Here is a 144179-nt window from a genome sequence, read left to right as displayed (position 1 = left end):
TAGAGAAAATAGAAGAATTAAAAAAGAAAGGCCTAAAGAGAAAATATAACAACACATAGGATATAATTTTACCTCTACAAGTATTTGTATTTTTTTTTCCAGAAAACTGATTAACAGATTATGAGCTAATCTCTTGTTAAGAAACAAAAATGTGAAATTATAAGATAGTGGAAATAATGAAGAAAATGATTAAAACAATTTCAAAAGCAAAGAAGGTAGGATTGCTAACACTTTCTTTGCATTTATCTTTTCACAGCAGGAAAGAACACTTTTTAACATAATTAAAAAAGGGGATGGAGATTGATCCTAAGAGCCCACTTTATCATTTTAAACAAATTCAGGTCTCCAAGGCCAGGCAAATTATATCTACAGGATATTGAAAGATCTTTCAGAATTTACTATAATCTCCGGAAGCTCCTGGAGAACAAGTAAAGTACCAAAGCCTGGAAAAAAAGCAAATATAAAAGTTTGAAAAATGGGATGAGAAGACCCTTAAAAATTACAGAGCCATTGGCTTAATATCTGCATCAGGTAAGGAGAAATTGCCAAGCAGCATGTCAGCAAGCACTTAGGAAAAAAATCCTGCCATTATCCGAACAATCATGGCTTTGCCAAAATAAGTCGCATCCCCTTGTGGGGGGGACTACTTTAGTGAGCAAATGACTGGTGTAGATAGCATATACCTTGAGTTCAGTTAAGTATTTGACAAGATATCCCATTACAATCTTTCAGACAATTTAATGGCTGTTGAATGGAGGGTGGCTTAGTAAATAGGTATATCCAAAACATTCTCTTAAATGGTTCTACAGGGAAGGTATCAATTAGGGCCCCACCAGAGTCTATCTGCTGGCTATTACTATTCAACATTTTTATTAATGTCCCATGTGAAGGATTAGAAGGGATTCTAATCAAATGTACAGATGACACCTAGCTACAGGATTTGCTAATGCCTTGGAAGACAGAATTGCCATTCGGCTTCTTGAGAGGCCTGAATATTGTTCAGATTCAAAGGAATGATGGTCAGCAGTAACAGGGGTAAAGAAGCATGTCTGGACAGGACAAAGCAAACAAAGTGCAGATATGGAATGGACTTACCTGGCAGCAATAGCAATAGCACTTAGAATTATATACCACTTCATAGTGCTTTACAGCCCTGTCTAAACAGTTTACAGAGTCAGCATGTTGCCTCCAACAATCTGGGTCCTCATTTTACCAACTTTAGAAGGATAAAAGATTGAGTCAATCTTGAGCCAGTGAGGATCAAACTCCTGGCAGTCAGCAGAATTAGCCTGCAATATTACATTCTAACCAATGCACCATCATGGTTTGTGGTGCATTCTCATGCATTCTCACAAAGCATGTGAGAAGAATTCAAGAGTGTAATTGGACCACTGGTTGAATATGCAAGCAGTGTGATGCAGCAGGCAAAAGACCAATCAGAGTTGGGCTGCTTTAAGTGTTGGCTCTGGAAGCCTACTTGATTTTTTAACTTCTTGATTCTTCTGCTAGTTTCTGCCTATTGAAGCAGATTATCCCAGTTCTCCTGAAACTTGAGAATCTCTTCTAAGGCTTGTAGCATTAACAATAAAACTGATATTGATATTGAAAGAATGTCCATTTTTTTTGTTTTCTACTTTTTAAATCTGCATTTAATACTACAATACTACTTACATAATAAAATATTAAGAATCTAAGCATATTATATAAATAGCATTGCAACAAAATAACATAATGTATCAAACCTGACAAGATAGTGCAATATGGTTAGATTTAATATGTTAAAGGAATAAGCTAATTCCATATTAATATTTTCAGTTCCTACAAATATCAGTCATTTATTGCATTATTTTTTTCTATTTTTATTAGCACTGCAATGCTTTTGGTTGTACTTCATAAAATAAAATAAAAAAGAGAAAAAAAAGACAATCTATTCTGAATTGCTATCTTTGCGTAGCCCGAAAAATTGATAATTATATTTTTTAATCCATCCTCCAAGTCATTTAAAAGTACATGTTGAACGGAATTGGCTCCTGTGGTTATGCTATTCAACTCTTCCTTCCAGTTTAACATAAAGCATTGTCATATATTTGTTAAGTACAATTGCTGTATCTCCCTCATGTCCATTTTGTCTATAGAAGCTCAGCAGGTCCATACATGTTTAAGAGACTCCAGTATTGGAACCTATTAACTTTCTTCCAATGAAAAGCCTTTGAAATAAAAGGTGGCTTTTGTTCTTTAATCCTTTTAGAAATATTCTGGATTGTTTCTCTTCTTCCTGGCACATCTCTAAATTTTCTCCATTTATTGGAAAATAGTTTTGTTTGTTTTACTTTAGAAAATCTACCTGCACTACATAGTGATTTCAAATGGAAAGAACACTGAAGAGAATCTATTTGAAATAGGGTCAATTGGCTGGGCCTCCTTTGAGCACCATCAATGACTTTGTATGATCTTTTCTTCACAAATGCCTTTTATCTGCTGATAAAACTTCAAGACAATACCACACACACCCTTTTCTGATAGTATCATTTTGACTGTGTGTAGATGGAGAAAAAGACATCAGAGAGGGGAAGCCCAGTGAAAAATGCATAGCAACATCTTGCTAGGTCAATAAAGGCAGACTTCTAGCTAGAAAGAAAACTGAAATAACAGGTTGTCAGTATAAACAACTGCATCAAAGCTCTGCCTGTTTTGACTGATCCTTCCAGCCAAACAGGATCAGGAAGGAAGCTGGTGAAATGAAAGATCCCAGCAGAAAAAGGGGTCAAACCTGTAGGCAAACTCAAAAGGAGAGAATTGGTGGGTCCCTATGTTTCTCTTATATGTGGCTTAGAATTGCAACAAGGTCAGGAAATAGCTAAATAAACAACAGGGGTAGAATTAGATCCTTCCAGAGGAACAGAGCAAAGAAAGATAGGCTGAATAGCAAGGGAAAATAATATACAGTATATTGTTTTGTTTTTTTTAAAGTTAGGTCTACATGCTTTCTCCATTGGTGTCCCAGTCTGATTATTAGACTGTTTCAAAATAGCTAAGAAGAATTTTGAAAAGCTGTGAATAAAATGATTAAGAAACAGGCCCACGTAAAACATGTAAAATATAACTAAAAATTCTGCACAATCAATAACAATCATGATAGAAGAAATGATTAAGGACCTTGAAAAAGAATGTGGCAGCCATAACTTGAAGTCATCCCTCTATGTGTCTGTTTCTCTCTCTCTCCTCCTATCCCCCTTTTCTAATTTTTTAAACCTATGTTGGGTAAAGAAGAGCTCTTGAAGTCTTAAAAACTTGCTTGCTGTGTTTTATCCCTGAGTTAGCACAACAACTTTTACTTATACAGTAAAAGTTACTTATTCATCCCACAGGAACCCAGAGTAATAAAGACATGATGACCTAAGGCAAACATCCTAAACATCCCAGAATTATTATATCATTACATGGGTGCTGTCATTTTGGCACCACAACTCTGGCAGATGCCACTGACCTTACTAGAAGTGTTTTGACATCAGAAAGAATTTACTGGAAGTTGAATAGTCTCAAGACGCTTCCCATCAGATTGGAATATGCCATTTTAATATTGGATTGTTCCAATTCAATGAGCTATAAAAACCCCAATTTACTTCTGTATCCAACAAGTGTCTCTGTGTGCTCCTCTGTAAAGAACATAATATGGAATGGAGAGCATAGATGTTTCATTTTATTATTAGATCTGACACAGGTACTTACACAATTACAGATAATATACTAAATCAGAGAGAAATAAATCCCAGTTTCCCAGAAATGATAGATTGTGGTTTGATAAATGGTAGCTCTGAAGCAGAAGCATTTGCCTCAGGATGTCTTGATCTCAGCAAGAAATGAGTTAGCTATATTTCATGAAACAAATGAGTAGCGACTGCATATCTGTAGCATTCTAATAAACTGTCTACAAGGGTATTGCATCCTAGGAACTGACTTCTGGTCTTCCTAAAGATAAAAATGCTATGAGTCAACTACTATTACTACAGCTGTAATAGTAGTAGGAATCAACATGAATTTCTCCAGGCTATTGGGTTGTTGTTGTTGTTTTGAGGGGTTATTTTTGAATGGAATACTAGGTAATATATTTATTTAATTTATATGTTGCCTGTCTCATTATGCAAACTTAGTGACAAAGCTTGCATCATTATCATCACTTAGGAAAACCCTGTGAGAAGATAGAGTCAAAATATTTAATTCAGAAATTTCTTTGCTGATCTACTAAGAACCAAACTGTGGATTCTTTTCTTTTTTCACACCTTCCCACATGTCTCCTGCCAGCAATATGTAATTCAGCTGGCAGCTGTCATTCCTTTACAAACTAATTTGGAAAACTTTGTGGTACCTGTCAAGTGTGGAAAGTCCAGGGTTGTGATGGCTTGGTTCTAGCTCACTGAACTAGAATAATCAATCTGGGAAGCCTCTCTCTGTGGTGGTTCCAATTTGGCTTTAAGGAGCAAGCCTTGCTTCTCAACTTGTTTATCAGAGCACAAAACAGTAAAAATGCTTCTTCCATTTCAGAGAACTGTAAATATATTTAATTGTTTCTCCAGTCTAGCCTGATTGCTAGCATAGCCAAGAAAAATAACCAAAGCCTCAGCTGTGACCTTCTTTTCAAAAATATACAAAATGCTCACTTGGTTAATAAACTTTTTTTTGATGCAGAGAAGGCCTTTTGAGTCTGGGTTGACTCCTGGCAACAGCTATTATTCGTTCTTGACAAGATTTCAGAAGTGGTTTGCCATTGCCTGCTATCTAGGGCTGAAAGAGTGACTGGCCCAAAGTCACCCAGCTGGCTACGGCGGGACTACAATTCATGATCTCCTAGTTTCTAGGCCGGCATTTTGATCACTAGGCCAATCTTACTCTCAATAAACTACAGAGCAGTTTATTATTTATTTATCATTAAACTTCTATGTCACCCATCTCATTGAGATTTTATTTTTTTAATGATGTTTATGATAAATTGTTGTCTCAGAATTGCCTCTTGGCATTTATTAAATATTTACTTGATTTATATCCAGTTTTCCTCAGGAGTTTGAGATGGTGTATACAGCATTCCCTCTTGCTGTACAAAATGAAAACGGCTGGTCCAAAATCACCTAGTGAGTCTCCAGGTTTATGGGAGGATTTGAACCTTCTTGGTTCTAAATCAGCACTTTAACATCAGGCTATCTTTTCAGACATATATTTCAGTACATGAAGGCATTTGTCTGTATATGAAATTGGCAGATTTACTTACAAAGTTGTTAAAAGTATGACTTGTAAGATGAAATCTGCTAAAATGCATTGTGGCCAGTCAGAAGATTCTCTTAGCAGATCCACATCAGATTCTAGAAGCACAGATAGAAATGGACAGCCAGAATATCAAAGTGAGTAAGCACTCTGTTTTAAAGTTAAAATTTCTATAATTACACAGGGAAATAGAATTGTCACATCTTATCTGTACTGAATGCAAGCAAGTATTTGCCTATACTTGCAAGCAAGTATTTGTCTATAAATTGCATAAATATGTAAATGTGCATATTTTTTCCTATCTAATCCACATCCATATTCTTCTGATGAATTTTTTTAGATATTAAAACATGTCACTTGAAAGCTCCATAAAAACTTTGGAAGTCTAATCTTTTTTGCCAGAAATTGGGTTGGCTGGGGGAGGTGTGTTTGGCCTCCACATGCAACAAAATGAGGACAAGAGCATTTCCATATCTTTGATACCATCTGCACAAACCTAGGTTTACATATTTGAGGTTTTATTCCTAAGAACAAAAGAGAAGCTACAAAAAGCAGCTGCTATGGTATATAGATAATAGATGTGGACCTGGCTCATTCTGAACTTACTAATATAGTGTGGAGGACTAAATCTTTTGCAACCTGAATAAGTGACTGAGATCATCTTGGGATCTGTGTGTACAGTTGTAGCCTTTGATCTTTGGTCAGATTAACAGAAAAATGCAAGTTTCTCATCTATTCCTTTAAATAGCATTCTATGAAACAGAAGGTTTGCAAAAAATCATTCTACAGCATCTATATTCTGGTTTATAAGCTGATGACTACCCAAGGCAACTTGTGTGGCTCTCTGTCTAAATAATTTGTGGGAGAAGGACACAAAACCTGATTTCTGGAAAGTTCTGTGTGAATATAAGGCACACAAATAAAGTAGATGAAGGTTTTTGGTGGCCAATGGACCAGATTCAATCAGGCCATTTTTAATCTTTCCAATTTAATGGAAGGTTTGAAAGAAAATATGTAAAGCGAATGTGGGATTTTGACTGCCCATCCATTTGTCAGCAGAACATCTCTCTGAAACAAAACAGAATATGATCAGATTTAGTATATGTGTGGGGGGGAGCCAATGAAAAAAAGAAACACCATAATCTCTCAGGACCCCAAAAGTATGTCTTCTCTGCCCTCTTGATTGAGGTTACCCTTACAATCTGGATGGCATCCATTCTGCTGTTGTTTAGAAGAACCATGAAGATTGAAAAGCCTCTTCTTTCATCATGCGTGCCAACTTTAATGATTATGTTTTATTGATTTGGTTGCAATTTCTTTGATGGTTGTGAGCCTTCCATGTTTATTGAGAATTGGGCAGCATACATGTTTAATAAATTATTCCATTAACTAAATGTCATAACTTAGCCAGCTGTGTGAGAGCTTGCGAGTTTATGTGGTATTATTTACCCTTTGGTATAATGGGCTGGACAACTATAGTATGAATAGCAACATGAGCTCTGACAGCAGCATGTGACCCAAATTCCTTTTCCGCACCCTCAAGGACACCCTTGTTTAGAATTTTCAAAACCTAATGACCCATTCTGAGGTGGGAAAGTCGTCATCCCTTAAAATAATCTTCCATACTTTAAAAAAAAATCCTGAAAAATGCCAAGGGAGGAGGAATTATCAAGCCTCACTTTGCACTGCTCCCCACCCAATGCAGCCATTGGATCTCCCCAAATCAATAAGTGCCATTCTTGTTCATCAAAGCTGCCTAATAAAGGGAGGGAGATGTCTTGCAAGCCCACCTACCCCCACCAGCACAATAAGAATCCTTGCTGGTCTAGAACATTCCTTGAATAGATTACTTTCTCACACACAGTAAGAGCAGTGCACAACAGCTGTACAAAGCATAGAGACGTATCAGTACCCCTTCCAGGATTGAACAAATTTATAAATATTGGTTCTCTTTTTGAGAAATTCTCTATTACATTTTCTTTTGTGCATACTCTCCTTGGTTATTTCCCCAACTGTATGCATCTCCAGCCCAGCAGCTTTTGCTATAAAGAAAACATACAGATGCTTGACAATAGTGAAGAAAAAGCAAAATAAGAGCAAGAACAAGAAGGGATATGTTTTCCTTTGATAAATGCAGATGCCTAAGCTGATATTATAAACACAGACATTTGTTCAAAGTAGAGCTCACCCTCTGATATTTAACATGGGATCAAAGCATCCATAGCGCACCACAAATATTCTGGGCAACAGCTCTTGCCAGAAGCATTTGGATTCCCCAAAAGAAGTTCTTGAAAGAGCTGAATGCTTAAACACATTTTTAATTCCTTTCCTCCTGCCCCCCCCTTCCCTCCTTGCATTAGCAAGGTGTATATCTATTAAAGGTTCTGCTGAGATATGCAGCAGCTGTAGTGAGAGAAGCTCTCAATTGATGTTCTTGCAGGTGTTGCTGTTTGCTAGTTATTGTCAGAACAGCACAAGTAAAGCAAAAAAGAAAATCTTTTATTCATGGAGCAAGACAGAAAAGGGAGCAGCCACACTTTGATGCCTTGTCACCTCCTTATTTGGAAACAACTTGTTTCATAGGCACAGACAATGTATGTTCATACACTTGCCAGAGTTCTAGCTGGCATTGTGCTGCTCCTTAGTCTAAACGAGTGCAAGGTCTAAATCTAATACATCTAATACAATTTGAGTAATTCAAGAGAGCTTTTTACTCATCTAGGATAAGGTAGAAGATTCTGAAGTCCCACTGTGAATGAAATCCACCTGCAACAACTTTTGCCTGATGTGCCATCTTAGAAATCTAGATGGAAATACTTTAAATTTAAAACAAGAAAAGTAGTAAATAGCCTGTAGTATGTTATGAAGAATGAACTTTGAAACAAATCTGCATAACTTCAGTCTATTTCAGTATATGGAAATGAAATATAAAAGTAATAAAAATATAAAATAATATAAAATAAACATGCAAGTAAGTTGAAGATGGGATATTTAAGCTGTGGGGTTGCTAAAATGAGAAGTGGGATCAAAAATATATCACTGCTGAATTTGCAGATTGATGAAAAAAGGTCAGATGCTGAAAAAAGCCAGCATCTTTGGAGAGGAATTAAAAGGCAAATAGATATTGTAATGCTTCTAGAAAAAGACAGGGTTTCATGATATTATGCCCCTCCCATCATTTTGTCCTTTTTGAAACATACTGGTGGCAGTAGGGTGGCAGCCAATAGGAAAAAAATGCCCTGCAGTAAGGTTTGGTTGTGATGAAGGAGGACAATAAAAGAAAAATGAATGGACTAAGAGGAAGAAGAAAATCCACAATGGATGGAGTTGATGACATCCTCAAGAAAGGGAAAAATGTAAAGAATAAAGGACAATACATGATGGAAGCAAAGGTGTTTTTCAAGATTGGATAAGTATAGATGGTTATAGTAAATGTTAATGTAAACTAGATTTAACTATACACTATCTCCTTTCATATCTCTCATCTTTAATTCCTTTGGCCTGCTATTTTTTACTACCTTTCTGTGCTTTGGAAAGCATTGCTTACTCCTACAAGGAGTAGCGTGATGAGTTTGCAATATGATCCTCATTTGTTCTCTCTCTATAATCAAACTCACATCTTCTTTCTTACTGATTACTCTCTTTTGTATTCAATCCATATTCACTCAGAACCATTCATTCTTGACTCCAGCTCTTGTTCTTTTGTAATAAACACTAAAGTACCCCATTCTCACTGCATTCAACTAACTTTTATGTGTCTCCTAATAGACACTGTTCCCTCTTCTTACTAACAAAGTGGGCAGAAGCAGGCTTTTATGCATAGCAGTTTTGTTTCCTTCAAGCACATCCTAGCAACATGCTATCCACTATTTTTCTACAAATATTTGCATGACTTACATTTCTTCATCCTTTTCCTCATCTTTAATCAATATTCTACTAAGGTATACAAATGTATCAACTTTCTCTACTTTTTCACCATTAATATAAAATTCCAGGTCCTTTCTGTATCATGTTACTGATACATTCTGCCATTGGCATGATTCCTGTATTTGCCATTCTCTGCAAATCACTGAGCTTCTCAATCAACAATGAAACATTCACTGCAAATACACACATTCACATCTCCAGCTACAATCTCTTTCGTGTTATCACAAACATTCCCTACACATTTATTTCTAAATACATTAAACTAGAATTTCTCACAATGGATGTTAAGCCCTCCAAGATGGGTCATAAGAAACTAAGAATCTTCTTAAAATTGGAAAAGGTTGCATAGAAAAAGCACTGGCAAAGCTTATTTCCAATTTGTCTGGGAAAGCTCAAAGTAGACTTGTATAGATAACATGGGGAACAAATCCTGGAACATAGTTTTGATAGATGGCTAAACTAGTGGCTGTAACCGCCATCAAAACTTCAAAAGCATTTGCCAATCACAGCAGTTTTATTAATTATTTAGTTTTACTGATCATGGCAGCTGAATAAATTCATTTACCATTTTAGAGGATTACAGTATTTCACTGTTTAAATCTTGTGTTAAAACAGCCAAAAGGCAGTACCTGGCTTTGTTTTTCTGCCTCCTCATTTTTGAACCAGTTGTTAAGATTACTATTTTTTCTTTCCACGTCCCTTTAAGTCCAATATATATCACTCTTATTGCATTCAGCAACCACATTTCAACTCATCATTGGTACAAATAATTCCAAAAACCAGAGGGGATTCTGGCAACTAACACATTAAAACTATTTTGTAAAAAACCAGTATCAGCAGATGTATAAAAACCCACAAAACCAATAAATATTCAATGGTAAGAATAACATCTCATGAACCACCTACCTGCCCAGCACCCATGGCCTTGGCCTTTCAGCTTTCAGAATTTTTCAAAATACCAGCAGAATTGGGATCATTTTAATCTCAGAGAGTACAGTGTCCAGAGAGCAAGTGTTTTGGTACTATATTGGCAAGATACTTCAACTTCTCATAGAATTTGTCAACTTTGGATCAATTTATGTTTGTGGCTACTGCATAGATTTTGATCATTATAATATTAAGTGATTTGCTTTAGCTCTAGTTGAAATAATACTATTACTAGGGAAATTGTATTGAGGACTAACAACCTTTTGTAGTTGACACCAAATCATATGTTCTGATATATACTTAGCTATTTCATTCATAATTAAATCCAAATCTTCACTTCCTTGCATGAATTCTTGAATTCCACTTCATATGATCAGATCCCTTCATTCAGATGGATTAAATTCTTTCCATTTCTCTTAATTTGTCAGACACTTGGCATCTATATTTTTTTCTTTCATTTTACTTTGTTATTTCATGCTCTTTACCATTAGCTCTCTTTACATTCCAAGTCATGGTATTCCTAATATGCCTTGGTTGTCATTAGGTGGGCTCTTAAATACTGATTTCTGCCACTCATCATAGCTATTGACAACTGATGCATTCACAGGATGTTTTTTTTTTTTTTAGCAAGACAGAGATTATGTAGAAAAATTCAGTAAGCCTTAGTTGTATTTATACCACATGCAGCGTTTCTTGTTAACAAACATAGGAACAAAAGAACATAACTGATTCACATGGGAACCTAACTGATTCATATGGGACATTTTAAGCAAATAAGTGCACCAAACCACAGTTTTACTCCAGTGCATGCTTCATATTCTTTGCAAGCTAGGATCTCTGATCTAGAGACTTTGCCGGCCAATATCCAATCAACCAGGAGGAACATGTGCAGACTGATAGAATATATCTGATATATATAGAATGATATGTGGGAATGTCCTTGAGGAAACAGGGCAAAGAGACACAGCCAAAGGACTGGTCACATGAGAGGCAACTTAGGCAACTTAGCCTCCAGTAGGAATGTGAGCAAGTCAAGTGTCAACCCTGAAATTGGCTGAACTGAAGTTGGCCATTTTCTTTTTTGCAGTTTTCTCTAGGGAGGTTTCTCTTCTCACTGCTTCAAGATTGACACAGCCTGGAGCAAAGGCGCCAGGGAATGGTGTGCAGAGATAGATGGGGTGTTGTAGCCTAAATAAAATTCTTTCACTTGGGAATCAAGGACACTGATGCAGTTATTTGAAAGGTGGAGACTGAGGTCACCCAGCAACTGGGCTGTATGCTGATTGGACCATGTGACTGGAGATTCTGGGGGGCGGGAAGTGACAAAGTTTTATTTTTAATTGGTTGTAAAACTAATGGCAACTTAGAGCCAGTTTTCCACCAGGAATGTGCCAATTTGATATGTCCTAATAAAAGGTTCTTTGTGGAATTTGCTTGGCTCTGAGTTCTTATTGAATGGGATGTATTACTTGCAACCTTGACATCAAATGGTTCAGAAAGGCCTTTCCTAGTTTCTTAGCTTGAAAAGGGGACATGGGGAGAAATATACTGTATGTTCAGACTTGCAAGATTCTCTTAATATAAAATTATCACAAAGTGAAAGTAGCTCATGTCTGTGTTTCCTGTCTGGGCTACAGAATCACCTGCCACGCTATGATTACAGCGGTCCCCACAGACACATATACACAAACAAATATATACACACGAGTGTGCATGTCAAATTAATGAAGTCACATGGATGACTTTGGGCCAGATTTTATCTCAATCCTAGGAAGAATACAATGATAAACTATTTCACATAAATGTTGCCAAGAAGATTGTATGACTGTCTTAAAGGCAAAACAAGACATACCAGAATGCTATTGTCATGAGATGTCAAATGCAGAAGTGAATAAAACTGAGTTTCAACATGTACATAAATTGTGTGTGTGTATGTATGTATGTATGTATGTGTGTGTGTGTGTGTGTGTGTATATTCATTCTTAAGTTTTCGCGGGTACTTACATGTATGGCATTCAGCTTTGTTCGAGTATTTTCCCACATCATTATAGTTGTGCTTTTAAAGTTGTAGCAACGTTTCGGCAGAATCTCATCTGCCATCATCAGGCTTCTGTATTGTGTTCATCTGTGAGTCAGACTGGCTGTTTATTTCCTCCCTGTAGAGGTCTGATATTTGTTTTCTTAAGTTTTCCGCGGGTACTTACATGTATGGCATTCAGCTTTGTTCGGGTATTTTCCCACGTCATTATAGTTGTGCTTTTAAAGTTGTAGCAACGTTTCGGCAGATTCTCATCTGCCATCATCAGGCTTCTGTATTGTGTTCGTCTGTGAGTCAGACTGGCTGTTTATTTCCTCCCCGTAGAGGTCTGATATTTGTTTTCTTAAGTTTTTGCGGGTACTTACATGTATGGCATTCAGCTTTGTTCGGGTATTTTCCCACATCATTATAGTTGTGCTTTTAAAGTTGTAGCAACGTTTCGGCAGATTCTCATCTGCCATCATCAGGCTTCTGTATAGTGTTCGTCTGTGAGTCAGACTTTCACAGCCGTTTCTATTTTAAATTTGGTGCTAGCCTACTGCTGTGCCAGAATGATTTTTTTCTTCATCCTGATTGGTTGGGAGTCTTGGTCTGTGTTTATTGGTCTTGGAGTTTCCTGTGTTCTGCTTGATTGGTGTTTCTAATATCTTCTGTCTGTTTTGTAGCTTTTTTTGTCTTGATTGGCTGGCAACATTGTGTTTCCTGTATTGGAGGCTTTTAGTGTGGCTTGGCTCCGAGTAAATGGATGGCTATCATTTATTAGGAAGCTAGGTTTCATCTGGGTGCCTGGTTGGGGTGTGTTTGAGCTGGAGGTATCAGGGAGGTCTATTTGTGCCCAGGTGTTTTCCTGGCTTGTGGTGTGGAGATTTTTTTGTTTGAGAGTGCAGGCTTCCAGATAATTGACAGTCTGGTGGAGTCATCTCTTCTATTCATGCTTTCAGGTCTTTTTTCAATCTCTATGGCTTCTCTGATAATTCTGTAGCTGGGGTTTTCTAGGGTTTTGGTGCCATTGAAGTAGATGCTATCACCAGAATGGGAAAATATGATTAAATAAATGTGAATCAACAAAGTCAATTTTTGATGCGGTGATAATATTTAGATGGAAATGTCTATTTCTGATGTTTATGTGAAGATTTAGATACTGAATGGTAAAATGTGCTTTTTAAGTCTCTACAAAATGTTCTCTGATTATCTATAGCAGGGGTAGGCATGAAATGTTTTGGGTATATAGGAGGATACTGCATTTTTTACTGGTCTTAATTTTTTTAAAGAAAAACTTTATCAAGCCTGTTTAAAATTTGAAGTTGTCATCTGCTTCTTGTCCAATAACCAATAACCAAAACCCACTAATTTTCAGGAATTGTGTCTTTAACTTTGATGTACCTACCTTTGATCTACCTTGTAGATTTTGTGGTTTGTATCTATTTGTGTACTTATGTGGGTGTATATGGATTATGCAAGCAGTTCTTCGTCCTTACCCTGACCTAATTTTTTTGGCAATAAATTGTTCATGTGAAACTAAATTATTCTTTGTGTTTTCTCTGACTATTTTTTTATGTATATGAGGAAGCAGTTAGTAGTAAAAACCATGCTATTTTAATGCAGATGGGAAAATAGCTAACCAGGTACTCTAAATATTATTTATATTTTCTATTTCTACAGAGTTGCTCTATAAGGAGACAGAAGCTACCTGTTCATTCAGGTGACTACCTACATTACATAAAATATATAAGGCCAAGTGCTCTGGGGATAAGAGGTCAATTAATGTTCTAACAGTACCAGCATATATTTTTCCTCATGTTAAGTAGACTGGACTTCAACTATAGCATGTTCTATGGAAAATAGAACTACATAATATTTAATTTGGAAGCAAGTTCATCCTTGAGCCCATGGGAATTGACATTGATGGAGCTGTCCCAGGCATCAGCTTGAGGTGCACACATGCCAAAAGTGGCAAAAGTGGCAAAAGTGTCTACACAGCGGAACAGAAGTCAGGTAAACTTATGCCAGAAATCTTGACCTCCCCAGGAGCCAACAGGATGAATTAAATGGGAAATGATCAATGGAGCAAGAAGGAGATGGGGGTTGAAAGCCAATTACTTTGTTTCCTTGTAAGCAATGAGAGCGTCTCTTTTCAGGGCCCTGACCGAACTCCCAAGCCATCAAGGCCACTGCAAGTGCATTTCCATGTCATGCCCACTGTAATGAGAAGTGACAGCTGATGAAAGCTTTTCTTCATGGCCTTCTGACACTGCTGTTTTGTGTCAGCACATGTCAGGGTGAAGTGAGTCTAAACACAGAAAACAGCAAGGCTGGAGAATGTTTCGCTGTCATTGGAATGAGTTGGGGAGTGGCAAACACCATGCCTCCATTTTTCCAAGGGAGTTGGAATGATTGGGTATCCAACTGGCTTGAAAGGGACAGTGGAGGCCTTTATATTCCTTCCACAAAAATGGTGTGTGTTCTGTGTGAGTTTGTTACAGAGCAGACCTCAGCTCTGTAACAAACCCAACTTCCCAGTCACCACAATATCTTGTTTGCATTACATTGAAGATCATTCACTGGAAATTTGTTTGTCATGGAGGGTTTGAAGTGGTGAACATTTCCCACATGAGTTTAGCTCTGATTTATTTTCCTCAACACTTTGCCCAGCTAGTGGCTTGAAACTGTAATCTATCATTAAATAGAATAGAGTGAGCCATATAAATCAAATAAAAAATAGGAGAAGGAATCAGTTCTCTTCAACACTTCAATCCAGGGTGTTTCATGGAGGTTCAGAATTGACAGTCTCAACTGCATAATTTTGATTATTCAAGGGATGATAATTCATTACCAACTTTAAGCTGACACAATACATATTTGAACACAATATCTCTGTGTTTGATGTCACAAAATGGCAGATACATGTTTGTATTTCAAACTGAGTCTCATTCGTCTCAGAAAAACTATTCTTCTAATTCCAGTATATTATTTAATAATCCTGCATTGTTCCAATTTTGTATATTTGTGGGTATATTCTGTATTAAATTTTCATATTCAATTACAGTGGTGGTCAAGTGGGCTAACACTGGAATTGAAGAGTAATCTCAGCACAACTCTACCAGGCTTATGCAGCTGCTCTTGCTAAGGCCTCCTTGAATATTTTCCTTAAGTCTGAACAGATGATGTTTAGACTCATTTGGTAAACTGCAGGTAACCAAACCACAAGAATATACCCTAGATACACAATTAACACAGTGTTAAACTGCAATGGAAAAGTAAACACAGTATAACAAACAAATAACAACAGCAAAAAGCATTACACCATCTTATGCTGTCTTTCTGTTTTGCTGAATTTACATTCTGCTCTGGTTTCCAATTTATTCCAAGTAGCCTTTCTTTAGGAATAAAAAGTATGTCCCATCCTAGCTATCATTCTCTCCAAATCATATTTTGGCTTGAGGACATACTGTTCTATCATTTCTTTTTTTCTTCATTCAGTTGAAACACCTCCTCTCTATCCCGGGTTGACTCACAATTGCAGTTTAAAGAAAGGTGACTGAATGGTTAATGTTAGGGTAAAAATACGTTGCCTTCTTCAGAATGTGTATTTGGGATCCGTGCAAGAGGAAACTTTTGACAGTAGATAATGAACATCTAGAATTTAGAATTTATTATTTGATTAATTATTTAGAAAAAAGTTCATGGGTTGACATGTCTTAGGTGTGAGGTTCAGTCTGGCATGCTCCACCAAATTTGGTTGGTGGGCCACACGCTGTTCTTCCTTTTTCCAAACTTTAGGCTTTCATGATCTTTGGAGTAAATACAATTTCAGGACTAAATTAGAGAATATAAGCTGCTGACGTTGCTGAGACTGAAGCAAAAAAAAAAAAAAAAAAAAAAGAGTAACAAATATATCAATTTCATCTTTTTTTCTTGTCCTCCCCATCTCTTTATTTATAACCTCCTCTTTCCTTTTACCTTGTTTTCTCTCACTTCAATTCTCTCTCCCTGTTTTTTCTTTCTCTTTTATGTAGGTAAACAACAAAACACAGCAAAACACAGCAAGCATATACTTTAAAATGTGCATATAGTGCCTATCAAACAATATATCTTGAAGCAAGGAAAACAAAATAATAATAAAGTAATATAAATAAAACAATGGAGAGGTTAAGCACATATTCATGAGCTTTTAAATGCAATTTTCAATATGTGCCTGATAGTAGCAAAGGTAATGTATGTTTTATTTCTCAAGGAAGAATATTTCAAAGAATGGGTGCTGCAAAAAAAATGAACATTTGATTTTCCCCTATTTGTGCTTCATCTTCATCTTTCCTTCTTTTCCCACCAACTTTTCTCCTTCGCCTCTTGCCTATTTTTCTGGTTTAATATTTTCCTCTTCCTCCCAATTCTCCTTTAGCTGTTTCCCTTCCTTAGTTCTTCATTTTATCTCCATCTCATAAAAGTCAAAGCCTTGAAATAAGCTTACAATGTGTATGGTGGATTAACCTTTCTTTTCCGCTGTTCAAACCCTTGCTCAGCAATTGCATCTTAGAAAACATTCATGATTAAGCTTAGTTTAAGGCCAGTGGACACATATGGCATGTTGACAATGGTGATGCACAAAGTGTTTTGAAACTGAAACTTTTTCTGCTTAAGATACTCCATTTGGAGTTTGAAATGCTCTGTTCAGGCCATTTTGGAAGTATTCCAATGGTTCCATTTCAATTCAACACCTACATCTGACCTGAAACAAGGAGCTCAAAATATTCCCAGAATGATCAGAATCAGTGGTGGGACTCAAAAATGTTTACTATCAGTTCTGTGGGCATGGCTTGGTGGGCATGGCATGGCTTGGTGGACGTGGTGTGGCTTGGTGGGCATGGCAGGGCACGGATGCTGTAAAATCTCCATTCCCACCCCACTCCAGGAGAAGGATACTGTAAAATCTCCATTCCCTCCCCATCCCACTAACCTGCTTTCCAGCTCCGTTCTTCTGTGCAGGGCAACAAAAAAAACCCCATCCTTACTAGAAGGTAAGGTGGTTGGGCTCACCAGTACCAGGGGTCTCAACAATAATCCTTGCAGGGCGGTGAGACGGTGAGATTCATCCCATCCTTGCAGGGCGGTGAGCACAGGAGCTGTGAGTCGGTCTTCAGACGTTTGCAGCCAGGGTGTGAAACAGACTGCTTCCCCACTGCCATCCCTCCTTCCCTCTTCCCTCTTCACTAAATTGCTAATCCAGACTTCCTCTTTAAAAGGACAGTAACTTTGGACTTTCAATAAGTAGGGAAGTATTGTTATAACTGAACTCCTGTGAAGATTGGAAGCAATTTTATTTCCTGTGATAGAAGCAGAAGTATATTGAAGCCAGGAGCGAATGCTCAATACAAATCTGAGTCTACATAGTAAAAATATAAACTGTTCAAATTGCCAGTGCAAGACTATCTTTCTTTCTCTTTCTCTTAAAAGCAACAAACTTTGAAAGTGTATTTAAATTAACAAGGAGGGGGCCAGAAATCCCATTCATCAAGGGAAAACAAAACAAAAAGTTTCCCATTGCCTCCCATTGAATTGTTCTGTTTATCTCTGCTGAAGAAGGGGCCAGAGATCACCCCTTCAACATCTTTGCATCTTTACTATCTCAAAAACTCAATCTACAAAACAAGAAAGAGAGTATAAACCCTTGCTCATTAATTGTTTTCAAACAGCCCAGGAAAAGAGACCTCCTGCCAGTTTATCAAGGGTTATAAACCTATTCTCAGATATCAGCAACAGCTAAGCAAAACAAAGAAAAGCAACAACCCATTACTTAACAACTCTCAATACTACTTCATACTACTTCATTACTTTATCTCAAAAAAAAAAATCGATTTCTTTAAAATAATTATTTTTATCAAATGATCAATTGATTTATTGCTTTTATTGCTTAGTATGATTGTTTAGTGCATATAGTGTAATTACTGAATATCTGATTAGTAAAATCAGTGATTTAGTGATTTAGTAATTACTGTAATAAATTAGGCTGTTGCTTAGAAAAAATAATTGATTAGAGTGATTTGAATAACCAGTTGATTGATTGATTGATTTTTAGTAATAAGCAACCTTACTTTTGATTTGTTCTCTAACATATCAATTAACATTTATTAATTACCAACATTCATTAAGTAACTGTCTACCTATCACATTAACTAGCTATTGTAATTGATTACTGTACTATTGCCATTGACCATGCCAGCCAAAAACTCCAAACCAAAACAAAAGAAAAATATCTCTACCAATGACCTCCCAAACTCCTGCACATGTTTCAAATGTCTTGAAACCATCAATGAAAGCGAAATTTACATCAAATGCTGCCTATCTAGCCCACCCTGCCTGCTTAAACGCAAACAAAAGCCTAGCTGATATGGTTAAAAATTATTTTATCTATGTCCATCATGTTCTCCTAAGCTAAACAAACTGAGTACTCTACCTGACAGAGTTGAAAGCATAGAATCACTCATTCACTCAATAGAAGAATGCTTAGAAACACGTTTTGAAACAACTATACAAGCAAGCCTTATTTCTCTTGAAAAAAAAATACAGCACAGATAAGTGAGTACCTATCAGCTCAAAATCAAATCCCACAACAACCACTACCTCAACTACAATAACAACTACAACCAAAAATAACCACCAAACCACAGCCACAAACAATTACTATCCCTTCAAATAATTCCACAAATAATATCTCCTTACTCATCAGAGACACCATGGAATGTGAACAGAAATGTCCAAATGCCATCTTATTTGGTCTCGAAGACACCAACGAATCAGATGACATCACCAAACTTTGTGATATCATAAGCAACTCAAATACAACAAACATCTCTCCTGAAGATATCATTGAAATAACCAGAGATGGCCATGGGTACAAATACAATGACGGCTCTGTGGCCCCAAGATTATGCAGAGTTGTATGAGTTCAGCAAATGCATATTCATTAATACAATAAATGCCATTGAAAAAACCAATCCCAACCACAAAAAACTTTGCTCAAGACAAGACTTATCCATACTGCAAAGAATCCACTCCCGTGAACTCCAAAATGAACTCAAAAGATGTCAAGACAATGGAGAGAAGGATCTCTACATTGACTACAGAACTGATTGCATCAAAAGAAAGTCACACAACCCACAACTCTGCATCCTACCCCACCCCATCCAATCCAACACCACTCAAAACTAGGCATGCATGCCCCTAACTAATTCTATTCCAACCATAACTGGCCTTAAATGCAAGCTACTCAATGCAAGAAGCCTTGTAAATAAAATACCTGAATTTCTCCTCTTACTAAATATGGCTAAATTCGACATTATATTTGTCTGTGAAACATGGCTCAATGCATCTCTCCCTAACTCCATTACCACAGTAAGAGACTATCATGTTTACCGATCAGATCATGAAATCCATAGAGGAGGTGGTGTTGCTATCTTCTATAAAAAGTCCCTACATCTAAAAATACATCCAAGTTACCCAGGAGCTTGCTATTCCTGAGACCATTGTCTGTGAACTGTCCTTAAATATCACATTTTGGTTCTTACTATGTGCCTGATTATGACATCGAACATGTAAACAAGCTAAATACACTACTAACATGGGCAGCATCCTGCCCACACGCTTTTATCTTTCTTGGTAACTTCAATCTACCTCATATTAACTGGACCCTTAACGAATGTATAACTGAACCCACACATGCAACCTTCTACAATGCAGTAACAAATCTGGGACTTGAACAACTAGTAACCAACAACACTAGACTTAACAACTGCCTTGATCTCATCTTCTGCAATAGTTTGAACTAAATTTATGGAATACAAATTAAAGAACCCTTTTCCAACAGTGACCACAACATGATTGACTTTTGTCTCAACATACATCCACACAAAAAATCATCACAACGACAGAATCCCCAATTATAACTTCAAAAAAGGCAACTATGGTCTTATAAACAACAATCTCTCGATCCCTTGATTGGCAATTTCTATTCTCTGGATGCAATACTGTAGAAGACCATTACAACATATTTTTACTTGAAGTCAAAAGAGTCATCAAACTATATGTACCATTAACAACTACCAAAACCAGAAAAAACAAATTACCCAAAACAATAAGGAAGCTTCAATCCAAAAAGAAATCACTTTGGTGGAAAAACAAATCTGGTCACGTTGCCAACTTCAAAAGCCAATACAAAAATGTATGCCACCAGATAAAAACTGAATGCACCAATTATCACATTAAACAAGAAGACAACCTTCTACGCACCAATTCTACCCGTGCTTTTTACAATTTTGTAAACAACAAACTAAAAGACTCAAGGTCCATCCCACCCATGAAAGGACCTAATGGTAAAGACTGCAATGATGACACTATTAAAGCCAACCTCTTTAACACATTCTTTGGCTCAGTATTAGTAAACAGCAATGGATCATGCCCAATATTTCCTAGTCGAACCACAGACAACTACAATGATCTAATACATATCGATTTTACAGAAGATAATGTTGAAAAAGCACTACGCAATTTAAAACCATCTCTATCTATTGGACCGGACAGAATATGTGCCTACTTCTTAAAAAAGCTACCCACTGCCATAGCCGAACCTCTAAGTATAATCTTCAAAAAATCTTTCACGACCAGCTCCTTGCCAAAACTATGGTCACAAGCCACGGTCGTCCCCATCTTCAAAAAAGGAGACCCCAGCCTAGTTGAAAATTACAGACCAATCTCTTAATGCTGCATCACCTGTAAAGTTATGGAATCAATTATTAACCAATCCATCATCCTCCACTTAGAGACAAACAACCTACTCTCTAATAAACAATTTGGTTTTAGGAAAAAACTATCCTGTAATCTGCAACTCTTACACTGCAAAAACATATGGACTACACAACTCGATCAGGGCAGAGCAATAGACGCAATCTACATCGACTTCTGTAAGGCCTTTGATTCAGTGGTACACGACAAACTACTCCTAAAACTAAAATCTTATGGTATCTCTGGATAACTGCAAAACTGGATAGAAGCAGTCCTGTCAAACAGACAACAAATGGTCAAAATTGGGAGCATCCTATCAAATTCCATACCTGTCAACAGTGGTGTCCCCCAAGGCAGTGTTCTAGGACCAACTCTTTTCATACTCTACATAAATGACCTCTGTGATCATATCAAGAGCAACTGCATTCTCCTCACTGATGATGTAAAGCTATTCAACACCACAGACAATACTGCTACCCTTCAAAAAGATCTTGACTATGTATCAGAATGGTCAAACAAATGGCAACTTCAAATCTCAACAAATAAATGCTCTGTCCTACATATTGGCAAAAAAATCAGAAAATAAAATACAGGCTGAATAGTCAAGACCTTGTTGATGATCCAAACTCTGTCAAGGATCTTGGAGTACTCATCTCAAATGACCTAAGTGCCAGAGCCCACTGTAACTACATAGTCAAAAAGGTGTTAAGAGTTGTTAACCTAATCTTACATAGCTTTTTCTCTGGTAATATTACACTAATAACTAGAGCATACAAAACATTTGCTAGACCAATACTCAAATACAGCTCATCAGTCTGGAACCCACATTACGTATCTGATATTAACACAGTTGAGAAAGTCCAGAGAAATATTTCACAAGAAATGTTCTCCACTCCTCTACTCATTGCAGACTCGAAATTCTAGACCTAGAAAACCTATAACTACGCCACCTTTGGTCCGATCTAAGTATAGTATATAAAATTATACATTGCAATGTCCTACCAGTTAATGAATACTTCAGCTTCAACCGTAATAACACAAGAGCAAACAATAGATACAAACTCAAGGTTAATCGCACCAAACTTGATTGCAGGAAATATGACTTCAGCAACAGATTGGTCAATGTCTGGAATACTCTACCTGACTGTGGGTTTTTTCCCCAAACCCCAAAAACTTTAACCTTAGACTGTCTACTATTGACCTCACCCCTTTCCTAAGAGGTCTGTAGGGGGCGTGCATAATGTGCCTACCGTCCCTGTCCTATTGTTTCTTTTATTTCTTTTATTTTTTCCTATATGTATCCATGTATTCATAACTATGTATATACTTATACCTATTATCTTGTAAGCAATTGACAAATAAAAATAAAAAAATAAAAAATAAAAGAAGACCTAGCTGATCAGCTGGGACTCAGAAGGCAGAAAATAGATAGGGGCAGGGCCAGTCAGAGGTAGTATTTTCTGGTTTTCCAAACTACTCAAAATTTCTGCTATCAGTTCTCCAGAACTGTTCAGAACCTGCTTAATACCACCTCTGATCAGAATTCTTCTGATTAGGTTGAAACAACCCATTTGGAACTCCAAAAAACATTCTCTGCTCAAAATGCTTTGCATTCAAATTTTGGCATACCTCTGATTTATAACTTGCTGGTTTCAAAAAGTGGAGACCATGATGGGAACAGCACATAAAAGCAAGCTACGTATTCATTTTGACTCAAACTGATAATGTTGGTCTTGGTTGAGCCAAACTATCCATCCATAAAACCTTCTGTATACAAAAGAATTGGGAGTTTGTCTAAGCATGACAAGTATCTTTCATAAGGCTGAAGAGTCAGATGAGAAACAATGGGGAGGAGGGAGCTTGTTCTGACCAAGGCTTCCTGAGACACCAACAAACACATGTTAAATCCAAAACCCTTTTATTTTAGTTCAATGGCTGTGAATTATCATCATTCATGGCCCATAATGAGTCTCAACCAGGGGTGGGATTCTGCCAGCTCGCACCTATTCACAAGAACTGGTTGTTAACATTCTAAGCAGTTTGGAGAACTGGTTGTTAAAAGAAATTACTGGCCTAATCCTGTAAGAAAGGCAGGAAGGAAACATGCTGGTGTTGTTTACAGAAACTGCCTCTCTGTTAACCCTTATTACATTCTTGGCAGGACTAGACTTCCTGTCTCTGGAACTTCTCTGGAGTTTTTTCCCCCCTCCTTTGCTAGTATTTTGCTTGTGTGGAGTGACCATTCAAAATTACAATGGCACTGAAAAAAGTGACTTATGACCATTTTTCACACTTACGACTGTTGCAGCATCCCCACAATCATGAGAGGCCAGGCAAGGAGATGGTGACTCGATCTGAATGATATTGAGTTGGCCATGCCCAGCCAATAACATGACCACCAAGCCACGTCCACCCAGTCACATGACCACCAAGCCACGCCCACCAATTAAGCCACGCCCACAGAACCAGTTGTTAAAAAAATTGAATCCCACCCCTGGTCTCAACCAGTTATAAATAGTCCCATGGAAGTCTGCCAAAATTCTTCGGAAGAAGTCTGATAAGAACACACCTTTATCTCACTTGAAGTGCTGCTAACGACTAAAGTACCAATTAGTCTTTAAAAACCGACCAGAGCGAACAATGCTGCTTCTTGCAAAGGTTTCAGTCCTTCCTTTATATCTTATGGGAGGTGCAATCACCTCCAAGCCTTACTCCCGAGTCGCCCCTTTTGTCTTAACTGCTCTTGCCTTCTGGCAGCTCTGCGCACACGTACACTGGGAACAGGCTCCTCTTGTTCCTCTGCCTCGCTGTTGTCAGATTCTGGAGGCTCCGGAGTCAGCACATACAGTAACTCCCAGATGGCCCTGGCCCCATCTCTATATTGGACACAGGACCCTCGTTCGAGTCTTCCCCAGACTCCTGGACTAGCCCATATTCTTCCCACTGTCCGATTCTGCTGCCGTCTCCGCATGCTGCCAGCGGACCACAACAGAGCTAAAGATATTGGTTGTTGCTGAAAAGAGGGAAGGAATGGAGAAGATTAAAGGAGTAGGCAAGATGGTAGGATATGTTGTGGTAGAACGAAGTAGGAGGCTGGATTGAAGGCAGAGAAGAGTAATATGGATCATCTTTGCTTCACTCACATCATAAAATTATTCCAAATATTCCCTTTGTCTGAGTTTTGGCCCAAACCTGGAGGGAAAAAAATTCCAGGATTCGTTTCTTCCAAACCATGCCATCCAGAATGGTTTGGCAGAGCTTTGGGAATATGATGTGTTTGCTCAGAGTTAATACAAAGCAAAACATATTTTCTACTTTATTCAGACCCATATTTCTTCAGATGCCTTTGGCTTCACAGGATGCTTTACATCACCCAGCTTAACTTTGTCTTCCTCCCCCAAGCAAATAGTTCCAAGTTCCAAGGCAAGACACCACCATTTTTATTCATTAAGAATGCCTACATGGCTCAGTTTGGAAAGAAAGATAATGTGGGAAGCTGGCACTTTATTTGGTGGCAGGCAAACATCATATTGTTACTTTATTTGAAAAGATTATGTGAGGAAAATTTAAAAAATCAGATGAGGAAGGAAACCTGCCCTAAGGGAGATATGATACCAACTGGCACATTGCTTTTATTTGTTTGGTTGATAGTCTGATTGGCTTGTTTGTCACCGATTTTTCTTTGACCTGCTAGCACTTTCTCACTTTCAGGGTTTACAACCTAGATAGAAACAACCTGCCCATGTCTTACTTCCAGGGTTTGGTCAAATAGAGAGGTGAGGGGAAAAAAGGAAAGAAAAACTGGTGAATTGTTATGAACAAAGGCAGAAGAGTTCAGGTAGCCCATTAAATGTGAAAGCAGACTGGATGATTCTGGACCACTAACTTTTCCTCAGCCCATATTTTTCTAGGAAAAATGGAGTGCTATTTTTAATGTTTCAAACTCCTGGAGGAAAGCAATATGTAAATCTAATGCACCGAAAACAAAAGAAAAAAGAAAAATGGAAAGGGGAGAAACCTGTGCAGTTAATTCTCTTTTTCCCAGTTGTGCAAACTGCACTGTATTTTATGGACTACCCAGTACAAAGAGTTTTGCACACAGAACTCTGTCACAAATTTTATGATGCAAAAGTCACTGAAAAATTACTTGGCCCAGTAGTCTTGTTTGAAGCGCTCTGGCTTGCATATGCATCAAACAACAAACCTTAAAAGTGTCACAAAACACTTTGTCCATAGATAGCAACTCCATGTGCTTGGCAATTTCTCCAACTATTTTTATGGACCTCATCAAACATTGTGTCCATACGCTTTCTCCAAAACAATCTTTACTGTGCTCCCATTTTCATTCTCCTTTAAGAGCCTGGCTTTCAAGCCAGAAGCTACAAGCACCACAATTCTGTACTTTTATGGTGCAAAGGAACTGCCAAGAGAAACAGATGGGGCTCCCTGATAGCAAATTGCAAAGAAATAGAAAGGTAGAAGGGTAATTCTGGGATTATAAAGCTCAGAATTTTTGTAAGACTGGGATTGTTGTACAGCTTCCCCCCCCCTTTAAAAATAATAAAAAGGCAGGGGAATTGTTCCATTTCATTAAACTGCTACACTGCCAATGTTGAAAAACATGAAGTCTCTAAAAGTCTTTTTGTTAAAAAAAAATCCCTTCGAGCAGGAGTGTTAAACTCGCATCATCACGGCGTCATCATGTGATGTATCACTACTTTTTTCCCCTTCATTAAACAGGTGTGGGTGTGGCCAGTGTGACACATCCAGCCTGTGGGCTGTGAATTTGACACCCCTGCCTTAGAGCCTCCTTCCTTCCTTCCTTCCTTCCTTCCTTCCTTCCTTCCTTCCTTCCTTCCTTAAGTTTTTTACTCTTTATATCTACCTGGACTAGTCCTTCCAGTTTTCTTGGCAAGTTTTTTTTTTGGAGTAGTTTACCTTAGCTAAGGCAGAGGGAAAGAGGCAGGGAGAGGCCAAAGGTCACTTAGACTAGCTTTGTGCAGGATAGATGTCATGGCCTTCCATTTTCTACTTTGGAGCCTCAACCACGAGACCAATCAGTCTGGCTTTGATCAAGACCAATATAACACTTCTGGTGGCACAGTACACTCACTGCAAGGAGTTCGATCCTGACTGGGTCAAGTTGAGTCAACCTTCTATCCTTCCAAGGTCAGTAAAATGAGAACCCAGATTGTTGGGAGCAAAATGCTGACTTTATAGACTGCTTAGAGAGTGCTGTAAATCACTATGATGTGGTATATAAGTCTAACTTCTATTGCTATTCTACACATTGGGACACCTATTGGTATCATTCATTAGATTGTAACAGATTCCTAATGATCAAACTGTTGGTCTCCTTAGGAGGCTGAAAATGCAAAAGGTGGTCATATTTCCAGCACCAATAATATCATTTATAATTCTTTCATTTCCATAGTAAGTCAGATTCTAGCTTTATGCCACAGAATGTAGACTGGAGGATAGGAGCAACAGGCTGAGAATGGTTGCCACTCTATTGTTAGCTGCTTGAAGCTCCTGACTTCTTGTGGAATTTCTGGCATCACTACCTCTTCCTCCCTGTATGGCCACATGGAAAAGTATGGCTTCCAGCTTCTATAAGAGCTTGTATAGTAACTTAGCAAGTGGCAACTGTCCTTTGAGTTTGGAAGCTAGTTAGGATTGGGTCTGGTTAGTACATAGGTGGGAAAAAATTAGGACATTCCAGGATTTTATACTCCTTGGGGAAATTGAAAAATATTCTACAAGATGGTAGTTATAAACTAGTTCCAGTGTTGGTGAGAAAATTAGATGGTTGTCTGAAAAAATCCAAAGTTGAGCTTGACTTAAGGGTTTCAGTCTTCTTTTTCTAAATGATTGTTTTTTCTTCTTTCTACTAGTTCGAGAAGTCCCAGATATTTTGATGCAAAATGACATATAAACTAAAGAAAGAAAGTTTTGCTCCAGTCAGAACATAAAAAGAAGAGCCTCTGCTAGCTTAGAACTCACTTTGTCTCTTTCAAAAACTGTCAGCTACATACATGGGGCATCACCATATAAAGAAAAGGGTATATTTGTATAGTTGCAGTCACCATCTTGACTTATTCTGTAGATGACCCTGTAACAGGTAAGGTTTGCTGCTTTGCGTGGCTTCTGTCTTTAGATGCATAAGCAAATGTGCATTCCTTTTCCATATGAGGATATGTATTTGAATATACATTAGATCTGCATGTCATTGAAAACAAAGTATGCTTGAATGAAGATCTGGATTTTAAATATATTCCTTTGATATGGTTTATAATGGTAAATGTAGCAAATATGCTTTCTGCCATGGAAGGAAGGAAGGAAGGAAGGAAGGAAGGAAGGAAGGAAGGAAGGAAGGAAGGAAGGAAGGAAGGAAGGAAGGAAGGAAGGAAGGAAGGAAGGAAGCTTAACCAAGAAAGTAAGAAAAATAGACCCTTCAGATGATTCATTCTGGTAAATCAAGAAATGTGGAGGGTGATTTCACTTCAATCAATCTTACAGCTATTAAATCTGGACTACAGAAATCCAGATGACCATGAGAAGGCAGCAAAGAGATTTAGGAAACTCTCTTTGTAGCAGTACTATAGAAAAGAAGGGAAGACGTGGGTAGAAGGGTTGCATTGTAAATGACTTAATATATTTTATGGATAAAGAGTAAGAAACAGAGAATCATGTGATAACTGAAATAACTCAGATAGATGTACTATAGCTGCTGCCTTTATTTTTCCTTTTCCTTTTTGTGTATAACATTTATTCCATTTCATTCAACTTTTTTAGACACCCACAAAGTGTTAGTTCTCTCCTCTCCCCAGGGAGTCTATAGTGTCCGTAGTCCAAGCATTTCAATTTTAAAAAAATATTATCTAGTTTTTTTAAGAAACTGAAATGGAAAGCAAAATGTGTAGTCATGTTTCTTCCTCTATTGTAAGAGTTTACCTCTTTTTGGAAAAATTTAATCAGGAAACATGTACTCCCAGCATTAATAGAATATATATGCTATCTGCAGAAAGAAATATCCAATTATTATTTTAAAATTCTTCCATGTCCCAAACGTTTTCTCCATTTCTTCACCAGACTCCATAGCCTGAGAAATATCCTGCAAATTTCATTCAGTTATGTTTAAAGGTTTTTTTTTTGAATGCCTGTCAATTTAAAATGCATTGTGTATGTATGGAATATAGTGTAAAATCTTTTAGTTAGAATCTGGTCCCATATTATTTAAGAGGGATGCAGTGCTTGCATAATTAACTCCAGGTAACTTTTTAAAAAACCTGTTCAATCTAGGAATAAATATTTTAAAAATCTAGTTAAATGATATGATTTTAACACCATACTTGGAGGTTTGGGAATGTATTTTCATAGAAGTTAATCCCTGTGTAAATGCATACAAATAAATAGACATTTCATTTTATTTGACTGCACGAGACAACTGGACATCCTGCTGCCAAGTCACTCAGTGGGATTGTTATTGGAACATTTTTGAAGGATGATCATCTGCTTTCCTGGGGCAACTAGGACTGTGATTCATGGAAGATGTGCTTGGCAAACAGAAAGTTTTATATAAGATCCCCCAGAGAGCTGCTGCTAGTCACAATTGATAATATTAGGGTAAAATAACCTGGCTAGATGTTCTGACACAATAGGGCAGCTTCCTGGGTTTCACTAGATTTGTAGATCTGTTACTTGGCAATAGCAATAGCACTTAGACTTATATACTACTTCAAAGTACTTTACAGCCCTAAAAGGTTTACAGAGTCAGCATATTGCTCACAACAATCTGGGTTCCCATTTTACCCACCTCAGAAGGATGGGTGGCTGAGTCAACTTGAGCCTGGTGAGATTTGAACTGCCAAACTGCAGTCAGCCGGCAGTCAGCAGAAGTAGCCTGCAGTACTGCACTCTAACCACTGCACCACCATGGCTCATATATCTACTTATTCCTAGATATATTCACCCTGCATCCTAGACACCACTTGACATCTTGGTACATGAGCCTAGGACATGTCATTTATTTCATCTTTATGGCACATTTAGACAAAACTGTAACAGAACATTTTTTGCAGTTTCTAACTAAAAAAATGTATGTATCAAATGATGAGCGGGGGGATGTTACTATGTCGCTTTGCTTGATTTGTCAAGAAGTATAGCTGCATGATTAACTTTGGAGTTCAAAAAGTTTATCATACTTTTTCCACAGTTCCTGAATGAAAATGGGAGAGTCTATGATCAAAAAAGCTAGTCATGTTTAACAAAATATTCAATTTCTTATTTCCAATATTCCTATGGGGTCTTTATAGGGGCCATTTTCGAATTTAAGATGATGATTTAAACTGCTTTTGGTACTGTATCATGATAGCTTCCCATTTATCTCTTTTTGCAAATTACAATAATCTTAAAATATTAAAATATTGGGTGTAGAGTGAATTGGCCATCAGATCATTGTTCCAAACCCATTGGTGCTCATAGTCTGGTCCATGCTCCTTTTTAACAATCATATATTAAAAACAGAGGCAGGAAAGTTGATTTAAATGATTATTTATGTGAAACAGCTCTGATGTGCACCAGGTTTTTTCCTACCCATTTTTTCCTATGTCACAAATACAGCAACATTTCTTTGTACCCGTAAACTTTATTAAAATATGTGCTTCTTCAGCCTTAAATTAAATTTAAAAAGTATTTTGACTCTTACAGAAATAGCATCAAAGTGAGGAAATTACAATGCAAAGAAGTAACATAAAATAGCACATACAAAGGAAAGAAATTTCCCCTGCCCCATCAATTAAAAAAAGGTATGGGTCTCTCTCTTGGCAGGCTTTAGATAGTTTACCCTATAATGCAGGAAAGAAAAGAAAAATAAAGCAATAACTATCTAAAATAAATAAACTGCATATGATATGTTCTTGAAAAGGAGCTGCAAAATTCACAAAACATAAAATGATACTGCATCTGTTAGCATTTATTGTATCAGTTGTTCTGAAGAGTGTGTAATTTGTTCACCAGTTGACAAGCTGACTTGAAATTTTATTTAGTAACCAACTTGTGAGTATATTGTATATCCTTCTATGGTAAAAAGTAATAATTTCAGAATAATGTTCAAAAGCTGCATCCTTTAGCTTTTCAGCAAGAAAGTTGTTGTAGGTTTACATTCAGAAAAAAAAACAGACATTGTAATCTCCAGTGGTGGAACAAGCTCCTGATTTAACCATTACAGAAAAACAACAACAATACAAATCAGTATTTATCTTTAAGTTGTCTGATGATATTGTTTTAGATAAAGATGACCTTTCAGGCATAAATGTTGGTGAGTGAAGTATAACCTTTGAGAATATTTTCTGATTCTTTTACCGTTCAAAGAGCTGAACATCGCAACTCTATAAAATATATCTTCCATGTTAGAACATTTCAGTTTGATGTCATCTACAGAGATGCAAACACTGCTCCAAGAAAAAACAAGAACATGTTTTCATCTGGAAATCTTCACCCAAATTCTAGGAAATCAGAGAAATAAACTCACAAGATTTATTCAGATATTACAAAACTGCTTTGCCCCAGACTCTGAAAGGACAACAGGCATTCATTTGCTGTAAGATATAATTTCTGACTCATAAGTGTTTCATCATGACACTAAATTGTTTTGCTGGGATATGCTATGCAAGCATGAGAGACACATGCTCACTTGATACATGTCACTTTGAGCTTTTAACAAAAGTGAGAGATGCTTGAAAAAGACAAATTAAGGCTAAGCTAGATGAAGTGGAGTGTCTGTTGGTCATTTGCTTTCAGAATGTGGTACCTGTTAATTTTAATAATCAAGTAAACAAATAGTTTTATCCACACTTTACTTTGCTGCAAGTTATTTCTATCAACTTTTAAGCCTTTTCAGTTCCAACTATGAGGTGAAAGAAAACAGTCTGGAGCAATAGACTGGTGAGAAATACGGGGTTGGAGACAGGAATATTTAGAGTGTTTCTTCAGCATTTACTTTAGCAGTAAAGTAATAGAAATGTAATAAGACATGTATCAGCCACTGTCGCTTCTAGTTTGGCCTTACAAGTGTAACTATGAAGCTGACAGAAATATCAAAAGATGGATCATTCTATGTGGAAAGGTACAATGGTACAAATATTCACAGAGACAATGAGACAATTAATCATTCTAGATCTGTAATTACTGTAGATTGTCATGTCAGCAAACAATTGTCTAGGATTTGGTATAGATGTGCTAGACCAATTAAAAAATCATGTTATAACTTTTATGGTGTAAATTTTAATTGGGAATAATTTCATTGCTCCATGGGTTTTTTTGGGGGTGGGGTGGGGTGGAGAAGGGAACTGTTAGAGGGGAACCATAGATTAAACAGTGCTGTGATTCCTAGTGCTTAGAAGGTTGCAGTGTGGCATACATTTTAGGGAACCTGGAAGTTGAGCCCCAAAAATCCAACATAATAAATGTTGTGCCCATATTGCTGCTGCTAGAGTTTTTGTCTTTCAGAGTCACAGGCACAACAGCTGTTCCAGTAGGTGATAACTTTATTTAGATGAATCATGGACTCAGAAATACCTAAGACATAAAAGTTGGAGATATAGCACAACAAAATATTTTCCTTCTTTGTTGGGGTAGCTATAAAATACTTACTCAAATGTTTTATGGCACAATTTCAGAAAAAGATGAGAGTTGGACATTATGAGCTGAGAGGGAAAGCTATCATGGTTGGTTGGAGGTAGTGACTGATGACCCAATGACCTTTTGAGTTTAAGTGGGAGAGTTGACAGGGAAAATGGCTTTCTTTTTTCCTACTGTTGACTCATCAACTCAGCCCATCTATCACTGGATTGTGGGCAAGGAAATCTGAGCCAATGTAAGGCTTTATGGAGACAACAGGTGGGTGAGTCGGGGGTGGGGGGGTAGATGAGTAAAGCTTTGAAATGCCTTTCAAACTATAATGAAGATATTTTATCTTAATTGGTATGGTTATTGGATCTTCTTTGAGAAAACATCTAGATTTGGGGGGGGGGGGGGGGGCACATGTTTGGACAAGGCCTCACATCACTCTTCAGTAAATGCCTAATGACCCGATCTCAAGGGTATATATTAGCTTTAGTAATACAAACAGAAAAGCATCCTTACTTAGTAAGAAATTAGAATGTATCAACAGAGCCAAAATGTTATCTTCTGTTCCTCACAGCTTTGAATAAAATCTGGTTTCGTGCCAGACAGAGGCTGCTGCCCTAATGTCCTTATTAAGTCACATGAGGATCAAGTGCATAAATAATTCTGTAATGTATACAAAGAATTGAAATGTTTAGTGACCGTTTTTTTTACCCTGAAACTCATTGAAAACCTCTTTTCAGCCACTTCAGCAATGCAGAAGTCTAAATCTAACTCATATGAATTGACCAAGTAGAATAGCTCAAATTGGAAAAATGTCTTTCAATCCTGATTATTTGGTTACCAACATGACCAACTAAAGTTGCTTTAAAAAAAACAAAACATCTGGGCACTGATACTAGAATCCACAGACTGAGGCACCAAATTATTATATAAAAACTTCAAAAATAACATATTGAAAATAAGCGTCTCTGTCTCTGTGAGGTCTCATAGTCAATAGTCCTATCCATAAGTTAAGTGGCAGTCTTCTGGATTTGTGGAACTGGATATCATAAATCTTGAATAACAAAGCAAGTAAATATATGTTTGCATTAAAACAAAAATATTAATTGGAATCACTAGACTTTAGCACAAATATTAGATTTCCATCTCTATTGATATGTACAAAAATATATTTTTTTCCTTTTAATATGATTAAATTACTATTTTTCCAGCCTTAATCCCAGCCAAAGTCATGGCCAGTCATCTGGTAGAACTTCATGTTGAATGGCCGATAGAATTCTCGCAACCTTTGTATTACTTTCTGGTCAATGTCGGGGTGGGTCCGTCCTTTCGTCTTGCCCAGACAGTGGGGTTTGCTGCTGCCTTCAGCCTTTTTCAGGCATGGGAACCCCTTGGTTTTGTTGAAGTAGAAATGTTTATCTGTGATGATCCTCTTGAGGCCCAGAAAGTCCTGGACGCGGCCCAATTCGCCTGCTGGATCACTGATCAGTCTCTCCCCACTGACAAAAAGGATTTGCCCAAGCGGGAAGTACAGGAGCCAATTCTCTAGATGCTTGGCATAAATGCCAATCTGGATGGCACTCCAGGAGGTATCAATCAGGCCCGTAGTCCTATTTTTGAAGGTCAGGCTCTCAAAGGATGGGATGTCTGGCTTCTTGGAAAGGGTTTGTGTGTAGTCAGAAATGGCTCGGGTGACCGGGTCTCTCACCACCACAATGAGCTTGGTGTCCTTCGACATAGAGGAGATGCGAGCTGGTGCTTCCTTAGTGACAAAGTAGCTAGGCGTCTTCTCCATGGTGATCTGGCCATCAAGAGTCCTTGGCATCAATTCCCTAATGAAAAACAGATGAGATAATTTGTAAAGCTTCATATTTATATATGCGTATCTTCAATTCAATCATAGAAAATAATGGAACTCATATATGGGATGTCAGCTATAGGGAAAATCATATTTATATATGCCCATCTTCAACTCAATCATAGAAAATAATGGAACTCATATATGGGATGTCAGCTATGGGGGAAAATTTGGAACATTTGAGCACAATTTTTTTTTAAATGAATAAGGTGTCTTTTGAGTTGAGATCAACTCTTAAAATCTGGTACATTCTAATGGTCTCTCAGGTCAGATTCCACTTAGCTTTTTAAGATCAACAACAGTTAGTGAGTGATACAATATCTTATCAACAAATATTGTATCAGAAAAGATAATTCATGGAAACCTCATTCATAGGAATCCCCATTTGTCCTGTAACATGGAAATATTGGTAAATGGCAGACCAATTGGTGTCTATGTAGATTAGGCCAGAGTCATGAAAATTGAATGGCTTCTCTAATTGAATGGGCATTTGAGAATTACATCCAAATGCAGCACTCTGGTCACTTCCACATCATATTCATTAGCTTACAAATTTGGGAGAATAGAAGGAAGGACTTTTTCAAAGTTTTAAAATATTTAAATGATCTCTGGAAAAAAGTACATATGAAAATTATTCTACAGCAAGAGTCTTGTGAGCTATTATTTTCCTCTTTTTACTATTCAGTTATACAGTACTATATCAAAAGGTCACATCACATTTCAAAATTACTTCATTCTAATATAAGATTATACAGGCAATGCCTTTATCTTGTCATACTATCTAGCTTTGGTTTCCTAAACTCATGAGGCTAAGCATTGGTAGGACCATTTGTTTAAGAGAAAGATCTGCACCTGTTAAAAATAAAGCTCACCTCTCCCCCCAAAATCCCCCAACTGTCCACCATAACTGAGCTCCTCCAAATCAGATTTCCTCTGAAAATTGACCATAAGGTCAGATACAGGCAGGTTGAACTTTATGTACTCTTATGAATAAGAACCATTTACCGAGTAAATAGCAAAGAATGGTTATGTTTACAAGTGGATTTACATGAAGAATTGAACCTTCTAGCTGGCATTTTGGCTGCACAATGATCTGTTTCATACTCTGAAGAAATTAATATTCAGTTTGTTGGCAGACTAAAACCACCAACTATATTGTTGGGAGCCACTAGGAGTGTCGTGCCACAATCCTGGAGAGATTGACTAATTACTTAGGCATCTTCCATAGACATAAGACTGCATGGACTAGTGGCATCTGGATTTAATTGAAAACAAAAATGCCACTAAAAATTATCAGAAATATTTCAGCAAGAGCAATTTTGAAATGCTGTCTGCCCAAACAAATGGGTGTTTGTTATTTTAATGTTTGTAGGCCAGTGGAGGATGTGTCAGCTTAATCACTTATTTAAGGAAGATAACTCCTCTAAAGAGGAGCATTTTTGGCTGCATCTATTAATTTAGCATTCAATGTTGAAATCCATGTTCACTTGCCTATTTCAAAAGTAACTTAGAATATTGAACCTTGCGATTGAAAACTGGGCCAATGTTTCTCATACTGAGGATCATCTCCTATTTGAAAAAAGTCTGTCATACAGTCACAAGCAATGTAGTGACTTATACATAATTACATTATATAGAGCTTTCACTATATAACTGTGTATAAACTGTTGATTGTGTATTAAGCACTAGTTAGATGTGAGGCCAGCAGGTATCTGAGAGTGTGGGAAGCTATGCGGATGACCTTGGAAAAAACTATATAGAATCCATTAAACAGGTGCATAAGCATGCTTTGAGTCCAAAGCCCAGAGAAAAATATTAGAAAGAGACTCAGGCTAGCTATCATCCTGAGTCCCTAGGGTATAAGAGGAAAGGAAGAGAAAATACAATCACTTGCAAAATTTTGTTACCATAGCCTTTCACAATAAAGTATAGTACTAGTTTTCTTGTAAAATCTATTCCCTGATCTGGACAACCTTCTAGGGCTAAAGAAAATTAGTCAAAGCTTTGAGTTGGTCTATCAGTCACATCCAATGAAGTTTACTAACTTGGCATGAAAAGATATTGATGACCGATCTGACCATCTTCATTCCACAAGGACAAACTTCATGGAAATAGCAAATTTATGTATCTTCCCAATGGATTATGGATTTGTTATCCAGGGCATACAGTATGTGCAGTTTAGTTCTGGAATGGGTATTACCCATTAATACTCAAAACCATGCATTCAGCAAGATAGCTGTAGTATATACACACAGCTGCATACAATAGATAGCTCCTCTTAACCTTACACCTTTCATTTCTCTTCACCATGCTGGGGAGTTTTTATTTGTTTGTTGCTTTGCAGTGGCTGATGGTGATTTACTGAATGGAAAATTGTCTATAGACTTTTCAGCTGATGAAGAAAAGAGCAGCAGCAGGCAAGCTTGTAAACAGCACAGATTTAGCTTCCATGTGAATTCCCTTGGGCACATTGAACAAAGAGTGACATATCACCACATACTGGTGCAGCAGACCCATTTCTGAATGCACTCACAAATAGATATATAGTAGTTGTTTATTCTGATCTTTAGTTGCCTTGTCCTTAACCTAGTCATAATTCTCAGAAGTTGGGTTTTTGCCATTAAGTATGTGCCAGAGTAATTCCACCACACAGAGAGAGAGAGAGAGAGAGAGAGAGAGAGAGAGACAGAAACAGAGAGAGACAGAGAGAGACAGAGAGAGACAGAGAGACAGAGAGACAGACAGACAGAGAGAGAGACACACACACATGGACAGAGAAACAGACAGACAGACACACAAACACACACACACACAGAGAGAGACAGAGACAAAGACAGAGACACAGAGAGACACACACACGGGGACAAAGAGACAGAGAGACAGACACACACACAGAGAGAGAGAGAGGGACAGAGAGACAGAGAGACAGACAGACACATTATATCTATATCTATATCTATATCTATATCTATATCTATAGATAGATAGATAGATAGATAGATAGATAGATAGATAGAGACAGAGACAGAGACAGAGAGGGAGGGAGTGTTCTGGCAGAAATTGCAGCCTACAGAATGACACTCAGTTCTCTGTTCAAGTTTGCCAAGTTCCAACAGATGAGGTCTCATTTGTAGAAACAAAATAAACAACATGTATAAACCACACCATACTTTCAGATATTAATTTCTGCAGTTTTGCTAATTAAAAAGATGGTACTTATGGAGTATCTACAGATGTCCTGTCACTATCAATCCAAAGATGTTCTATGGTGACACATATTCAGATTAGAAATAGGAGCAGGGAAAGGTATTGATTCAAATTTCAAGAAGCATCCTCATTCACACATGATCTGGAACACACTCATCCTTCAGTTTTTCACATTTCCCTGGAAGTCTATATCAATGGGTGCATCTGCTATCAGCCATCTCATAATGAAGATTGTGACTTGGATTATAATAAGAATAAGTTAAAAAGTCAAGAAATTAATGAAAGAAAAATAATGTACCTGTGGAACTAAATAAGAGGGAATGAGACAATAGAACTGAATGCAAATGGTGTGGCCATGAAGGATAGAGGAATGCATTTGGGAAAATTAAGCTGTTGGTTTCCTTATCAATGGAAGAGCTACAAAACATGTTAGAAAGAATGAATTGATGTCCACGAGGTTGCTGTAGGTGCATTTAAAAGTACAATCCATAGGTAGGTGATAGCTACACGTTAAGCTACAGTAAATGATGGTAATGAAGGAGATGAGCAGTTTAGAAATATGAAATATAAATAAATAATAGATGAACCCAAATAAGTTTGGTGGAAAATTGTGCAACATACTGAAAGTATGCAATCCAGGGGAAATTATTCTGTTTGATGACATGAATGCATAGGTAGAAATAACACAAGCAAGAACTGTGTACAAAAAATGTGGGGCCATTTACAAATCCAAGAATGATGACTGTTGGTAGTAGAGCTGACATAGCATGGATTAGTTCCCAGATTAGTAAGAACATTACCTCAATAAATCTGTGCTGTAGGACCAAATATCTGTTAATATGGAAAGGCGAGATGAAAAAAACCCTAAAATTTCAACTCTGGGGGACTGATGTGCATTTATTTATAAAATGGTTTGGTTTTTTTGAAATTTGAATTTTAAAAAACTTCAATGTTTTATTCAAAATATGTAGCAGTCTTTGAATGAGTCTTATTTTAATAACTTTTGTCCTTTCCAGCTTCTTTCCCAAAGTTGCATGAACATTTTAACTACCTTTTCATATTTATATTAACCTGGTAGACAATTAGAAATATTTACCTCCATATGTTTGGAAACATTCATCATAATAATTATTTCTGGGTATTCCAAGGAACCAAAGAAAAATGCAAAATCCTAAACTCTTGCAAATGTCCTTGGCTTAGCTTAGCTCTTATAAAAATATGTGAGATTTTTAGAATGCATTTATTAATTTATTTCAAAAAAAGTCTGATTGTTAAAGGAAGTTAAGCAAATTCATACAGTTAATCCCTGGCATACTGGGGCTGTCATGGCTCTTCACATCTTAACACTAAACTTCTTGCAGAAGACAACTGTGACTTTTTGTATTACTTACAACCATCCTCTAGAGAAAAAATCAAATCAGCCACAGAATAAGGTTTTCTTTTTTCTTTTATATGGCAAGTCATGCTCTGGATTTGGTTTTGTCCATTGGACAGGAGGAAGATGTTCCAAAAGTGGGGAAGTTTATATCTGTTTTCTTGGTATACTATTTCACTGAGATTTAGGCTTGCAGTGACTATTGTTTTCTGCAGGAATGGAGTGGTCCATCCCAAAAGGTTCCAGGGATTTTGGGGCTAGTATGGCTGGTCAAACATTTGGTTGCCCTATGGAATGCAAAGAACAGAGGGCAACAGTGCAGAGTGAGTTCATTTCCTGAGTGTACATCTCAGAGGAGGACAATGAAACAAGGTTTTCCCCCAGCCTGTTATTTCATAACATATAGATCAGTCAGCTACAGCTTTATACTATAGAGTCAAGAAACGATTGAGTGGTATGGTTATTAGACCGAGTTATGACATGCATGACATTATTGCTAATTACTCTTTGACTAAAAACTTTGTTTTGATTCTTCTAGCTCCCATTTTCTGCCAGGAAAGTGTACACAACAGAACTCTCCAGAAAGCAACCTAGCCAGACATGATGTAGTTAGTTAGGTGTGGTTTTTCAGCAGATGCTTTGCTGCTCAGATGACAGTGTGTTAAATATGAAAGCTGTTTGTTAATGCAGAGTTATCAAGGTTGTGGGTTTGTTATTTTTTACATATGTGGGCAGGAGGAAATAAAATGAAAACATGTTCCCACCAACACTGTGAGTCAACAACACTCTAAAAAGGAAGAAAAAGGGGTGAAGGTAGGCAGATCTGATGAAAGCCTCAATTCACCATGGATCATGCTTCCTGGTGCCTTTGCTATTACCTCAGAGGCTTCGCTGCTTTCAGAATTTGTTCATTTGTGCATAATGTATATTGCAAGTAACACACACAAATGCCAAGATTATAGTGTCTATTTAGGAGATGAAATCAAAAGATTTTTCAGTTTCTAAATAGATAGATGACCGTCTGGGCAAATATCTGAAGATGACTCCCACATATTATGATGGCTGGTTGCATATAAACTAAGTATGTGTGTGTGTGTGTGAGAGAGAAAATGTGTGTGTGTGTGTATTTGCATAGACAAAACCACACAGAACCACAGACATATATAATTACAGTGCAGTTCTATCCTTGTTTAAACATAAACAAATGTCACAGATGTCACATTATTTCATTCAGTGATCTCATTTGAAGCTGTATTCCCATTTCAACTTTGCAGATAAGATAAAAAAGTCTTTCTAAGAACTAATCAGATTGGGGCTCTGCACAGCCAAGGTAGAGGGTGTGGATCTTCTCATTGATCTCCACTTCACTGAGCTCTTCCTCCATCTTTACAAATTATTTCTACCTAAGTAAACTCTATTTTGTGTTCCTATTGCCTCCCCTTTTGGAGGGGGCTAATGGTAGAACAACATCATTGAAGAAAAGCCAGGAAAATCAGAAGATAAATCATGCAACCGGGATAGTCCTGCATGCCTTATATATTCATTGAGCTGACTGTAACAAGGCAAATGAAATGAGATTTGAGGTTTCAGGGAAACAGGAGTGTTTATAGTGTATGATTAAAAAAAGAAAGTCAAGTTCACAAGTGCATTGGTGAAATGAAGTTTTATGTGTGCCACACAAATACAAAAACCTACTGAAATTTCTATTAAATCATTGCAGTCTCCATCTTGATTTTTACTGGACTCTACAGACATTTTGATGGAAAACTTTTGAAACTAAGAAATCTGTATTGAGTCAACCTACAGTTATTATGGTGACTTATGACAGCACTAAGAAAAAAGGAAATGCTCTCAGACTACCTGTAAGCATATAGTGAACTAAATACCCGTAAAGGAACAGGGACAGTATTATAGGGGAGAACACTGACCAGAGGACAGGTTCTGGATGACAAAATCTGTCCAGACAAAGAAAAGACTGTGTGATTGCCCACATGTATTCCAAAAAGCTCTCATGAGCAAGAACTGAAAAGTTTATGTTGGCTGGTAAATTGAGTGGCTGGGGTTGAGGCATTTCATTTATATTCAGAATTGTAATGTGGCTTATGTGGACATAAAGCATGGCTATGCCTCATTTCTTAATCACCTTTTCAATTACTTTTTAATTGCTTTTTAAACATTAAAAACATTTGGAATGACAAGGTTGATGACATTCATTGGGTGAGTCTCCTTCAATCCTTAACAAAATAAAAATTAGTGCAACTTAAAGGATTTAGAAATGTTGGGGAATAAATGGCAAAAGAGTGATTAGAGTATTATTTCTGAAAAGTTATAAATATACTAAGGGTGTAGGTTGATTTGAAATAGGATTTTCAAATTAATAGAATAGATCCTTCCCAGGCGAAAATGGCTGTGTTTTGATTTAAAAAAAAATAGAAGGAAAATTAAACTGGCTGATATTTTAATACTTAAAAGGGAGAGTGACTTGGATAATTTTCCTATATTGGATATACAAAGGAAACCTGTTAAAATTTGATGAAAAGAATAGATATAAAGATTTAGGGCATTGTTTGAAGAGATTAAAGATCAAAATTGTAAAAAGCAAAGGGAAAGAATATAAAGTGGATTTATTTGATCAGGGTTAAAATAGTTGATGTTATTCTAGAATCACTAAATGGACGTTTCTTTATCATCCTGGACTGAGTGATGTGGACTTAAGGATCTGAGAATTCCTTTAGAGATGAAGGTGGAATATTTCTTTTTTGTTATATTGTAATATTTTCTATTCTTTCATTCACATTGCTCTTTTTCTTCCTTTTTTCCATTCTGCACTTTTGATTTTTTTCCTATTTTTTATTTGTTGTAGTCTGTATTACATTTGATTTATACAACTGTAACATTTAATAAAACTAATTGGGAAAAAAAATCGGGAAGGCAATGGTATCCTAGCTTTGATCTTATTAGCAAGTAAGGATCCTTTTCAGATAAATCCCAAATCATTATTTTAAAGATTTGTTTTAAAAAGGCAGTTTCCCTCCACAGAGAAATGTCTGAATCCAAGTGATTCAATTAACAATCATAGCCCTGATCCAGAGTTTCCTGAGTATGCCAACTAATATTAGGAAACATCACAACTATAATCTGTTACTTACTGCATATGTGCTCTATTCATCATATTTAGTATTATTACAATTAATTTGTTATTAATTACTAGTATTCATAAAGCTTTTTCCAACACTGACAGCTGGCAAGTTGATTGACAGTAAAAGCAAAATAAAAATATTCACAATTAAAAAAGAGAAGGAAAAAGGGAAGTACTCTGATTTAGATGAAGCCTAGAAAACCAGCTAATTATTCTCTTTTGGAAAGGCATCATTTGCTTTCCAGAATAAACCTGAACCAAATCTGTATTTCCACTCAAACAATTTATGAAAGAATAAAATGTTTTGGTTCCATAAGAATTGGGATTAATTAGAGGGAAAGTCCATTTCTGTGTAATAAATTTTGTAGCCTTTTCACCTCTGTTATTTAATGACACTGTGTCTTCCTGTTTGAAAATTTCACACAAACAGTCTACTGTGCATTAAGACAACCGTCATTCTATTTGGTAAAAGAAACAGAACTTGATATGACAATTTTTGGCTAGGCTGGGGCAAATGTGGCATTTGTTATGATGAATCCCAAGATGCACAGCAAGGCTCTGGCCCAAAGACCTTAAAGTAATAAGACCTAAATCAGGAAATGGTCTCCAGGAGAAGGTTTCTTATGACAACACAGTTTGCTTTTAAGTTTCACTAAAGTCAGTTTGCCACCCTGGTAGAACTGACCACAATCTGTTGGTTATGGCCACAATCCACTGTGGCATTCTAAACACACTTTGCTGAAAGTTCCTGAAGAAATATAATGGAAGTGTGTGCACGGGAACACTGCTTTAAAGTGATGATTTGAGGGAAATTAGTGCCCAATCTTAATCTATTCAACATTTCAAGCAGTATGGAAACCAACCTTTAAAAACAGGCGTTGGTGGTTCCAATAAATCTCTCTGGTGGGTAGTGAATGAACTGTTTAGAAATTGGTTCAATGCAGTCAACTGTCACATGCTGAACAAGTAAAATTAAATCTCACTGCTTCTTTGGAAAACCACATCTCTTCTTTGTGGAGCATTGATTTCAAAAGTCACATCCAATTTTGCAACATAGCTGTAAAAAGAAAACATTTATGTCTGGAGTTGCCCCATGTTTACCCTGAAAGAAAATGGCAGAAATAGCTCCCTCTGACCTCTTTGCTCATACATCACATCCTTTGTTAAGATCAATACGGATTTCTTTGCTGGAGCATCCAGCAAGCAAGCAGTCACTGCAGTGTTTTTCCATCCCCTAGAAGAAGTTTCTGGACATGAATTCTGCCTATTTCTTTAGCTTCCTCGCAACTCCACAAAATGCCTGTGGTTTTTAGTCAGGGAGGTTTCACATGTTGAATGACTTTGCAGTTCATTTAGATCTCTCACTTGCTGGGTACTATTCAACAGTAGTTCTTTAACAGCATTTTTTTTCCTCAGGTCAGAGTAAAATGCAAACAGGGATTTGAACTTACATTTGCATTTGCAAACTGGTCCCTGTGTTAGTTCCAGTAACTGGCACAATCTCATTTGGTATTCTATTAGAATTCTTCAGGTAGGCACTGAATAACAAAAACAGAGGCTGGGGTAAGGGTGTGTAGAGGGACTCAGATTATTCAAAGTGGTTGGTCAAATATCAGAGTAAAGGATTGATTTGACCCAGTTCAGCATATCTGCTAGAAGTGCAAAATGGACTATGGCTAGGATACCATCTTATATAGCTTTCTCCAAACTGGCTACAGTGTATGAATTTCAACTTCTAAAATTTCCTAGCCAATATGTCTATGGGGAGTTGGTCTCTATTTGAAATGTGTGCTGGTTGGGAAAGATTTTGCAACATTCTGTTTGATTATCCACCATCCCCAATAATCTTTATTATGGGACAGAGATTCCAATCTCCTTAGGAAAGGGGGAGCTTGATCTAAAACTTTTGGAAGTCACCAGGATACTTGCCTCATCTTATACCAACTTCATAAAATAATGAATGATACCAAGAAATCGCACATCAAACTCTTGGCAGTTGAAACTGGGTAAAGTGAAACAGATTATGGCAAGAGCCATGGTGGCACAGTAGTTAGAATGCAGTATTATGGGTTAACTCAGCCAACTGCCAAGAGTTTGATCCTCACTGGCTCAAGATTGACTCAACCTTTCACCCTTCCAAGGTCAGTAAAATGAGGACCCAGATTGTTGGGGGCAATATTCTGACTCTGTAAACTGCTTAGGCACCATGAAGCAGTAAAAAAGTCTAAGTGCTATTGCTATATCTGTCATAAGCTTCAGGAAGATGTTATTTGAAAGGCTGATCTAGAACATTCCCCCACACCTCCAAAAAATCCTACCTGTCCCATTCAAATCTGACTTAAACTTTTTTTTTTTGAAAATTTTATTTGGATTTTCACAAAAAAAAAAAACCCATAATACAAATAAAACATCTTTTTTGAAAATAGCATGGTCCCGGGTTATCACTTCTTCAAACAGACACAAACTCAATTTCATGCTCATTTTTGTGTTCTATTCCATATCTTATTACTGTTTTACATTTTCTACATAGTTTTTCCCCTCTTTTAATTTTCCCAGCTTTATTTTGATCATCTCATCTCATCTCAATTCAAATCATTATATTTATACTTTTGTCTGTCCTGTTTCAATTTCATATTATCTTTTCTCATTAAACAAATTTTTCCCTGTAGTTACTAATTGGAATATGACAACTTTATATCTTTTAATTTCATCCATTCAACTCTTATTTAAGCTTCAATGTATACCTTTAAGATTATAACATTCAGTATAATACATAACTTCCAATCAAATTCTGCTTGGTACATTCTTAAGATACACACTATATTCTTAAAAAGAGATTATATATATATGTAAATAAAGCACTCATTCCATTCCAATTCAATTCTATCATTAATATTCATTAAAATCTTAACATCTTTAACATTTCTTTTCAATTAAATATCATACTTCCTTGGGAACACTTATAAACTTTCCATAATTAATTCCCCCCCCCCATATTTCTCTTCACTTATATTTTATAAATCATTAATAATTAAAATGTTCCCATCCTTTCCTAATTTAATTCTCTGATTCACTTCATTTCATTTATTTATTAACAAACATTCCACTAGATTATGATAAATATTTTATCCATCATTTTAATCATATTTTCTAAAATTATTTCTATTTGTAATATAACAATACTATCTTGTGTACCTTTGCAGAATCCCTTTTACAATTAAGTTTTCACCCATTATCTCTAAACAGGCTTATATACTTTTAATTCTTATACCTTTCCCCTATTTCTCTGCATCTTTTCTGTCCTTTATAACTTATTTTCCTTTCCTTCTTCCCCCTCTTCTTCTCCCTCCCCTTTTTACCCCCTTGTCTCTCTACTTCTAATTCTCTCTTCTGTAATCCCCTCTTCTGTTGTTTTCTAATATTATGCTTATTTTTCAAACTATTCTTTTTTTAATTGTTTTTTCAAATCTTAAATTTTTCATTCTCTTTTCCCCCTTTCCTTTTTCCCCCCACATAAAATTACTTGATCATTAAAGATGGCTCCTTCCTTGTCCCAGTCTTCTTGTTCTGCAAGCGTTTCTTGTTGTTTCTCATAGTTCCAGATCTCCATTTCTAAGAGTTGAAATACGAAGCCAAAAGAACCTCTCCCTTCTTGTGCATCTTCTTTGTACTTTTTAAGTTCCATTTTCAGTTCTTCTAAAAGTGGTGCCATTTTAAACACTTTTAAACAACCACCCAATTGATTTTAGTCATTTAAATGCAATAACCAAAAATCCAAAGATCACCAAGTAATCCAAATAATCCAAAGCTATTTCTTCTTGCTTCTTTTTTCCATTTTCTCTTCCTGGGGTTCTATTATTTTGTTGCCAAGTTTCAGTTAAAATGTATCTTTTAGGAATCTTGTTGAGGTTTCACTGTAAATTCCTTTTAGTTCCAGGCAGTCTCCTCCATTTTTCCAGATCCTGCCCTTTTATTCTTTTTCTCTCCTTTCCTGCTTTTAAAAGCTTTTAAGTATCCAGAAATCTTTATTATCCCTTTGACATTTTATTTTCAGCTTAAATGCCTATTGATGTCAAAGTGGATTTTTTTTTCAATTTCTTGCTTAAGTCTCTTAGCTGTCAGTATAGGGAAGGGAAGAAAAAAAAAGCCAAATCCTTTCCCTTTTCTCTCTCCTTCACTGCTTCAAAATCTTCTTTGGGAACAATGTTATTTTTTTTTTATAGTTTAAATTCCAGGGTACCTTACATTGTTGCTTTTGCAGTTTAACCCAGTCAACCAAAACTTTCTCTTCTTATCTTCCTCCTGCACATTCTTTTCCGGTCAAGTTCTTCTTTGAGGTGGCCATTTCTGACCACCGCTGCAACCACCTTCAGGAAAGGGAGTAATGGCCAGCTGAGGAGGAGAGATGCGGCTCTCCTCAACTCTGCTGGCAGTCTCCCCCCTCTTCACCACCTCTACGGGGTGGCTTAGCCCCGAAACCAGCCAGCTCGGGGTGCTCCGGTGGCGAGCACGGATCGAAACCATGCACGATCGCGATTTCAGTCTGTCAGCGAAGGAACTCAAACCGGAAGTCCGACTTAAACTTAAAGAACCATAAAAAAGGAAGTGCAAGTCTTGAATATGCTTATCTTCACCGGCAATGCAGATTACATATTTATACCATAGTTTTGCCATTATGACAAGATGCTTTTCCTTTTAAATCATAATTTTTGTTTTCAAATTAGCATGTGCAGGTTTTATAGACATATTTGCTTCTTGGCCCCATTTTTTTTTAAAATAAATGAATAAATTGCCACCTTATGTACTTGTCTCTTTTGTGCAAAGCATCCTGTAAGATTTACCTATTGTCAGCAAGTCTTTAGCTCAATCTTTTATTTATTATCAACAATAAAACTATGCAGTGTAAAGAATCTGTGCTTGAAGTCTGAAACTGGCTCTAAAGCTGCCTTGATCACACAAAGCCTGCTAGTTTTCTTCCTCCACTGAGATTTATTTGAGCAATGCCAATACTGCAGTTCTGTGGAACTTGAGGTCAATCTGTTTTCCAACTAATGAGAGTGTTTTCTTCACTCCACCTCCTAAACTGAAGCCAATCTGCCTTCTGAGCTTCAGTGTCCTATTTGTGGGGAAGGTATCTCTCCTTCCTCCTAAGCACCTCCCAATGTTACAACATGCAGCCATGCTTGCAGCTATTGAGAAAAGTGACAAGTTGCAAACATGCCAACACCTGGTGCAATCGCTATTCACAGGGATAGGTAAATGCAACAGAGCAAATGTGACTTTACAGTTTCAGGGCTTTCGCTTTGAGGAGCTGCTCAGTTTTAGTTTCTGTCGTTTGGTGGCTTGTTATTGGAAAACAACCAGACAAACGTCCACAACATGAAGAGATTTGGGGATGAGTTTGGGTCTTAGCAATTTATTTTCTTTCTATTTTGTGTGGAATAGAAGCGAGACAATGAGTTTGCCATGCTGAGACCTCTGATGGCTCAGGGGACAGGGCGCTGATTGAATGCCATTCCTTGTAGCTCCAATTTGTCAGCTGAAAGGAACATTGATTGGTTCATGATGACCTTGGCATGTTTTCAGTAATCTGAGTTTGGCAAAAGTGAGGATGTTTCTGGGTTGGCTTTAGACTTCTTGGGAGAGTTTGATGAGTGATCATGGTAGCTTGTTAGCTTAAATGAGAAGAAAGAGCGATAATCAAATTCAGCTTTTTCTCCCATCTCTGTTTTGACAATAAAACATCTTTTTGAGGGCATAGAGTGAGTTTAAGAATAGTGCAAAATGTTCAGAAGAAAGCAATGTAAGTGGTTTCACTGAATGAAAAACAGAATTGCAGTGAAGTACCCAACTTATTCTTGACACATCAGTGAGTAATGCTTTCCACTCTTTTCTAATGAAAACACCTTTGTGTTCAAGGTCTTCAGCATACATGCTTAGCTGAATCAGAATCAAGTCCTTACATCACATCAACTATGCTTGTCAGAAAAATAACATCCTTGCTATTATTTAAAAGTGGAGGGGTTTACATGAACTGACTCCTCGATGTTTTTCCAAAAAGAAAAAAAAAAAACAGGCAACAAGAAGAAATGATAGCTAAACTGAGCTGTATTCTAACAGTAATAATCCATATATTTCTATACTCAGAGATATGCATTGCCTAATTCAGGAGTGTCAAACTGGATTTCTTTGAGGGCTGGATCAGCATTGCAATTGTCCTCCGTGGGCCGGCCAGGGGAGGAGACAGTATGGATGCCTCCTGCAGCACCCTGCTGGCCAAAACGAAGCATGAGGGTCTCACATATCCCCCACACTCCATTTTCAGCTTGGACGGTCTCCTACAGCACCCTGCCAGCCAAAATGGGGCACGGGAGCCTCACACATCTCCACACACCCTGTTTTCAGCCTGGACAGCCTTCTGAAGTACCCTGCCAGCAAAAATTGGGTGTGGGGGCCTTACACGTCCCCCCACACCCCGTTTTTAGCCTGGATGGCCTCCTGCAGCACCCTGCCAGCCAAAATGGGGCACGGGGGGCATTTTGGCTGCCAGAGACAGCAAAGGAATATTTCCAGGGTGGCCCCACAGGCTAGATTTAAGTATCCCATGGGCTGGATTTGGCCCACAGGCCTTGAGTTTGACACCTGTGGCCTAATTCAATAGAACTTGCTCCTAATTAATTAACTTATTTCATTTATTTAAAATATTGATAAAGCCACCCTGAGTTGATTAGAATGTAGGTGGCTATATAAATGCTTTAAATAAATACAATAAATGTGGTAAACATGAGTAGTGTTACCTTAGGAAACCTCATTGCTTTTCAATGCTGTGTTAGTTTTAATTCTGAGCTCACCCCTTCATTATATTAAAGTACCTTCTTGTGGTCTTTAGACAAATTCTACTTTAAGTAAAAATAATAAGATTTTCTTAAATTTCATCTCCGAGAATGGAATTATAGGATGGCATCAAATTTTTGAATGGTCACCTTAAAAGGAAATTTTATTCTCCATAGAAATCTGGTGTTGAAAGGCAAATGGGTCAGCCTATCTCTAAATGCCCAAGGAAGACATTATGCATGCCACACACCCTGATTCAGAAAATAGCAATGAAGCCCTGAATGGAAGTCTCAATATTCAATGGGAATCTGCCTTTTTTTTTGCAACTTGTCCATTAATCCATGACTTGCAGGAACATGACTATGCTTATTAACACATGAAAATCTTATTTGAACAAACAGCAGTCAAATATTCTAACAAAACTAAGATATATAAGAAGTGTGACTCTAGCCTTCTCTCCTGTGGACAGCTAGCTGGATTCCAGTTCAGATCCTGTTTACATTACCCAGTTCTTTGGTAGGCAATCTGAAGAAAGTGAGAAATAAGACATTTGGAGGTGTAATTTTCCAACCTTGATGCCCACAGCTCCTGGAACCAAGTGGTTAACATTCTTTTGATAAACATTTAACAGAGAAAGGAAAATATTTTTGTTTCCCTAGAGCAGAGGTGTCAAACTCAAGGCCCGGGAGCTGAATCTGGCCCATGGGGTGCATAGATCTGGCTTGTGGGACCACCTTGGAAATAGCAAAGGACTGTCCTGCAGTGCCTCTGCCAGCAAAAATGGAGCTTGTGAGTGGCCACTCAAAGCTCCGATTTCACTTGCAGAGGGTTGCAGGAGGCCGTTGCAGCCGAAAACACACCTCAGGAGCCCGTTTTAATTGGCAGAACATTCGGGCCACCACAGATGCTCCCACCAACACAAGTGACATGCCCACCCTGGCCACGCCCACCTCAGCCCCCCCCCCCGAGGTCAAACACAACCCTGATGTGGCCCTCAATGAAATCAAGTTTGACACCCTTGCCCTAGGGAGACATTTGAGGGGACATAGGGTAGACTGCATGTATAGCTTCAGCAAGTGATGTCTGTTCAGTCACACAGACTTGAAGGAGTACCTAAAATACTTGTTAAAAACTGAAAAGTCACAGTGTCTGCTGGAAAATAAAACTTGACTGATTAAAATTCCTAAGTAAAACATCTTTTTCCGATTCTAAAATCAAACAGATCTAACCACCGATCTGAAAATCCACTGATGTGGCTGAGGCTTTAGCAGACATTTTTATGGGAGAGGATGCCTCCGTTTATTCCTGCAGGTCTCAGTATTTATATATCTCATTACATCTGCAGCTTGTGGCATCTGTTTCTATGCGCTGTCTGTCAAGCTGCATCTTATCACAGAAATGCTCCCCGTTTTCTGCTCAGCGATTTTGCTTCTCCTTTTACCTCACTGATAAGTAACCTGATGCTTATTCTGAGCCCCTTTTAAATTACAAAGTAAAATAGAGACAAAGCTAAGCAGGCAAGCTGGAAAAGGAAGAAGAAAGAGTGCTATGACCTGCTAGGGATCTCTGATCAGCATGCTCAATGTAACAGAAGCAAACCTGTTGCATAATACCAGAATGTATGGACAGCGTATATGGAAAATGGCTTTGTTGTATCCAAGCAGAACATCCGGATTCAGTCATAGCTTTGCTCCATATAGCATCAACCTTGTATATGTGTGTTATGTATGGGTATGGGTAGATACCAGAGGTTCAGCAGGTTCTGACCAGTTCTGGAGAACTGGTAGTGGAAAATTTGAGTAGAGAATCAGCAAAAATCACCTCTGACTAGCCCCGCCCCCATCTATTCTCTGCCTCCCGAGTCCCAGCTGATTGGCTGGGTCTTCTTTTGTTCCCCTGCATAGGACAACAGAGCTGGAAAGCAGGTTAGTGGGGTGGGGAGGTAATGGAGATTTTGCAGTATCCTTCCCTTGCCTCACCCACCAAGCCAAGCCAAGCCCACAGAACCGGTAGTAAAAAAAAATTAATCCCACTACTGGTAGATACATACTTTCTTTTGAGAGCAGGCAACATAATTTAATTTTTAATGTGGGCCAGCATGCTTACAGTAAAAAATGACAATAAATCTTATTATCTTATCTTATCCTGTCCTATCCTATCCTATCGCCTGGAACCACAGAAATTCTTAACAAGTGTAGTAGAGATGCAGAAAGAAATCAATCTTTAGAACACATGATCTCTGCAATTCTAGAATGTCACCTGTAGTGAAGTGGAATGAAAAGCCATCCTGGTGCACCTTTCCTTCATAAAGACAATTCAGAAGGATGGATTGGACACTTAGAATAGCAAGCAAGAAAATCATGCAGTGGGGCTATCACAAGACACAGGTTCTCAAAATTATTTATCTGTAAATGTTACTCTCAGTTATCTGCATCTGTCCCCTCAATCTCAAGAATGGGGCAAATAATCCCACTCTGTTGAGAAAGTAACTAGAGAATGTATAAAAGTCATGATCAAAGATAGAAACAGAACCCAGTCTTCTAGCATATCAAGGTGATGGAATGACTCTTTTTCTGGCACTTCTTTTAGGGTGGAATAGCATGTAACCAAAACCACCTCTCCTTACTCACCCTTGAGCAGACTTGACATGCATATGCTCATAAGTCCCACTTTGCAAATGGATCTCTGGAATATGAGGAGGACAGTAGAATTGAGCTGGTTGGTCCTGTTCCTGCCACTGCATTCCTGAGACTCCACCTACTGGGTTTTAACATCAGGAGACAGCTGCTGCACCAGTGGCTCCCTTCATGCTTTATTATAAAAAACATTATGAAAACATGTAAAGGGTGATAAAGCTTTTGAAATACTGTTTTGAAGACAAGGCGGTGTCAGCTCCCAAGAATAGTAAGTGCCCTGCTAGTTTCTCTTTAGGTCAAAGGCATTGCCACACTTTTATTGAGAGGGTGAAATCTGAAAGCCAAGCATATGGTGATTTTTCCCCCCATTAACTTTAATAAAGCAGCAATACTGTGCTGTAGCTTAGTAGTGCAGCTTTGAAATCCAACCAGCTGCTGTCATTCCAAAGGTGACCTTTCTGGTGAAGAAATGCATCACAATCAGGATGTTCACAGCAAATAAACAATTTTGAGCGGCAAACAAATTCCTGGGCTTCTCCATATCTAGCATTATAGAATCCATCAGCTTGGCCTTTACTTTCTAAGCAGAAAAACAAAACAAAAATTCACTGGGTCAATTGAAAGCTGAGACGCTCCAACTGCTGATTATTTTCATGTGAAAATGCCATAAATCTATCCTAAGAGCGGTATATACAGTATTTTTCTTTAAAAAAAAAAAAAATCAGCAGATAAAAAACAGAAGTTCCACAGACTTGTTCAAGTGTTTAACTAAATACATCAGGGATTAAAATCATAAAAAAGAAGAAGAAAGAGACAGGGTGTCCTGACTGAGTTGTAAGTTAAGCCTATGGCCATGATAAACTTTCTCCAATTTTTACTGGTCCCCTGGATGAAACATTCTGTGGCATAGGATGCTTTGGGGTTGGTTGCTCATGTTCTTATCCCATCCCTTTTGGTTTACTGTAAAGAGCTCTATTTGGGGATACTTCTGGAGACCATTTGAAAGTTGCAGGAGGTGCAAATGCAGCTGTGTGGCTGCTGAAGGGAACTGCAGCAGAATTACAGCTGTTTATAGAGGCTACATTGGCTCTTAGTAGGCTTCCTTGTACAATTCAAAGGGCTGAGGATTTTGTGACTTTAGCTTTGGAACTGTCTTCACCGAGCAGAGTCTGCTCATTCCTGAGCATTTAATCAGGAAGGACATGTTTCTGATCCATTTTCCTCTGGAGACTAGGTGGGTGAAGATTAGGAAGAAGACTTGAATGGCTGCTCCAGCCTTCCAAGGTTAAGATGTTAGCATTTTGTAAACAGGTATGAGCCATATACTGTAACATTTACCAAATATATGTAAGCATAACCAGGACCACTACATTTTAAAATTTCCTATTAATGCCTTCCTGATGGTTTTATTCATTTAAAGCTCACACTCAGTCTTTTCGTCGCAAGTTACAAGAATGATTTATTTTGTTTAAACCTTTTACAATACATTTCTCTCAGATATTACTTATATTTTGTCCATCATAACTTGCACTCTATGGGGCATTTCAGTTTCTTTAATCTAGCCAAGATGCCTCCAGCACTGTATAGGAACCCTTATGCAGTAGTGTTAGGTACCAGACTAAGCAATATTATTGTACTATACACTTTTTTTGTTGTGTCAGAATATTTATAGCCTCATCCCTTAGAGTTGGGTTGAGCTAAATCAGATGCTCTCCAACTTCACTCAGTTTTTTTTCTTACAAGTTATCTGAACTATTGTTGTATGTTCTAAAGAATTTTAAGCACTAGCACTCAAGTCACATTCAGGCTCAAGCAAAGATTATTCCTCTTGTTCATCTTGCCCAGGGCTGTCAAACTCCCGGCCCATAGGCCGGATGCATCACGTGCTAGCCATTCCCACACCCGGTTTAGCGAAGGGGGAAAAAATCCTGATATGTCATGTGATGCTGCCATGACAACATGAGTTTGACATCCCTATTTTCTGATGCCACTAACCTACCCATGGAACCTCTCCTCTACCCCTCTACCCAACTTTGACATATGGAACAAGAAAGCATTTAAAAGAATTCTACCTTAGGTATCACTGGATGTTTAGCATTTTACCCTGAAACCTTCATTTTAGATTTTAGATTCAGGACAACACAATCCCAATGCACAATCTATCAGTCTATTTATTATTTGCAATCTTTCCCACAAGCAAATAAATCGCTGGAGTGCCTATCACAAATCAACTTTTCTATATGCCTAATGAATCACTTTCTATCCTTCCCTGCTCTAGGAAGCATACTAACATCACAAAAGAATTCTATCAAGATATGTGTCATTTTTTTAAAAAAAAAATACTGATATATTTTCCTCTTCCTTCCTTCCTTCCTCAAAATAACAAAGTGACTGTCAGTCCAAGAGTGGGATTGCTCTTGATAGACTCATCTAAATACCCTTCTTTCTGGCTCACCCCCTCCAGGTCAACATGATGTCCACAAAACTAGTTTCTTTTCTGAGAGCCAGAAGTTCATTGTATCCACATTCCCTCTCCAGATTTTTTCCCCTTCCCATCAGCAGATGTGATTATATTCCATGCAATATAGAGGATAGCTCCCGTGCCTATGCATTTCCTGTAATTCTATCACAGGAAAACTTTATTTAGAGGAAAATTGACAAGGCTGTAAGAGAGTCATTGCTCAAGGGCAGAATCAGAAGCTCAATTGCTCTGGTCTGTTAATAACAGACTGTTTAGCTTCTTGCTCTAGTCAACATCCTTTTTTTCTAACAAACTTTCCAAATTAAGTTGCAGTTATGCCATCAGTAAAGTGATTCCCCACCCACCCATCTTGGCACCGGTGATTATAAATGACTGGTTATGCTCCTACGGTGTTATTTGCAGGTCATTCACAATGGCCTTCTTTGTAACCATTACCTTCTGACTCGTGACCCTTTAAGAAATCTTATTGACTCTCCTGCAGCCAGTTTATTTGGGGGAAACAGTCTTTCACTCTCAGTTTTGAACTTTAGTATTGAATGAAAACTGCAGAGAAGAATCTGAGGGAAAGCCAATAAATTGCAAAGCCTGTTAGGAATGTAAGTCACCTAACAGTTGGGTTGGAAAATATATAAACCAGGATAGACATTTTAATACTGTCTCTTTAAGGGAATGCTAAAATTGTAATTGGGTGTGGTTCCTCAAATGGCCATAAGATGGAGCCAGAAACCTGGGTTGTTCTGTTCTGTTGTTGCTGAGAGTGTTGCTGTTCCTGCATTTCCCTATTGACTGTTGCTGATCATAGTTCTTCTTGGATTTGATGTAAGTCTGTTACTGAACTGTTTTTGATACTGAACTTTGTTATTGGATTACCCCTGGACTGAAAACTGACTGCTTTAACCATGTAGACTTGGACTGCTTGTTGGACTTTGCTTAACTATTTACTGGAAGTAAAAACCTACATTTTACTATACAGTGTATCTGTGTGCTGGTTGTGTGTTATTCTTCACCACTCTCACTATGTCTCCCTGTGTGCGCTCATTCTCCTAACGGGGAATTACCTCAACAAAGCCCACTCCTCAAATTTCCTATTACCAGTTCCTCTCAGTCCATCACTCCAAAGTCATCCTTACAACTTTGCAATGATGTTTGATGCTCATATGAGCTAACCAACATAAGCTGGATTGTGCCAACTAAAGTTTTATGTACATACAGAAAAGAAGATAGATAGATAGATATAACACTATGACTCCATCAATGTTTCAAGAAGACTTGAAATTATTTGTCTAGCACTATGATTTCCACAGGTAAAATGTATAAATATGGTAGTTATACAAATCTGATGAGTAAGTAAACAGAACACTCAACTTTATTAACTGCAGTGGTTTGCAAAACCAATCAAGCCATGAGTTTCTCTTAAAATGGAGGTATGGATTAGTATGCAGAAGAAAGGATCTCTGTTGCTCCTTAATATTATTAGCTTATCAATATGAATAACAACTGATTAATGACCCAATCCCTACCCTAAATAAAGAGCTGGAAAGATAGATATATTTCTCAATTACTGGGTATCCAAAAATAAATCTACATGGAGTTTCTACATGGGGATACTCTTGAAAAGTATCTGGAAGCTTCAGCTGGTACAGAATGAGGCCACGTGGCCAAAAGAATGGTGCGTGGGACACTTCTGCTGCACTGGGTCCAAGTCCGCTTCCAGGTGTTGGTTATGACCTTTAAGGCCATACATGACATGGGGACAGGTTACTTATAGAATCCTCTTTATACTTTTACATTGGCCCATCCCACCTGATCAGGCACAGAACATATGTTGAGGAACCTGCCAGCCCAAGAATTCTGACTGATGGGGTGCAGGAAGAGAGCCTTCTCTACCATTTCCCCTACCACATGGAACATTCCTCTCCCCCAGATAAGAAGCAGACCCTCACTTTCCTGGCCTTCTGGAAAGGTATAAAAATATGGCTCAGTTGCCTTGTTTCAAGTGCAGTGGCGAGCACTGGCTACTGCCTCGAAAGTCCTCTCTCCGCACCACCTTTTAACTAATTTTTTAAAAAACATTGCTTACCTCTTTGAAAGTTTACATACTGTTTTTATGTTTTTCCTATTTTATTTTGTATGACCCAGAGTCCACCTGTGAGGGAGATGGGTGGCTTCAAATTTTGATAGATGATAAATACATCTTGATTCCAGCGAAGTTCAGGGTGGTTTGTTGGCTTCAGTGTAACGTAATGATAATGTCTTAGCAATCATGTTTTTTATGAACTTCTGACTTTTACCGGATATGAAAGGATGGGAAGGACAAGCTAATTTCTTCCAGCACCTGAAAACTTTAGATTTTTGCCCTGGGAAAGGTGGAGGAAGCTGGGATAATATTTATGTCACTATTACCAAGCCACCACTATTTTATTCATCATCAGACCAATTTTTCATCACAATTAGATATAGTTTAGTATTTAATTTAGGTGGCTTACAGATTTGAAGTTCCCCAGTAAAAGGGGAATGTTCCTCTGCTACTGGAGAAATGTTACAGATTTCATTAGCCTGTCTTCTGCTGGAAATACTATTAGTCTTTGCATGCTTTAAAGCTCATCTCCTCAAAGAAGTTAGTTGCTCAAATTACCCATCCTTTAGGCAGATGCAGCCTACGCAACCACTGGAAAGGATTGGCACTATACATAAATCATAATATTTTCACAATATATCAAAGCAAATTTCATTTGAAAAAAGTACATGATTTAGTAAATGAATTGTGCAGAAATTTATCTACAATTCATTGCAAAAAAAACTGCAGAGGAAGGAAATCATCAAGGGAAATTATATACAGAACTTTTTGACAGGACATTAAGATTGCTACATTAGAGAACGTGGAATATACTTTGTGATACTTGCTATCGCAAATTTTGGAGCTGATAGCTTTATGAATATCCTGCAAATACTTCAATCTTGAAAATTTATTTAACAAATGGCTATGACACAGTCCTTTTCCTAGCATTACTGCTCTTCTTAGCAATGTAAACTTATATGCCACTGTTATCATGAAGTACATCTCTTTTATAACTGAATAACAAAACCTAGCACTAATATAAAACATAGGCTTGTATATATATTTTATACAATAGCTATATCTTACTTTCTCAGGACACATTCTTCTGGTGTATAATATCCTTTTATTCCATGTGGCTTCTATATGCATTCTTCTATTTTGGCTACACAAAATGGCTCAAAAGGGAGACTTTAAAAGAGTGAGGAATGTGGATTACAAGCAACAGGCGACACTTCTTAGAATCCATAAACTGGCTGAAAATCATGATTTCTGTCAAGACCAGAACACAAGTTCCCACCCCCACTGAGCAACTTACATATCAAAACAAGATGAAAAGATATAAGGTCAGAACAAAGCATAAAAATCTAAGCCTTGTTGTGAGAATCAGCACAGATATTATGCATAAATATGGTGTTCAAATGTTGAGATCTTCTTTAGAAATTTCCAACTTTCTTTCATCTCCTTGGCCTGGATCAGTGTAAGATGCTTTTTCTTTCTCTCTGCTTTCCTTTTTCTCTCTCTTACCTTTCCCTTTCTGGAGGTATATTATATTTGTGTGAATGAGAATGTATGTAGAATATATTCTAAAGAACTAGTTAAAAAGCAATCAATCAAATATATTTCTGGCTTGCTCAGTACGACCTTCACTGTCTATGTTCCGATTCTGCATATAAGATCAATAACAGCACACATAACTAAATCACAGGGCCAATGCATTGGATTAGGCATAGCACATACATCTAGCTCTTTCCATGGGAATGTCCCCAGCCACACTATGCTGAATAATAACTGCCTTCAGATTAATGATATTTGGTAAGGAGGGATCACATTGGTTTCCCAGGTTTTGCTCCCAGTTTTTAATGTTGGTAAATGCATGCTATTATAAACCATCCTGGAACTGTTTATAGAAGAAGTCACAGTGGAGATGTTTTGGAATTCCTGCCTTACCTCTGTAAAAGCAAATATAAGAAAGAAGATACAGATGGAAGGTGGGGATGACAATTACAGGTAGGCATTTATAAGACAGCTGAGAAAAACATGCTCGGAGGGCGGAGCTGGCATCGCGACGATACAGCATGCGATCTTGGAGGTCTGAGATCGCTGCCAATATCTTTGCTCCTGGACGGTCCTATCGGATCTAAACCGTCCCGAAGAGATGGTGAAAGTGAAGAGCGCATCCTGTCGATCCCAGGGATACCGCAAAGTCCCTGGTAGATCCAGGAGAAGCTCTTCTTGCCAGCGGCAAAGAGGCAGCCATTAAAGCTGCTGAAGTTGGGACAGCTCTGAAACGGGAGAGAACAGAAAGAGAGAGTGTGCCGGTTTGGGGAGAACTTTTTCTTTATTCAAAGATCTGAAAGGACACCCTAAGGAAAAGAAAGAATCTGTAAAAGTTTTGACAGAAGCGATTAAGCGGTGATCTTAAACAGGAATGTCAAAGTAATATTTTTTTCTCATTGCTGGATTTTCTATATACGATCTTACATTTTGAAACTGGACTGGTTTTTTCTTTTACATCTATTTTTTTCTCCTTTTTGATTTTGTAATATTTTAGGCTAGAGGCTCCCTTTTAGTTATTTCTTTTTTTAAAATATCTTTTTCTTTTTTATTAATTCTTGTTATATCTTGTTTGGAAAAGGAGGGGGAAAGTGAGAGCAAAGAAACTTTGTAACACTGCCAACTAGAGGCTTGAAAATATTCTATTTCCCTGTGACCAGACAAAGCTGAGAAAGAAAGAACTGAGACTGTTTTTCAAGGACATTGCTATTTGATAAGATAGAGGAAAGAGCATGGGACAGTATTATTGCAGGTGCTCTTCTGGGTTTCTATCAACAGCTGGAGTCTGGTGTTGAAACCTAGGGGGGGGAAAGGTGATAAGTTTTTGGAGAAGAGAGCTATAATAAGAGCCTTGGATAATTAAACAAAGTGCAGTGTGCTCTTTTTACTTTTTCTACATTGTGCTATCCCTCCTCACCAGCTTTATTGTATTTCATCTTATCTTTTTTTTCTTGTAATAACTATTTGGGTTTTTGGCTTTGTTGGAGCTTGTCTTTGTTTTTCTGTTTTTCTTTGGAAGTCCAATCTCTACGTTTGCTTTTTATTTTAAAGGGAAAGCTTTAGTATTAATGATTTTTTTTAAGGGAATAGCCTTTTTTTCTCCTTTCCTGGTATTTTTGTTTTTTCATGTACCTTTCTGGTTTATTCTTATGCACTCTTTTCTATTTGAGACCTTGCAATTGGATTAAGGTGTTGAAGAACCTGAAGAATTTTTTCCTTTTCCTTTCCTTTTTTTTCCCAAGCCTTTTTCTTCATCTAACTACTGATTGCATTAAGGTATACAAGAACCTGAAGAAATTTTGCCCTCCCTTTTTTTTTAATCATTATTATTGGGCTTCTTTTTTCTACTATTTTTATTTTGAACTATAATTGGTTACTTTACAATTGGATTAAGGTTTAGAAGAGCCTGAAGATTTTGAATTGCTTAAAATGAGTAGGAAATTTACAGCTCCTGGTTCTTCAACTTCTACTTCTTCCTCTCCACCATCTGGAGGACAACGTTCAATAGAGACAAGAACAAGAAAAAGTGACTCTGCAGATGATTATGCAAGGAATCCAAAATATTCAAGCAAGATCAGAGAATATTGAAAAGAGAATAGAGAACATTGAACAAAAAACAGAGAACATTGAACAAAGAACAGGGAAAACTGATGAAAAAGTGGAGAACATCCAACAAATGATGTTGAAGTATGATGAGAGATTTCAAAAAAATGAAGAAGAAGATAAACAAAGAGACAAGAAGATTGGAGATATTGATAATAGATTAATGGTGGTTGAACAAGATAAAAGTGGTATGTTGAGATGGGAGATGGATAGATCAGTTTTATCTTAGATTCCAAAATGTAGAGGAAGAAAAAGGACAAAACGTAGCTGAGATAATGATAGAAATACTGGCTGAAGCTTTGGAAATAACTCAAGAGAAGATGATGGATGGAATAGATGAGGTTTATCAAGTTTTCACAAGATATGCGATGAGAAATAGCTTACCAAGAGAAGTTCACATTAGATTTACAAAGAAAGCCATTAAAACGCAAATATTGCAAGTGGCAAAAGAGAAAACATTGAAATATAAAGACAAGGAGATTGTGGTCTTGAAACAAATACCCAGAAGAGTGAGAGAGATGAGAACAGAATACCGACTAAATGAATCCTGACTAAAATGCTACTTAAAAAAGAGGTGAATTATAGATGGCTGATTCCAGAAGGTTTAATGTTCACATGGCAAGAACAGAGACATAGAATTGACTCAATTGAGAAAGCGGAATTATTTTATACAGAATTTTTTGGAAGGAAAGAGGAAGAGGCAGAAAAAGAAATCTCACTAATTGAATTCCAAGAGGACTGCCAAATGGCGATTGAAAAAGAAGAAGGTGCAGTAGGTAGAAAGGTGGAAGCCAAAGAACAACGTGAACTAAGATCTACGAGAGCTGCTAAACTTAATTACAAAATATAACCATGGAAGAGAAAAAACTGATTACAATTAATATAAATGGACTTAACTCAGCCGTTAAAAGAAGGAAAAACTTTCATAAATTAGAGAAATTAAAATTTGATATAATTTGTCTACAAGAAGTACATATTAAAAAACAATATGAACAATTGTTGATACAGCCAAAATTAGTGAATATATTTACTTCCTTGACACAATGTAAGAAAAGAGGAGTGGTTTTATATATTAAAGAGCCACCCCAGCAAAATTGATTTCTACCGATGATGATGGAAGAATACTAATGGTGGAAATAATGGACAATAATACAAAAACACTCCTGATTGCAATATATGCTCCAAATGACAAACAAGAAGAATTCTACAAAAAATTACATATGAAAACAATTGAACTGGACTATGCTAATATAGTTATGATGGGAGATTTTAATGGAATTGTAGACAATAAATTGGACTATACAGCACAGAAAACAATAAAGCAAAACAGAAAGACTCTCCCTAAATCTTTTTTTAAAATGGTAGATGAAATAAACTTAAAAGATACATGGAGAGAAAGAAATGCTAAAACTAAACAATACACCTTCTATTCAAATAGACATTTATCATGGTCCATAATAGATATGATATGGATGTCAACAGAATTAATAACTAATATTCAAGAAATAAATATTGAAACAAGTACTTGGGCAGATCACAATCCAATGACAATTAAATGGAAAGGACAAAAAAGAAGATCTAGATGGATGTTAAATAATACTATTTTAAAGGAAAAAGACTTCACACAGTGGATGGAGAAAGAACTGGCTTTTTTCTTTAGAGAAAACAAAAAAGAAGATACATCAATTCAGAATGTATGGGATACAATGAAGGCATATGCCAGAGGCTTGATAATAGACTATACAAGGAAAAGGAATACTATGAAAAGATTAGCCTCTGTTAGGGATAACATTGTTTACCCTAACTGGTTTGGGTAAAAATAATAAATAAGGTATCATGGTTTGTTAGTTAAAGTGTGTGTAACTTTAACAGCAAGAATGTAATTAAGGGTGTGGTTGTAAAAAGCACTATATAAGAAGCGAGGCAATAGCAGCTCTCTCTCTCTCTGTCTTACTGATCCCTAATTACTTGATGGATTGATGACTGCATTATTGCTGGAAAGGGGAGAGAAGAAGAAGTGTTGATTTTTCTCAATGGAGAGAAAATAAAGATTGGAAAGATTTATTGTAAGTGTACTGACATTGGCTATTCAACACGGACTTTGCAAATAGAGTATCCCCGACAAGATTTGACTGGACTTGATATATGACTAATGGACCGTTTATTTGACTATGCTATAATTCTTAAATGGAATAAACTATATTTTTGATAGCACAAGCGTATCTGTATTTTTACTGCGTGTTAACTAGAAAACTTATCTCACACATTTACCTGTCTTCCTATCTGACTTCACTGCACGTTCTGTTTAGTTTGTTTTCCTTAACACCCGTTGGGGAATCCAGGCTTAACAGCCTCTAAGGCCTTAGAGGATGAGTATAAAAGACTTGAAAAAGAGCTACAGAAAATGCCACAGAAAAAGGACATCAAGCTAAAAATGGATATAGTTAAACATAAAATGGGTCAAATAGAAAAAGAAGAATTGCACAGAAAATTAGAGGTGCTAAACAGAACTACTTTGAAGACGCAAACAAACCAGGTAGATGGTTAGCATACAAATTGAGAAAGGAGAAAGAATCAAGGAAAATATTGCAATTAATAGATGACCAAGGCCAAGTTTGCTATGGTAGTAAAGAGAAGAAGGAAATCATTCGAGACTTCTATGGGAAGTTATATATGCAAGAGAATATTGAGGAGGAAAGAGTTAAACAGTACTTACAGAATACTAATTTACCTCAGATACCTAAAGAGACTGAAACAATGTTAGAAAGCAATATAACAATGATGGAGTTAACTGAAGCACTCAAGAAGCAAAATAATGGAAAGGCACCAGGCCCAGATGGACTTCCGGCAGAATTTTACAAAACATTACAAGAATCGTTGAATCTTCCATTGCTAGAATTTATGAATGAAGTTATGTTAAAGAAGAAGATACCTAAATCATGGTCAGAAGCCTATATTACACTTATTCCAAAAGAGGAGGCCAATCCATTAAAATTAAGAACTATAGACCTATTTCTCTACTAAATGCAGATTATAAAATCTTTGCTTCAATATTGGCAGAAAGACTTAAAAATATTTAAATAATTTTATTCATCCTGATCAAAATGAATTTCTGCCAAAGAGACAAATTAAAGACAACATGAGAGTACTCTTGGACACCTTGGAATACTACAAGGCACATCCTGAAAAACAAATGGCTCTGATATTTCTAGATGCACAGAAGGCATTTGATAATGTGAATTGGCGATTCATGTTATTACTGTTGGAACAGATGGGTTTTGCTAGAAAATTTATTCAAGCAATAGAAGCTATATACTATAAGCAAATGGCAAAGATAATGATAGAGGGAGAACTGACAGACTCTATTAATATAAGAAAAGGAACAAGACAAGGGTGCCCACTATCACCGTTGTTGTTTGTGTTAACTTTGGAAGTGCTAAACAGAAATATTAGAGATGAAAAGAATATAAAAGGAATGAAAATCAAAAAGGAAGAATTTAGGTTGCAAGCATTTGCAGATGATCTGGTTTTCATCTTAGAAGACCCTCTAGAAACAGCATCAAAATTGATAGAAAAGATAGAGACATATGGAAAGGTGGCAAGAATGTTCAAGAATAAATCCGAAAAATGTTGGAAATGTCATCAGACACCCGGCTCATATTACCATATGTGGTAGACTTGTGCGGATGCTAAAAAATACTGGACTAAAATCCACATGTGGTTGGAAAAAATGACAAAAAAACATATAGACTTGAAACCAGAGATATTTTTATTGGGAATTTTACCTGAAATATATAGTAAAGACTTGAAATACCTGATTGTAAATGTATTAACAGCGGCTAGGATTGTATTTGCTAAAAACTGGAAAAATGAGAAAATACCATCACAGGAGGAAATCATTAAGAAAATATTGGAATGTGCTGAAATGAGTAGATTGACATTTGAAATTAGAGAACAAGAGGATAAACAATTTTATAAAATTTGGGATCTTTTCTATCAATGGTTAGACAATAAAATACAGTAATGAAATATGTAGACTTTTAGAAAATAATAAATACATAAAGATGTACTTCTTTCTTATTATATCTACAAAATGATTTTAGGATAGATTTGGGATGATAATATGAACTGTTATAAAATAAACTAAGTAAATTATGATTATCTTGTAAAACATGAATGAATAAAAGTATAGTCAAATTATTGATTAATAATGATACTAAGGTATTTAATTTTTGATTGAAAATATGAGATTATATGCAATGTAATTGTAATTGAAGACTACGAAATGGAAGCACAAAACAATTTGTAAACCAACTGGCACACTGTGTGCACACATATGGAAGATAGCTTGATTTTTTTATGTTTTGTTTGTTTATGTTTGTTTTTAAAAACCAATAATTTTTTTTTAAAGAAAAACATGCTCATCAAACAAAAAGCTGCTTGGTTGAGCAAATTGAACACACAATTCATGGTAACTAAGAAGCATGTCCTTGAGAAGAATGCATGACAATGACACCAATATGGTTAGACTCTCTAGTAGACGACATGCAAAGAATTCCAACATTAAATGACTGAAAAAGTGTCATCATATATCAAATTGTATAAGATGACCTACATTCATCTGATTTTAGTGTTCTTACATGGGGGGTCATGATTTCAAAGGACTACATCAAAATTGTCATGCAAAACAATTTTGCAATTTTCATGCAAAACAACTTTTTGACATTCTTCTATGAGGCCGTAAGTAAGATTTTGTTAACTTAAGCATGGAGGTGTTTTGGGGTGGGGCAGGGGATTGGATGTCTGAATATCAGTCAGAATAGTTCTGGAAGGGACCTTGGGGGTCTTCTAGTCCAACTCCATGCTCAAGCAAGATACCCTATAACAGGGGTGGGCAAACTTTTTGGCTCGGGGGCCTCATTGACTTTTAAAATTTGACAGACGGGCCGCCACCTGGTGTCGAAATGCCTGTCATTACAAGTCAAAATCAAATGAATGCAATCATTCAATCATTCACATCAAACCTTAATTCTGTACCAATCTTCGGCGGGCCGGATTAAAAAGACCAACGGGCCGGATGTGGCCCGCGGGCCGTAGTTTGCCCACCCCTGCCCTATAACATTTCAGACAGGTGGCTGTTCGGTCTTTTCTTAAAAACCTCCAGCAAAGAAGCACCTACAAGTTCTGAAGGCAAGCTGTTCGTTCCACTGGCTAACTGTCCACACTGTTAGGAAGTTTCTCCTAAATTCCAGGTTGCTTCTCTCCTTGAGTAATTTCCATCATTTTTTGTCTTGCCTTCTGGTGCTTTGGAAAATATGTTGACCACCTCTTCTTTGTGGCATCCCCTCAAATCCTAGAATACTGCTATCATGTCACTCCTAGTTGTCCTACTTTTCTCTAAACTGGCCATGCACAATTCTGAAAATTGTTCTTTATATGTTTTTGTCTCCAGACCCTTAATTATCTTAGTTGCTCTTTGCACTTTTTCCAAAGTCTCAACATCTTTTTTTATAATGTGGTGACCAAACTGGACGCAGTGTTCCAGGTGTGGTCTTACTAAGGCTTTATAAATTGATACTAATACTTCATGTGATTTTGATTCTATGCCTCTGTTTATACAACCCAGGATTGTATTAGCTTTTGGCAGCTGCTGCACACAACTGGCTCATGTTTAAGTGATCATCCACTAGGACTCCAAGTCCCTCTCACAGGTACTGTTTTTGAGCCAGATTTCACCTAATCGGTACTTGTACAGGCTTTTCCTGCCTAGGTTAAAACCTTGCTTTTCTCCACATTAAATTTCATGTGGTTGGACATTAAATTTCAAGTTGTTCAAGTCTGTCAAGATCTTTTTGGATCCTGAGCTTGTTTTCTGTGATATTGGCTATTTCTGCCAGCTTAGTGTCATCTGCAAATTTGATGAGTTTCCCCTTCTATTCCCTCATGTAAGTCAGTTATGAAAATACTGAACGGTATTGGGCCTGAGACAGAACCTTGTGCTTCCCCCAGTTTACTTCCCTCCATGTAAATGTAGTACCACTAAGGACTATTTGTTGAATACAATTTGTCAGCCAGTTACAAATCCATCTGGTGATGATGCTGACTACCCCACATTTTTTTTAGTTTACCAAGAAATAGGTTATGGTCTACTTTGTCACATGCCTTGTTGAAGTCTAAATATACTATGGCCACAGCATTTCACTGGTCTACTAATTTAGTCACTTTGTCAAAGATTGAAATAAGACTGGTTTGGCATGATCTATTTTTAACAAACACATGCTGACTTTTAGTTATAACTTTATTTGTTTGTAGATGTTTGTAGATCTGTTTTTTTAAATTATCTATTCTAGTATCTTCCCAGTTATTATTGTTAGGCCAGTAGCCCTTCATAATAAGTAATGTAGATGATGATTTAGGAAGCCAAAGTTCTGTTGACAACACCAGTTTTTAAGCCAGTGGTTCATTTCTAAAATCCTTTGCTCCTTCATTGAACGTTGGCCTTTTGTTGGAAGTATAGATGAAAGCACCAATTGTGCTCCTAATTATTTAATTTTCTTCCCTACCTGTTCGTAATCTCGTTATTGTTTTCAGATTCATTTTTGTATCATTAGTCCCCATGTGTAGGAGAAGAAAAAAGGGGTAGTAATACATGGGGTTGATTATTTTAATAAGGTACTCAGTTACATCTTTGATTTTTGCTCCACGGAGACAATATACCTTCCTAGATTAACTGCCTGTTCTGCAGATTATAGTTTCTGTTCCCCTAAGAATTTATTATTCTATCATCAATATTCATCTTTTTTTGTTAGGGAAGTCTGGAATACTTTTCTTCCTGTCCCAGGAATGCTATATTGTGCCTCTTTTTTAGAAACTATTGATGAATGCTCTTTTGTGGGTGTCTGCCTATTTTCTTCCAGTGGCAGGCTATGAAAGCAATTGTTCAATTCCAGAAGGGTTTCATTGGAGTGGGCTAGGATAGATAGTAGAGGCTTTGCTCTTGGTTGTTGTCTTCTTCTAAAAATGGCATGTTTCTATTGATCTTAACCTTTAGGTATATACCATGTTTCTCTGAAAATAAGACCCTGTCTTATATTTTTTGCCACCAAAAAAGGCACCAGGTCTTAATTTGGGGGGATGTCATCCACTGACTCACCTCACTTGCGTGTGTCACTCCCAGCCTCTTTTTCACTATCAGAGGCCTTCAAGAACTTCTTCATCTGGCAAGGCCTGCAAGGCTTTCCTGAAGGCCTCTGCAGCCAATAACAGAGCTCTGGATCAATCCGGAGCTCTGTTATCGGCTAGAGAAGCTATCATGAAAGTCCTTTAGGAAAGGCCTCTTCAGCTGATAACAGAGCTTGCCAGCAAAAGAAATTGGCCAAGGTGTGCGAGGCCTGGCTGCAACTATCTGAAGATAAGTAATTGGGCAGCTCCACACACCCCTATTTCCACCCTAGCTTAATTTTTACCTATGCACCCTAGAGTGGGTGGGGTCTTAATTAGGGCTTATTTTGGGGGGTAGGGCTTACATTGGGCACACATGTAAAAATCAATCTAGGACTTACTTTCTGAGTAAGTCATATTTTCAGGGAAACACGGTATGTAGGGTTGTTTTTTATGGAACCTATTTGTTCCCTATTGTGTTCAATTTGAGTGTAACTGTGATATGTTATCAGACACTGAAATAAGGGGTGAAGATGAAGTTTGTCTTTTTGATATGTGCTTCTACAAAATAGCTTGATCAGTTTGGTGATTGACTGAGCATATACAGGTTACTGCTTTACTTTCTAAACAAGAATGGCACTTCGCGGGGAAAATGATGCTCCATTTTGTAACACAACCAAATAATATCATCTGAAAAAAATTCATGCTGTGTTTGAAATCATTACAACTTCAGAAATATACCCTGTTCAAATGCAAGCTTTCTGTTCTACAATCACTAAAAATATTGTGTATAAGTGTATCAGAAATGATGCTAGGTTCGACTATCTGCTTTCCCTTGCCTATTAAACCAACTGCGCCTGGCATCAATTGCAATATATTTCTGGCCAAATCAGAATTCTTTCTATCTTTTCTTTGCACAAAATTATGCCATCTGTCTATATAAGCTGAAGGCAACTGATACATTATGATATGAATAGAGCAGCAGAAGAAATTTGCCTTGCTTGCGCTATTTCCTGCTTAATAGATGTGATGTTTTTAGCTTCTGAATTGCTGCCAGTTGGCCTTCAGAGGTGTTGAGTCAAAAGGACCAGCTGGACTGCAGGGCACAGGGTGAGATCAACACAGATCGCAGCTAATTGCAAAGTGCAAGCCTTCTCCTAATTGTCCTGATAAATTATTGATGCGAGAAGATATTTCTTTTTAGGGTACCATGCGAGGTGAGAGGCATAAGTAGGTCTATATCAGAAGGCCTTATCTAATCTTTTCTTGCGGGGGAGGGGTGCAATTAGGGAATTAACTCTGGGTAGGGAAGAAGCAGAGCAGCAAAATCTTTCTATAGACTGTCCTACCTATGAACATTCCAGATGGAAGAGATTCCAAAAAGCACATCTGCAACTCTCCTGGAGGCTGTCAGTTCCTTAAGTGTTATTGACAAGAAGGATCCCTTTGATGCCATTAGCTGTGCACCTCATTGATTTTCTTTGTTTTAACAAGGAAATCATTACAGTTTATACAACCTGAATACTGAAGTCTTTAACTCTTTCCAATTTCTATTTCTCCAGTCAGTTTTGTGCACTTAGCTGGCAGAACACTCACCTTTCTCCTGAACGATTTTTCATTCCAAACTGATCCCTAATAGGATAAATATTAACACAAGCACAACAGTCGCTGCAATAACTTTATACTGGCCTTGTACATATTCAAAAGCAGAGAGGAGTTGGGCTGCCTCTGAGCCATACAACTCTTAGTTGTGGTTAGTACAGTATTCCATTTTATACAAAAGGTGCAAAATAACCCATCCCTTTGCATAGACATTAGCAGCTTAGGAACTTCATTTCACTGTATAGTCCTGTAAGGCCCAAAATAGATATTGGTTCTTTATTTCTAATGCATTTGAGGTATGTTGCCTAAAAAGGGGACTGTAGCTACTTTAAAACAGCTGCTGCTTTTGGATCCTATCTCCAAATGGTTTGGAATACTACTCATGTATCTGGCTTCAATGAAGAACTTCACCATATTATCTCAAATATCCTGGTGATAGAACGTAGAATAACAGAGTTGGAAGGAATCTTGGACCTCCCTTTTCAAACAGGAAACGTTATACCATTCTGGGCAAATGATTGCCTAACCTTTGCTTGAAAACATCCAGTGAAGGAGCATCCACATCTTCTGGTGGCAACCGGTCCCACTGATTAATTTTTCTCATTTCAGGAAATTTCTCCTGAATACTAACTTGGATCTCTCTTCCAATATTCCATCAGTGAAGATGACAGAAACCAAGAAGACATCACTCTGGGCTGTAAATTACCTGAATCAAGTCAAGTTTCTGATATACCAACATGCTTTCACATTGAGCGAGAAATGTTTCCCTTGACGGTGGTTTCAGATCTTTATACTCAAAGGGAAGGAAGATAAGCTTTGAATCGGTGACATCACCATCAATGGACCTTTTGAGAAAATTTGGTATACGAAACAAACTTTGCAAATAGTCATAATTGGTGTAGGTCATTATATGCTTCATTCAAGAACAAGAAGGCAGATAAGGTAGCAAAATTGGTAGAAATATGATGGGACAGTTTGAGCAGAGTGGTTGGCATCTGGTGTCACTTGCTTATTTGTTATTCTGTTATTTTTTTCTTATCTGTTTTGTAGGTTTTGTTTTTTGAACTGTCCTGTAATTGGGGAAGGGGGAAGTTAGGCTATCAGCCCCTCAGATTCACTTGGAGTCATAAGCATCTAAATTGAATAAGTTAAATGGAATTCCCCAGCCTAGATTAATCCTAAACGTTCACTAAAAATCTGCTTAAACTAACTTCAGTGCTTAAGATACCATAGTCTGATAGGTACTCAAGATTACCTTGCTCATCCCTGGTGGCGATGGAAAGTTCTTGTTGATAAAGCAATGGCCATCACAGAATGCTTACTTAATGCTGACATTGCAGCTCCCAAATTAGAAGAGATTTCTCAATTCCCAGGTGAGCCCTACTTAAATTAATCTAAGTTGGGCTCCTCTCCCCTCAACTCTGACTCTTCTTAATGAAAATTGACACACAACAACCTTTCATTTGGAAACATCTCTAGGGACTGTCCGCTCTGTTTGCTTGAGTCAGGACTCGATTGCAAAGAAAGAGCTTCCTGCTGCCAGAAGTATTAGCTCCTGTGCTAGGCAAGTTTTTTTCCCTGCAGTCTTCTCTTCGTTCCTGTGCTCAGGAAATGCAACCAGAAAATAAAACTGGAGAAAAGTTCTACCTCATTGTTTGTCTTACAACTTTAATGAGCTCTGGTTTCAGGCTAGCAAATTGCCTGACCTTACAACATTGTGGTTGCATGTTCTTTGTGTGTTTGTGTGTGGGGGGAAGAAGAAGGGGATAAAAAGGAGATGCAAGGGAGTAGCTAACAAATACGTCTGATCATGTTTCTTTCACAGGGTGGGTCAGGGATTGTAGGGTTTCTTATTTGTCTAGAACTATAAGAAGCAGTTCACTGAATTTAAGATATTTTTTTAAAAAGTTTGCACTGACTTTTTCATATATTTTGATATTTATTTATTTATGCTCATATGCTGCTTCAGTCTTGACTAACTCTAAGCAGCTTATCCTCCCAACAACGGTAACCCAAGCCAATGTTAACCAACAGTCTTACTGAAGGAGGAAACTCAGTCATATCGGCCTGCCAAAGACTTGGAAATGCCAAGTTTTAATGTCTTTCTTGAATCTTAATACGGTAGTGATGGTCTAAGTACAAGAGAAATGCCACAAGAGAAGCAGGACAGCAGAGAAAGCACAGAACCATCCTTGTGGACAGATTATGGACTTAAACAACTGTCCTCTGCCCAAACAGGGATTCAAAAAGAGCCCTTCATCCTAAAACTGGATAAGCAGCAATCACTAGCAAAAAATGGGCCCCAAGATACTCATCTCCAAGGATATGTCTCCAAAGATAGGCAAAATTGCAAGCAAAACATGCATAATTATTGCAAAGAAATATCATCATAATTCATTCTTAGAAATTACGATGAAAACAATTACCAAAGATTTGAGACGAGTCGTTTACAATGACAATATACAAAGAAAGGAATGAGCTGAAGAAACACAGTCATATTAGACCAATTCCTTTACTGAAGAGATTCACAACTATATTTGATGAAGAAATGAGGAGGTTTGTGCCCTAAATTACACACATGAACAGGTGATATTCCATAGATTTATTATAAACCCATAAAAATCCATCATTATTAAAAAATGGAAATTAGGTGGATATCTTCCTAGATGTGAAAAAAGCTTTTGATAATTTGGAATGGGCTTTTCTTACAACCAGTCCTAAACAAAATTAATCCTAGAGAAAAATTAAAAACCTGGGTGAGAGTAGATATCAACATCAAACAGCAAAGAAGGCAGTGAATAGAATACTCTCTGCAATTCAATTAGCAGGGAAAAGACAAGATGCCTACTCTCCTCTTTAAGGTCCAAAACAACAACCACAAACCAAACAAGTAATTGGGATCAACATTCAAAGAGAGGGATGCCAATTGAAATGCTATACAGACCATGTAGTACTAACAATTATGCACCACAAACCCGTATATCAGTTAATTAAAGTAATCAAGGGTTTCAGCTGCTTTCCTGGATACAAACTCAACATAAAGGAAACACAGACAAGCTAAGACATTTAGAATTTGGATTTTGAAGAAAAAAGAGGCACTGTTTAAAAACAATAATGAAAATTGCTGAAATAGAAATGAGAAATAATTAAAGAAGTTTAAAGCAAAATATAAAAATGTTTAAGTAATAGTTACTGGTTGGAGGGGGAAAAAAGAAAAGAAAAAGAAGGCAAGGAATAAAAAGAGATGAAACTACTTGAATGTTATTTTTCTGTAACACCTTTTTTTATTTTATGTCACTATATCAATAATATTAACAAAAATGATAACAATATAGATGCTTTCATGAGTTTGTCTTAACCCTGGGCATTTTTCCCTGACACTTTTAGAGACTCATTGAAACACGGCAGTTGGACAAGCTTGATATTTTGGTTTTAAAGAAGCTGTTTAGAGTTTTCTTTCCATGTTTTTGCTGGGGGAAATTTTAAGGCTAATTAACTTCCTAATTTATTCTTGTTTCTTCACCATGCCCATGTTTACTTGTTTGATGTGCTTTCCATACTTGGGAGAAGTTTAATTATGAGGATTTTTGTAAATGTTAACTGTGTATACTTTTTTGAAATATTAGAGGCAATTGGCAGAGATACAGTGCTTCCCACTTCCTCACATAAATTCACTTTATTTGATCAGCCTGTTGGTGAGCCTGCATATAAAGGAAAAGAGGAAGTTCAGCAATATATTTCCATTGGCAGAAATATTCTCATGAGTAGATGGGTTGGGAAGAGATTCTCGGTGCTTTTTCTTGTCCTCGCCTGTGCTGTCCAAATATGTTCTAGATAAACCCCTTTTGGAGAGGATTTTAGGAATTTGTAGGGGAAGGAAGTGCAAATCCAATTATGCAAGCAAACGCCCTCTTGTACAATGTAGAATATCACTCCATCTGTTTCTTTGGGTGAACAGATGCACCTGTTCTGGTATCAGTGCAACGCCTAGACCAACAAACATTTTGCAATGTTTCTCACCTCTCTCTAAGAATAAGATGATCATGTGATACGTAAAACAGAGCAGAAATAGAAAATAAAACAATGGATTAGATCCAATGATTGAGCCAGCTAATACTCATGGATGGATTCCAAGTTGAATTCGCAGTTTATTTGGAAAGAAATATGAGGATAAACGTATATGATACATTATATTAAAAAAGTGAAACAGATTTTTTGAAATTATGAACTGTCAATATTAGCTTTTGGTTTCTGCTAGAAAATTGGTGAGAAAACAGTTTGGGGTAGCTTAAAAAGAAGCTTAAAAAGAAGCGTGGCGTTTAGTTCTTAAGATGTTTTAATTGGGTTTTATGTGTAAACTATTTTATGAAGATTTTGTTGGTTACACAAAGCTTCCTACAAATAGAAAATTTTACTTTGCCCTATGAGGTTCTGATCCAGCAGAGGAATCCTACCAAAATGAAAAGTCAGTCTCTCTCTCTCCCCTGCCTGTCTCTCTCTCTCTCTCTCTCTGTGTGTGTGTGTGTGTGTGTCTCTGTCTCTGTCTCTCTCTCTCCTTTTCTCTTTCTCTCTCTCTGTATGTGTGCACCCATGTGCTCATTCTTGTACAATCCTCTTTCTCTTTCAGGAAACCTCAGCACGATGTTGTAGGTCCTTCCAGCATAGGAGAAAAGGTCCTGGAGATTATAAAGGTAGAAGGAACTGGCAAAGATTACTTCTGTGGCACTGCTGGCAAAATAAAAGCTGGTTCCAACTTGCTGAAATGATAGCATAAACTACTTCTAATAAATAATAATATAGAATGTCAGAACATTTCTCTACATCCTTGTATTAGTTTTTTAAAAGGTTAAAACAGAACAAGACAAAGGAAGAACAGAGTGAACTACCTGACAGATATTACATGGGAAAGAATGGTCAACAATAACAACAAATCTCAATATGGAAGTTTTTATTAAACCTCAGTAACCTTTGGGGAATGAACTGCTTTTAAAGTGCACAAGGAGAGAGCAATAAGGGCATGCTATGCTGTGGTATCAAATATGATTGGTGCCCTTTTCATTCTAAGGTTGATGGATTGAAACTTTTATCCTTGAGAAAATAATACTTTTTTAAAAAAAATACCTATCCTGGAGATGATAAATATAAAACATCATCGTGCCATTGTTTATTTGGCAATGTAATAAAAAATGCATGTCCAAGTACAGATTAAGCAAATTATTTTTAAAAAAAAAGGTTAAAAAACTGGTTTTTTATGTGAAATGCCTTTGTCTTGGCTCAATTTCTGATAAATTACTTCCAGCTTCATTACTTTATAATATATCTCCCATGACATTTAATTATACTTACTCCAAACACATTAAGCCAATCAGTTTGAACAGGCTCTTATTAATATGCAAATTTTAGCTTCTGAAAACCCATGAATCTGTGGGAGAAAAATCTCCTTAGGTTTTAATTATGTCCATTCAGGAAGTTGGTCTGTTCAATCAGACACTTTCCTATTCCACAAGCTTTATGAATCAGCAGTTGAGTAACCATTTCTGTGATTGGATGTGTCAGTAGCATTCGCCATACAAAATTGGGAGTGGAAAGAAGAGGACAGATGGGCATCTATGGAGGAGAAAGCGAGGCAAAGGATGCCATAGGCATGATGGCTTGATTACCCAAATGCCACAACTTGCATTTTTAGGTAAGACTCCCAGACAAAAAGACAAAATGCTGGCTTTATATGATGTCACCAAACATATTTTTGTTTTTTGTTTTGCTGCAAATGCTGTAGAAGGGAGTGGGAGGAGGGGAGGGGAGGGCAGAGGAGGGGAGAGAAGAGGAAGGAGAGGAGGAGAGAGGAGAAGAGAGGAGACGATGAGCAAATAAAAATGACATGGAATAAAAGTCATCTACAGGTAGTCCTCAATTTACAGCCACAGTTGAATCCCAAATTTCTGTTGCTAAGTGAGACAGTTGTTAAGTGAGTTTTGCCCCATTTTACAGTCTTTCCTGCCACAGCTGTTAAATAAATCATGCAGCTGTTAAGTTAGTAACATGGTTGTTAAGTGAATCTGGCTTTTCCGTTGACTTTGTTAGAAGGTTGCAAAAAGTGTGCTCGGTGGAATTATGTACAGATGGTCCTCGACTTAAAACTATTCGTTTGGTGACCGTTCAAAGAAACATCAATGAAAAAAGTGACTTAGGACAGTTTTTCACACTTATCATCCTTGCAGCTGCCCCATGGTCACACGATCCAAATTCAGACACGAGGGAACTGGTTCGTATTAGGATGGTGGCAGTGTCCCAAGGTCACGTGGTCAGCTTTTGCGACCTTCAGACAAGCAAAGTCAATGGGGCAGCCAGATTCGCTCAACAACCGTGTTACTCACTTAAGACCTACAGGATTCACTTGACAACTGTGGCAAGAAAGGATGTAAAATGGAGCAAAACTCATTTAATAGTTGTCTTGCTTAACATCAGAAATCTTGGGCTCAAATCTTGGGATTTAATTTATCAATGGTTAGATTAAAAAAAAACAGGGAAATGAAATATTTTTAATACTCTATAGTATAATAGAATGGTAGTGATAAAGTAATGTAAGGATATGTTATTATTGAACAGATTGGCGATGTTGAAGCGAAAGTTATAAAGTAGGCCAAGTAAAAATGGTGATTTGCTCGCATAAAATAATAGAATGTTAGTAACAGTCTAATAAGCAATTAATAATGAATATGTATGTATGTATGTATATGTATGATTTATAATATGAAGATTATTTTAAATTAGAAGGGAATGATTGCAGAGATTGTGCACAAGAGATTTGTAACAACCGACATACTGTATGTAATTGAAAGATGGTTTTATGGTTTATGTTTTGTTTATGTTTGTCTAGAAAATAAAAAAAACCTTTTATATATATATATATATATACAGAAAGAAATCTTGGGCTCAATTGTGGTCATAAGTCAAAGACAACCTGAATAGGACAAGCCCTGATTTATGGAAGGAAAATACCCCTAACTACATTCCTGTGAAATCACCATCATCCTAACCACAGTCCAGAATGTCCATCATTTCTCTTCTCCCCACTTTCCTCCAGTGTCTAAATTCAGAGCCCTCCACGTTCAACTTCCATTTAGTCGCTCTCAGGTTCTTCCCACCACACTAATCTGTGTGCCAAATTTTCAAGGAGATTTTTTTTATCCCCATTTGTAGTAACTTAAAATCCCCTTTTATTTATTCATTAAAACAATGTGATTATCTGAGCATAACTATTTAAAAACATTTGTTACCTAAACTAATTAGCAATTGTCACATTGAATGTGCTACATTAATTTTTCAATAATTAAAATTAAATGAATAGGGGGAAAAACAAACTCAACAAGTTTTAATTTGGGGGGGGGTTATTGTTATGATTTTGGGCAATCCATGTAGGTGCAACATCTGTAAACTGAAATATATCTCTGGCAAAGAACCCGCTTCTTCAAAACAAAAACAAAACAATAACCCTACAGGTGGAAATATTGCCACCAACAATCTGTCCTCATTTTATTGACCTTGGAAGGCTGGAAGGATGAGTCAACCTTGAACCAGACAGGATTGAACTTCTGGCAGTAGGCAGAATTAGCCTCTAATACTGCATTCACTACACCACTTCCTAAAGGCTAGAAATGAGTGTTTCTCTGAAACTTTTTTCATTTGCTGATCCTGGATGATTCCCAAGTATTCAATGAAGAGTAAAGTGATGGAAATTATGCCTAGGGGAATGGTAGTCAAAGCCTCATAGTAAATATGACAAAGCCCAGGTTCACAAATGTGCTCAGGTCCACAGATTCCCTGCAAGCTTGGTTTGTGATCCCCTTTGGGAAAAGAATCAGACTAATGGAATGCCTGCAGGCTGATGCCCTTTTTTCAGGTGATTGGAAACAAGGAGTGGGCATGTAGGTAGATTACAAAGGTAGTCAATCCCTCTTGAAGGTGGGGTTTCAAAGAGGCAGTAGTGAGAAGCTGTGGTTTGTAGGCAGTATTTATGGTGACTCTACTCTTCTCGGAGTATGGTTATGGTTAGGGTTACATAATAGATTATCTTTTTCATATGGGAAGGAAAGTGTCCATCTGTGCTTTGTTTTAAAACAGTCCAATTTGCTATTCTGTTGTTTTTCATTACATGTGAAGAGAGCTCACTCTCACTCTCACGGCTACATTGGTTGCTACTGCAATTCCAGGTTGAATTCCAAGTACCGCTTATTATTTATAAAGTTCTATATGATGGAGCACAGATCCGATTAGGGACTGTCTTACCTGAAACGACTCTGTACCCCATACGTGCAACAAGAGAGAGCTTGTTTAAGTTCCCTTGACTGCAAGACATAAAAGAGTTTGCTGTGACTTTATCCAGAAGTTATAAATGCTCCAAGACTGGAAGTTTTTAAGAAGAGATTCGTCTGAAATGGTATAGGATTTCCTGCCTCAGCAGTGGGTTGGACTAGAAGATCTCCAAGGTCCCTTCCAACTCTGTTAAATCCTGTGAAAAAAACAATCCCCAGAAATCAGGGCTGCTAGTTTCCTCTCCTTTTTCAATGGGCATTTGATCTGAGCTGATGGGAAGCCATATCTATCTATGTTATGGTGGTCTGGAGGTACCAATTTTTCCTATCGATTGTTATTTTATCCTTTACTATTAACCACCTTTCATGTCCAAGGGATCTTATCTCATAATGAATATGCAGTGATTGTTGGCTGTCTTCTTCTACATTCTGTTTAATGTGTTGAACTGTTCCTTGTTCATCCAAAAATTATGCCCAAACTCCAGCTATTATTAGCATGAAAACAGTAAATGGCTGCAAAGCAAAGTATGCTAATGAATGAAAACACACACCTGTGATTGGATGCCTGCAATAAGTGTATTTACTCAAAAGTGTATGGGGGAAGGGGAAGTGCATTAAAAAATGAAACCTATATTCAGAACAACAATGTTAGTTAGGCAGCTGCAGGTTTTCCATGCTTCCCTGTCTTCACCCGCTATGGTGTACAAAAAGGTATTGAAATGTTGGCCATTCTAGTCTACATTATTTTTCACCAAGGCATATAAATCACTTCAGAAACTCTTATTATCTTATTTTCCCTCTGTTTCCCCCTTGTCTATTTTGAGAAAAATTAATGAATTTGTCTCTGTAAAGGAAGGAGGTAGGATGGGTTGGGGGAATCTGAGGGGACAGAATTGCCTCTATAATTCAGTTTTAAAAACAAGCCCTGCTGGCTGGTGGAGAGGCCTCCTCTTAGGCAACTCATTTTTCATGCAAGTAATTGAAGCTTTTCCTTCGATTTTTTCCTCCGGGTGCTAAAGACAACTGGGGCCTTCCTGGAACTTGGAGATTTCTTCCGCAGAGGAAAATGTAACACAGATCTCAAGCGCCAAGGAGCTCACAAAGAATTCTTCAATCTATCCTGAAAGGATCCAAATGATGATTTCTAACCAGGCTTTGGGGAGTTCTAAATAAGATTCTTCAAAGAATGCAATATTGTAAAGGAAAGAGCCCAGAACTCAATCTAATAATAACAATAACAAAACCAACAATGATAGTAGGGCTTGTATCATTCCACCCAACATGCTGATGAAGTTTGAATAACTTTATTTCTTTTTCATAGGGCTGAGACAAAGAGACTACTACCAGATGCAAAATTAATCTGAATCTATATCAATGTACTCAAATCCACATTTAAAAAATAAAGCGGGGGGGGGGAGCCAAATGTCATGTTTTCTCGGTGAATGAAATAAACATTTCAAAAGTGTATTGTGATCCTGCTATATTTCTCTTATGTACTATGTCAAGAGGTTCTGGGTGGGCTTGGGTTTCCTCTACAGTTCTATGAAGATGGCATGGAAGCCACAGATTATTAATAGTCATCTTTCATCTATTTTTATTTTGTAAACATGATTCAGAGCGCTTGCTTTGCGGATGCTCAGCCTGTTTAGACCACCCAAAATAAAGTGTTCTTCTTCCTCGTCCTCCAAAATATAATTTTAACCTCACTGTTTTATAGCCTTTTGTTCCTTCAGTCTCATCAAAAAGGACATATTTACAATGCAGGAGACCCCCTAAGAGAACACCATTATTCCCAAATACGACTTCTTTATAGACTGTTGTATACTGTATATTCTACTATTGTAAGGCGAAAACAAAAATCTTTCTTTGTATTACAGCCTCTGACTTAGTGCTACAAATAGCGGGCCCATTCATATTCCTGAAGTCATTTTTCATACCTGTGTTCCTCTTATTTCACCTTTGTGTGTCCATGTTTGTGTCTATTTATTTATTTGTTTGTTTGTTTGTTTGTTTGTTTGTTGGAATGAAAAGGGACACCTTAAACCAATGGCTTTGGAACAAACACACATGTAGTACTGAATGAAAACAAGGACTAGAATATACAGACTTGTGGAATCCTGTGCTTTCAGAATGCTGCAGTACAATGCCACACAAATGGCATCCGTGCATTTCTCAACTGCACATGTATTGCAGAAATGTTTAAATAAAAATGCATACATTAAGAGTTAGCATGCATACAAAAATGCCCTGGGGGTATTCCTTGCTGAAAGGTTAGGAAGCATGGGTGCTGAGTGCATATGTTACTAGCATTCACGAAAAATGCATATGAATGTTTGGAAAGATCTAAACTGGCATGGTAACTAGACTAAGCAGAACCTGATAAAATGAGAGCATGAATGAATAGATAGATTCATTCATCCCAAATCAGGGATGACAAGGAAAAGCTAAATATCTTTTCCTCCATTAAGAGATAGATAGATAGATAGATAGATAGATAGATAGATAGATAGATAGATAGATAGATAGATAGATAGATTAATTATTGGCCAAGTGTGATTAGACACACAAGGAATTTGTCTTGGTGCATATGCTCTCAGTATACATAAAAAGAAAAGAAAAGATACATTCATCAAGAATCATAAGGTAGATAGATAGATAGATAGATAGATAGATAGATAGATAGATAGATAGATAGAGAAATAGATGGTAGATGGTGATAGATAGATAGGTAGGTAAGGTAGTGTAGATAGATAGATAGATAGATAGATGAGATAGATGGATAGATAGATAGATAGATAGATAGATAGATAGATAGATAGATAGATGAAATAGATAGATGGATAGATAGGGATAGATAGATAGATAATAGATGATAGATAGATAGTGTGGAGTAGGTAGATAGATAGATAGATAGATAGATAGATAGATAGATAGATAGATAGATAGATAGATAGATAGATAGATAGATAGAAATAGATGGTAGATAGGTGATAGATAGATGATAGATGATACACAGACACAGATTCCTTAAAACCTAGATATATGGCTTCCTTAAAACCTATATTTTTAACCAAAAATCAAAACAAATTGGTTGATGTGAAGTAAATCAGCTCTTTTCTTAAAGAATTCTCTTTCCAATTATAGTGGGGGAAAGGGGATAGAAATGCAGGAAATTGTGTCCCCCCCCCCCCTAGGGAATATTTCACAAGGGTTTGCTGCTGGGATCTCCTCCCTTGTTCCAAGTGTCAACAAATTGCAAATACCCTCCCTTCCATCTCAACTAAGCCACCAGCCCAACACAATAAAACCTGGCCTAGCATTGTTTAGGAACCCATGGTGCACCCATGGTGCATATGATGCTGCTCATTTGATTAATGAACCAATTGTGTCAGGGTATTCTGTGCTCAGCACATTGTTTCTGACCCAAAGGAGGCAAATCCCATCAGGCCATTCTTTTCCCCTGCCCCTCCTGTCTCAACCTTGTCATGTAATTGTTTATCGAAAGACGAATGTACACAATAATCCAGGACAAAGAGAGCTGATGTATGTGGTGTTAATGAATGAAATAATCAGGTGGGCAATAATAACCAGGACGTGACTTGGCAGACAGGACCTAGCAGGGCATTAGCATTCTGCAGCCACTCTGCCTTTATCTCCTGAGCCTGATGTCTGACAACCACCATGGGTTAGCCCATGAATAAAATACGGACCGATGCTCAGACATAATTAAACTGCCAATGTGGATGTACCTAAATGAACTTGATATCTTAATGACATAAGATAGCAGGTGAGTAATGAAGGCCAGGGGAAAGAGATGTGCATAATGAATGAAAGCACCAGGCCATTGTGGGAAGGCTCACCCATTTCTCACAAAAAAAGAGGCCCCTTAGTACCTTCATGTTCTCCATGCATGACTTGTAAGTCAACTCTGCCTATTGCTTCCTGATGTCCAGTCAAGGAGTGCAGCTTGTTTCTCAGACAGAAGCAAAACATGCTCTACTCACAAACTTCTTTTGCACAGAAGTCAATCCTTTTCACATGACTATTTTCTCATCCAAGGAATACATCACTGCTATTCAAGAGGATCCAAATCCAATAACCTCCAGATATTTTCTCTGATACAAGGTTAGACCAGCTCACCAAGCAGAATACTCTGGAACAATAAACATTTTAATATGGTGGGGTGGAGGATTCATTCTCATTCATCTACCCAGCAAAAATCAAAGAATGTAAGTAAGATAATTGCCACTGGGAACACTGTGCAAAGGAACCACTCCATGTTTCATCAAAGTTTGATTACATCAGATGAGCTAAAACCATATGTTCAACATAAGTCTAAAAGGAGAGTTGAAGATGTTTTGATGATAGCTCCCCAGATTCATCTTCCACAGAAGTTGCAAGATGACTGAATGTAATTGTGCAAATTCACTTGGCATCTTAACTTATCACCTTTGTTTGTTCAAAGCACCTCGTGTTATCTCAGGAACATCTGCAATGTTATCTCAGGAACATTTGAAAATGTCTGGCAACCATGCCTCACGCAGTGGGGAACTCAGTCTACCCTCTGCAAAAATTTGGAAGCAGCATTAGCACATTTGTGTCTTCAAAGACAGCAGCAGGCAACCCAACACCTAAAGCTGCACTCACCTTCCAGAAAAGGGTAGGCTCTAAACTTTTGGGTCCAATCTTTTGATTCTGGCAGGAGGACTTGAAGTAAAACCAGTAATAAACTGAATCAGTTCCAGTACACAGTTGATATTGTGAGAACAAGGAAAGCCTGAAGTTGATTTTTAATAGCTGCAAAGAGTTTTGTGTCCTCTACTGGAGAAATTGGGGTCTAAATACTTTGCATTTAGCTCTGTAATGATTCCCAGGACCAAGTTTTATGTTAGTATCCTAGCTTGAACATCCTCCTTCCACTGGCAATCTCTGTGGCTCAAAGCATGGGAATTGAGGGATGGGCCGCAACCCCTCCCTCCCCCCGTTGAAGCCAAAATGCCTATTGATGGAAGTGCTGCTGGCCATGTGGATATTTGTTGGATATTCTTTCTCTCAAAATGAAGTGAGAGAAATAAGTAAACCCAGACTGCGCAATTTCACAGACAACCCATTATTAACAATGTGGATGAATTTGTACACAATGCCAAGACAAAGACAAACAAACGACCACATGGCTCAATGTTACGTGCGATACAGGCAGGAGAGTTTTCTCGCCATTCTGCACACCGAATCCTTCCTGGCTCTTCTTCATCCCAGCCATCTGCTTCTCTGAGTCAGCCTCTCTCTTTTCTACCAGAGCATCAATCCAGAGATGCTATCAGGCCCGCTGCTCTTTTCCCCAGGAGAGCTTGAGGCACAGACTTTATTTTTCGAATTACCCTGTGTTTTTGTTCCACCAGCAAACAGCCACTGGAGTTAAGAGGCTTATTTACCATCTTGGCATCTATTTACCTAAGCTTCGCTAGCTTATTTAGGGTACTGTGTCTACAAATAGAGCTGGATTTACTCATCCCCAGCAGGTGTGCTCTACTTCAATAGGCCAATCTAATGAACAATTAGGCACTCTGCGGTGATAATGCTAGACAGAGACACGAAGCCCTAGCACAGCCCTGGGAGGCAACTAACGTCATGTATTTATCCCACATCCACTACTGTTTTCAATACCATGGTAGTGTGGGAGGCTATAGAAATGCCTAACCACAGCATACTGTTCCTTTATTGGAATAATTGCTCTGCCTCCTATCAGGTCTGGAGAAGGGACACTTTACATGGTTGACTTAGCTTTGAATGACTATGTCCAGTGAATCAACTCACTGGGGTCTGTAAACCATGATTTATAGCTGAAGGTGTGACAATGTAGCTAACTGTAGTTTATACCATAAACATATTTAAACAAACCACAAAAGACCTTTATAAAAAGACTGTCAGATTCCAGATTCCTCATTATTTATTTATTTATTTATTTATTTATTTGTTTGTTTGTTTATTTGTTTGTTTGTTTGTTTGTATTCTGCCTTTATTATTCGTACAAATTAATTAAAGGAGGTCAACATATACTACACCTAAGGGGTTGGGTGAAGGAGTGAGTGGGGTAGGACCTTTTGGGCGGTGGTATGCTCTCAGCCTGCAGATCTGCCAGCCAATAGATTCTGGCCTTTTAGAGAGAAAAAATTACCAACTCCCAACTGGACTATAGGTAGTTCTTGACTTCTGACCAGTATTTAGTGGCCATTCAAAGTTATAATGGACCCCTCCCAAAGGTAGTTATGACCAGTTCTGAAGGCCACCTCACCTACAGTCATGTGGTGGAGGGAGGTGGCATCGGCAATTCCAATGATTAGGATTTCGGAATCAGGCACTTGGCAACCAATCTGCGATTATGGCCATTTGTAGCATCTCAAAGTCACATGACCATGATATTTACACTTTTGCTGAAAACTGGCATTTATTACTGGGCTTTGGCAAAAGCACCTATAGCAAACAATGGTTCACTGAAGCACTGGGGCATTCACTTAACAACTGCTGCAAAGAAAATGTTGTAAAATTGGATCCAGGCACATGATGAGCCACTTTCAACCACCTCGACTTACAATCATAATGGGCAGGCTCCATTATGGTTATAAGCTGAGGACTATCTGTAACAATATTTAATGCTTGCTATCTTTCTTACTTCTCAGCACATTAGGGGAAATAGCTAAAATATACTGAATAGCAATAGCACTTAGACTTGTATACTGCTTCACAGTGTGGCAGCCTTCTCTATGCAGTTTACATAATCAACGTATCTCCCCCAACAATCTGGGTCCTCATTTTACCCACCTCAGAAGGATGGAAGGCTGAGAAAAACCTTGAACTTGTAAGAATCGAACTGCCAAACTGCTGGCAGCCAGCAGTCATTCCTAAAATGAGGCAGTTGTCCATTTCTGTCATGACACAACCACTGGGACCCAAGCTTTGAGTATGACAACTTTAATTCCCAGGCTTCAGACAGCAGCCATCAACCTGGAGACTGTGAATAGCTACCCACCCCTGCTGCATTCTTCGATTACAGCCCATTTAGAGCTTTGCTCTGAACCTTGGCTTCCGAGAAGCTAATGGATGGATTTGTGTGCTGCCCTGCCTGGGAGGTAATTGGCAGTTGCTGCTCTAATGCTTCCAGTTTTAGTAGCATATGAGCAATGTACAGTAAATATCAGTATTTTTAAAGCAATAATAATGAGAAATTAAAGCCTGCACTGCAGGAGTGAAGAATTTACAAGTTGGGAAAGACAGAATCCTAGGAAGTTTGGCATTTGATAGCAGCGGGCCTCTGGCTCCTGCTGATATCTCTGCAATATATTTAAATGAAAAAAGTTCTGAGTGTACATACGTTACCAGCTCAATGTGAATCAGCTTCCTGTATAATAGGTGGATTGCCTGGGCAACCCAGAAATAGCCATGAAACCAGCATGTCAAATCTGCATGGCTACACAAGCATTCTGCCTTCGAACAGAGGCAAGAAGCATTTAATGCTAAACGTGAAAAAGGTTATCTTAATGTATATTCAACTACAAGTCTTGTTGAAAGCCAAAGTCTTGGTGACTAAGACTCTGGGAACATAGTGTTCCAAGGTTAGAAGCACAAAAGGTATTGCAAAATAGGAGTGATAAAAGTCAGGTACTTCCTGACTTAGAAAACACAAGGAGGCATTTTCATTGACATAAAGCTATTGGGGAATAAAAGTAGCTATTGTTTACTCCAGTAATTATTTCTGCCAGACAACACAGCACAGTCAAAAGAGAACATCTCAAGTAAATCTAACATACAGTATAAGCCAGGTAAATATATATCCTCCTTCTAATGACAGTCTGTAAAACTGGCTGAGGACTGACTGTTGTACAAAGTGTGAATTGTGTGTCACCAGCCAACTGGCTCCTTGACTCTTTATTTCTTTACCACCTGCCCATTGTCTCTTCACCCTTTTTTTTTTTTTACCTTTGGACACCATGTCTCTCAACTAGATCCTTCATGTTCCTCTCTTCCACCTGGCTTTAAGGACCACATTTAAACAAAACAAAACATAGCTAATCCTTTCACAAAGAATTTCCTGTTCTCTCTGTGCTTTCCTGTAAACCTCTCTAATTTTCCCTTTCTCGATGGGCTATGTTCTCTTTGTTTATTCATGCCCCATGCCTATTCAGCCTACTCCATCCTGAATTTTTCATATCTATTACCAATTTTGATATTTAAATTAAGTATAAAATTAAGTATTAAAATTTTGGTACAACCCTGGAGCCCAGCCACTGCCTCACCACTGCAAGGGAGGAATTAATGTGTCACATTGTACACGCTAAGTTCTTGCCTGAACTCAGCAATCCTTCAAACAATCCTGTAAGGTAGATGTGACAGTCCCAGTAGCATCCTCATCTCTGATTGTACAAAGAGAAGAGTCTGCCAGACTTCACTTGATGAACATTTCAGAGGCAGACATGTGGCCACTGCTTATGACATATACCGAAATGACTACATTTCAGTGAACAGCCCAACAGTTGCATTTAAAGGGAAGGCCAGGTCCTTTTTCTCAAGCTTTCCATTCTTCTGGTATTCTATCTAAGGCAGTGGTGGGATTCATTTTTTTTTTTTTACTACCGGTTCTGTGGGAGTGGCTTGGTGGGTGTGGCAGGGGAAGGATACTGTAAAATCTCCAGTCAGAGATGGTATTTGCTGGTTCTCTGAACTACTCATAATTTCCCCTACTGGTTCTCCAGAACTGGTCAGAACCTGCTGAATACTCTGATCTAAGATTGTATATACAGCACATTGGTGAAACCATTCTCTGGCTAGGAAAAATAAGTCTAATTTAGTATTAAAGAATCCAGTATAAAAGACTCATAAATAAGAGGTAGGAGCAATTTCAAATAAGACAGGAATAAAGATTTTGATAACTAAATCTAACCAGAAGTCTTAAATTTTGATGATATTTACAAAGAGATTCCTGAGGATTGCACAGCAGCCTTTACTCATCTTCAGTGGCTTGAAGGCAAAGTTAAATTCACTAAAATTTGATTCTTAGAAAGGATAGGAGCAGATTTAAAGAAGATAATATCAGACTGTCCATTAACAGCTTAAATGAGCTAATTAAGCATTTTCCTGGTGTTTCCTACCTTATTTGTTTGGAATGGTGTTAAACTATAAGAAAATTAGCCTAGAATGGAGATTCAGCTAAGTTTCCTTCTGAGCATACTCTTGGTTTAGCCGTACAGTCTCAGGGAAGAGAAATTTGGATTTGTCACAATGTCACAGCAGGCAGGACTACAATAGATGTCAGAGAGCTTGAGTAGAAGATTCCTTGAATTGTTGATAGGCTTAAAGTAACCATGCAGTCAATTTATTGGGTCTGTGGCCACTATAGCTTCCATTTTTCATAACCCACAAAAGATCAAGAAGCTCACAAACAATCAAGGAGTATCCTTAAAGAGCAAATTAAGGCTCCCATCATTTCCTTAGGTTCCTTTCAAAAAGTGTCTGCCCTTTCAAGATTAGAGTTTTGTTTCCTTTTGGTGCCAATTGACATTCTACAGCAATTTGCCTTCCACCTAGATTGCATAGTTTTTAATTTTCTTTTTTTTTTGTTAAAGGCAGCTTTGAAGGGGGAAAAAAAACCCTATTGGTAGCATTCTGGTTCATAATGTCTGAGCAGCTGGCTTCATTTTCTGTGACTGGAGCTTTATTGTTTGAAGATCGAGAATACGATGACGTTGAATCCCTTTTCCTGTCCAAGTATGACAATTAAGTTTTAATGAATTAAGCCTACAACTGCTTTGTTCACATTACTAAGCATTTCCACCAGCATAATGTCTAGTTTTCTCCCTCGGTTTCAATGCTTATGTGTCCTTTCAATTGAGAACTGTGAAAGATGACTGTTTCCCCATTTTCTACCATTTGTGTTTCTGTGACTGTGTACAATTCCCTGCAATTGTGACTTTGTACCTTTTTAAAAAAAGATTTTAACAATCCATCTAATTGACAGCTGTGTAATAAAAGGGCTGATGACATAATTTCAGGGCCAACCAGATTTGGTTATAAGGTGAGGGGAATATTAACAAAAATATGATCCAGATGTAGTCATACAAAAATGCTCATTAAAGTCAAGCTGCTGATACCTTGGAGCAGCTTTTTGGTTTAGTGCCATTGATATGTCCCTGGAGCCAATGTGGAACCTCATCCAGGCTTATCAGGGCTCCCTCTGTCAATCACAAGCTCCTAACTAATCTTCCAGATCTCTGCCAATTATAGTTGACCTCTGCATTTCATTTAGCTGTCTATACAAAATTTATCAGTGAACACAATTTTTATTAACCCACCTCTTAGAAAACAGACTTAACCATGATTAGCCACCTAGAAATGCAAAAGGTAACCATGCTTTCCAAAACCATTTCAAACATGATGTTATATTTTAGCTATTTGTGGCTAAACCGATGCTTACACCACATTGTGTGAGTGCTATATTGTGCCTGGTGCTACCAATTAAAAGAATTGTGGGTTGTGGGGGAGGGGGGAGGACAGGAGGAACAAAGAGAGAATGACATCATTGAAAGCCTCTGTAAAATTCCATGTTTGAGGCCGGAAGCACCACATACATCATAACATCACAATAACAAATGTAATCAATTTTCAATAACTTTAAATGCATTGTTTGACTCGTTTTTCAGTTCAAATGGTTGTAATTAGAAGGTTAAGCTACACAGATACTCAAGGGAGAGGAAGAGCAAAGTTTCATGTATCAAGATAAATTATTTCTTCCTTTTAGGAGTTGTCTTACCATAAACATAGTGGTAATCATAATCACAGACACATATTTCTTTTTTAGGAGAAGCCCAGCTCTAGTTAAAAAGGACTGGAACACGGCCTTCTTCTGGAATCTGATCTAGCTGCCACTGATGGCAAACCTGCTGAAGAAGAAGGATACAGCGATACCCAGGAATGGCTCTGAAAACAGTTAAATGAAGAGAATGATGGAATGAAGTATCCTATTCCAAGTGAGCATGACCTAACCAGAAGACAATTAGCCACAGCCCAACCAAAGTGATCATCCATTCCTCTCTCCTTAGAGGGTGCAGGAAATGTTCTTCGGAAACACAGCAGGACTCAAAACAGTTTTGCCCATTAAGGGCAACTGAATGTATTCAGTTAGACGCAGGGTATCCTGTCACCAAGCATGGCTGTGCAAAAGGACCCAGGAGGAGGGGGGGGAAGAGGAATTTGATCCAATTCCTGACATTATAGCCCTGCCCTGCCTCTTGTCATCTTTTTTTTTTTTCATCCTGGGATTGAATGGCTCTATAAAAATGTCCAGTGTGAAAGGCAGACTCAAAAGAAACCCAATCCTGATGTGAGGCCTTAAGATACTCAAAACTTTCTTTGACTTCTACTTCCTCTTCACTTCATCCTCCCATAACTCCCCGTGGGCAAGATCTTAAAATTTATGAGACAGAAGTTCAAATCTTTTGCACTGATGGAAAAATACTAAGGAAAAAAAAAGGAGCCAAACGCAGAAGGAAAAAAAATATATTGTACACTTAAGACACCAGTTCCAATTCTCCTTGCTTATGATTCCTACTGCTACTCTTTCTTTTTAAAAGGGACAAATATTGCAACAGAAATAGCAAAAAATGGAAAAAAACCAAAAACAATAAGAATAAAATTGAAATGGGAATAAGAATAATAAGGTGTCCATTGGCAATCAAAGTTATGGAAAATAAATTTCATTAGATGACATAATCTTTTTATGCATCCTCCATTTAAATTTGATGCAGTTTATGGGTCAATGCCAGAATCATACAGAAAACAGTAGTATATTCAAGTGTTCTGGGGCAATTTACATGACCAAACCAGTGTGATGAGTGTACATTTCCAATGCAATAAACAGAAATTGCATGATTATTGTGTTCCTGCGATGTTGATTCAAACCATTTTCCCCACAGCTTTCTAATACGGCTGAAAGTAAGAATATGCCATGTTCAGAGGACAATGTAAATTAGCTATTAAGTTCCATTAACAATTCACGGATGGGGGCAGGTGGGTGGTAATCCCTAATGTACCATGTCCAGCTGACCAAACATATGGTTATTTGAGCTGTTATGCATGATTATGCCTTCTATCCCTCACCTTGCCTTTGCTTTTCTCAGCTTTTTGTCAGAAATTCGTATCTATGTGCATTGGTCCAAATTGAGAGACAGCAAATAATGGAACCTAGCCAAGCCAATTAGGGGGGAAAAGGAAACCCAGAAGAATAGCCTAGTACAGGGGTCCCCAACCCCTGGGCTGCTGCCTACTACCAGGCCTTGGCCTGTTCGGAACCAGGCTGCAGAAGCAGCGGGTGAGCCCATGTACATGCACTCAGCTTCATTTGTGGGAGCTGTATGTGCATTTACCCACTGCTCATGTGTAACCATTCCTTCTCCCTTCTCCTCCTCACCAGTCCACAAAGCCAGAAAGGTTGGAGATCACTGAACTATGTTAGTAGCTACCCAGACTGAGGGATTGAGCACCATGGGAGATGCATGACTAGCTTTTACAAAAAGCAAATGATTCCAAACACCAGAAAGACTTGGGTCCAAGGTGTTAACACCCTCTTTGGAATTTACTATAAATGTTGCTTTCAGTCCATGCTTACACTGATTCAAGAAGAAATCAAATTCATAATTTACAAGAACTGCTCATAGCCTTCTATTGGCCAATTCCTGTTCTCTTTCAGCTCTTGATAAAATTCTTTACAACTATTCTATATATTCTATACTTAGGCCAAGCTGTGCATATTTATAACAGTACACAATTCTCATAATGTATTCTCATCACAGGAGTGCTAGATTGTGAAATCACACAAACAGTAAGTGGGCAACAGTGCATTATTAAAGAATTTCATCTTCTGTCAATGGCCCTACCTTCTAAATCATTGCATATTTTTCCTCAGATTTTTGCCCAAAATGTAATGCATTTTTTTCCTGAATTTCACAGGGGTTGTAAAGCTTTTAAAATTATCATAATAATTAACTTATCACAGAATACTAACAAATAATTAACTTATTCAAATTTCATTATAGGTTCTCAGGTCTTTAGCAGCCATTTTTTGAAAGTATTTTTCACATTTATCATAATTATAAACTTATGTTCTTCATAAGGATTTGATACTCTTCTAAAAAGTCTATAATGAGGAATAACTGTGACCCTTGATAAGTCTTTTTTTTCTCCTAAGCACATCAGCTTATTCCTAAATCTACCTGTATTCAGCTCAGATAAATAATTATATCTACAGGTAAGATAGGCATGCTATTTCATCTACTAATTTCTATGAATGGAGGACTTCTGGGGGCAAATGAGAATATTACTGCAGTCTATACTCAGTGTTTAATGTTCTAATTAATTTTGCACTGGCAAAACTCACTTTAGACTTTGCTCTCCACTCTATGCAGGCTGGGCTGCAGGTTTACACAGCAAAAAAACAAGACTGAGTTTTGACAGCACTCTCGCTTTGCAAGCAAATGGTCCATCAAAGTTCCATCTGTGATTTGCTTCCCATTTTGTCTTGCAAATCTATAGTGATTGACTATGATATTGCAAACGTGAGTGTCACTGTAATACGCAGATTAAAAGTGTGTATACATTTAAGAATTCATTTTAACATGTAACACACATTCAATTGTAATTATTAAGTAATGACACTTGTATTTCTTGCCCACTCTAATCCTAATGCATTAATTAGTCATATTTAGGGAAGTGATTATTGCACAAATTCATGTATCATTTTAGGGGGTTGTGGTACAAAATCTGAGAACTCTGCAATAGTCCAAGCTAAGAGATCCTCTTGGTTTTGTGGACCAACTATTGTCTTAATATGTTGTATAATCAAGCTATTACATTATTTTGTTGGGGCAATGAATATTGGGAGAACTTAGATATAAATTCGGGTTTAAGGCTCAGAATATTTTGTGAACTCAGCCATACTGTATCTCCAAAAGGTTGTTGGGCCATTCTGCTGTAAAACTACATCCTCTTCCTTTTGGCCCAGGTTCCAATAGATATTTGGGGCTTGTTAAGATGCTACAAAGATAAATATAAGATGAACCATCTATAATAAAAAAAGAAGTTCAAGTTCATAGATTTTGGTGAAGGCTGTATCACACATGTGGACATGGCATGTATTTTTCTGTGTTGTTGGTATTGGGGGAGAGGGGGTTCTAAAATTGCATCCTTTGTTTTTTCCACTTCAGAACCATAGTTCTATTTTTTTTTTAACCAAAAGATTGCAAAAATAGTGATTTGGGGCCATCCCACATATGTCATCAACTTCTGTACAGGAAGCTTTTGCAGACAAATAGGGAGCACAATCACTTAGATCAGGGGTGTCAAACTCAAGGCCCAGGGGCCAGATCTAGCCTGTGGGGCTGCCCTGGAAACAGGGAAGGGCTGGCCTGCAGTGTCTCTGCCAATGAAAATGGAGCTTGCGAGGGCCACGTGCAGCTCTCCTGAGCTCTGTTTTTGCTGGCAGAGAGTTGCAGGAGGCCATTGCAGCTGAAAACGGAGCTTAGGAGCCCATTTTCCCTGGCAGAGTGCTCTGTGGTGGCAGAACCACCACAGCCCCCCCCCCCAACACAAGTGACATCAAGTTGGCCTTGCCCACCCCAGTCACACCCACCCTGGACCTCAAGATCAAACAGAACCCTGGTGCAACCCTCAATGAATTCGAGTATGAGAACCCTGACTTCGATCATACAACTAAATTTTGGAACTAATTGAAGTGGGGTATAAGAAACTGCACCATACGGGTAACTAAAAGATTTCAGCCATTCATCCATTACTTGCTATTTATTTTTTAATCCTGGAGCAGAGGGCAATATTTCTGAGCCCTTTTCATTGTTTGATTTCCCAAATTTCAAAACTAACTGAATTCAAATTTGGTTACAGCTGACTCCACAAAGTAAATATCAGATTGGAACTAAATTAATTTAATGTCTGAACTCATTCTTGACAGAAGGCAATCTCTATTGTAGTGGCATGCTCAAAATTTCTATTCTACTAGTGATTTACTTTTCAGTAAGGAATAATTCTGATAAATTGTGCTAGAAAGGTGTAATTGCATCTGTTCATTTTTCAGATGTGAAAAAAAATTTTTTCCACCACCAGACCAGAAGAGGAAATGGTAGGGCCAATAATGAAACTAGACTAAGTCTAGAGAGAATTTGGGTCAGTGGAAAAATATCTATGGCTTTAGTACCTCATAGAAAGGACAGCATCTGAAACTCAGCCTTCCCTAATATGAAGGCTTCCAGATGTGTTGATACTACAATTATGTCCTCTGTGGGCCCACCCTATCTGAAGTGCACCAGTTTAGAAAAGGTTGATTTAAGCTCACGGAGCCATTCAAATCCAAACCAGCAACTTCACTGCTGCACTGATTTCCTTAAATCTACATCTAGGTTACAATATACCTACTTGATCTGCCTGATATACTTGTCCCAGGACAGCTGGTAGCTCTCACTTTTCTTAGGCTTTTCAAACACTAAAGTCATATGGATTGTTGTTTGCTACCTCCCCCTGCTCAATGGTCTGTGTAAGAGAGACCCCATTGACATTTTGACTCTGTTATTGTAAGGATTAAAGGGGATAATGGGCCATTACTCAAGTGCTCAGGAGAGCCAGGGAGGCACCTAATGACAAACATCTCTGGAGATGCAGGTCACTAAGGGGCACACTGCCACTCTCCATAGTCCCAAATTACTCTGTCATCCTCTTCCCAAAAGTCAGGAACTAACACACTGGGCAGACTGAAGGGAAGGTCATGATGTTTGCAGAAAAATAGGCTGAGCAATCAACTTTATAGCACAAGCCCTGAAAGCAGTGATTATCTGTGAAGGCAAATATCAGCAAAGAGAAGAGTTCAAATGACAGCACTATGTAAAGCACAGTATTCTACATGGTCATGGTGGTACTTTAGGTGCTCACCGGCTACATTTTGTTTCTCAGCATTATCTGAGACAGCTTCTCTGGTTTTACTGATCCAACTAATGTCAGATGATATGTTAATTAGGAGGAGGGAAAGGAGTACAAGGAGGAATGAATGGAGGCTGCATCTTGTAAATCTTGTGTATTATTTTTTTATTTTGTATTTATTTATTTTGATTTGTCAATTGCTTACAAGATAATAGGTATAAGTAAAAACATACTGTAGTTATGAATACATGGATACATATAAGAAAAATAAAAGAAACAATAGGACAGGGACGGTAGGTACATTGGTGCGCTTATACACGCCCCCTACAGACCTCTTAGGAAAGGGGTGAGGTCAATAGTAGACAGTCTAAGGTCAAAGTTTTTGGGGTTTGGGGAAGAAACCACAGAGTCAGGTAGAGTATTCCAGACATTGACCACTCTGTTGCTGAAGTCGTATTTCCTGCAATCAAGTTTGATGCAATTAACCTTGAGTTTGTATCTATTATGTGCTCTTGTGTTGTTATGGTTAAAGCTGAAGTTTTCATTGACAGGTAAGTCATTGCAATGTATGATTTTATATATCATACTTAGATCAGACCGAAGACAGCGTAATTCAAGGTTTTCTAGGTCTAGAATTTCAAGTCTGGTGGCATAAGGTATTCTGCAACAAGTAGAGGAGTGGAGAATTCTTGTGAAATATTTCTGGACTTTCTCAACTGTGCTAATATCAGATACGTAATGTGGGTTCCAGACTGATAACCTGTATTTGAGTATTGGTCTAGCAAATGTTTTGTATGCTCTAGTTAGTAGTGTGATATTACCAGAGAAAAAGCTATGTAAGATTAGGTTAACAACTCTTAATGCCTTTTTGGCTATGTAGTTACAGTGGGCTCTAACACTTAGATCTTTAGAGATGAGTATTCCAAGGTCCTTTACAGAGCTTGGATCATCAACAAGGTCTTGACTATTCAGCTTGTATTTTATTTTCTGATATATTTTTTTGCCAATATGTAAGACAGAGCATTTATTTGTTGAGATTTGAAGTTGCCATTTGTTTGACCATTCTGATACATAATCGAGGTCTTTTTGAAGGGTAGCAGTATTGTCTGTGGTGTTGAATAGCTTTACATCATCAGCGAAGAGAACGCAGTTGCTCTTAATATGATCACAGAGGTCATTTATGTAGAATATGAAGAGAGTTGGTCCTAGAACACTGCCTCGGGGGACACCACTGTTGACAGGTACAGAATTTGATAGGACACTCCCAATTTTGACCATTTGTTGTCTGTTTGACAGGAATGCTTCTATCCAGTTATGCAGTTGTTCAGAGATACCATAAGATTTTAGTTTTAGGAGTAGCTTGTCATGTACCACTGAATCAAAGGCTTTACAGAAGTCTATGTAGATTGCATCTATTGCTTTGCCCTGATCGAGTTGTGTAGTCCATATGTTTTTGCAGTGTAAGAGTTGCAGATTACAGGATAGTCTTTTTCTGAAACCAAATTGTTTATTAGAGAGTAGGTTGTTTGTCTCTAAATGGAGGTTAATGGATTGGTTAATAATTGATTCCATGTATGAGCTAACACCTTAACTTTTAGCCAGAGAAGATGCAGTGAGAGTTTAGGAAAGCAGCTTTGGGATGAGCAGAACTGTCTGTCTTTGATGTTGCTGGGGGCTGCAGCAATGATGGTGCTCCAGTTTGATCAGTGCTGGCCAGCAGTAATGGCAATAGTGATCTGGGTATGCCAATCCTCTGTGCTGGAGGTTTTCAAACACCCATCTAAGATGGCAGTGGGAATGGAAGCAGGATGGTGCTCCTGGATGAAAATTGACCTGCACCTTGCAACTGCTATGTAATTGATCCTACAGGAAAGTGAACAATGCTCAACATTACTATATTTTGTCAAGCAACCTCTGACTCCAGCCACATCTGCTCCTTTGGGCCATGGCAAAGGGAAGACTCTGTGACTCTTTTGACCAAACATGTTCTCCCAGTGCTCAGAAAAGAATCTGGATTACTGCAATGTTTATGAGTATCCAATGGTGTGAGCTATTAATATCTCAGTTATGTTGTCCCTACAGAAGTGGGTTTTTCTTTGGTGATGTTTGTTTTTCTTTTCTAAGCTTATGTTTCTCTAGTAAACTTCTTCTACATTCTGAGCCCTCACAATTAAGTACCAGCCCTAGCTAAACAAACAAACATCCTTACAGCCAGTTAGTTATATTGAATGTCTAAAGCTTGTGCACACATTTCTGTTACAAAAAATTCAAATCAGTATTTCTGATCAATCCAAATCTATTATGAACTCCACCTCAATCCCTAAAACCAGACACAGAAAGAGATCAGCAGGACAAAAAAATATAAAATTTCTTTAAAAAAACATAAACAAATATTACTTCTTTAAAATTCAGTTCAAATTAATGAAGAGTTCTCTGGTAAGGGAGAGTTCAGCTCATCCCTGGGGCCAATCAAATAAATCTCCCCATAGAGAGTGGGAGAAGCAAACCACACCAACAAATCACATCCCTCTGATGATGTGCTTCATCAGCACATGCAGTCCTTTTGTAAAGAAAGAACTACAGTTTCTGTGCATACAGTTTCAGTTGCAAGAACTCTAGCTGTTCAAGTTTCTTGGCATCACAGGCAGGTTCGCCAAAGGCCATGAGCCTTCAACTCTCTCAAATAGTCACTGAGGGCATCCTGACGCTTATCGAACATTCCTCAGGCTAGTGCTCCTTGCTCCCAGCCTGAAGAAGATGATTCTAAGGAGCTAAGAATTAAGAAGAAATTTCCTGACAGTTAGAGCAATTAATTAGTGGAACAACTTGCCTCCAGAGGTTGTGAATGCTCCAACACTAAAAGTGTTAAAGTAGAGATTGGAAAGCCATTTGTCTGAAATGGTATGGGGTTTCCTGCCTGAGGAGGGGGTTGGATTAGAAGACTTCCAAGGTCCCTTCCAACTCTGTGATTCTGTTATTCCACCTGCTTTGGTACTCTCTCCCATGCCCCTCTGTTCATAATTTCCCTAGTTCAAAAGGTAAGGACTGAAATTCGTCTACCCCTGGGCTAGATCCCAACTGCCCTTTTGCAGCTCTTAGAACAAGGAAATACTGTAAACAAAGAAGGGGAGAGCAAAAGAGAATGCTTATGGAAATCACAGTGTTAGTTTCATGGGAAAGGATAGGCTTATCTTAGCTAGGATGTAACCAAAACACTGAGATTGTATCTCTTTCCTTTCCTTTTGTCTTTCTCTCTCTCCCCGAAGTATTCACTACTAAATCTCCAGCTGCTCACCCATAGTGTCCTTCCAAAATCAATACCTATGTGGGTATTGATTTTGCTCAATTAATCTAGGATTCTCCTAAAGTTTCCAAACTGAGTCCTCATAGGAAGAATTCTAAAAATTCCTCAGATGCTAAAAATATTTGAACTATATGCTCTGACTCCTATTCCTATTACCTTTGCATTTATCTCTCTCTCTCTCTCTCTCTCACACACACACACACTTTAGAATGTTTTTCCCAGAGATATACATAATACATATTATCATCCTGCAGAAGATATTTGTCTGCATTAACTTAAATGCATTTATTTATTATGGCCATTACTCTCTAAAAGCCACTCTTGGTGGCAAAAAGATTTAAAAGAACCTAAATCATAATCCATAGCATAACAAGTAACAAATGTAGGATACTAATGCAAGAAATTGCACTAACAAAATACACCTGGATTCCCATCTGAGCTCCATTAGCACCACAGTATAAGTAAATAACCAGATCTCCATGACTTTCTGGAAAGCTAGCAGGATTAGGCTCGTTCATATCTCAGGGTTGAGAGGTGCATTTCCAAGGATCCACCAAGCAATGCTGCTTCACTAATGGGACCTGGAACATACCCAATCTGATGGGATGGGCATAAACTATTAAGTAGAGGCAGTCCTACAAGTAATGTGGCCTTATGTTATGTAAGGTTTTAAACCATCAATGTGAATTGCACTCAGAAACCTATTGGAAACCAGAGAACAAGTGAGGTTTCTGGATGCATGAAGCTTTCACTACTGTCCAATTGTATACATGTTGAGAGTTCCTTTTGGATCTTATAACACAGCATGATAAAGAAGTGGGGGAGTAGTTAGGAGATAGAGCTTACATATGTAGTTCCCATCCTAATATTTTCTTTCTTTATCATTCTTATACTATCTGAGCAGTCCCAGACAATTCCAAATATCTAGTTAATTGTTTATTCAAGTATGGATTTAGACTGCAACCTAAATCATTCACAAACAGTTGCACGCATAGGTATAAACTCCCATATGTTGAGCTAGACTACTGGACAAGACAGTATGATTGATTTTTGAAAGACCTGGAGATTTTCAGTGCAGATTATGTTTGGGACAAACACAGCTCTTCCTAGTGATGCTGGGGATTCTGCCTGCAAAGGTATGGCCTCACCCTTAAATCTATAGCATTTTCCCCAGCAATACAAAATAGACGAAACATTCCCTTAAATTGTCACATTCATGATCAGAAATTCAGAAGGATAAAAGAAGAATCTAGGCTGGAAACATCCAGATGACCATTAGATATCAGCAAAAGAGTTTTCAGACTGTAGAGGAATCCAGATCTGGTAGTACTATAAATAATGCCAACAATGTTTGCAAAGTCACAACGGTTGAGCCCCGGTTGAGTCGTGCTGGCGCAGTGATTTGAGTGCAGTACTGCAGGCTAAATTCTGCTGACTGCTGGTTGTCTGTTCAGCAATTCAATGTTGACAGGTTCAAGATTGATTCAGCCTTCCATCCTTCCGAGATCGGTAAAATGAGGACCCAGATTGTTGGGGGCAATATGTTGACTCTATAAACCACTTACAAGAGGGCTGCAAAGCACTGTGAAGTGGTATATAAGTCTAAGTGCTATTGCTATTCCCTCCACCTTTTTTTCTCCCAAAACATGCTTGAGGTAATTTTTCAGATTCTGTGTAGGCTTTTCTTTGCATTTTGAAAATGAGCAGTTAAAGGCCAGGAGCACATTTATCAGAGTAGAAAGACTCAGCTCTGGCCTTAAACAATATCATGCCTGAAGTGAAAAGTCAAAATGACATCCCCTCCTCTGCTCATTTTCAAAAATGGAAATACTGACACAGCGATGATGAATGCAAGCCAAAAAAAAAAAAAAAAACCACCAGTCCTTACAACTGCTGCAAATGTTGCCTGCAGAAGCTATTTTATTTTACTTTTGACAAGGCAGACCTTGAGAGGGCTGCAGATCTTTACACACAGGTAGTCCCATTTAAAAGAGCAACTCCTTTAAATCACCCTTGGGGAGCTGTGTAGAGGCATATAAAAACTTCAGAAAGATCCAGGGTGTGGGTGTATGCATAAATTTTGATAGTAACGGTCACAGTTATAAACCTCTCCGATATAAAATGGAGAAGCAAGGAATAGCTTCTTGGTTGCTGGAAGATCTCTGGCACGCTCCATCCATGGGATCATAGTTTCCTTTTCCCAATTATGTGGCAATTGTCAACCGACTCTGGGACTTCCAGAAGGAGCATTTCACAAGAGAATGATACCACATTTTAAAACTGTTATTAAAGTGGATGAATCTTAAGAACAGAGCTTTTACAGTGTGTGCCAAAGAGATAAGGGTATTTCAATTACTCTAATGGGTCTCAAGTTTTCAACATTGCTACCTGCTGTTGCAATTTGTGAACTAATGGACTATAATTTAGGGAAGAAGCTAGGGGATAGTCATTCAACTAGAGTGGTTAAACTCTACAAACTCTGCAGGTTCAACTCCTTTCTCTTTGTATGCAAGTATAGGATGCATACAGGCCCGGAAGCTTTTTTCCCTCTCATGTTTATGGGGAAGAGAACTCTGGGAAGAAATTATTAGCTCAGTGTTCTTGGTGCTCAACTTTTGGCCAGAAAGAGCAGGAACTTATTAGTTGATGGTTCTCTGATAGCTATACTTCTGAAAACAGATAAATCTTCTTATGCCCACATCCTCTTCGTATCTGAGAGGCTCTGAAAATACAGGTAAGTCCTCAACTTGAGCCCAACATTTCTATTGCTAAGCAAGACATTTGCTAAGTCAATTTTACCCCGTTTTACGATTTTTCTTGCCATAGTTGCAAATCACTGCAGTTGTTAAGTGAGTAACACAACTGTTAGCTGAATCGGACTTCCTTTGCTGGGTCAGAAGATCGCAAAGCATGATCGTACGACCCTGGGACACTGCAAGTGTCATAAATATGATCAGTTGCTAAGGGTCTGAATTTTGATCAGGTGACCACAGAGATGCTGAAATGCTCATGTGAACAATGGTCATCAGTCACTTTTTTCAGTGCTGTTGTAACTTTGAATGGTCATTAAACAAATGATTGTAAGTCAAGGATTACCTGTAAATGCTTTCTCTATTGAAGGTCCTAGATGAGATTCCTTGCATCTTCAGGTAGGCTAGGATGTTTCCCATGAAAGAAATGCTGGAAACTCATTGACAGTGTAGATGAGACTGAATTCAATGGGGTGAATTTGTACGGTCCCATCCCCCCCACTTGTTCTATGTTGTGATTCCCAGTGTGGCTATTTCTATGGAATTTTTGAGCATTAAATGCAATAAACATGAAATATGTAATATATCCCACTGATTTACAGTAAGGCCAAAAGAGAAAGGTTTTTTTTTTAATGAAGTGTTTTCCCCCAGCTATGGTTTGCTTGTACAATGTTTATTTGAATGGCCCAAATGTGCATTTTATTTTATTTTTTGTAAATACAATATTGTACATTTGTGTATATGTATTTTTGTTTACATTGTAAATAAAAAGGGACAGAATAATAATTCATGCAGGTCAGAATTTTTCAGACTGGTTATATATTAGAAGACTGTTAACACATACACACACACACACACACGTGTGTGTGTGTGTGTGTGTGTGTGTGTGTATATTTTCTTAAGTTTTCGCGGGTATTTATATGTATGGTATTCAGCTTTGTTCGGGTATTTTCCCACATCATTATAGTTGTGCTTTTAAAGTTGTAGCAATGTTTCAGCAGAATCTCATTTGCCATCATCAGGCTTCTGTATGATGAACAGAAGCCTGATGATGGCAGATGAGATTCTGCCGAAATGTTGCTACAACTTTAAAAGCACAACTATAATGACATGGGAAAATACCCGAACAAAGCTGAATATCATACACATATATATGCTTTGCTCGCACAAGCACGAAGCCGAAAGCACCAGCCTGAAGATGGCGAGTGGGATCTCATCGAAATGTTGCCAAGATGCTCTCAATCTTATATGGGAAAAGACCCGAACATGCCAAGACCTGCATACCTGTACCCATGAAAATCTACGAAAACATTATATATATCAGAGTCAGACTTCTGGCACAGCAGTAGGCTAGCCCCAAATTTAAACTGAAATGGCTGTGAAAGTCCGATTCACAGACAAACACAATACAGAAGCCTGATGATGGCAGATGAGATTCTGCCGAAACATTGCTACAACTTTAAAAGCACAACTATAATGACGTGGGAAAATACCCGAACAAAGCTGAATACCATATTATGGCATGTAGGTTTCTGAATAGGAGACCAAGTGAGGAGGAAATACTGAAACTTCCTTATTCTGAGCAACACAACCCCGTACAATTGCAGAGTTCCCAAAAAATTGAAATGCTCAGTGAGTTAATTCCAGACAGATTTTGAATACATAAAACAACTACAGAAACTACCCCAAGGTTCATTTATCTCTAAATAACACCTTCATAGTTTAAGAGCACCAGCATTATTTATTCAAAAGTTTTGTTTTTGCTTTTTATCTCAGATGACTTGTAAGCTCTAGCAGGATTTACAGTGTGCTGAATTTTTGGTTTTTATCTCCTCCCTCAAGCATATGCACTAGATGGCACTCAACTTCACCTGGCAGAATGACAAGTACCAAAATCTAACTTCAGAGTATGGATTACAACAGAGATGACAGCTCCAGGGGGTCACTAAAGTCCCACTCAACCAAGTTCTGTTCTCACATGATAAGTGCCCCTTTCAACAGGATTTTCCAGCCAAGCTCTTGGCTTTTAACATAGATCCATGTCTGCAAGGCAGCCACCTCTCAAATGCAGAAGTTAATATATATGGTTTTTCAAGTTGGATAGATACTAATGGCCTCGGGGGACCCTTTCTTATAAGTCAAAAATGAAATGGAAACAAACAAACAGGCAAAGGAGAAGAGGAGTCAGCAGTGATAATTCTGAGTTAACTAATGTCAAATGAAGGAGGAGATGCCCCATATCTTGATTATCGAGATATCTAAACCCACCAGCAAACTAGAAAACTTCCCTTTATTGGCCAAGGAAGGTTTATTCCACATAGAACAAAAAAGTGAATGATGGGTGCACTAACAATATGTTAAGACTCAGTAGCTTGTGCAATATTGACTGTCTAAATGGTTAGTCAATATGGAATTAGCAATAAAGGAAGTCCTCACTTAACATTGGTAACTGGGATTGGAATTTCAAGCAGTGCAATAGTAAAGTCTAACTACACATGACCATGCTGCTTAATGACAGCAGTTCTGGCACTCCTGGTTGTGTTTGTAAGCAAATTACCATGGTCATTAAGCAAGGACATCACATGGTCATCATTTACAATTTCCTGTCAGCTTCCCTTTGCTTGTTGGAAGTTAGCACTCAAGGTCACAAAAGGTGAACCTGACTGCAGGGATATTGTAATGGTCATAAATCTGAAAACCGATCATAAGTATCCTTGTTCGGCACCATCGTAACTTTGAATGGCCAATGAGTGATTGTTAAGTGAGGAACACCTTCAATTTCAACCCAATCTTCTTTTACACTACTCTTGTCTAAAATTAGAGTTGATACTGAGAGCCAACAGTGATGTGAGAGTCAATTTAAAATATCTTGAGGTTTCCTATTACAAAAAGCTGTGTTTTGCTTTCATCTGAATTTTGGAGCAATTACCCAGATTTCTGACATCATAAGAGAAAATGATTCACCCTGTTCTGTACTATAACAAAAACCACTATTTTATTATAAATAAAACATATGTGTAAATACACGATAAGACACTCAAATATTCAAAGGCCCCCAAATACTGAAGACAAATGTTTTGTACTGAAATCTGACCTCCTGTTACCTTCTCCATTTTATTCCCAGATGTCACATTCATCTGGGCTGGGACCCTCTTTCATTCCTGCCATAAACTAATTAAGTGACTTCTAAAGATGTATTATGTAGCAGTCTCAGAATCATTCCCTCACAGTTACCTTGCAGCTGCAGCAAGTCCTGGTTACAGTCTGATTTGAAGGATGCTACCATCTCAACCTCGGGCCTGTGAAAAGCCCGACCCCTGCAAACACAGGTCACAGTTCAAAAGCTCATCAAGGAGCTGACAGCTGCTTTTATAGGATGCTGTAGTTTGAAATCAGGGCTATTGGTGAAGAGTTCACCATCTGGCTGAAGGAAGATATCTTACATGCATAGGCTGATCCTCTTCTGGAAGATACTGGCATAAACTCAGTGGTGAGAAAGCAGCATTTCTAATACCATTTGTGAGAATTCAGAAACTGCTTCTAACCAATTCTATGCAGGGGTATCTGGATGTAAAGATATTTAGATCAAGCACAAGAAGCTTTGTACATAGATTTTCTATTTGTATTTTACAGAGAGAGAAAGAGAGAGAACTGGGAAAAAAGGAAAAATCATACAAATAGGAAAAATATAAGAAGACTTCTTGGATTAAACCAACTATTTAAAATATTAAACATATGCATTTAAAGAAAGCCAATTATATTCCCAGGAGGAAAAAAACAAGTGGCTAAAAAATTCACCTATCCAAGTAAGTGGATTGAAAAAAAAAGTCTGAGTGGAAAATCCAACAGTTGACTAAATGCAGAATTTCAACTGAATCTGGAGCATGAAAAGTAGGATTTCTATTAAGGGGATGAGGAGAATAATTAAATGACAATAAACATTCAAAGATTCCTTAAAAGCAGTCACACCAGTCTGCTCTCACCAGATTGAATGATAATTCCCACAATCTTATGCCATAAAGCTTACTATCCCACATTAATGGGAATTGATGCAAAGCATCCTGAGAGCATCATATTGACTTTCTCCTGTGTGTTAAGATTAAATGTGGACAACATAGTCCCCTTTCCATTCAGTGCAATCCACAGGCCAATGAAACAACCCACATCCCTTTCTTAATAATGCAATGCATATTATCATTTCCTTCTGTGGCATGTCAAGTACTATCTACATGCTTATTGTTTCATCCAAAGCAGTAATGCCTATAATTGGGGTCATCAGGATATGACTACTGCCAAGTCCTGTTAGCTGCAGTATGTGTGAGCTACAACAAGGTCCAAAATTTTAAGTCCCATTTCAATTTTCCACATTAAGTAAGAACTTGAACTATCATGGATGGGGAGCCACACACAGGAAGCAATATTCCACAGCTGCCTCCAGCTGCTGGAATAGGCTTCCCTCCCAGTCCTTTTAAGAAACCAAGAACTTTCCTTTGGTTTAGATTCAGAACAACAAAATTACACAATAGAGTTGGAAGAGACCTTGGAGATCTTCCAATCCAGGGGTCCTCAAACATAGGTGGCTGAGGAATTCTGGAAGTTGAAGTCCACAAGTCTTAAAGTTGCCAAGTTTGGAGACCTCTGTTCTAATCCAATCCCCTGCTCAAACAGAGACCCTATACCATTTCAAATGGCTGTCTGGTCTCTTTTTAAAAGCTTCCAGTGATAGAGCACCAACAACTTCTGAGGGGCAAGCTATTCCACTGGTTTATTGTTCTCACTGTCAGGAAATTTCTCCTTAGTTCTAGGTTGCTTCTCTCCTTGGTTGGTTTCCAACCATTGCTTCTTGTCTTGCCTTCTGGTGCTTTGGAAAATAGGTTGGCCCTCTCTTCTTTGTAGGAGCCCTGCTATCATGTCTTCCATAGTGCTTCTTTTCACTAGACTAGACATACCCAATTCCTGCAACCGTTGTTCATATGTTCTTCATATTCATTCCATTCCAGTTTTATTCATGGACAAATTAGTACTTATAATGCAAATTCCCAGGTCCAACATTTCAAGAAATGCAATTATTCATCCCCCACAGAGTTTCAGATGAAAGCAGTGCACAGAAACCATCTTTCAACTGTTTATACTGCCTCTAAGCTGAAGGCATTTGTTCCTTTAATAAATAGTGGCAGCCTTAAAAAAACAACGGCAAAATGTAAATACCTGTATACAAAATAGATATTATGGTTTGACTGACAGGATCATGGAATTCTAGTAAGCAAGCCAGTCCATGGCTGGTTCAACAAAGGAACAGGAACAAAGCAGTTCCTTTTGAAAGAGCCCTTTGCTCTAATATGCTTTATTGAGACAATTTCTCTACCCGCCGCCACCACCAGAGCACTGTGTTGTTCTCATGCACTTTAACACAACCTGAATAAGATTTTCTCATTCTCTCCTCCCTCCAGGTTTTATACAAAGTCACATTACGTGCTCAGAAAGGGTTGGGGAAGACTTCACCTGCTACTGAACTCTGTCTGCTCAATAGACTTGTTCAGCGGTTCCTCAATTTTTAAATCAATGAGACCATTGTGAGTTGCTGCCCTCCCCCTCTCCCTCTCATCAACTCCCTTGTGAACCTGGGAACTTGCAGCCACGAAGCCAAAAAAACTGCTGCAGGCCTTCACGTTTCCCTCTAATATTCAATCCACATTTATAGGTGTTGCAGCTTCTAAATCACAAGTTGGGGATTCACAGTTTGTAAGCTGTCTGCTTTATTTCAAGGGGGAATCAGAGATTTTGTTTCCCTCGAATCAACATGTGCTGCACTTTTTATCCTGATCTGCAAGCAAATAGAGAGGCTTTAATTGACTAACAGGCAGATTTTCTGGAATGACAGTACATTTTACTACTGTTGTTGCTGTTGCTGAAAAGAGTTTAATCATATTTACTCAGTCTTTGCCCCAGTGTTACTATAATCTTCCATTGAAAAAGCAACATGGAGATCTTTCTGGGCTTTTTCTTTTTCCTTTTCTTAAAAAAAAAAAAAAAAACATTTTCTTTCATCTTTCCTTACTGTACTTAGCTGTCGCTCATAATCTGCTTAAAACTGTAGGGGTCACTGTTGTCTTCTTCTGTTAATTAAAAGGAAAAGCGAACTAGAGGCTGATGTTAAAAGACTTCTAAATTGCACATTCCCAACATTGAGTTCTGTTAATATATTTTAGCATAAATATGCACAGACCGCATTAGTCTAGTTTAATTGTGTTGAGCCTCATTGCAAACGGGTCTTTTTGTGCTGACTATCAGAACATTTGGAAAGCTACGAGCACAATAAGCAAAACGTTTAGGCTGGTTTAGGTCATTCTATTTGGGCAGAGTGGGTGTGCTTCAGGTTCACTCAATTAAACATTGTCATCTTGAAGGACAGAGGAAATGGATGTTCTCTCTTGCTGCTTCCCCCCCCCAACCTCTGGAACAGCATTCCGTACCCTGAGATACATAAATACCTACTTTCTTGGAGCTCCAGAAGGTCCTTAAAAGATGGCATAAAAGTATGTTTGTGAGGCTTCCATCATGTTTTATTGTTGGACTTGTTTTTAGGATGGACTATCACATTTTCTGTTATGTTTTTAACTGTTTAACTATGAAATTGGATTTGCTGCCAAGGGTCTATTGAAGGAAGCAGCCATAATACATTTAAATCATCATCATTCTAGACAATATACCAAAGAAAATGGGGTTGATTTCCTCCACTTTTAACATTTTTGTTTAAGAAGCTTCTCTAACTTTTATCATGAAAGTTATAATTTGGAAATTTCCTTTCCTTCGTACAGTTAAAAAGATCTAACTACTTCAAACATGATGGCCTTTAGACTTTGAAGAAGGGAGAAAAACACATTTTGTAATTCCAATCTTCAAAAGGTATTGTAGAAGAGACTTGAAAAATATTGATAAGTTAGGTTACCTCCAGACAACCTGAGTTTCCACCCCTAAAACTCTGACAAAGAAGTTTGAAATTAATCTACAGTCATTTTGTAAATCTCAAAATGTAGTCAACACTCAGGAAAAACCAAGTTTTCCCCTTATTCACTTTCTTTTCTTTCATCTGATCAACAGAAATACATTTATTTCCAATACATTTATTTGTGAGCATGCTGATTTGCAAAAACCAAAGATAAAACTTTGACTGTTATACAAAGGAAGTTTTGTTGCCATGGGCGAATAGGCGGCAATATAAATTCAATAAGTAAATAAATAATAAGATTGAGTACTGTTTAAAGAATGTAACAATAAAACTGAACTTTCCAGTCACTTCCTAGTCACTAAGCTGTTATTCTTCTTTGAATTTAAAAGCCTCTCTGAGTTGTAGAAGGCAATCTTGTAAGAAGATATTCTTCCCAATAGCTGCTACTGTAGTTGGATGTTACTATAGTGGCTACATTGGGGAATTGGAAGACACAGTCTAATTAACTACCAAAAGATACAAGGTCCAGGAACAGATGAAAGCAAATACAGGCAGTTCTTAACAGTTCATTTAATGACTGTTCAAAGTTACAATGGCACTGAAAAAAAGTAACTTATGACCATTTTTCACACTTACAAACTTGCAGCATCCCCATGGACATGTGATCAAAATTCAAACACTTGGCAATTGACTTGTATTTATGATGGTTGCAGTATCCCTGGTTCATGTGGTCACCTTTTGCGACCATATGACAAGCAAAGTCAATGGGGAAGCCAGATTCCCTTAACCGTGTCACTAACTTAACAACTGCACTAATTCACTTAACAACTGTGGCAAGAAAGAATGTAAAATGGGGCAAAATTCACTTAACAAATGTCTCACTCAGCAGCATAAATTTTGGGCTCAATTGTGGTAGTATGTTGAGAACTACCTATTAATGGCTTGTTTGAACCAAGGAATATAGTTGCCATAACCTGACATCATTATGAATTCAAATAACCCCAGAGTTGATAATGGAGTGGAACAATCTTCAGTTAAGCAGTAAAAACATCCAGATGGTTCAGCCTTTCTAATGTGAGAGAGAATTTATTCAGGGACCCCTTTGTTTAGAAGAGCCTCTGTGCTTGCTCCCTCTCTCCATTCACAAGAGCTATGCAGTGGCCACATGTTTATGAATACTGCACTGTATCTGCTTTTTAATATGTTAAGTTAGTATATCAGTACATATATTTTTCCCAGTAGGGGAATAGAATCTGTCATGTCTATTCCTGAATGAACACACGTCCCAAATCAGAGGTGGTATTCAGCAGGTTCTGACCAGTTCTGGAGAACCGGTAGCAGAAATGTTGAGTAGTTCGGAGAACCAGCAAATACCACCCCTGACTGGAGATTTTATAGTATCCTTCCCAGGGGTGGGATTCACATTTTTTTACTATCGGTTCTGTGGACATGGCTTGGTGGGTGTGGCAGGGGAAGGATACTGTAAAAACTCCAGTCAGAGGAGGTATTTGCTAGTTCTCTGAACTACTCAACATTTCCACTACCAGTTCTCCAGAACTGGTCAGAACCTGCTGAATATCACCTCTGATCCTTCCCCTGCCACGAACCACAGAACCAGTAGTAAAAGAAAAATTGAATCCCACCACTGTCCCAAATCATAAGTGTAGAGTTCCATTTGCAATTAAGTATCAAGCTGCATTTCAGGTAAATTTTTATATTAAAAAAGCAAGCTCAGTATGAATGCACATGTCTGTAGCTACACTTGCTTTAAAACTGTTTTTAAAAAACCTTGCATATTTGCTTACAGCTGTACAGGTATACATTTTAAACCAGATTCCTCCCCCCCCAAAAAAAAAAAAAATTATGGTGATAGTGGGGGTGCCTTCTGCCAACAACAGAGAGGAAATGTGGATGATCTACTTGTAGGTACCTTCTTTTAACATCAGACCAAGTCAAAAATAAGGTCATGGTATATTAAAGGCCTATCTATAAGGAAAAAAGGTTCTAAATGGATAGAATGCATATATACTGTACATACAACTCAAGAATATGCAGAAACTCAATTGTCCACTTTTTTTTTTTAAAGTATTTTGGGAGAAAAAAAAGTCCTTAAAAAGTAGGTTGATAAGTATAATTGATGGTGATGTGATCCATGTTTGAAGCTGATATTTTAGCTACTAAGCAAAAAAATAAAAATAAAAGATCAATGATTATGTTCTCCAGGTGGCCAGAATGAACCCTGTAAGAAGCTCCTAAACAGGACAAATAATGAATCTCTTCATAATATTTTTTCAGACATTTCTTTCATTCCAGTTATCATGATCCTGAAGAGAGGTACCTAGATACTTATTCTGCAACACCAGGTCCCTGAAAAAGTAATTGTTTAAAAAAAAAATAGCTGAGTCTCCAATTCCCAGGAATCTAATCGCTAAAACGTTAGCAGATCGATGTTCTCATACTGAGGTTTCAGGAACAGCATTTTAGAAGGGTAGTGGCATCAAAGTGATCCATACCACATCGAACACAATATGTGGTTATTCCAGAGAGGCACACATTTCTGAGAAATTCATGTAACAAATATTGTGCCACTGAGATCAATATCCAGTGTGTAGATAAGCTAAGCTAGGACAGGTTACAACATTAAAATAATCAAGTCAAATTTTGCAAATATCAGAGAACCTACCTTAGGCTGTTTTCTCTGTGAGCCATTCTTGATTCTACTGACTTCATGAATGAGTCCTTACAGTTTTCATGGAAGATTTACAGAAGAGATTTCCCTGCCTTCTTCCTAGGGCTGAGAGAGAGTGATTGACCCATAGTCACCCAGCTGGCTTTCATGGAACTTTGAACTCATAGACTGTGCCTTGACCTAACTGGTTCTTACTGTATTTGTACCAACAACCAACCAACAAGATCATGACCAAAAGAAACCTGAATGATGAATAAATGAATATTTAACCAATAAACCAATGCTCTTGAAAAATACATTTCCCAATGCACTTTCAAATGCAGCCACCCTTCACATTTTGTTCCTCTCATACTACAACCTGAAAAGGAACCATATGAAGTATGTACATTCCTGATGTGTAGCACTGTTGGTAACAAATTATACCACTTTGTTACACAAGATCTTCTCTCAAAATAAGTTTGATAGCCAATGGTAAAGAAGAATGGAGGTGTACTCTTAACAAAGGATTATTGTCTGAGTTTCCCTTTATTATACAATGGATACAGTGAAACTGCCCACACACTGAAATGCTTTTCAAGATCAATACACCTGTCTAAAAAAATCATAAAAACTTCAAAAAATATTTTTACTAAATGTGTATTTGCTTCTGCATTCTTCAGCTGGCACATTTCTGAAGCTGAATGCAAAAGTTATTTCCTCTCTAAGATATTGCATTGAAGGTAATGAAATATATGCCATGTTTCTTTAGGATCACAAGATAAGCAATTTCACTGAATAGCTGCCAGAAATTATGTCCATGCAGTGTCTCTAGAATCAGGTGTTTATTTTCCAAGTCTAGAAAAAAAAGTACTTAAAATATATGTGAAAAGCCTCAGAACTTTAAATGTTTCCTTTTTGATCCTCTTTCAAAGCGTGTAAAATTGGATAACTGCACAGTTAAGAAAAAACCATTCCACAGACAAGCTCAGGTTTCAGGAATAAAAAGTTTTTATTCTCTAAAAATCATCTATATATCACAGCCTCTGTAAGATTAAAGGGACTTAAATTGACAACATTCTCCTATTTTTCATTTCAAGAACCTTCTTTTAGCTAGGTGATAATATCTGCAATCACACTGAATTTAATAGTCCAATTGTGAAGTCCCACTGGACTAAAAAATGCTATCTTCAGAGAAAGAAGATATAGTGCTCCCCATAATTTACTTTATTCTTGCCTTCATCATTATTCTATAACAGAGGTTTAGAGAAAACTGAATGTGAAAAAAGCAAAACTAATACTCATTATTTGCCAATATGCTCACTATCATTCTCTTGTTCTTCCCCAAATGTTGCCCAATTTGTAAAAGCCTATTTGGGGTCCATTTTCACATTGATATCAGAGAAGGACATTCATATATATCTTTGCACACATTTTTCCTAACCCACACTTCACTGAGTTTTCCATCTAATGAAATGTGTTTGTGTCCATATTTTAATATAACTGTTCTAGTTCAGTAAGGACCCTTTTTCAATATTCACATTATTTTATATATTTAGGAAACATGAAGAATTCTGAGTTTCACATGCACATGTTTTTGGTTGACCTATTATTTAGTAGATGCAAATTGTATATATTTCTATGGGGAAAAAAATTGTTGCTCATTTTCATTGGACATACATTCCACCAAGTTTGATTCCCACAGCTAGTAACCCTACAACTGCAACCTTAACGTTCCTGTCCTGGCCTTCTAATGTGAAAGATTTCTGATAATAACATGGACCTTTCATTACTAAATGTACACTGATCCCAGCTCAGGAGCCCTTTTGTTTTACTCCTGGGTGCTTGATGGTGAAACAAAACAATTTTTACCATGCAACAAAGACAAATTGCTTGCTGAGTCAACAAGCTATTTTCATATTAACTTGCCAGAGGACACAACTTTATTAACTTCAAATGACAGAAGTACGTGAGAGAAGCATCTGCAAATTGCAAATAAGGCAATTGCCCTATGGCTTTCATATTTATTTCCTCATTGTGGCTTCTTTTTTCCTTTCCTGGGGAATGAAAAATGGAGCCCATTAACAATATTTGATTGGACTTGATTAAAGCTATCTTTTCAGGTAATTTCTATATCCAAGCCTTATTAATTTTTTAAAAACTCTCCCATTCTGAAAGTGGTTTGTATAAATCAATGACTCAATTGGTCACAACTACAGACTTGCTAGAATCCCAGCTGCAGAAAATGGAAGGAACAGTCCTATTCAGAAAAAGCACTAAGGAGTCAGTAGAGGCTCACTGTGACAGTGGAATGATAGAGAGAGGACTCAGAGGATTTTTTTTTTTTTAAGAGCTGGAAAATCTCTCAGAGGTACAACTAGAGGAAGGCCTGTCCAAAAGAAGTATTTTCCAACTTTTTTAGTCCTGTAGCCAATGTTAGGAATCTGTCCACCAATTTTAGTTGGGTTGGCAATATATAAACCAACAATGTATGTTTGTAGCTTTAAGACAAAATCACTGTATTGATTTATGCTATATTCCGATTGGTTGATTATATTGCAAATTACCATAAGAGGAGCTAGAGATCATAGCTTGTTCTCTCTGACATTCTGTTCTCTCTGACATTCTGTCTCTCTCTGACATTCTGTTGCTATCTAAGGTTCTCTGTTGTATTTATGCTGTGCTTATACTTTGATATCTTTGTTTACTGTAAATGACAAAGGCAACGGGTAAGAAGACTTTGTAATTGGATATTCTTTGGACTGTTAAATGTATATGACCTGGACCATTTATTGGACTGTACTATTTCTTAAAGTAAACTTTAACTCAATTTAGTGTATCTGTGTGTGGCTGAATAATTATTCATAACTACTCTCATAAACGTTTCAATATGCATATCCTTGTTACTCAAGGGTTATTCTGTACATATCACAACAGCCATGCTTTTTCTCAGTGTCTTGTAATGGGGGATTGAGGCCTGAACATTATCCCATTTCTTTTGGTCTTCCACTCCATGATAACCAATTCCACATGTGCATTAGCTGTTACCTACTGGTCTTTTATCCCAGTTGTCAGTTCCATTCACAGACTGTTCTTCCACTGACTTAGGCCCCATGTCATCTATTTTCTATGTAGGCCAGAAGGGAGGCCTATCTCATGACTATGATGGGATAATCTGATGGGGAGAAAGGGCTGAAATAGAATAACATACTGTGTTGCTTTCTTTTCCAGTGTTCACGGGAGGAATGCAGTTGACCTACTACAAATTCAAGATACATATATTTCAGTTTTCAGTGTCACAAAATGGATCTTGGAATGGGCACATCCACTGCTAGGCAGGGCACATTTGGTCCATGTAAGTAGACCTAAGTGGGGGGTCTACTTACTTACTATAAATTGCAGAAGGGTGGAAGCATTTAGATGATCATGGTTTATTTCAAAAAACAAACAAAACCATCAGATAATCCCAGGACCGTAGAATAAATTAGGCAATTGAAACAGCAATGGCTACTGCTTCTGCATTGTTCCCATTGTTCTACTTGGATATTGCTCAGTATTAGTGAGAGAATGTTTATATTTTCGTATGCCCAGAAAGTTGAGTATTGTCTGCTTTCCTAGCATAGGTCAAAGAATCAGGTCCATGCATATAAAACATAAAGCTCTCTCTTCCAGTTAAGGCTCTTTTGTTATGCTCCTGGCTTCTATGGCTGTAAGAGGAAAGATGAAAGTCCTAGGATGTTTCTGCTTCCCATCTGCTAATGTGATGAAGTAATTAGGGTCCTGCTATTTGGATTTTGCAAGGTGTGCTGAAGATTTGGGAACAGTCTCTCTTTTCTCCCCAGTGTGATTTGTAAATAGAAAATGGGGATATTTATTTTATTTTATTTTATTTATTTGATTTGCCAATTGTTTACAAGATAATAAGTATAAGTGTATACATAGTTGTGAATACATGAAATGGGTACATATAAGAAAAATAAAAGAAGAATAAGAGAAACAATAGGACAGGGACGGTAGGCACGTTGGTGCGCTTATGCACGCCCCCTACAGACCTCTTAGGAAAGGGGTGAGGTCAATAGTAGACAGTCTAAGGTTAAAGTTTTTGGGGTTTGGGGAAGAAACTACAGAGTCGGGTAGAGTATTCCAGACATTGACCACTCTATTGCTGAAGTCGTATTTCCTGCAATCAAGTTTGGTGCGGTTAACTTTGAGTTTGTATCTATTGTGTGCTCTTGTGTTGTTATGGTTGAAGCTGAAGTATTCATTGACAGGTAGGACATTGCAATGTATGATTTTATATACCATGCTTAAATATTCTTCCTGGGTAGATTCAAACTTCTACACTTCCATTCTGAGTCCAGAGAACCACCAGGGATTGTTTTTATCAGGGGCATTTATGACAGTTTTGCAAGTCCATCCCACCATGATTTCTTGTCAAAACAGCATTTTCCTCAATGGGCTATAGGTATCCTTTCTCCTGAACTACATGGATCTCAAAACATATGGGCTGGCCTATCCAGTATTAACGTTTTGCTAAAAACAAAACAAGAGGTATGAATAGCTTGAAAAGATGCTTCTGTACTCTGGGAATGGGACTACTAAGGTTGTTGTTGGTCGTGTACCTGGTGTAGAGTGGAATCAAAGCAGTAAACAGGGACATACACAATTGCACATTCTATAATTAGTTTTCTGGCAGTTCCAATATCGACAGTGATAGGTAGAAATATGGTCAATAATATCTCCAGAAACACTAAAAGCATGATACGTTTTTCCTAGAATTCGTCACTTCCCCTCTCAAGCAGAGCATGGATTGAAATCTGCAGCCAGCATTATGACTTCAGTTCTAAAGTTATCCTTGATTTGCTCTGCTAAACCCACTACTGTTAACCTGTGAATCAAACTGATTTTAAGTATTTTGTCAAAACAGGCTATATATGAACATATTTGCTGAGTTTGCCTTACACCAGGGGTTATCAAACTTGATTTTATTGAGGGCTGCATCAGGGTTGTGTTTAAGCTTGGTGGGGTGGGGATGTATGGTGGGGTGGGCCTGGGCATGGCCAGCTCAGTGTCACTTGTGTTGGGGGTGCCGGTGATGGCCTGAGAGCTCTGCCAGTGAAAACAGCTCTCGAGCTCCATTTTTGGCTGTGATGACCTCCTGCAACCCTCTGCCACCGAAAATGGAGCTACGGAGGGCTACACGTGCTCCAGAACTCAATTTTCTCTCCCGAGCTCCATTTTCACTGGCAGAGGCACCACGGGCAGGTCCTTCACTGTTTCCAGGATGACCCTCAGGGCCAGATCTAAGCACCCTGTGGGCTGGATCCGGCCCCCGGGCCTTGAGTTTGACACCCCTGCCTTACACCATGACACAGTGATTTCTTTAAAGAATTACTGCATTAATAAACATATTTGTCTGAGTTTATGTTACATGCTAAATGATAAACTAGGGTTTACTCAGTGTGGCTGTTTCAAAATAAATTGTGAATTGCTTAACCATGGTTTACTGAACACATTTTTATTAGCTGCATTCATACACTACGCTAAGCCAATATCAGATCACCTATCTTATGACTTATCATGGTGTGTGAGCCCAGTCATAGCACAACAAAAGTATCAGCTGTCGGAGAGGAAGGCAGTTGTCCAAATCTTTCCCCCAAATGTACAAAAACAAAATCAAGAAAACATTTTGAGCTAAGATTTTCATACAATTCTATAAAACACTATAAAAGATAATTTTGTGCAGGTGATGGGAGAATGAGTGAATATACATCCAGGCTACTTGGCATTGTTCAGTATTGGCTGCATTCACATACGATACTAAGCCAACGTTTCCACCTGCTGTGAACAACTCCATTGTTTCCACTTGGCTTCCCACAAGAAGCTCGTTCTGTGGTTTGTTTAGCATGCCATCAAAAGCAGAAAGACTGCAGTGTTACTTCCTAACAAGCTTGTTAGGAAAAGAACAAGCCAGAAGATGTTAAACAAACCATGGAAAGTACCTTACTTCCACAGTTTGTTTAGCCACTCCTTCTTATAGGAGGAGCCCGAGTGACAAACTCCAACCAGTTCCTTAGTATGTCAGAGTTCTGACGGGTTCTTGGTGTCTCTAAGATTTAATTTAATCACAGTGCTTTGATTCAATTATCAGGGATCAGGAAAGCAGTCTAATAATTTGCAGGCAATATGTTTAAGTTGCATGGTGATGTTCCTGAGGACAAGGCAAATTAATCAAGCTTTCATGCAGTTAGTAATTTTTTAAAAGTAGTATTCAAATCACTTGTGCCTGTTTAAAAAAAAAACCTGGGGGGAGGAGAAAGATTTTCTAATGCTATCAAAATATTGATTCAAAGCATTCTCTTTTGGCTCAGCATTAACAGGTGCCTAGTTTACATTATCCTTTGTCTTCAAGATATGGATGGAAAATATGTATGTCCATTCCTGGGCAAGTCCAGTAACCTAGACACTATACCAGTCTGCTCTAGCCTAGAACCATCCAGGTGTATTGAAACTAGAATTCCCAGAAGGTGAGGCTACAACTCTCTTGTTCTGTACCACATTATGTCACACCATCCTGGCACATGCCAGCTTTCCCAACATGCAGTTTCTAGAAAGTACAAGGCAGATTGACATTTAGGACAAGAATCTTTTCAACACACACACACACACACACACACACACACACACACAACACAATAACAAGTTTAGGATACCTACAGATCACCACCAGATCATCCCTATGAAACTTGTCATTGTCTACACTACACAATGCACAGAAATAATGGCCATAAGTTATAGTTATCCAGATTTATTTTAATAAAAGACATTGTAACAGTAACACAACCCTGGGACTTCTACCCAGGCCATCCTTCGTAGATGGGATTAAGATGGTCTTTTTCTGCAAATTGCAGAGGATTGGACTGGCTTTGTTGTCCCTTCCAGCCCCATAATCCTATGATCGTACTTCCCATGATCCAACCACGGCTTTTGCCAGATGACTAACAGGGCGGTGTAAAAAGTGGATGCAGCCTTATCCTGTATCATATTTTCTTGAAGACAAAGCCAGCCCTGCCAAAATGACAGCAAACAGCACAGTGCCTTGCCTTTGTAGAGCAGGAACAGAGTGAGGATGTACCAATGAGAAAGCACCTGCTGCCACTCTAGGAATTGACACTACAAACTGTCTTTGCAGCTCAGGAGTTGGAGTCAGACATTGATCGGCTCAGCTGCAGGGAAGCTCCTGAAAACTAACACCACTGTGGGGACACAGGAACACAGAGCACAATGTGGATGTCTAAGAGGACAACCTGTGGAGTAAAGTGGAATGGAGTGTTTGTAAGTTGCTGCCTCAGAGTGCAGAGAGAAGTTCTGTCTGAACAATCTTAATGAGAAATACGAGATGGAGACAAGGCTATCCATCTTTTTGTCTTTCAGTGGGATTGCATCACTTCTGCAATTGTAGCCTACAAATGCCTATTCCCAATTATAATACTTTAATTCAGACACGAAATATTGACACGAGTGAATAGAAATTGAAATAAGGAAGAACTATTGGAGAGTGATAAAGCAACTCCTTTACACACATGAATTCCTAAGTCTCCCTCCATCCCTCCCTCTCTCTCTCTCTCTCTCTCTCTCACACACACACACACAATTTCAGGCACACCCAGTATATGAGAGAGGGACAGTCATTTCCATAGAAGGCTGGGAAAAACTGATATCTTAACTCTTTTTACTTAATGTAGAGGAGCCGGAACTGAACTAACTAAACCAATAACAAGGCTCTTTATAAAACAGTTTCCTTGGCTCTTAAGACATCTGGCTCTTCGTAAAACAAACATCTGACACAACTATGAATTATTGATTGAAAACCATATGTCCCAACCCAAGGAACGTTAACAGTATTCTGTTTTTACTGAGACAAATGATTAATTTAAATTTTACTGATTTGAATGAAATTTTCTAAACTGGGCTTTGCTTTTAATTTTTAGAAAGATAGCTTGGGAAGTAGCAGAAATTTTCTGCAAAGCTCTATTTTCCTGTCACTCTAATTACTTTAAGACAGCAAACAGCAAATAGCTGAAATATTTACAGGAGAAGAAAGGCATTTAATTGCACTAATTTCTTACGATCTGTCCAAATGTTGTCCAGAGCTTGGGGGGTGGGGAAATCAGGCACATATACTTGAAAGAACACTTACAATCCTTAAAAAACAGTGAGCCTAAGCTTAATTTTTTAAGTCTAGGAGTAAAAATCATACCATATAAAACTTTGCTATTCTGTTAATAGGAAGGAAGGAAGGAAGGAAGGAAGGAAGGAAGGAAGGAAGGAAGGAAGGAAGGAAGGAAAGAAAGAAGGAAAGAAGGAAGGAAAGACGGGTCAGTCACTAACAATATTTTTCTTGTAGAGGACACTGGCTGTATTTCCACAAAACATCTCATGAAATGCAATCCACATTTTAGCTGAGTGCATGATTCAGAAAATTGGTCTAATTGAGCAAACTGTGGGTAATTTGTGGGATGTGTATATAGCCGCTGTTGCTGTAAAGTCAGATTTCTATATTGCCTGCTTCTCAAAATGTAAACATATATGATTAGAATACACATGCAGATTTAAAGCATCTCTCTTCTATCTCCTCCCTGAGTGCTAAGCCATTTCATACAGGCACTCATTGTATTGTTGGTGAAAACTTCCTGCACTGAAATTTTGTTTAGTACCTATCTCTTTTTCTGTCTGTTCCCTCTTCATCCCAATGGAGACCTTGATTGATTCTTTTTGCTCATATACCTCTTTCTTTATACTTCTGAAGATAAGGCTGAAGGCACTTTAGGACAGATGCCATGCAAGCTTACTTCCAATGCTGAGGCTGAAAAAGGTCAGATATGAACAGGGTTGATGGCGGGGAAAGTAGATTCATGGAAGGAATGTAGTTTACTTAAGGATTTATTTACTGGAATGGACAAGTCTGCAGGTCAATTTAATTTGTCTGCAATATTTATACAAAAGGATCAGAGTAGGTGAAAGAGCCAAGTTGGCAATCTGAAACCAGTTGGACCACTTCAACTGGTAAAACTTATATTGGAATCTATACAGTTTGTTTCATTTCCAAATACATGCAAAAGGTGTAAAACTGTGTAAAAAGAAGCAGCTGTTACAATAAAATGAAAAAAAGTGCTGGAGCAGGACTTAGAGCAAATCAATGACTTCACACAAGGAATTTTTATTAGTTCTGTGGCTCAAAAACCCAAATCTCCAGTATGGGCACATCAATGAACTAAGAGCCATTGGTTGAAGAGTTCACAGACAAGAATGCAGTTGGAATTCAGGGTTAAAGAAAGAAAGATCTAAATATATTCTACATAAATGAATCTAATTCATTCAATAGAGTAAAATAAACATTGTCTACAGCTTCTTTCTCTTCCTGTAGAATATCATGGACTGAATAGCAGGCTTGAAATGAGAGGTTTGGGGTAAACGTTGCAAAGAATTTCCTCTTCTAATATTTTATAAAGGTGCTGGCTAGATAGGAAGACAAAGGTGAGTTTAAGAAGGAGTACCAGTGGTAGGGGACAGTTACTGCTTAGGGGGCAGAAGATAAGAGGACAAAGAGAATTTGAGGGAGTTGAACTCAAGGGATGAATTAATGGAGTTATATGTGGACTTTTTTGGGGAGAGGGGTAAAAATCAAGGTCCTCAACTGGACTTTGATAATTGGGATGATTTTTTTTCTTCCCTTGATATCCTACATGGATAAGAGATCATCCCAATCCAGAGGCTGCCCTGGAACTACAGGAAAGAAGGATTACAGATTTAATAGCCCTACAAGGAAAAAGGAGGTGGTGGATATGCAAAATAGGAGGGAGCCAGGTTTAAGAGGCAGGTTTAAGAGGCAGTTTGGATTACTTGAGAATACATCCCATAAGAGTCCCAAAGACACATAGATAAACCTAGAGATCCAGATGGCTTTTTCTCCCTAAATATTTCAATCCAGGAACACATACCTACATTTCTGAGTGAGCCCAAGGATACTTCGCACATGCTCAGAAACAACCGCACTCCCAACACTTCACCCTTGGCTCCCTTGGCATGCTTGGTTTGGCATACCAAGAAGGCAACCATACCAGGGTGTACAAGTTTAGTCTGGGTATTAATTTGAGAGAGTTGAAGAGAATTCCTCCCAGATGTGTATCCTGGCTTCTTCTTCTCTCAACTGGATGCGTGAGGCAGGCTGTCAACGAAGCTCTAAATTTAGAGCTGGGAAACTCAGGCAAGCCAAAGGGAGCCCGCTGGTTTCCCGGCGACTTTCCCAAGCTCTCCGACCCACTCGGGAAGGGAGAGGAAGGGCCGCGCCTGACACACCTAAGGAGGCTGGAGCCCTGCCCTGCCCTGCTGGCGCCATTCAAGAGCAGCGGAGCCGCGTACATACCGGTACCAGGCGAGTCCCCGTCCGTAGTTGCGATCGAAGAAGTGCGGCTCGGCGCCCGCCGCCCTCACATCCGGATGCACCCGCAGAAACTCGAGCAGCGCTCGGGTGCCGCCCTTCTTCACGCCGATGATCACCGCTTGCGGCAGCCGCTTGTTGCCTTCTCCCCCCGGCTGGGCTTGCAGTAAGGGATCCCGGGGCGTGCCGGCCGTCTCTTCGCCCTGAGCCACGGGAATCGGGGCCGGATCCCGGGTGAGGACGCGCGCTGCCCCCGCTAAGCAATAGCTGGCGTAGAGAGACATGAGCACGGAGCCCAGAACCAGCAGCAGCTTCCGCAAGGCGCGGCGGGGCAGGGGCTCGGGGCCAGACGAGGAGGCGGGGGGCGTCCCTCCCCGGGCCATGCTAGGCGGGCCCCCGCGCAGGGGCCATCGCCCCCCTCCTCTCAGCCGCTTTGCACTCGGCGGGGAGCGGACAGCCCCATGGACGGGCGATCTGGACCCGGACCCGTCACCGTAAAGGATGGCGAGGAGAGCTATAGTCGCCCCCCCTCCTCCTCCTCCTCCAACGGGGAGTGGGGTTCACGGGCGCCTCATTCCAGCGCGCTAGCGGGAAGCCGGGGGCTTCTGCTCCAAAGGCGTAAGGGACGGAAGGGAAGGGAAGGAGAAAGGCTGCCGTTCGGGGATGAAGCAAGGGCCCGGCAGAGACGGCAGCATCGCGCCCCAGCTACTGGGGAGGGTCTCGGCAGGGTCGAGTTGGCCGTCTGGAAACTAAGCCAAGCTAGCCAAGAAAGCAACGCATCTAAGCGCTGGTAAAATGGGCGGCCGCCTTCCAAACTGCCCTTCTGCCTTGCCTGAAATTGCAGCCAGGCGGAGGAGATCCCGGGAAGTTAAGAAGCTGCTGGATCCGGAGAAGCCGGCGGAACGCACTTCGCTACCCGGGCGAGGATCTCCAGCTGATACATCTCCTCCCGCCTCCGGACTAGCTAGCTAGGCGGAGATCTGGGCTGCCGGGGTGACCTCCGCATTCTTAAACGGCAGTCCAGGGTGGGATGGGACTGAGCACAGGTTTGGTCCTCTTGTCTCCAGGACCAGCGCTGGCGGAACTTTCTGGATTTCGGCGGAAGGAAGAACCCGACGGAAAGACTCAACGGCGGTCGGTTCCAAGGAAGCCAGCAGAAGCTGCCCTGCTGTCCCAAAGCGGTTCCTCCGCAAAGGTGGGGTACGGTGGAAAGAAGTCCTCACCTGGCGCGAACGGCTGGGCAGACTGGCGGAAAGTCTATCGCAAGCGTTCGCCTGTCACCTTCCCGGTGGGATTCTCTCTTCCCGGCTGCTCTGGCGGCTGCCACACGTGCAGCTCTCGATTGTAGCTCAAACTTCTCCGAATGGCAAACATTTCCCCCCACCTTCGGCCTGTTAAAACGACGTGCCCAGGAACCAATAAGAGTTTGTGAAAAGAGAGAGGGGCGGATCTGCCTTTCTGAGGGGATTCTGAATGGAGGCGGGGACAGAACTAATCAGGACAAGCCCCTTCGCCAGGTTCCGGAGTTTCTGCGTCTGCGGTTCAGAATTAGGGAGGTTTCGTTACGGTTGAATGTCGCTTCGGTGAAGCTCTCTGGATCTTCTTGTGCAGCCTGCCTCTCTCTCTCTCTCTCTCTCTCTCTCTCTCTCTCACACACACACACACACACACACACACACAATTTGCACAGATGTTTGCTGGGATAGAAACACTGGGCGCCCCGCATCTTTGAGGGTGAATCCCATTTCAGAGATGGGAAACGGTGTGGGTGCCGGCTTAGGATAAAGCTGGCTCTGAGTATGATGGTCCGTCAAACTGTTTAGAAAAGGCGGAGGGGCAAGCAAAGCCTCTGAGTGGCTTTGCTGCCTAGTAGACTCGTGTGCGTGGAACCTTCTTTGAGGTTGACTAAATGCAGCGATGAGAAAAAAGTTTTTACTTCTGGTGGCTGCTGAGAAGAGCATTCTTCGCTCCCCGCTTGCCAGACAGGAATGCAATCTTGTTAAAAATTACCCTGATCTACACACATCTAATAAAGGTCCTCCTTTAATGTTGGCCACTTGACATATGGAGAGTCAAGAAAAATTAAAGTCTACTGTCTTGAAAGAAAGAAAAATAAAACCAGTGAGAAATGATCACAGCCAGCAGGAATATTTAAAGGAAGTATACAACACAGTTCCACAGCAAAGTAACCACAAGTATTTAGAATCCAAACCGGGCCCACAAGATTTTTTTAATTGTTTTTCCAGGTTAGGATTATACAGAACTTCCAGGCAAGGGGTCCTGTCTCTTTAACATTTGGTGTGGTACCAGATGCTGGTAAGTCAACAGGAAAAGCTTTTTGCATCTTGGCTAAAGGCCTATTGTAGAACAGCCCAGCCAGAAAGACAAAATAGCAATGGGCACTTCCACACAGTTTGCACTGCAGATGGAAGCAGATGCTTATGCGTAAACAGTGACACAAAACATCTCACACATTTTCCCCCAAAGCGGTGTTGTATTTCAGGCTGAAAATAAAAATCTGCAAATGTATGTATGATGTGTGTGTGTGTGTGTGTGTGTGTGTGTGTGTGTGTGTGTATACACTTCATGCTTGGCTCCCTCAGCATTTTTCATGTATATATGTATACATACATACATATATGTGTGTGTATATATATATCTATTTCTATCTCTGTCTGCCTGTCTGTATGTATGTATGCATGCATGTATGTAATCATGATATTTTTACAAGCAGTTCGTTGAAGATTCCCTGCACATATCAGGATTTCATTCTTAATCTCTGCAACAGAGTAGCATTTATTAGAGCTGAATCCATTTTCTTAATCTTTTCTCCAACAATCTTTTGCATAAATTGGTCAGATCCAAAATAATTATAGGATTATATTTATAAAAACGTGTAAAAAATACAGAGAAATCATTGCACCTATGAGGCAGTTCCTATACCGGTACAGGCACACTCATACACTCAATCTTTAAATTTTTCTCATTGTTCCACTATTCTTCTTGGAGATTGAATGATCTATTACGTTTAACTGCATTTTACATTCAGACTTCTGATATTAAGTGTATCAAAGCCTACAAGAACGTCACTTGAAATGGTTCTAATAATTTCTGGAATATTAGACAAATTATGTTTATGAAACTTTTTACTCAGTTTCTCTCATGTTTCCTTGCAATTTAAATTTAGCCATGAAGCAGGCTTTTTATCAGCTTAAAAAATATCAAAGGATGACATATCTTCTACTCCTTAATAAACAAGTCCAAAGGAGGCCTTGTCAAAGTCCAGCAGATTTCAATGGGAGACTTAAGCATGTGCCTATAGTCAAGATTGTAGAGTATTACTGGAATACTCTACCCGACTCTATAGTCTCTTCCCCAAACCCCAAAAACTTTAACCTTAGACTGTCTACTATTGACCTCACCCTTTCCTAAGAGGTCTGTAGGGGGCGTGCATAAGCGCACCAACGTGCCTACCGTCCCTGTCCTATTGTTTCTCTTATTCTGTTATTTTTCTTATATGTACCCATTTCATGTATTCACAACTATGTATACACTTATACTTATTATCTTGTAAACAATTGGCAAATCAAATAAATAAATAAATAAAATAAATAGATCTAGCTCCTTAGAAGATTATTTCATTGTTATCAGTTCCAGATACAAAGATCCAGAGGGAACCCCTGATTATATTTTTCTCCAATGAAGTGCACTACTCCCTCCAAAATTCTGCATTCAAGTTCAGTTTCTCAATCTTGGTTTATGTTTCTCCACTGCACACCTCAAATACCACCTCAGCTTCTAAATGGTGTCCTTGAAACAGGCCAGAAAAGGAAGTGATACAATACTCTACCTTTTGACAATCTTCTTCATTCTACTCCAATGCCGGTATGGTTCACACAATTGTTAAATAGCATGTAGGACAAGATAGAATTCTCTGGAACATCCTGTTGTGGTTCACTGGCAGCAGGTGCAGACGGCTGAGGTCTCGGAGAGTGAGGACTCAGATGAGGGGCCTGTGTGTGATGCAGGAATGGGGCCAGGACCATCAGGGAGTGGAATGCTGCCTTCGGAGATTGTGGAGGCTGGCAGCAATGATGAAGAGGTTCCTGAGGAGCCTGTGCCCAGTGCGCATGCACGCAGAGCTGCTTGAAGGAAAGAGCATCTGCAGCAGCACGGGTGACTCGGGAGTAAGGCTGCAAGGTAATGGCCCCTCCCTCAAGAGATAAAAGCCAGCTGAGAAATCGGAGTTCTTTGCAGGAAGCAAAGAAGTTTTTGTACTCAAGCCTTGTGGGCGTTCGGATTCTCCTGGTTGGTGTTTGGAGACTCTTTGTGTTTGAAATATTTCTTAGTAACTTTACCTATTGTTCTTGGTAGCCTTGCGCAACCTTGGCAAGGCTCATTCTTATCAGAGACAATTAGTTTGAAACAGCCTTTTAACCGTGAAGGAACGGAATTCGTAAATAATCATTAAAAGGTTTTTCTGTTACCTCTGTTTCGTGTTTGTTTCCTTGGAACAAGGTTTGGGTCAGAACACATCCTCATGTCAGCCTGAAGAACCTTTTGCCCACAGGCCTATAAAGCCAAGAGAATGCCCCAACTCTACTTCTTAGCCAAACTTGTTGTCCCCCAAAAGAGGGAGGGACATTCATATTTCTATGCAGCATCTGATATTAAAGTAGAATTTTCTTCTGACCTGCAAGTCTTTAAAATAGCCTCAGTTGTTGTCAAAAGAGGCTATTTGAATGCTTCATTGCTGCACAGGGAGCAATTTTTGAGAGGTTTCTTTCTTTCTTTCTTTTAACTGCTCAGAAGGGAAAGGCTAAACATCCTTTCTCTGTCAAAGTGACTCTCAGCTCTGCAATATATCAGGATCAGAAGGGGCAGAAGTAGGGGCAAACCTTGCTGTATGTAATGCAACAATTAATGTATTAATTCTTTCCCCCAGAACATATTTTTGTTTTCAGGTTCTAAAGAAACAGATGCAAACAAGTTTTTAGCTTTTGCTCAAGCTGTGGCTGAAATTGTGTTTGGGCATTTTCCAAAGCATCTGAAGGCAGGACAAGAAGCAATGGATGGAAACTAATCAAGGAGAGAATTAACCTAGAACTAAGGAGAAATTTCCTGACAGTTAGAACAATTAATCAATGGAACAACTTGGCTCCAGAAGTTGTGGGTGCTCTAGCACTGGAGGTTTTTAAGAAGGGATTGGACAACCATTTGTCTGAAATGATATAGGGTTTCCTGCTTGAGAACTCTAGTTGGACTAGAAGACCTCCAAGGTCCCTTCCAACTCTGTTGTTTTGCTATTCTGTTATTGTTCTATGGACTTATTTTTTCCTATGCTGCAGCTAAGAAATTCTTGTTGGAAACTTAGATCACCCAAACTCAGTAAATTTGGGATTGCATCTATGTCCTTTTCCCATTGGAATGGATGGAATGATTGGCTTTTGTGCATCTGCATGCATTTTTCTTTGTTGTTTCATGTCTGGAAATATTCTGCCTACCAATTTATTGAATTTGCTATTTGTAGCAAATAGCCAATTGTGCTTCAGTGAAAAAAGAAACCAAAGTGAGTTTCGTAGCTTGGATCACATGCTTATGAGCATCCCAGAGTATTTTACATTGTTTTGATTTTCTACATTTGCGCTATGCCTCACCCTACTTAAACTCTTCCGTTCATGCAATCTTTCACAGGTATTGAGAAATCAAAGATCCATGTTTCATGAAAAGCATTCCACCCACCCCACCCCACCACCATGGCTTTATAAAATCTGACCTTCCCTCTTCAGAATGTAAGAAAGTAAATACAGTTTTATGATTTGGTTTTGTATTGGATTTCTGCTTGGACACAAAGGAACAATACCAATTTAAAAATAAAATTATGTTTCAAATACAAAAGAGATATTTCAGCTCTGAAGCAAGCCTTCCAACTAAATAATAGTTTGGATGATCAAGACTCTTGCCTGCAGCACTTATATGCTTTTTGAATTAAAATACTGTTTCGGAAAAGTAAAGAGCTTAATTTGATCTGTGCAGGAAGTATATGGGAATTAAAATATTGTGTAAAATTAGCAAGATTCAGGGATAAACCACTTAAATACTTTTTGGAAAATAAAATACTTCCAAGATAAGAAAACCACTCACAAGGATACTTAAATGAGAATTTGACAATGGAAATAATATGTTACAGGTAATAACTCTTGATTTCAATCCTCTACAACCCATCAGCCAAATCCCAAACCTCTACTTCTACTACAAGCTATAAATCCCAAACTACTATTTCGATAAACTATAAATATCTATAAATATCCTACGCAGACCTATAACTATGCTATCTGTTTCCTTCTTTCTTCCCCTAAGAGTTTTACCCACATTCTTTGTCACATGTACAGGCTAAGCCACAGGAGGACATGACAAGGTTCTTGCATGTGGGAATAGTGGTTTCATAGTGGCAGTACTGAGTCGATGGTGTCACTCAATTATGCAGCTACCATGGTGACAATCTGGATGAAAACAAGCTGCAAGGTCAGGAAATGGTGTTATGCCATCCTCCAGAATCTGGAATTATTTAGAACACATTTTGTAGAGGGATGGCCAATCTAGAAACATGACTGTGTTGACCAGATCAGGACAATTTAGCAAACAGGGTGTGCTCTTAAAAACAACAGCATCCATGTCTTTCTGTTTGTATTCAATTTGAATGGCTACCCATCTCATGTAAATGACTCTGGGTGGGTCATAGCAATTAAAAACAAAAGACAAATAAAAATAAATTAAAACATATATATAGCAAATAAAATCATCATACATGTACTCTTGGCATTGCTTGCCCAGAGTTGTTTCTTGTTTCTGGACCAAAACAGCACCTCCACTTCGGTTTGTAGGCCAACATTTAAGAGAAGGAATAGAAATCTCTCTCCATTTTCTTTTCTGATTTTGATTATGGTCATACAACCATTGAATCAATAAGTTTAAAAGAATCAGGCTAAATACTTGTTGCAGTTTTGAATGTTACCTGACCAAATCTCCAGTTGGTTAGAAACTTGATTTGAATTGTCAAGTTGAATCAGATTTGTCTGAATTAATTCTGCACACATGTAGAAATTAGTGTTTTAAATTAAATTTTAATTAAATCAAATCACTTTCCCAGGTGAAATTATTAACTCATGTAATAAAATTGCTGTTCCAAAATGAAACAATTTTATTCTGATTTGCCTGATTCACAGAGACCTGCCATTTAGGCCCCTGGGTCAGTGCAGGATTGTCTTGAAAGCATCCCCTGCAGGTGGGATGTCCAAGCTTCTGCTTGTACAGTGAAAATATGTTCACTCTCTCACTTTTTCAATAGTTTACTCCTGAATTCTTCTTCCTACTGTAATGGATTGGAACTCCTATTTCACCTAAAGGAGACTAGAAAGATGCAAAAGTTGGTAGCATCGAGAATTGCTGAACGCTAGCAGAACAATCCGAGAACGTAATTTGAATCAAACCGAGATTGAAGTTAATCTAGTTTAAGAATACACAATTTATTTCATGGTGAATACTATACTTGTGGGTTTTTTTTAGTAATTTGTACAGACTACCAACTTTCCTAAAGTGAGAATGGTCAGGACAACTTTTAGTGAAAATGAAATAAATATAAATAGTATGAAAACTTCACATGGATTTAGTAGTTTTAAAATTATAGTTTAAGGCAGGGGTGGGATTCTACTGGTTCTGTCCAGCTCTACAGAACTGGCAGCTCTGAAGAGCAGTAGACACAGAACCGGTTCTGTGTCTGCTGCTGTTTTGGCCCAGCCACCTGCCCAGGCTCTTACCTGATCTTTATTTTCTGTTTTTGCAATTGCAGCTGCTTTGCGCGGCACAGCTGCTGTTGAAAAAGCAGGAAAAAAAGGGCTTTTCCAACTGCTAAGCACCCGCACGCAGCGCTGCTCAGCAGAATGTAAATTGCACCCACACGACTCACGCGACCCACACATGCGTGCATGACACAGAGCAACAGAACCGGTAATTATACTGGTCAGATCCCATCCCTGGTTTAAGGATGATCCTGAAGACTTGCTCAGAGGGCAAAATTTGCTGGGTTGTGGCCTCAGTTTTCTAATCTAGATAATTCATATGCTTCATGGAAAATTTGGAGACAAAATGCCCCCAAGAGTCAAAATGTCCCCAAGAGTCAAAATCTTCAACTTCAAAATATTCAAGCAGTGGTTAAAATGCAGAACTGCAGACTACTTCTGCTGATTGCCGGCTGCCTGCAATTTGGCAGTTCAATCTGACTCAGCCTTCTCTCCTTCCTAGGTTGGTAAAATGAAGACCCAGATTGTTGGGGGCAATATGCTGACTTTGTAAACCGCTTAGAGAGGGCTGGAAAGCACTGTGAAGCGGTATGTAAGTCTAAGTGCTATTGTTATTGCTATAGTGTATTCTCCAAAGAAGACATTTGCCACTACTCTTGACTTCTTAGATCATTTCTGGCACTTTTTATCAACTAGAAAGATCATGGGGCAAATTCACCTGTGGCTGTAGTCACTCACCTCTGCAAGATCATCCTTTTATTAATATGAATTTTAATTGAAAGGCAAGCACTGATTAACACAGGCAATGCTGCATGTGAATTTAAACTCATATTTCCATATTTGTATAACATATTCTTCTAGTTATGGAATTCACTAATTATTTTGAGAATTTGGGATTTTCCCATGCAAAAATTCTGTATTGCTTGCTCTTGCACACTCCGCTGCCTGACCTACTATTAACCCAATTGATTGCACAGCTACAAGTTGTTTTAAACTCTGTATGCAGTTCTATTAAACCAAACTATTTGTACTTGGGGACCCTTTTATTAAAAATCAATGTACTGAATCTGTTTAACCCAAACGCAGTTTATCATTTTGGCAGCTTTTCCCCCGAATAGAGGACACCAGTTTAGGCTCTGCATATGAGTTTGGAATATTTAGAAGAGCCAAATCCCTGGATGCCACAAAACAGAAGCAAAAATGAGATGTTCAATTTATGGCACTCCTTGCATTGATTATATTGCTCAGAAGATAGCCTTGCTACAGAAACGGTAAAGCACCGTGGTCCTTATTTCTTCCCTACAGTATCAGGACCTTTAGGCAAAAAAACTGTGCAAATACTTACCTATTCTAGATACTTACCTATTCCTCTGGAAACTGCAAGGCTTGCTGACTGCATTCTTGGAGATAGTGATCTTTAGAGGAAACTAGAGCAGTGTTTTTCAACCCGGCTACCTAACATCTGGGTGGAATTCAATTCTCACCTCTCAGAATTTTCCAGCCAGCATGCTGACTTGGGAATTCTGAAGGCTGAAATCCCCATAGATTCTAGCTGCCAAGGTTTAGAAACACTGCTTAGAAAGGTTAAAAGTGAAATTTGGTGAGAGGGCATTTAGGCTAACACTTCCTTACAACCAATTACAAGGTCGAAAGCCAAAGGCAGTCACCTCAATTTGAAGAGAAAAAAAACAGAAGAAAATATGGTATTGTTTTCATGTGGCAGTAAAAAGGGGAAGAAACTGAAATTACAGATGGGGGAAAAAAGGGGAGATTGATCAGCAAGAGGCTGTCTGACCCATTAATGTTTATGCAACAAAAGCTCCTTTGCTGTTCAAATTAAATGGGAACAACAGCAGCAAATGAGAAGATCCAGCGACCACACAAGTACACAAAAGTCTACAGCAAAGGAGTCAGTGAAGATTCATGCCCACTGTTTACAATGGATAGTTTCCTTAAAAAAAAAAAAAATCAGGTTCAAAACCTCATCACCAGTGCTGGGGATTTAAATTTTTTTACTACCGGTTCTGTGGATGTGGCTTGGTAGGCATGGCAGGGGAAGGAAGGATACTGTAAAATCTCCAGTCAGAAGTGGTATTTGCCGGTTCTCCAAACTACTCAAAATTTCTGCTACTGGTTCTTCAGAACTGGTCAGAACCTGCTGAATATCACCTCTCCTCATCACCAAATATACCCAAGAGGTTCTCTGGTGTTATTTTTAGCACATGTGAGAAGGTTCTAGAGGTGAAACAAAACTTGAAGAGACACCTTTGGAAACTGACTGTACAATGTATCCAATTTGTTAATTAATAAATGGTGAGGGTGACCTTGCTAAAATTTCTCCTTCTGTGAAAAGATTAAATCACTCTTATAATGCTTCCTCCAATCTCAGGTAAGAGAGTTTTGTTCTAGCCTGGACAAGCAATGTTAGAGTTTCTTTTTTGAAAAAAATATTTGGTACGATTGGCAGATTTTACTATCTGTAGAAAAATAAAACAATGGAAGGGAGGGAAGCATTTAAAAGGACTGATCAGTTGTTACATGGAGAAATATTATCAGAATCCTGTTTCACAGCTACTTAACTTCTACTATTGCAGAGTCCAAATTTAGGAATCCAAAATAAGTTTACTGTGTTATAAAAAGGAAAAGATAAAGGGACTGATTTATATATACTAGAAATGTTGATGAAAATTGTTTTAATTTAAACCAGATACATTTATATGCTGTCCATCTCACTCTAAAAAGTGACTCTGGGCAGCTTCTTGATAATAAGATAGACTGGCTGATTAGACTAGACTAGATGATGGTTGTCATTACTTATAACTAAAGTTCTACGATTTTATGAAAGTGATGAATGATGACAAAGAATAGCAAGATAAAAAGAGTTGTGATTTTTCAGTTTCACTTACAGTCTGCTTATCCCTTGCAATCACATCATCTAGATTCCCTACGTTCTGCAGGCCCGTTTCCTCTGACTGATCTTCAGCCTCCACATCCTTAACTGCTCTCCTCACATTACATAATACACAAACACATCTAAGGGTAGGATTAAAATGGATAGGCAGGTGGGAATGCTGCTGACAATGACAAAAGAGGATAAACACAATTAGATTGTTAATTTTTCATGCAGTAAAATCAAAATATATGATAATGAATTATTGTTAAGATGGGAAAACACTACTATATGAACTAGTACTTCTGAAAGTGTATTTCAGAAACAAAAGAAAAGAAAAAACTGCAGGAAGGGAGAAAAATAAGCGACAATAAACCAATTCAAGGAGAGTTTAAAAAAAAAACAGCACCACTGGATACAGAAACCACACATTGGAGGCAAAAGCTAGGCAACTGGGATGATTGCAACAAAAGTTAATATCTATTTATTCAATAGTTATTCTATGGCTGCCCATATCAGTCAAGAGTTTGACTCTAAATATATAATTCAATTGTTTGACCCTCTGTGTTCTCATTGTCTATGAAAAAGATCGCAAATGACTAGCTCAAAGATTACCTCTAATATAGGCAGACATATCTGTCAATCATTGAATTTAATATTTTTATTTCCCACCAAAAATACTATTTTTTTAAAAAAAAATGCTATATCAGGATGAAAGAGAGCATGTCTTTGGATACTAGTTTCTAGAGAACAAAACAACAGAGGCTCATCTTATCCATTAGAAAGCTACAAATGGCAACCATTTTTTTTTTAAAAAAATCAATTTTCTAGATAATTTTCATGTAAGCTTCCTTCTTCCCTTACAATTGTACTGAGAGAAAAAGAAAGCTGGGAGAACAGATGTCAGGAATTTGAATATGTAGGAAAGAATTTACTACTTCCCATACTTTTGTCCCTTTTATATTCTATATTTGGGATGATGTGGATAAAAATGATTTCACTGTCTCTGAAATTGGGCAAATATAAGCAAGAGAAAATGAGAATATTACTTTTGAGTGAAATCTCCTGATTTGGAATTGATTCTTAGATGCTCAAATCTACTCCTAAATTTATTTAGTTATTTAGAAAATGTACAGTATATTGCTGCCTACTTGCACATGGTGACTCAAGGCTGCTTACAAAGATATAAAAACAACATATAAAAGAAATAAAAATAATAAAAAGGAAAATAATAAAATAATAACTCCCATCCTGGCAACAACACACAATCATACTAGCCATTTAATGGGTTCCATCCTGCTCTGGGTTCCCCAGGCCCACTAACAGAACCTCATTTTCTGAAGGAGTGTTAGAGTGGGAACCAGTATAATATCAGGGGGAATGATGTTCCAAAGAGAGGGGGCCACTACAAAGAAGGTCCTTCTTCTGGGTCCTGCCAGATATATCTCCTTAGGGGATGGGACCAGCAACATTCCTTGCCTCCATGCTCTGGTGCCTTGGGTAGATGTGACCAGCAAGAGATGGTCCTTCAGATAACCTGGTCCCAAACCATGAATGGCTTTAAAGATGATAACCAGCACCTTGAATTGCTTATATTGAGATTTCAAAAGTAGAATACACATCAGAATTCTTGCGTTCTTACTTTAATCTTCTTAATTAATCTTACTAATCAGAACTTGGAAAATATGTTCTTGGGATTAGCCACTTTGAGTTCTGGTTGCTAGCAGAACTGTTATGTTTTATTTTGACATAGATCTGCAACACAATTGATGAATATTCTAAAATAAAAGAAGGAGGATACTAATCTCTCTGGGCTTTAAATATGTGGGCCAGATTTGACCTTTTCAGGTGCAGTTGAGCAGTTTTCTCTGAAGTTTCATTCTGTTGACTTCTTCCCAGTTTTCAAATTATAGAGAAAAAGGACTAAAGGAGCTAATGAAGCTCCACATTCCACCAGTTTAATTTTCGATAGCCTATAAAAAAAATGTAGATAACAGAAATCATCCAAAATGGAGAAATTAGATCTCTGATAGCTCCATCCTGTTATTTGCATCCTATTTCTCCCTCAAATAAAATGTTTTAAAAAGCAGATCATTCAAATCGGATGCATCTTGTAAAAGAATTAGCCTTGCTGTTCTTCTAGAATCTAGCCTTATCTCTCTTTCCATCCCAATGTTTGTTTGTAAAGTAGACTTCATTTTATGGCTTTTCTTTAGAGGAATCAATTCTTTTGAACCATTTGCTCACGTTATATAGTGGCTCATAATTCAGAAATACAGCTAAATTTTCTGTCATGTGTATGAGCCTCCACAATTCAGGAATTTCTTCCTGTCAAAAACATGGTCCCCTGATCTTTACATCAATAGCTCTGTGCTTTGGCAAGATTTATCAAGGTGTGGGGGGGGAGCTATCATGGATCACAAAGGACTTTGAGTCCTGTTCAGGTTTTCTTTTCTTGCTATTTTATTTATTCATGTTCAGGTGCTGCTGTCTGGGTGGAGGATGGTTACCAGATGGTTTTTATTCTTTCCTCAGTGCCAGCCAGTTGGAACACATTGCCCTTTTTTTTCTTCCCAGTGAGACTATGAAATGCAGAATTTTATTATTTGTCATAAACATTCCAAGGTAAAGCCCAACTACAGTATCTTTCCACTATCAACCTAATACTATACTTCAAAAAACTCAGGCCATAAATAACGAAGGGAATTTGCCCAGAGCAGTTGATTTTTCTTTTAAAAAGGCTCTTTTTGGAGCTCCAAATTAAAACAAAACAAAAACAAAGAAATATTGTGCTATCTAATGCCAAACAGCAAATGATCTGCATCCATCTTTCCCAATCAAGAAAGCTGGCCCAGTTATTTTAGGATATGAGGCAGAAAATGCCCTTTCTCTGACAGAAAAAAAAATGCAATGCTAAGCAAAACTTTCATCTCCTTCTGCCTTATGGTAGGACTAGCCCTGTCCATTTTGATTTTAACTGAAATCTGTGCGCACCCCATGAAAACAGGATGCCTTTCAGATATGGATACAAGTTTGATGGCCTTACGTTGGGTAAGCAACAGACTTGTCTCTAGCATAGAGGGTCTTTGCTGCATTACAAAGCTGCCATTAATCCTTTTATATGTGATAATCAACTTTGAGTTTCATTCCAGTTGCCATCATCCATGCACAAGAGGGATGTATCAGTACATTATGTTACAGTGCTGTGTCCCAACCACCAGCAAGTCTTCAGGAATGAAACTATTCTGAAGTGCCCATTCATTACCACCTCAATTTTTCATTTTTGGTTTCTTTATTTTTCTTCCTGGCAATTCTCCACATTCTGGGGCTCCTGGAACACTATGAGCATTTCACTGCAATATCACAGTGGTTGTAGTGTGGATCTCCTTTTTGGCTTTCCCCCAAATATTTTGTCTCTTGTATATGTTAGGGTTCACCTAAGCATGCTAATAGCATATTTTCATTTTTAATGACTCGCGCTCAGTTGTGTCAGCATTACAGGATCCAGTCTCAGTTGGGCCATTGGGACCAGAGATTCAGTCTTCCGAGCTTTTAGAATCATGTTGAAGCCCATCCTCATGTAACTTCTTTCTCCACACAGAGAGAGAGGTTCTTTGAGGATGTGCTCCAACATGAGTCCAAAAGCTTGGAAGGCTTAATCTCTCATCCTAGTGACCAATTCAGATTGCATCCTGCAACATTATCCTGGAACATTGCCTTCATTCTGCCAGCATTCAACAATCCAGGACTGGTATAAGGTCCATAATATTATGTTTGTCAATTAGATCTTTTATATATTTTATGCCGTTGGCCATTTTGAATTCTTTATATTAAAAATGAAACCTTGTTTCTCAAGGAACAATCGAAGCTGAAGTCAGTGAGGACAAATTGGATTGTGTCATTTGATTCCATGCATTCTGTGAAAATAGTGAAAAATATCCGAAGAAGACTTGAAGTGCAATACAGATTCATATCAATCCCATTTTTAAAAAGGGCTACCTTAAGATTAGTTTGGCTTCCTGGGCCATCCTTTCTGTTTCTGGAGCATTCCATTCCATGTTAAGCATCTGTGTTTGGCTTCTGGCCAATTATTTTTCTATCTCTCAGTGCAATTTCTCATAACAAGTCAACACCAAGAATTTATGGTGCTAATAAACTAATGCACCAAACAAGAAAATCACTCCCTCTGACATATAAACCAGGAAGATTTATAGTCTAATATCCTGAATGTTTCCAGTGTCATCTAAAGACTATGTTTCTTTTACATATAACTTGACACTCTCCCAGACCAACAACCTTGCCATTAAAGTGCCCAGTTTCTAATTATGAAGGCATAATTCCAAGAATTTGGAAATCAATCAGAATAAAGCAAGAAGGCGGTACAGTATATTCTGGATATATAAGGCTTGCTTGATATTGGGTGCTATCCAACAGAATAGTATATCTATTATGCATTCCCATTTAAATTAATGTATCCTCTTGATTGTTGCTTATCTTCCCATTCATTTCATTGATGGAAGAAACTTGTAATGAATTGTGACCATATATGTTGTTCTAAATTATGTCCAAAGAATATGAGAAGATATCACCCAAGCCAGAAAGAGCAGTCAATTAAGACCTCACAACATATGAACCTTTGCCACAGGTAGTAACAAATCTTTGGGATTACGTGATTGCCTTCTATCTCATCCTAAAATAGATAGATAAATAGATAGATAGATAGATAGATAGATAGATAGATAGATAGATAGATAGATAGATAGATAGATAACAGAGATTGGAGCAGCAGCCAAGTAGGCTCTCTGCTTAACTAAGATTAAATTAACCTATTCTAATTATTACCTGCTTTTAAGGCTATTTTTTATCATATCTTAGTCTTCAAATTTTTATTTTTATTTTTAAACCCTTTATATTTTTGAAATTTTTGCAGTGTGATCACTAATCCACTTTTAGTTATATTTCAGCTATGGTTTAGCTGTATTTTAAAAAAATCCCGAGCTGGGCCTCAGCTATAGGAGGGCCTTGCTGCTTCTTCTTTGTTGTTGTTGTTCTAAAGATCTTACTCCTTTAGCTGGAAGTCTAGCAATGCCTAGCTTTGATGTGATTTCTCTTATCTGACTTATTCTATTTTTATCCACTATTTTTATTATTTTATCATTTTTATTTACTCATGTTCCCTGCTCTGTCGGGAGGGCAGGATCCTTGGTATACTTGTGAGGAGCTCTGCCATTGTTTGCATTAGGACTCATTTCTTCTCGACTCCTGATTCCTTTTCCTCTGGATTTCCTCTTGTTTCAGTGACTAGACTCTATGCTATATTACATAGCTCCCCGTCTATTGTGCTACTTAATATAATGAAGACAAGGAAAAGGAGCAGATCTCTAACTGACCTGGTTCCTCAACCTTCTCTGAAGCAATCCAAGATTGAGGACTTTGTTTTAGCTAGGCCTCTCGGTTTGAAAGCTCCTGCTCCCTTTTGTCTGGCTGCTGCCGGTTGTCGCGATCTTCCGATGGTTGAGGGCGTCGGCCCCCGAGTTGAGAATGAAGGCTTATCTAAAACTACGCCCCCCAACCAATCCTTAAATGAGCCCACCCTTACAGAACTTTTGGCTCAGCAATGTTTCTTGGTTGCAGAAACTACAGCAAACATTCAGCTGGATAAAATAATAAGTACTTTAAACTACTTAGTTTCCTGGACTACCAGTGGGAGCCCTGGGTTGATCGCTCGGCAGCCTGATGCGGCGGCAGGGTTCTCCCTGCCAAGCCTCAGCAAAAGCACTGGCCAACATAATCCTACCAATAGTTCGAACTTTACATCTTTTGACGCAAACAGTCACCTGGTCTTACAGTCAAAACAGGTAGCCCTCATCATTGGGGCTAAAAGCTGATGATTTGAAGAAGGTTGAACTTTTACCCTCTCCTGAATACTGCACTAGAGTGCTACTCAGTTTTGACAATTCCAACACCCCAAAACTATTTTTCAGAAGAGGATCCCTCTTAAGATTCTTCTGCCAAGAAGAGTCTTCAAAGATATGTCTATTAAGCCACTCTTGAGTAATCGACAATTTGTGAGTGGCAGGAGATTTATTGCCCCCAAAAGATCCTCAGCAGCACATATTAATGTGCAAACCTTGAATGCCATCTCGGATACTACATCACGTACTAATTATACACCTATTCCCGCAAAACCTCCAGTTGGCGTCCTCTCAGATGGTAGCCTGACTGTTCCTCCTACAACCGGTCAAATTAACCCCCCGCAGCGAGTAACATCTTACCAGGAAGCTTCCCTTGACTTGATCAGCTGGGAAGAAATGGCCCCAATGGAAGCGACACCAGCCCAGGGCACCCAAGATTCCTTAGTAAATAAGCCCCAGGTCAGTGCCTCTGGGATTCCATCTATTTATGAGACTGACTTATGTCAAGACAATTTCTGGAACCAGGAGGAGACTCAGCTCTTCGACTCCTTTTGTGCGCTTCCACAACCAGAAAGGGTCCAAATCATAAAGCGTCTGGATGCAGTCAAATCCAAGCTCTGGAGTCTTTCACTACCTGATAAGTATTCCCTTGGACTCCAGGGAGTCTATACTGATTTACCAATGGAAGTTCCCTTGGCGCTCTCTCCAGAATGTCTAATTCGTAAATTTGAAGATCCAGGGCTACTTCAAACTCTGTCTGTTGATGCTGCTGAATACTTGTCAGCTAAGCAACCAATTAATGCCACAAATACGAACTGGAGTGCATTTAGAGCTCTGCAACCCCATGAACAAGGTTTACCTCCCCTTCCTCCTTCCCTGCCTTTGCCTCCTAAGAGGATGACCCTGCCACTTAACAAGGGGTGTATCTTTTTGGATCCGAAGGGCGCTCTGGGAAAAATTAACCACACAGAATGACTATTAAATCTGGCAAAAACAAAACAAAACTGAACACTTAAGTGCCTTTCGTGGAACGTAGCAGGCTGGGGGAGAAGGTGTGGTACCACAGAATTCGCCAACTATATTCACTCATTTGAAGTGGTGCTGCTTCAGGAGACCTGGGCATGCAATAAGATATCCCTTAAAGGGTTTACAGTCATTTCCTTGGCCGCCACTAGACAATCTACGACAGGAAGGCCTAAGGGTGGTCTAGCTTGCTTGGTCTCTACTTCTTTGAAAGTGGAGACAGTGGAGCTGCCCCCCTGTGGCTCTTTAGCTATGGCGCTCCTAATTAAGAGAGGATGCAGCAAACTGTTAGTGTTCAACATTTATCTTCCCCCGACGATGAGGCAAACTGATACTAAGGATCAATGGGGCGTGCTGGAGAATTACATTACTTGTATGGAAACTAAATTCCCAGCGTTGTACATCCTTACAGGGGCTGACTTTAATGCCCAATTGGGAGTCCAAGTTCCCCCATCGATTGAGGTACTCTACTCCCAAGAAACCCTCCAGGCCATAGGACACCTGATTTCAGCCAGACATTCTAGGGATGAATTAACAAATTTTGCTGGCATTCAGTTAGCCCTTTTAGCAGCCCAACACAATAAGATAATTCTTAATGGGAATACCCTAGGTGATCTAGCTGGTGAGTTTACTTTTAGTTCCTCACGTGGGAGTAGTGTTATTGATTTTGTGCTGGTATCCCAGCTTCTTAGAAAGGCAGTCCGTGCTTTCTATGTGGACTGCCTTACGGAGAGCGACCACTACCCCCTGATTACAATCATTGAGCTTTCCTCAAATATACATCTCCCTAGGGGTCCCCAGATATTAGATCCCTATGTGGCCTCGTATACAAGGAGGATCAAATGGTCTTCTAATACTTCTAAACTTCTAAGAAAGTTCCATTTCTTTTTACCATCTCTGGAGTGTCTCAGCCTATACAATCAGGCCTAGCAAGTAGTGGCCCAGGGACAATCTCTGCCTTTGAATCACTAATTAATAGTGTTAAAAGGGAACTAGGAGCCGTCTGTAGGCCAAGAGGTCCATATAATTGAAGAAGTAAATCTTGGTTTGACAAAGAGTGTCTGATACTCAGGAACCAGATTAATCGGGTTTACCACTCTATCATAATCGAGGAGATAAATGCCCACCAGAGGACTAATATTGCTTGAAGCGGGAGTATAAAGGACTAATTGCTAAGAAAAAGAAAGCTAAAGAGAGATAGAGAAGTGGGATCTACTTCTCCTCTCCATTCAGCAGAAGAGCACTTGATTATTTTGGCAAATTGTTGCCAGCTCCTTGCCGGGTCATCAAGAACTCCCCCTCTGCTATATTTCCAACAGAGATTGGGAAAACCATTTCTTGGCAATTTTCCAGGTGTCAACAAGTTTGACCATGCTTGGGCCACAGCTGCCTCCTGAAGTTCCTGACTGGCAACCCATGACTCATGCTGAGATTACCGAGTTTATCTTCGAGTTCAAGTCAGGCAAAGCCCCTGACCCTGATGCTATACCCCCTAATTTGCTAAAATCCAATCCCAAGTGGTGGATTCCTCTCTTAGCAAGACTCTTTATGCATATCAATACCTCTGGCAGGATCCCTAGCTCCTGGAGCTTAGCAAGTATTGTTCCAGTTTTTAAACGAGGAAATAGAAACAACCCAGCCGACTATCGCCCCATAAACCTGCTCTCCATCATTGGGAAACTGTATGCTAAATATCTCCAATGTGGACTCCTCACTTGGGTCGAGGAGTCTAATATTATTGGTGCTGAACGGATTGAGTTTAAAGTGGGCTGTGCCACACTGGACCATTGCTTTGTCTTAGCGCACCTTGTCGATAAATATACTACCATATCAGGTGGCAAACTTTTTACTGCTTTTATCGACCTAAAGTCAGCCTTTGACTCAGTCCCTAGGGGACTGTTGTGGTCAAAACTGCTCAAAAGTTCTATCAATAGACATCTTCTGTTCCTAATTTGATCCTTGTACAACCAGACCTTTAGTCAGATCAGGTGTGGTTTGCAGCGAGAACTTTCAAATCCTATCCTGATTAAGAACGGAGTAAGGCAGGGTTGTGTTCTGGCTCCTTTTTTGTTTAATTTATTCTTATCTGACTTGGCCTTTCACATTGGACGTATTGAGTCCCATGCCCCAAAGCTGTCAACTATGAAGATCCCGCTTCTCCTTTATGCTGACAATGCGGCCCTCCTTTCATTGTCAAGGCCAGGTCTGAAAAGATTACTTTCTGCATTTGGGTCTTACTGTGCTGAGAACCACTTGTCCATTAATTATGACAAATCCAAAGTATTGGTGTTCTCTAGAGCCCAGAAATTGTATAACTGGGCTATCAATGGTAATGCTGTTAAGCAGGTTTTCCATTTTAAGTATTTAGGTATTCAATTTCAGAACACCGGTGCTTGGACTAGACATCGAACCCAGGTGCTGAATTCAGCCTTGTAGGCACCAGCAGATTTTAAGATTTTTTTATACTCAAGGAGGCCAGTTTATTCCTTCTGCTCTGCGTATTTACAAAGCCAAAACTTTGGCTCAAACTCTTTATGGAATTCCCATATGGATACGGGGCTTCAAGGATTGTATTGAAAGAACCCAGGCTGTCTTTCTTAGAAAAATTCTGGGTCTTTCTCCTTGTGTTGGTTTTGCTCCGATGTATCTGGAACTGGGCACTCGATCAGTTAAATGTATGGCATGGATTAACACCTTTAAATGGTGGTTTCAGGTGCTCTTTCTGGCAGTTCTTAGTAGCTACCTCTCCCTGGTGTTTGCTGACTCTCATATTTCTCGTTGGGAGAGGGAGCTGATGAAGAAATTACACCTGCTAGGTTTTACAGGGGATGCCCTGGGAGATTATGGCCTTAAGGATGCCCAATTTAGGGTAGTCCAATGGCTTGTGGACATTGACTTGCAATATCTACGAGCCAGAGCTAACAAAACTTGCTCCCCTCTGATCTTCAGGCAATTTAATAATTACAGACTGAGGATGGCTTCCTATTTTTACACTCTAACCATTCCCAAGTATAGAAGAGCTTTCTCCCTAGCTCGCTTTAATGTCTTGCCCTCAGCACTACTGGATGGGATATTTAAGAGGCTCCCGATTAACGAGCGGCTATGCCCCTGTGACAGAGCTGAGGTTGAAACTGTGGAGCATGTTCTTTTATATTGCCCTATGTATAACGCAGGCAGATCTAAGTTACTGTCTCTCCTTGAAAGAGATCCTTCTAGACCCAATGTTAGTAATTTGTTCTTATATTGTCTAGGGGATGGTTCCTCATACATCACCTCTCAGGTTTCCAAATTTTTTTTAAGAGCTGTAACCATCAGAGGAGAACGCTGTAATTCCCCTTAGTCAAGTTTTTGGTGACCAATTGTTCATGACTAATTTATCCATGTTCTTCTTTTGTTGTACTTGTGTTTTGGTCTGTGACCGCAAATAAAGTATTATTATTATAGATAGATAGAAGCTCTATGTATTGCTCAACAGCTTCTCCCAATTATAAAAGCAAAATACAAGCAAAATTGTACCTTGAGAAAGCAAGGTTATCCTGATAACAGTAAGAACATATTATTCAACATTCTTTCCTACCAGTACTTAAGACAATTAAATCCTCAAGGGTTTTTGGTTTGTTTTTTTTATTATGAACACTGATGCTCCTCATATCATTTGCCATTTGCTTGATTAGATTGGTGGTCCTGCTACAAATCCCTTTGGAAATCAAATTCTTAAAGGAATTTTTTTAAACTGCACGTTTATGAAACTTCTGCCATTATATTCCTTGCCCCTGTCTTTTTCAACAACATAAAGCTTTTCTAGCTTAGAAAACGAGAAGGAGAAAGTGAGACACGAACAAATATTCCAGAGTTAAAATAACATTCAAATCACAGCCTCATTTGGAGAATGGTGTAGTTTTGACCTCCGTAATTTGCATAGGGTGCTGGCATAGTAGATGAATCCTGATTTGAATTTCTACTCCCCTTCCCCCATGCATATGCACTTGTGATTTAAAAACCAGAAATCAATACAGGCAGTCCTCGACTTACAGCAGATCATTCAGTGACTATTCAAAGTTACAACGGTACTGAAAAAGTGGCTTCTGGCTTTTTTTCACACTTATGACCTCTGCGGCATCTCTATAGTTATGGGATCAAAATTCGGCCGCTTGGCAACTGATTCATATCTAAGACAGCTGCAGTGTCCTGGGGCCATGTGATCCCCCTTTGCAACTTTCTTACAAACAAAGTTAATGGAGAAAACAGATTCATTTAACAACCATGCTGTTAACTTAACAACTGCAGTGATTCACTTAACAACTGTGGCAAGAAAGGTCATAAAATGGGGCAAAACTCACTTAACAAAGGTCTCACTTAGCAACAGAAATTATAGCCTCAGGTGTGGTCATAAGTTAAGAACTACCTCTATAGTCCATACTTACAGTAAGTAAGTAGATGAAGTTTAATTATGCAATAGTAATGGTCGTCTTTTCTAATTCAACTCCTACTAATTAACAACAATCAAGATACTAATTATGTTGTGGCTGTTATAATTGTATTAATATACGTATTATAAAATTTTATGTACGTTGGTTTTGGAAGCCAAATAAATTCTAGCTCTTCTGAAGAAGGGAAACAAATAGCTTTTAAAGGATTACAGAAAAATAAGCTGTGGCAGAAGAAAGCCTGGTTTCCTTTTTATTTTTGAAAATAAAGCTAAGTGAGCATGAAAGTTAAGTACATCCTGAAATGGCACAGAGAAGAAACGTTTGGTTTCTGAATGTTTTTCCCAAAATAAAGGAGAGCACATTCATTGTACACTTCTCTCACAACAGATGCACAACCTTGAGAGAAGATGTCATTAGCTGTTTTCAATAAGTGGTTAACAAGCACTCATTTATTGTATTTCACATCTGGAAAGAAATTATGTCATTTTAAATTGGCTTGATGTAAATTGATAATTGCCAATAGTTATTATAATTAAAGCTATAACTATATCTTGGTACGGGTTAAGCAATAGAAAGAGAAAACAATTTGATTTATTCTTGAAGCCATCTTTCCTTTATAGCTATTTTACACATTCCAGGACTGTGTAAAATAGCTTAAATTTAATTTTACTTAAGTTTGTCACATTCTACATCAGGGGTGTAAAACTCAAGGCCCGCGGGCCACATCTGGCCCATGGGGTGCTTACAACTGGCCCGTGGGGCCACCCTGGGAACAGCAAAGGATCGGCCTGCAGTGCATCTGCTAGCAAAAATGGAGCCTGGGAGAGCCACGCACAGCCCTCCCAGACTCCATTTTTACTGGCAGAATGCTCGGGCTACCACAGGCACCCCCAACATGAGTGATATCTATCTGGCCACTCCTACTCTGGCCAGACACACCCCAGCCCTCCCCCCCAGATCAAACCCAACCCTGATGCAGTCCTCAATGAAATTGAGTTTGACACCCCTGTTCTACATTCTCATTATCTTCAATTTTTGCTGCTGAGAACTGTATGAACTCTGCCTCTAACAAATGTTTGTCCTTTTGCCTATGACTTTGCAACCAACTTCTAAATCAGTGGTTTCAATATACCTGTCCTCTTTATTGGCTCATAAACCTTCTGGATGAAAGACATATTGGAGCAATCTTCAGCATGAACCTCTCTCTACCATCACTTAGCATCTGAAGTATGACTCCATATTTCTTAAACATCTGAATTGTGATGAGAATCCTCAAGACACTGTGATCCTTCAGTGCTGGTGCTCATTTTGCCATGATTACCTTGTTAAGCCCAACTGTAACCGTTGTGACAGTGAACGTTCAAAAGTATTTTCTTTTTCTTTCTTTTTCTTGCCCCCCGATTGTAACTTGGGCAGAGCAACCTATTCCCCATCTGGAATGCTCTGACACTAGGATGCTTCAACAGTTCCCAGGATCCTGCATCAAAAGACCAGCAAGGAAGAATTTAAGGCCAAGAAGATATCTGTATCTCCTGATCCTCTTCCTGGTGTGATTTATTAAGCTGTTTCTGTCACACAGCCTATAATGGGAAAGAAACTATTTGGATCAATTTTTCCAAGTGGAGGATGAGATGGCGCAGAAGGGATTTATTGGATCTGTTGCTCTCCCCCTCCTGCTTCCATTCTACCTTTTGGAAGGATTTCATGACCACAGGCAGGAAGGGGAGGAGGAAGGATTTAGCATGGACTTTCCCTCTCTGACACCATTTTTCCTCTGATCTTCGAAAGGAAAAGCCTACCAATTCTTTGACTCTTGAGACAGCTACTTTTCTTGGTATTATTTCAATATTTTACTTCTGATATTAATAACCTTCCTTCTCTTATTTCTTTACTTTATGTGAGGCTGATTTGTTTAAAAGAAACTGTAAGAAGTTTTGTTTTCCTTTTGTAATGGCTTTGGATTTCCTTTGCAAAAACTTGGCTATCGGTTAAAAAAATATAGGAAAATTGCACTTCTGTTCAGACAATGGCAGACAAAAATATTTTGTCTGGTATGTGTTTAGCACTGGATTATTATTAATATTCTGATGCATTTTATTTGTTGTACGCTGTTTAAATGTTAAATTCTGTATGTACATATAGAATAGAACACAACAGAACAGAACAGAACAGAACAGTACTCTTTATTGGCCAAGTGTGATTGGACACACAAGGAATTTGTCTTAGTGCAAATACTCTCCATATACATAAAAGAAAAAATACATTCGTCAAGAGTCAAGAATCATAAGATACACTTAATGATAGTCATAGGGTACAATAAGCAATCAAATCATACTAAGAAACAGTCAATATAATCATAAGGGTACAAGCGACAAAGTTACAGTCATGCAGTCACAAGTGGGAGGAGATGGGTGAGAAGGAGTAATGAGAAGATTAACAGTAATAGTAGTGCAGACTTTGTAAATAGTTTGACAGTTTTGAGGGAATTATTTGTTTAGCTTTTGGGGAAAAATTGTCCTTGTGTCTAGTTGTTCTGGTGTGCAGTGTTCTATAGTGTTGTTTTGAGGGAAGGAGTCGAAACAGTTTATGTCCAGGATGTGAAGGGTCTGTAAATATTTTCACACCCCTCTTTTTGACTCATGCAGTATACAGGTCCTCAATGGAAGGCAGGTTGGTAGTAATTGTTTTTTCTGCAGTCCTAATTATCCTCTGAAGTCTGTGTCTGTCCTGGTGGGTTACAGAACCAAACTGTCAAGTTTGGAGAATAAGGAGACCAGACATCTGACCAGTGACTTCAACTCTTTAATAATAACAGGAATCAGAATGGAACAGAGCAAAGCTATGGGCAGCAGTAGCCCTTTTATAGGGTTAGCTGCTACCTTATTAACCAATGAACTTGCAACAGGTTCAAACTATTAACCAATAAGAAGTATTCCCAAAGTGGCCAATCAGGGTCTAGTTCTGGCCCAATCCCAAGTTGTTGTACAAGGACCAATCAAGTCTGCAGGTTTTCAACCCCTGATTTGCATTTAGAATATCAACTTTTATTGATTCACAACACCCCTCCCCCTTGGGTTCCGTTTGAGGGGAGCTGTAATAAAATCCTCAAGATAGGCAGGCCGTTTGGTCTGCCTGGATGATTTCCGAGGCTCCACCGGGTTTTGTCTAATGTCCGGTTCCGGTGGAGCGTTTGGATGACCTTTATTAAAATCTATTTCGCTGCACGGCGATTCCGTGCTGCATTCGCTTTGGTTGTCTTTGCTACTCCGTGTTTCTTCGGGGTTTAGCAGTTCAGTTTCCCTCGTATTAGAGTTCCCTGGCAAAGTCAACTCCCTTCCCGCTTCACGCTCCGGTGTTTCGCTGGGCTGTAGGGCCTCCGTTGGCCCGCTATTAATTGTATCCAAATCACCCTCCTCGATGCTTCCTCCCCCTTGAGTTGGAGAAACCGGGGGGCCATGACCGCTGGGTGGTAATCTCGACCGGAGCTGGTCTATGTGGCGTTTCCACACCCTCCCATCATCTGTAAGCAGGCGATAGGATCTAGGCCTGGTGAGGTGGGTAACGGTTGCAGGTATCTATAGCGGGTCGCCGGAAAAGTTTTTGGCAAAGGTTAAATCGCCTACCTTAAATTCCCGGCATTTGCTGCTGGAACCGAAAGGCTTTTCTGGTGCGAAAGCAGGGTGGAGCCGGTCAAGGTGCGATCGGAGTTTCCGCCCCATAAGAAGTTCAGCGGGCGTTTTGTTGGTCACGCTCTGAGGTGTGATGTGTTGCAACAAGAGAATTCGGTTGATTTTCTCGTCGATGTTGCCACATTCCATTTTGTGAAGGGTCTTTTTTACGAATTGTACCATGCGTTCTGCACGTCCATTCGCCGCAGGGTGCGCGGGCGAGGTTAACGCATGGCGGATGCCCCGATCGGCAAGATATTGTTCAAAGGGCAATGCAGTGAACTGAGGGCGTTGTCCGAGACCAACACGTCCGGAAACCCGTGTGTGGCAAATAGTCTGTTTAATTTATTAATAACTGAGTCTGTTGTAGTTGTGTGCATTCGATGAATCTCGAGCCAGTTAGAATAGGCGTCGACAGTAATCAGGAAAGTGTGCCCTTTGGTAGGCCCCGCAAAGTCAATATGAATATGGGACCACGGTCCCCTCGGCGTTTCCCATTCTG

At 38.5% G+C, this 144179-nt stretch overlaps 1 protein-coding gene across 1 annotated transcript; it reads right to left on the bottom strand.

The window, feature by feature from the left end:
- Positions 1–29550: 29550 nt before the first annotated feature.
- On the bottom strand, positions 29551–119334 carry LOC113412151 (heparan sulfate glucosamine 3-O-sulfotransferase 3A1). Its single transcript, XM_026667610.2, has 2 exons — positions 117938–119334; positions 29551–33384 (listed from the first exon to the last, which is right to left on the bottom strand). Exons 1-2 carry the CDS (start codon positions 118333–118335, stop codon positions 32766–32768), a joined length of 1017 nt encoding a protein of 338 aa, XP_026523395.2. The 5' UTR covers positions 118336–119334; the 3' UTR covers positions 29551–32765.
- Positions 119335–144179: the final 24845 nt, after the last annotated feature.

Source organism: Notechis scutatus, chromosome 2 (assembly GCF_049901735.1).
Source record: "Notechis scutatus isolate UNSWTSFEM ecotype Mainland chromosome 2, rNotScu1.2, whole genome shotgun sequence".
NCBI classification, from domain to species: Eukaryota; Metazoa; Chordata; class Lepidosauria; order Squamata; family Elapidae; genus Notechis; species Notechis scutatus.
The sequence above is the reverse complement of the archived record's forward strand: the minus strand, read 5'-3'. Positions and strand labels throughout refer to the sequence as shown.

Excerpts from the sequence above, each read along its gene's own strand:
- LOC113412151 (XM_026667610.2), bottom strand. The coding sequence starts at position 118,335 with ATGGCCCGGGGAGGGACGCCCCCCGCCTCCTCGTCTGGCCCCGAGCCC. Across the intron at positions 33,385-117,937 it reads CGGGGACTCGCCTGGTACCG|GGAATTGATGCCAAGGACTC; the intron begins GTATGTACGCGG and ends GTTTTTCATTAG.